This window comes from Choloepus didactylus, chromosome 22 (assembly GCF_015220235.1).
Source record: "Choloepus didactylus isolate mChoDid1 chromosome 22, mChoDid1.pri, whole genome shotgun sequence".
Lineage (NCBI taxonomy): Eukaryota > Metazoa > Chordata > Mammalia > Pilosa > Megalonychidae > Choloepus > Choloepus didactylus.
Window position 1 is genome coordinate 39,423,929 of NC_051328.1, and position 142,272 is coordinate 39,566,200.

The 142,272-nt window shown below is 49.5% G+C and overlaps 2 protein-coding genes across 6 annotated transcripts; one reads left to right on the forward strand and one right to left on the reverse strand.

Moving 5' to 3' along the window:
- The first annotated feature begins 6,270 nt into the window (after window positions 1–6,270).
- Window positions 6,271–90,248, forward strand: ATP2C2 (ATPase secretory pathway Ca2+ transporting 2). Of its 2 annotated transcripts, XM_037816096.1 has the most exons (27): window positions 6,271–6,536; window positions 29,262–29,372; window positions 30,837–30,953; window positions 37,337–37,426; window positions 38,225–38,260; window positions 38,362–38,423; window positions 43,494–43,602; window positions 50,398–50,547; window positions 50,637–50,705; window positions 51,039–51,114; window positions 55,541–55,607; window positions 64,067–64,191; window positions 64,319–64,416; window positions 65,749–65,850; window positions 67,289–67,378; window positions 68,258–68,359; window positions 71,679–71,835; window positions 74,148–74,318; window positions 75,072–75,169; window positions 75,267–75,317; window positions 76,466–76,632; window positions 81,599–81,667; window positions 81,749–81,865; window positions 82,477–82,624; window positions 87,723–87,821; window positions 87,978–88,119; window positions 89,863–90,248. In XM_037816096.1, exons 1-27 carry the CDS (start codon window positions 6,438–6,440, stop codon window positions 89,979–89,981), a joined length of 2,841 nt encoding a protein of 946 aa, XP_037672024.1. In that variant the 5' UTR covers window positions 6,271–6,437; the 3' UTR covers window positions 89,982–90,248. The 2 variants fall into 2 exon arrangements, with proteins under 2 accessions (XP_037672024.1, XP_037672025.1); XM_037816097.1 differs by lacking the exons at window positions 6,271–6,536; window positions 29,262–29,372; window positions 30,837–30,953; window positions 37,337–37,426 and having other exon boundaries at window positions 38,245–38,260; window positions 43,465–43,602.
- Window positions 90,249–104,618: 14,370 nt separating this feature from the next.
- On the reverse strand, window positions 104,619–123,945 carry MEAK7 (MTOR associated protein, eak-7 homolog). Of its 4 annotated transcripts, none has more exons than XM_037815944.1 (9): window positions 123,905–123,945; window positions 117,930–118,098; window positions 115,933–116,163; window positions 115,426–115,570; window positions 112,498–112,926; window positions 108,899–109,073; window positions 108,652–108,770; window positions 106,897–107,076; window positions 104,619–106,364 (listed from the first exon to the last, which is right to left on the reverse strand). In XM_037815944.1, the coding sequence occupies exons 2-8, from the start codon at window positions 118,080–118,082 to the stop codon at window positions 106,943–106,945; spliced, it is 1,386 nt and encodes a 461-aa protein (XP_037671872.1). In that variant the 5' UTR covers window positions 118,083–118,098; window positions 123,905–123,945; the 3' UTR covers window positions 104,619–106,364; window positions 106,897–106,942. The 4 variants fall into 4 exon arrangements, with proteins under 4 accessions (XP_037671872.1, XP_037671871.1, XP_037671869.1 ...); XM_037815943.1 differs by lacking the exon at window positions 123,905–123,945 and adding an exon at window positions 120,522–123,603; XM_037815941.1 differs by lacking the exon at window positions 123,905–123,945 and adding an exon at window positions 120,522–123,603 and having other exon boundaries at window positions 104,620–106,364; window positions 117,930–118,393.
- Window positions 123,946–142,272: the final 18,327 nt, after the last annotated feature.

A 142,272-nucleotide genomic window follows, 5' to 3' on the forward strand; every position in this document is an offset into this window, starting at 1 on the left:
TCTGCCCTATGGAGTGTCGCCTGGAGGGGGAGCCAGGTGGGCTCAGGAACTGCACCCCTCTCTTTGCAGGGGTTGCCAAGCCCCTCCTGAATTTCCTGATCCCTGGGAATTGAGCGTGGAAACAGGCAGCCCCAAACCAGGGGAGAGGAAGGCCAGGCCCCGGCCCCCTGTATGAGACCCCGCTCTCCCCCAGCCCCGTGCTAACAGCTCCCTTCCTGAGGACTGACCCCGCCCCCCACACTCCCCACCCCCACCCCGACCCGACCCGGGAGCCCCAGGCCCCCAGGAGCTTTCGGGGGCAGTGACCCAGCTCTCCCCACAGCACAAAGGCCAACAGAAAGCACACGTTAAACTTCCTGGATTGACTGAAATATCAATCCATTCACTCTCCATTCAACAGATACTTATTCACCACCTACTTTTTTTATATTAACATTTTTATTGAGATAAAATTCACCTAGTATAAATTTCTCCAGTTTAAAGTGTACAATTCTGTGGTTTTCAGTATATCTACAATGTTGTGCAACCATTACCACTAACTAATTCCAGAACATTTTCCTCACCCTAAAAAAGAAACCCTCACCCATTAGTAATTGCTCCTCTCCCCATCCCCTTCCCCCTACCCCCACCCCCCACTCCAGCTCTCTCACCCCAGTGACCACAGATCCACTCTCTGTCTCCATGGAGTTCCTATTCTGGACATTTCATATACATGGAATCATATACCTTTTGTGTCTGGCTTCTTTCACTGAGCATGAGGCCTTCAAGGTTCATCTATGTTGTGGCTCGGATCAGTGCTTCATTCCTTTTCATGGCTGCGTAGTATTCCTTTGCATGGACAGGTCACCTTTATTTATTTGTCCCACCATTGATGGGCATTGGGCTGTCTGCAGGGGATTACACTCAGTGCTTCCTTTTGAACTTGTGACTGTAGCAAAGCACCTCCCCCAACCGCTCTTGGTCTGGGAAGCAGGAAACACCTCTCAGGAGAAACTCAATTAAGGTAAGACCTGAAGGTTGAGCAGCAGGCAGTGCGGTGAGAGGGGCTTCTGGGGAGTGTCCCAGGCAGAGGGGACAGCTCATGCCAAGGCTGGAGCAGGGAGAGTGAGCAGCCGGGGCCTTGAGGAGGGCAGGGAGTTGGTTAAGGCTCAGGAGGGGAGTTGGAGACAGGCAGAGGGCCGGGGCCTGGGCCTGGCAGCCCTGAGGGGTATGAAAAGAGGTCTGGACTCGAACCCGAGGTTGAAGAGACAGGCAAAGGGCCTGAGTGGAGAGGGCCTGAGCAGGGGCCTAAAAATATTTGCTGAATGAACGGATGAAAGCGGCTTAACCTCTCTGAGCCCCAATTTCTTCATCTATAAAATAATTATATTAGTTGCCTACATCCACAGCCAGAACAAAACAAAACAGATCTGAGCCTTTGCTTAGGAACCATAATTTCCAACTAATTCCTGAAATTAAAAAAAAAAACTGTTTAGAATACAGCATACACTTTCTAAATACCTTCAAATGCCAGCTTTATGACTCGTGAGGTTCATTACCAAATACTTTCAGGTGCCTTGGGACGATGTGGTGGCTTTCTGCCAGCATGTCTCATGTGTGTTAGCTTACAGGTAAGGAGATGACATCACTTGCATGATGAGAGTGACTGGGAGTGGGAATGCTGTGGCCTCACTGTCCACCGGGCCCAGAGCAGACGCTTCAGGAACGGCTGGGTGTGCTCGCACAGTCCCCCCTTGGCTCAGGCTGGTGATGCACCAGGACGGCCCTCAGAGCTTCGAATCTCACAGTTTCCAGCCAATTGTCTTGTCTGAAGAGATTCCTTGAGAGATTCCTCTAGAATCCTGCAGGCTAAAGGCAGATAAACATTCCTGAGGGAAAAATCTTGAAATCAGTGGTGAAACCTGTGGAAACCAACCAAAGTTACAGAACTAAGAAAGGATGGTAGAAAGAACTATAAATAGCAGGTGTGATTGCTAAGGTAAAACTGACAACACATGACAAAAAAAAAAAAAAAGACAATTAGATTAAATTGCTAAGAATATGAAAACAAGCAAAGGGCTGAGAAACAAAAGTGAAAATCAAAACCAAAATAATTTTACTCTGTAAAAGGAAATAAAAAAGACTACAGATTTTTGTCTTTACTTCTGAAATGCTTTCAGATAATTCCTGATTGAATTTTTTTAATTAAATTCAGTTTTATTGAAATACATTCACACACCATACAATCATCCATGATATACAATCCACTGTCCACAGTATAACATAGTTAAGCGTTCATCACCACAGTCTATCTCTGAACATTTTCCTTACATCAGAAAGAACCAGAACAAGAATAAAAAATAAAAGTGAAAAAAGAACACCCAGATCATCCCCCAATCCCACCCCATTTGTCCTTTAGTTTTTATCCCCATTCCTCCACTCATCCATACACTAGCTAAAGGGGGTGTGATCCACAAGGTCTTCACAATCACACTGTCACCCCTTGTAATCTACATTATTATATAATTGTCTTCAGGAGTCCAGACTGCTGGGTTGGAGTTTGGTAGTTTCAGGTATATACTTCTAGCTATTCCAATACATTAAAACCTAAGAGGTGTTATCCTGATTGAATTTTAAATGGGCTGTTCATTTCTAAAACAGTAAATACAGTAGCAAATAGCACAGTGCTTGCCTCAAGAAGCATGGAAATAAAAGTTGTAAGAGGAGGACAGAAATCAGTCTAATTATAACAATTAGGTAACAATTATAACAAGGTAAACACAATAAAACTCCCTATTATAAAGCAAATGAGCGCAAATGTGATTAAGAACAAATTCAATGATCTGCTGCTTATGAGAGAGACACATTCAATAAATATTTGGGGGCATTTATTATGCTTCAGGAACTGTGCTAGAGACCCAGCAACTACACAATGATGAAGACAGACAGGTTCCCTGACATCATCAAGCTTACGCTGGTGCAAAATGAGACAAGGACAACTAAAAAATAAAATATCAAATACAGATAACAGATTTGGCAATAGGGAAACAGCGGTGGCAATATCGACTCGGCAAAGTGGAATTTAAGGGACTCATTTTAGTGAGATAGAGATGGCATTAAACATTTACAAAAATTATAATCAACAGGGAAATCATTATATATTAACCAACAGAGCAGTTTAATACAAAAAGCAAAAATTCAGAAATACCAGGAAAAAATGGACAGGAAAGCAATTAGAGCAAGGAATTTAAACTCTTCATTATCATCTCATATCAGATCAATTAGTCAAAAAGTAAATAAGCACATACTGTAACTAGAAGATAGAATGAATAGATACAAAACTAATTTTATCCCCTTGAAGAAGAATGCACCAACTTTTCTGATGCCCTTGAAACATTTACAAAAACTGCATACAAACCAGGTATAAAATCTCAATAAACAAAGAAAGAAAAACAAAAAAGCAGACATTGCATAGGCTACATTTTCTGATCACCATGCAACCAAACCAAAAATGTTACCAAAACTGGTACTCAGGGTGCCCATTCAGTGGCTTCCAGTCATAAGGCTGCTCTCTTTAGCTGCCTTCTCCTGTGGTCCACTCCATATCAACAGGCCCAGGTGCTCCATAAAATCCATCACTGTTGTGGTTTGCTAATGTTGCCTTATGCAAAATACCAGAAATGGATTGGCTTTTATAAAGGGGGTTTATTTGGTTACACAGTTACAGTCATAAGGCCGTAAAGTGTCCAAGGTAAGGCGTCAACAACAGGTACCTTCACTGGAGAAAGGCCAGTGGCGTTGGACAACCTCTGTTAGCTGGGAAGGCACGTGGCTGGTGTCTGCTTGCTCCCGGGTTGCATTTCAAAATGGCATTCTCCAAAGTGTCAGCTTTCAACAGCCATCTTCAAAATGTCTCTGAAAGCTGCAGCTTCTCTGAAGTCCTTCTGTCTGTCAGCTGTTTTATATGGCAGTGATTTATTAACACCCACCCTGAATGGGTGGGGTAACACCTCCATGGAAATTATCCAATCAAAGGTCTTGCCCACAGTTGATTCAGTCACATCTCCATGGAAACACTCAATCAATAGGTTCCAACCTAATCAACACTAATACATCTGCCCCCACAAGACTGCATCAAAGAACATGGAGCTTTGGGGGACATAAAACATCCAAACTGGCACAATCACCCAGAATTTCCTTCCTGAATGTTCTGGGGGTTCTTAAACCTGGTCCACAAAGTCCAGCCTTGACATCTCTGAGCTGGAACAATGACCACGGGGATGGGATGCAAAGAGGGCTGGGCTTTGACCAACCCATCACTCCTTGCCAAGACTAACTTCTTTTTGCCCTGGAGAAAGGATGTTTGAGGAACACCTTGGAAAAGTATGAAGTTCTGTGTCCATAAGGAGGTCTTCTCCCCTGGATCCAAAACTACATTAAATTCATGAAATGTCAGTGGGAAAGAATCTGAGAATAGCTTAGCTGAATTCTCATATATCCTTTTTTTAATGACAGAATTTTCTAAGGACTTACCACTGCAGGTACTTTACCAGGTCCTCTGCAAATATTAGCTTTAGTCCGTTCAACAGCGCTGTGATGTCAGGTTCCGCCTAGCTCCCCTTTGCTCCTCCAGGCCCCCTACACCCTTGTCCACCCTTGTCCCAGTTCTCAGCCCAATGGGCTGCACCCAGCCTCCCTTGCTCTCGGACTTGCATTTCCTTCTCACTGACTGCTCTGACCAGGGGGTCTCTCCACCAGGCTCCCCTCTCCAGGTAACTGTTTTCCCTCCTTGCCCTCCAGGCCTAGGGATGGCAGTGACTTCTCACCATTGCGAATCTTGGGCAACTGCGGGATCCCTTGTGGTTTCTCCCCTTTGCCTACACATTTACAGGTAGTCTGTTTAGCCAGCTCTCCTCAAACCACCCACTCTGCAGGTGTCATCTGTGTCCTGCCAGGACCCTGAGTGGAACAGGTAGGTAGAATCATCCCCATTTAATGGAAGAGGAAACCGAGGCACAGAGAAGGGAAGAAAGTTGCCCACGTGACACATCTAGAAGGCACAGGTGTAGGATTCAAATTTAAATCTGGGACTGACTCCACACCAGAGTTTTGGTTTGTCCCCTTTATTCCAGGGTTTAGGTTGACCTGGGCCTTTGCTGAAATTGGTGGGGTGGGGACAGCATGACGTTGGTAGCATCTTTTATTTTATTAAAGGGAGAAGATGCAGGAGAGATGAGAATGGCCTGTTGGGTTGAATGGGGCTGGGGTGACCAGCCCTTGGGGAGCAGGTGAGGTAGGTGGCAATTATTTGCTCAAAAGGGGCATCTCAATTAACTGGACAAATGCACACCCCATCTCCTATGGTCCCTGAGTGACTCCACTCTATAGATAAGGAAACCAAGGCACAGAAGGGGTGGCCCAGCTGTCCCCAAAGCCACCCAGCTGCAAGTAGGGAGTCTGATTATGGATTTCAGTTGCACCTGAAACCAAAGCCCTTGCACTCTTGATGCAGGTTCTGGGAGGGGAAACCTCTACGCAGCACATTCACTCACATCCTTTGTGAGCTTCCCTGGGCTGGTGGTGGTAGTGGTGATGATGATGGGCAGGATGGAAATATGAATGCATGCTCCATGCCAAGCCCTGTCCCCGGCCCTTTATATGCAACAACATCCATATAATCCTCTCAGTTTCACTATGAAGCAGGTGCTCTCACAAGCACCATGTTACACAATTTAAGAAACCTGTGGATCCCATCCTGCCCGTGAGGGGGAAGGGACCAAACTACTCAGAGGCCAAAGCCAGTGGTGGCCCCCAAACAACTCCAGCTCTCAGATTTCAGTCCCAGGCCCTGGAGTAAGATCTGAGCTGTCTTCTCCTCCCTCAGTTACAGGTGGGGGGCTGCCTGCTCAGGGAAGTGGAGTGGCAAGTCCAGAACTGCCAGGCAGCAGGTGGGGGTCCGGCCCAGCTCCCCCAACCAACCACCTCTCTTCCAGCGGCTCGCCTGGTTCCCCAGGAGAATCTTTAAATTCTCAGCTTCCAGGTGGACTCCAGACTCAATGACTGAGGATTGGAAGGCAGCTGGAAATTCGCACGTTCAGCGTTTGCTCCCCCACTTTTGACACCAACCCTAGGTGATTGTTATGTTCTGGCAAGTTTGGGGAAAGAACCAGGCTCTGGGGCAACGCTGCAGCCCCCCCGGCCTTCCCTAACCGTCTAGGGCCGGGGAGTCCCAGCCGATCTCGCAGGGCGGGGGCAGGGCGACGCCAGGTGCGCCGAGGGCGGCCCGGGGGCGGGGCCTCACCTGCGGCGGGCAGGTAGGCGGCTACCTGGTAACCCGGGCCTGGCCCTGGAGGCTTGGGCGCGCGCAGCCGCTCCCGGCCTCGCCAGGGACCGAGGGATCCGCGCAGGGCGGTCGCCGGCCGGCCAGGAGGCTGCTCGGGGGCCTCGGCCTGCTCACCATGGTAAAGCGCCGCTTCTCCAAGTTCCTGCAGAAACTCCCCTTCTTCCGCGCGGGCCACCAGTACGAGCCGCTGGAGAGGGGCGAGTTGGAAGCCCTGGTGAGTCCGGGCGACGGGGCGCGCGGCACCCTCCCACCCTACCCCAGCCCCCCAAGACCCCCTTTGCGGGATGCTATCAATTCGCCCTCCTCACTCTGTCCGTAGAAGGAAACCCCTCCTCATATCAGTGCAAGCTCTCCTGTATGCACCCGGCCGGACGCTTAGCATTTAACCCTCACAGGCAGCCCGTTTTGTAGATGGAAAACTGAGGCCGTTAAGGGGTGCACGATTAGGAGGTGATCTAGCTGGGAATTTAACGCAGGTTACGCTGCATTTAAACACAGACTTTAAACTCCAGGTAATTCAACCTAGGTTTATCCGTCTCCCCACCCAGGCTACTATATGGTCTTTTAAAGCTACTTGAATTGAAAAAAATTAAAATTATGTAAGTAATATTTTTAAAAGTGGTTGCTCAAATGTTTTGGCAAGAATAGTAGCAATAACAGTGGATATCAAGAGATCAAAAGTAGACGGACCTCTTCGCTTCACTTTCCCAATCACCAGCGCACTTTTTAAAAAACCACTCACATTCGCATGAGTGATCTCCGGGGCACCCCTTAGAATAAACCAAAAGATTTCTAGGGCAGGGGAGTTTATCAGCCTAAAAACTGAGGAAGCACCAAAGAAAGCCCTTCCTGCTACTTTGACTAGTGGAATCCAGGGCTGGTGACTTTCCCCTTTGCTTTTTAAGTGCAACTCCTTGCACAATTTAAGGGGAGAGGTCGCTGGAGTTTTTGCAGAAGTATCTCTGTGTGTCTGAGGTTTATTGCTTACTTTTTTCCTTTCAAGCTCTGTCATTCAAAAATAAAATTCCCAAAAGACTCCCCTGAGCTTGCTCATGAGAATACAACCCTGCAGTGGCCTTTTGACTGATGGAGGGAAAAACTCAAAGCTGAATTTGTTTTTTAATGAAAAAGATCAGCTGAAAAATACTTGGTTTAAAAATTTTAATTTTTCTCGCAATGAATGACAACAGTCAAAACAGTTTGGTTTTATGATTTTTACATATTTGGGTGTTTGAAAAACAGCTTTCAGAATTGGTGTTGGAGTGAGAATTCTGGTGTCAGGGTGCTAGACTGCAGTGCCATGTAAACTAGAAGCTTTCAAATGATCTCTTTTTCTGAAGTGATGTGTGTTAAACATTGATAGGATTTGGTCGGGATCCATTTCTCTACTTGTATGCTTTGCCAAGCATTCTGCTCAAATGGTCTGAGGTTAGTTTGCCAAATGGCTGGCCTTTCCGATGTTACACCCCCACCCCCACCCCCACCCCCACCCCACTTTTCCTCCTTTCCATGCTTTGATTTTGGTGCCTTTTCTTTCCAGAAAGTTTGGGGAAGAGGCGATGCCTGCTCAGGGTGATTGTCTCCGTAATTGTCAAAGCCTCCTTTCAGGAGTGCCTCCCGGATGTCACATCCTTGCTGTGACATCTGAGCCACCCAGCTACCTTGCTGTGTTCCCCCTGCTACAAAGTCTTTTCCAAACACTCCTGATGCACAGTATGCTAAGGTGAGGTTTTAGGGATGTTTGGCTCTGCTGGGTGATGTAACATGAGTGCAGAGGCCGGGGCCCCTTTGGATTTTGATCTCTTCCTCAAGGTGGGTGTCGCTCCCCAAAACTTTTCAGAGGGCCCCCAAAGGTTGGGCAGATCTTGAGCCTGTCTGGGGCATGTGGGGTGCTTACCCACTTGCTTGTGGACCTGGGTGCCGGCCTGACGTGGGCAGCAGGTGTGATGACTTGGCAGTGCGCGGCCGGGGAGGTGGGTTCTCCAGGCAGCAAAGACCAGCTGAGAAACAGGATGCCTGTCTCTAAAGGCGCCTTGTGCAAACACAGGAAATTACAAGGAAGGCGCACGGGGAGTCTGATGAGGGAGGGAGCCGGGGGCGGCCTCATTCCTGGCAGGTGAACACAGCGCCTGAGCTGCTTAGTGCTCAGACTTGCATCTTCCGATTTGGCGCCTTTTCTTTCCAGAAAGTTTGGGAACGAGGCGATGCCTGCTCAGGGTGATTGTCTCTGTAATTGTCAAAGCCTCCTTTTAGGAGTGCCTCCTGGATGTCACGTCCTTGCTGTGACCTCTGAGCCACCCAGCTCCCTTGCTGAGTTCCCCCTGCTACATTGTAACACAAATCCTAATACAATGTAGCACTAATATACCAGTAAAATAAAGCACTAATAGAGTGTGTGCATTACTAACAAACGGCTCCTGCTGGGCCTTGCTCAGCCCTCTCCCCTCCCAGGTGAGTGTTACTACTGCAATCATTTCCTAGATGAGGAAGTCCAGGCTCAGAGGTGGTGCTGCTTTCATTCATTCACTCACTCATTCACTTACTCACTCACTTGTTGAGACCGACTGCATGCAGTGCTGAGATACAGCTGTATACAAAACATTTCATGAGAGAGCCCGGCAATCAACCGAGCAACCGACATAGGTGTCTGAGATCCTGTGGTCATGGGAGCAAGGACGGAAAGTGAAGCAGAGTGACAGGGTGGGGAACGGCGACTGAGACAGGGAGCACCGGTGGCTGGGTCTGAGCCCATTGCTCACCAGCTCCAGGGATAGCGCACTCCTCCACGTGGCGCTTTTGTGGGATAAGGAAAAGAAAGGCGTGCAGAGGCCATGTATTAGTTTCCAGGGGATTAGGACAAACTGGGGGCTTAAAACACAGGCTTTTATTGTCTCCCAGCTCTGGAGGCCAGAAGTTCAAAATCAAGGTGTGGGCAGGGCCGTGCTCCCTCCAAAAGCTGCTGCCCGGAGGGGGGGGGCCTCCTCCCTGACCCCCCCCCCCCGCCCAGGCCCTGTCCCCCTTTACAGGACCTGCTCCTGGTGTGTACCCCAGTGACTCTTCTTAGAAAGGCACCAGAGGCCCACCTAATCCAGTATCCCCACATCTAAATAGACAGCTACAGGGACCCGCTTTCCAAATAAAGTCACATTCCAGGGTGCCAGGAGTTAGGGCTTTGGCACATCTTTTTGGGGGGATGTGATTCAGCCCACACCACTCCCTTAATTTAATGATTAGAAAAGGCTTCTCTGCTGCCCTGAAAGTCAGAGTGAAGAGAACGTCGGACCAGAAATTCCTGCTCCCTGATCATGGGCAAGCTTGGGGAAGTGTCCCTACCCCACGGGATTCCCAGGTCTCGGCTGAGGCCCGGCCTGGCCCGCGCTGCCTTCCTGGCGGATGAACTGATTCATCTTCCTGGGCTCTCCAGAGCGAGGGCTGCGTTCCCACAGGGGCATGTCGTGACCGCCCCGTCGTTCGCCCAGCATTCACAGCTTGCCTCGTGTGGACCAGGCAGCAATGGTGAAAAGGAGGCCCAGGCCCCAGCCCTCGTGGTGCCCCATCCTGGTGGACAGAGATGGGCACCAAACTAGAGTCCACGGTTGACTGTTTAACGACAGGTGTGCAGGGGCTGGGAGGGCGAAGTGATGTTTAAGATTGGTAGGGGGGCAAAGGCTGGGCGAAGGGCAGAGGTTGACGGAGAGCGAGTGAGGTTCGGGGGTTGGGGTCAGGGAGATGGGGAGGGCAGAGGCGGACTAAGGGGGCTGAGCTAAAGATTTATTTCTAGGGCTTTATCCTTAGAGCAACAGGAATCCTTTGAAGGGCTTAACGTCTCACAACCTGGCAGCAGCGTCCCCAAGGCATGACCATCATTCATTTGTTGATTCCCAGATGTGCCAGGCGTTAGGAATATGGTGAACTAAACAGATATGGTCAGGTTTGTGTTTTTATGAAATCATGCTCTGGTTGAAAGAAGGAAAGATAGGGGACGGATTTTGAGGTTTACGCACACATACACACCCTTAACCTGAGGTTTGCTCTCTCTCTCTCTCTTGCACACACACACATATACATACAAACCCTTAACCTGATGCTTCCCAAATTTTAGGAATATATGGACATCTTTTTAAAGAAAGCTATTGCAACCTTCAGTATTGTCTTAAATTATGTGTTACCATGTGATTTAAATATGTATAAGTGTAAAACTTGCAGTAAACGTGGCTGCATGCTTATAATTCAACTATAAAATCAAACTGAATTTATCAATACAATTATACAGTACAAATGTAACATCCATCTTTTGAAATGACTGGTGTGTTTTATTGAAACTCAATTGGTGATGTTGTCTGGTTGTTGTATTAGCTACCTGCTGCTGTGTAACAAGTTACTCCAGAGCTTAGTGGCTTCAGACCACAAAGGTTTGTTATCTCTCAGAGTCTGTGGGTCAGGCATCTGGGTGCATCTTGGCTGGGGCCCCTGGATCTGGGGTTACTGTAGGGGTACAGTGGGGTTACAGTGAAGCCGTTGGCCAGGGCAGCGTCTCATCTGAAGGCTCAAGGGGTGGGAGCAGGGAGGTTCCTCTCGCAAGTGTGCTCTGGTGGTTGCTTCAGGCCTTGTCCTTCACCACGTGGCTCCTCGGGCCGTCTCACAACCTGGCAGCGGCGTCCCCAAGGCCAAGCAGGGTAGCAGAGCACACCCAACTCCAGGCAGCAGTCTTCTTGAAACCTACTCTTGGAGGTGACCTCCCGCCACTTCCGCTGTCTTTTATTCATTGGCAGCACATCTGGGTCCAGCTCCACACAGGGGAGGGCAGGAGGCAAAGGTGTGCCTACCAGAGGCTGGGGCGACGGGCTCTTGGAGGCTGCCCATGGCAGTCGTAGGGAGAAATATTTTCTTAAAGGAGATCATTCACATTAAAAACAAAACAAAACAAACTTTGAACCACACTTGACACCTTGTCTGCTTAATAATTACCTATTTTTGTCAATGTTTTCATTAGACTTGGGCCTTAGTCTTCATTTAGATTCTTTCTGAATTTTGATTTTGTTACCACTAGTGCTGAGACTGTCTATTCATGCATAGGTGTGCAAAATAGTGTTTAAATATGTCGAGAGTTTGCTCATTTAGGATCACCCGGCCTGACACGCAACCACAACTGCTGGCAAGCAGCTCGTGAGTGCCGGCTCCTTGGCTGTCATTTGATAACGTAGTACAGGCTCGTTTGGTGGAGGTAAAGTGCGCATTGGGCATCGATGAAAAAATATTTCTTTATTTTGCATGTATTTGTATTTATGACCACATGTCGTGCGCATCGATTGTGGCGTGTTGCTGTGCGCAAAGGCTGGACTCAGAGGACACCTGCAGTGTGACCGCAGTTCTCCCGGTTTGGGGATTTTAGAGCCAACGTGCCAATATCATGCGTGGATGCCATCCGCGGATTCGATGCTCCTGCTGGTTTTCCTCTGGGAGGCCTGTGAAACTCGCGTCCCTAGAGTGTGCCCTTCATCATTTATTTGGACGTCACTTGATGTCACAAATAGTGGGTCGCGGTGTCACATCACCACACTTTGTTATAAGAAGGTCTGTATTAATTGGGCTCATCATTGAAACACATATTCAAAATTAGTAAGTTCTCAGGGAGGGAACAGACTCTCAAGAGTATCTGAAGACACTGTCCTGGAATCTCTGTCTGAAATCTTAACACCATGAGCCTTATTATTATTAAGAATAAAGAATCCCAGATCCCCCAAGTTCCTAAGGGGCGGGAACTAGAAGGACCAGAGGACCTTCTGGGGTGTGAATCAGTGGCCTCTTCGTGGGCCCCGCGGCAGGAACGGGGCTTGGGGGGCCCTGGGGCTGGGAACTGTGTGCGCACAAGTTGTGGGGTGGGTGTTCCGGAATCCGAGGCTGCCCCCAGGAGGGCCCAGGCAGCTGCTAAGGAAATGTAAGTCAGGAAAGATCTGGGAGTGCACGTTCTCTTTCCACCTGCCCCCCACCCAATAATCTATCAAGAAAGGGAAGGGGAAGTTCTCGGAAAGCTTGTTCAGGGACCTCAAAAGTCATATAGACATGGATGATTGTATGGTATCTGAATATATCTCGAAAAAACTGAATTAAAAAAAAAAGCCGTATAAAGGATCAAGATTAACCTTCAAAGGCAGAAGTTGAGAAGAACAGTATTTGGATGGTGCTCTGAGGCTCATATAGACACGGGCTTGTCTGACATCGGATGTGATAGAAAGATTATCAAATTGGGAATGAGATACTCAAAATATGAAAGAAGTATCAGCAACCAAAATGCCCATTAGTAGAGGTTTGCTTATATGTATTATTGTACGTCAATATGATAGAATTCTATGCGAACACTGAAATTGGTGCTGTAGAAGAATACATAAAGACACAGAAAGATGGTTATGATGTTAACTAACATTTTTCTTATGGAAAATGTCGAACATTCAGAAAAGTAGAAAGAATAGAAAACTGTGTACTTACTACTTGGATTCAGCAATTATTTTGCCATAATTACTTTGTTTGATATATCAGGTGAAAACAAAGAGGTCGTAGTCTCTTCTTTTTTTAATGTAATTTTATTGAGATACATTCACACACCATACAATCCGTCCAAAGTGTGCAATCAGTGGTTCACAGAATCACCATATAATTGTGCATTCATAGTCTGTTCTGAAGAAACAAATGTTTACAACATGCAGAGAAAAATGTCTGGAAAGATCATTTTTAACAGTGTTTATCCTGGAGTGGCTACTTCTCTTTTTGGAGTCTTCCCTGTTTTCCAAATTTTCTTCAACATGGTTTGTTTTTGTAAACAGAAAAAAAGAGCTATTTGAAAAATAAAAGAGGGAAACATGGAGGGGAGAAAAAGGATGATGGGGTTTTAGATCTGGCAGGCTTTTCTCGGCTGGGTGGGAGTAGCTGGGCTGTAGTGTCCTATCTAAAAGATTTTTGCCAGCCCCTCATCTCTTCCTACATTGATATTGCCAAATGAATTTTAGAAGAGTTAAACTAATTTGTTTTCTTGTGGTAATGATATGATCATCTGCTTCATCACACCCATAATAGCCATTGAGGTTTACATTGAGGTTTATCTTTTTTTGTTGTTGTTGTTATTTGCCGAGTTGATGAGAATCTTTAGATCCAGCATTACTAACATGGGTGATGATTTTTACATGTTTGTTAACCATTTATATTCCTTCTTCAAAATTGTTGATTCATGTCCTTTGCTCATTCTGTTTCTCAGCATCTTCTGGATTTTGCTTATTTATTTGCCAGGGTTCTTTATATGTGAAGGACATTGTCCACATCAGTAATATTTGTAGAAAGTAGTTTTTACCAGTTTATTTGCCATTTGATTCCATTCACGATATTTTTAGTGCAGTTTTTTTCCCCACAATCTTACAGTTTGTAAGTATTTGTTCTGTGCCCACAGCATGCAAGGTACAGCAAGGGCACTTCAGGGGATGAATATTTACCTCCAAGGCTCTTCTCTGCAGTTCACTTGACCCGTTTAGGAGTCTGTGTGGTTGCTCGTCCCACAGAGCATAGGCGAGCATAGAGCCAGAAGAGGGGGAGTTAGTGTTGTGAGTAGTTAATATTTGCACATGTTATAAAATTCCAGGGATTCAAAAGGCAGGCATCATTACAGTCATGCCCCTCTCTCTCTCCTTGGTGTGTCTTATCAATTGTGTCCAGTTTCTTGTAGATCCTTCCAGAAGGATTTACCAGCCTATAAAAGTGCATATACATATCACCCTCTCTCTTTTTTTTTTTGCAGAGCTAGTATATCTAGATGCTAGTATGTGCATCACTTTTTAAAATAACTCTTGGAGATCATTCCACTTTGGGAGAAAAATCATGTCCTCCTGCATCTTTGCACCCTGGGGAAGTCCAGAGGTCCTGGGTGGACAATGGAGCTTGTTTTGTTGTCTCGCTTTCACAGGCAACCTGCTGTGAGCAATGCATACCCACCCTGCTGTGTGTCTTAACTCAAACCTGCAAGTCTGCCTGCTGGCCCCACACCTGCAAGTGTCACTGCTGGGTCCAGAGGGCACAGCCTTTGTGACTTTGACAGTGCCCAACTGCCCTCTGCTAGGGTGTCCCACCAGCATTCAGGAGACCAGCTTAATGGGGAGACGCGAGAGGGGGGCTCTCTAGGCCTGAGCTACCTTGAGATCAGAGACCCTGCTGGGGGAGTGAGGGGGCGTGGGGAGGGAGGGGCGGGAGAGGGAGTTGGAGTCCCACGTTGGCAGCTTGGTGCACTCTGGTCAAGAGGGCGCGGCTCCCCAGTCAACCCACCCTCCCATGCTTGACTCTCAGCTTTGTGGTTTGAGGGAAGTTACTTTGCTTCACTGTGCCTTGTTTTCCCCATATGGAAAGTGGGAATGACAAGGATGGTGCCTTTTTTCCTGAGTTAATGTGTGACAGTTACTTGTCTCTGTATCAGGTCCGTGGGAAGACTCAGTGCTAGAATGGGGCCCTGTGCAAAATGAAAATATGGGACCACTTCTTAAAAAATTATTAAGAATTTTTATTAAAATTAACAGAAAATTAAAAATATTAGGATGTGAAGAAATAGGAACCCGCATTCATTGCTGGTGGGAATGTTAAAATGGTGGAGCCGCTGTGGAGAACAGCTTGGCGGTTCCTCAGAAAGCTAAGTATAGGACTACCATATGACCTGGCAATCCCGCTTCAAGGTGTACACCCAGAAGAATTGAAAGCATGGACACAAACAGATATTTGCACACTGATGGTCATAGCACCATTATTTACAATTGCCAAAAGATGAAAGCAACCCAAGAGTCCACCAACTGATGAATGGATAAAATATATATATACATACCATTAAATATTATTCAGCTGTAGAAAGAAATGGAGTCCTGATACATGTGACGACATGGATGAAACTTGACGATATTATGCAGAGTGAAATAAGCCAGACCCAGAAGAATAAATAGCATACGATCTCACTGACATGAAATAATTAGAATGAGCAAACTAGTAGAGCTGGAATCTAGGGTATAGTTTACCAGGGCTGGGTTGGGTGTGGGGAATGCAGAGTTGACGCTTAATTTGTACAGAACTTCTGTTTAGGTTCATTGTAAAGTTTTGGAAATGGATGGTGGTGATGGGAGCATAATATTGTGAATGTAATTAACAGCACTGAATTATATATGTGAATGTGGTTCAAAGGAAATTTAGGTTGAACATGTTACTAGAATAAAATGAAAAGATAAAACACAGCACTGTAAAAACAAGGACATTACTGAGATATATGAAAAAAATGAAATACAGACTGTGTGATGGTTAAGTTCATGTGTCAACTTGGCCAGGTGATGGTACCCAGCTGTCTGGTCAAGCAAGCACTGGCCTAACTGTTACTGCAAGGACATTTGTGGCTGGTTAATAAACCAGAAGGCTGGTTTATTAAATCATCAGTCAGTTGACTGCGCTGTGACTGATTACATCAGTGAAGGGCGAGAGAATGCAATCAGCTGGATTTAATTCAATCAGTTGAAGATTTTTAAGGGAGAAAGATAGAGGACCTTCACTTCTTTGGCTAACCAGCAAAGCGTTGCCTGAGGAGCTCATCAGACACCTTCATCAGAGTTGCCAGTTCGCTGCCTGCCCTGCAGAATTTGGACTTGTGCATCCCCACAGTTGCGTGAGACGCTTTTATAAAATCTTATATTTATTGATATCTCTTGTTGATTCTGTTTCCCTAGAGAACCCTAACAAACATAACTTGGTACCAGGAGAGGTTCTTGAGGAATAGAATCTTAAAATGGGCGTTTATAATTGGTTTTCTACTCTGATTGGATTCAGAGGCACTAATGACTCCATTTCTAATAATCAAGACAGTCCATGGCGTGAGTTGGCAATGGCGATCACCATTTGATTTTCCTAATCGTACTCTTGTACAAAACAAGGCTCTGGGTGACAGTGTTTTTGACACCTTAACAGAGGTTTCCAGAGTGAAGAGATATAATGATGTTGGTTGGTTGTGCTTAGATATGCTGGATAAAGTTATAGGAGAAAGGGACGAGCTAAAGGCTTCAAATTTGAAACTTAAGCACCGTATGACAGATATAAAAATTTCTGTGTGCCCTGAAAGAAAATCTTATATCCTGTAGCTGCAGACTTGAGATTTCTGAAAACCAGACCCAGAGTCTTATTGTGCAAGTAGCAGATTTACAACGTAAACTAAAATCTCAATCTCACAGTGTGTCTGGTGTTAAAGTAAAGGCTTTGATTGGAAAAGAATGGGATCCTGAAACTTGGGATGGGGCCATATGGATTGATAATAATGGCAGTGAGGACACTGAAACCTTGGGCTCTGTTGAGTCTTTGCTAGATATACCTGTAATTGCCTGTCCTGAAGAAACAGTCCCCACCCCACCCCGCCACCTCCAGTCTGCCCTGAGGAGGCAGCTACCAAACCTCCAGCCTGCTTGAAGGAAACAGTTTCCCAACCTCCAGTCTGCCCTGGGGAGCCTGCCATCCAACCCCCACCTAAAGAGATGAACCCTTCAGTGCCTGCTAAACCTATAATCACCTCCCCTGAGGAAGCAGACCTCCTCTGTCTGGAGAGATTAATCCTGTATCACAAGATGAAACTGCAATAGAATGTCCTGAGGTAAATGGCTTGAGGGGTACTTCTAGTTCTTTTCATGACCCACCCCCACCACCTGTCTTTTCTTCAAGACCTATAACTAGGCTAAAGTCCCAACAGGCCCCAAAGGGTTAGGTACAAAGTATTACCCATGAGGAAGTACGCTATACTCCAAAAGAATTGTATGAGTTTTCCAACTTATACAGACAGAAACCAGGGGAATATGTGTGGGAATGGCTATTAAGAGTGTGGGATAATGGTGAAAAGAATATAAAATTGGATCAGGCTGAATTTCTTGATATAGGCCCACTAACCAGAGATTCTGCATTTAATGTTGTAGCTTGAGGAGATAGAAAGGGCATGAACAGTTTGTTTGGGTGGTTGGCTGAAACATGGATCAAAAGGTGGCTGGCATTACCTGAGGTCGAAATGCCAGAACTGCCTTGGTATAATGTAGAGGAGGGGATTCAAAGGCTCATAGAGATTGGAATGTTAGAGTGGATTTATCATGGAAGACCTGCTCACATACCCCCTGGAATGTCCAGAGGACACACATTTTACTAGAACTGTGAGGAATAAGTTTGAGACTAGCTCCATCATCCCTGAAGAGCTCTGTGGTCGCCCTTCCCTGTAGGTCAGATATTACTGTAGGAACTGCTGTCACTGAGCTGGAATCCTTAAACACAATGGGGATAATTGAATCCTGAGTAGGCAGAAGCCATGTGGCCACGGTTAATTGCCAAAGACAAGGTGGGCATGGCTACTATAATGGAAAACAGGCTCAAGGCAGCAGTCAAAATAATCTGACTCACAGAGACTTATGGCATTGGCTAGCAGATCATGGAGTACCTTGTAGTAAAATAGATGGGCAGTCTACTAAATTTTTGTTTGCTCTGTATAAGCAGAATTCTGGGTCAAGTGAACAAAAGTCTAACTTGAATTACAAGAACAGAGGGTCATGGCCCCTTAATCAATTCCCAGACTTGAGGCAGTTTACAGATCCAGAGCCCCTCAAATGAGGGGAAGGCCCCTGCTACACTGCCAAAAATTTATACTATTAATCTTCCTCCCAGTCTTCCCCAGGGGGACCTAAGGCCTTTTACCAGGGTAACTGTGCATTGGAGAAAAGGAAATGATCGCATATTTCAGGGATTGTTAGACACTGGCTCAGAAGTGACATTAATTCCAAGAGACCCAAAACATCACTCTGGTCCACCAGTCAGAATTGGGGCTTATGGAGGTCAGGTGATCGATGGAGTTTTAGTTCAGGTCTGTCTCACAGTGGGTCCAGTGCATCCCCAGACCCATTCTGTGGTTATTTCCCCAGTTCCAGAATGCATAATTGGAATAGACATACTGAGCATCTGGCAGAATCCTCACATTGGTTTCCTGACTCGTGGATTCAGGGCTATTATGGTAGGAAAGGCTAAGTGGAAGCCACTGGTACTGCCGTTGCCTAGCAAAATAGTAAACCAGACACAATACTGGATTCCTGGAGGGATTGCAGAGATTAATGCCACTCTTAGGGACTTGAAGGAGGTAGGGGTGGTGATGGGACCAATATCTTCAACTCTCCTATTTGGCCTGTGCAGAAAACAGATGGGTCTTGGAGGATGACAGTGGATTATTATAAGCTTAACCAGGTGATGATTCCAATGCAGCTGCTGTTCCAGATGTGGTATCATTGCTTGAACAAATCAACACATTTCCTGGTGCCTGGTATGCAGCTATTGATCTGGCAAATGCTTTTTTCTCAATAGCTGTTCATAAGGACCACCAGAAATAGTTTGCATTCAGCTGCCAAGGCCAGCAGTTTACATTCACTGTGCTGCCTCAGGGGTGTATCAACTGTCCAGCCCTATGTCATAATATTGTCCGCAGGGATCTTGATCATTTCTCCCTCCCACAAGACATCACACTGGTCCATTACATTGATGATATCATGTTGATTGGACCTGGTGAACAAGAAGTAGCAACGACTTTAGATTTGTTGGTAAGGTAGTTGTGTGGCAGAGGAGGGAAGTAAATCCAACAAAAATACAGGGACCTTCCACCTCAGTAAAATTTCTAGGTGTCCAGTGGTGTGGGGCCTGTCGAGATATCCCTTCTAAGGTAAAGGATAAGCTGTTGAATCTGGCCCCTCCTACAACCAAAAAAGAGTCACAATGCTTTGTTGGCCTCTTTGGATTTTGGAGACAACATATTCCTCATTTACGTGGTACTCCAGCCCATTTACCAAGTGACCAGAAAAGCTTCTAGTTTTGAGTGGGGACCGGAACAAGACGAGGCTCTGTGACAGGTCCAGGCTGCTGTACAAGCTGCTCTGCCGCTTGGACCATATGATCCAGCTGATCCAATGGTGTTGGAAGTAACAGTGGCAAATAGAGATGCTGTTTGGAGACCTTGGCAGGCTCCTATAGGAGAATCACAATGCAGGCCCTTAGGATTTTGGAGTAAAACCTACCATCCTCTGCAGATAACTACTCTCCATTTGAGAAACAGCTTTTGGCCTGCTGTTAGGCCTTAGTAGAAACAGAACTCTTAACCATGGGCCACCAAGTTACCATGAGACCTGAGTTACCTATCATGAGCTGGGTGTTGTCTGATCTGCCAAGCCATAAAGTTGGGCGTGCACAGCAGCACTCCAGCATAAAATGGAAATGGTATATACGAGATAGAGCTCGAGTGGGTCCTGAAGGCACAAGTAAATTACATGAGGAAGTGGCCCAAATGCCCATGACCCCGACTCCTTCCACCTTACCTTCTCTTTCCCAGCCCATAGCTATGGCGTCTTGGGGAGTTCCTTACAATCAGTTGACCGAGGAAGAGGAAACTCGGGCCTGGTTTACAGATGGTTCTGCACGATATACAGGCACCACCCGAAAGTGGACAGCTGCAGCACTGCAGCCCCTTTCTGGGATGTCCCTGAAGGACAGTGGTGAGGGGAAATCCTCCCAGTGGGCAGAACTTTGAGCAATGTACCTAGTTGTTCTCTTTGCTTGGAAGGAGAACTGGCCAGAAGTGCGTTTGTATACTGATTCCTAGCCTGTTGCTAATGGTTTGGCTGGATGGTCAGGGACTTGGAAGGAACATGATTGGAAAATCGGTGATAAAGAAGTCTGGGGAAGGGGTATGTGGATAGACCTTCCTGAGTGGGCAAAAAACATGAAGATATTTGTGTCCCATGTGAATGTTCACCAGAGGGTGAGTTCAGCCGAAGAAGATTTTAATAACCAAGTAGAAAAGATGACCCATTTGGTGGATACCAATCAGCCTCTTTCCCAGCCACTCCTGTCATTGCCCAATGGGCCCATGAACAAAGTGGTCATGGTGGTAACGATAGAGGTTGTAAATGGGCTCAGCAACAGGGACTTCCACTCACCAAGGCTGACCTGGCCACAGCCACTGCTGAGTGTCCAATCTGCCAGCAGCAGAGACCCACACTCAGTCCCTGATATGGCACCATTCCCTGAGGTGATCAGCCTGCTACCTGGTGACAGGTGGATTACATTGGACCACTTCCATCATGGAAGGGGCAGTGATTTGTTCTTACTGGAATAGACACATACTCTGGATATGGGTTTGCCTTCCCTGCATGCAATGCTTCTGCTAAAACTACCATCCATGGACTTATGGAATGCCGTATCCACCGTCATGGTATTCCACACAGCATTGCTTCAGACCAAGGAACCCACTTCACAGCAAATGAAGTGAGGGAATTACCCTAGATGTATATTCAAATAAACTTTTTATTTTGAAACAACTTTAGATTTACAGAAAAGTTGCAAAGACAGTACCGAGTTTTCCCACACCTTCTCCCCCAGCTTCCCCCATCGCTGACATTGGGACATCACTGTGACCCAAACTCCCCCATTCATTGGCTTTCACAAGGTTTCTTTGTTTACATTTAAATCTTTAGTCCTGGTGGAATTTATTTGGGCTTGCAGCTCTTCTCTTTCATGGCTTAGAATTTTACCTACGGGTTTGAGTAATTTCTTGATTTACTGTGGGGCTGTATTGGCTTTTCCAAGGCCCCAGGCACAGCTCAACATGCGCCCGGAAGAGCTGGGGAAAGAGTGGGTGAACCACTGGGGGACCGCCTGGCGAGAGAGGGCTGTCCCGGGACGGGGGCCTTGCTCGGCCCCATCCAGAGCAGACATCAGTGCTGAGCACCCTGCTCCCTGAAACTGCTCCCTGCAGCTCCCTAGGACCGCACTTCCTGACCCTTCCCCTGGAGACTGGCAGCTGTCCCTGGGCCGCCCTCCCTCTGGTCTCCCCATGGCCCCAGCACCTGTCATCGGGCCCCTCTGGGCAGCTCAGCACCATGCCCCTCCCCTCTTCCCCCTTCCTCCTTCCCCCCTTCCTCCCTTTCCCTCCTTTCCCCCTTCCCCCTTCCCACACACATTTTTGAGCACGTGCTATTTGCCAAGCACCATGCTTGGCTCTTAGTTTATGAGCCCGTCCCTGCCCCCGTGCGTTCACAGCCCAATAAGGAGGCAGGTAAGTGGGTCACAAGATGCAGGGGCAGAGGTAGGAACTGGGAGCCCAGGAGCTTAGAGAGCTGGATTGTTTCTCCGCTCTGGGGTACAGCAGGTGGGGTGGTTCTGCAGAGGAGGCTTCCTGGAGCAGATGGAGGCTGTGTCTATTTCCTGCGGCTGCTGTAACGTTACTGCACGCCTGTGGCTTTTATTTTATTTTTAATGTGTTACGGTTTATGCACTTACAGTCCTGGAGGTCAGAAGCCTGAAATGGGTGTCACTGGGCTAAAATCAGGATGTCAGCAGGGCTGGTCCTTCTGGAGCTCTGGGGGCATCTGCTCTCCGGCCCCTTCCAGCTCCTGGAGGCTGCCCGGGCTCCTTGGCTGGCGGCCCCTTCTTCCCTCATCAGGCTGCAGTCCCGTTGCCCTGGGTTCTCACATGTCCTCTCTGCCTCTCCTGTATCCCTCTTCTAAGGACTCTGCAATCCCATTGGGCCCACCCCGGTCACCTAGGACAATCTCCCCATCTCAGCATCCTTAACTTAATCCCACCTGCAGAGTCTCTCTTACAGTTAAGGTCACACATTCATCCGTCCCACGGATAAGGATGTGGGTATCTTTGGGGCCACCATACGGCTGACCGCAGGTGGGCTGAGTTTACCGTCTGCTCCCACCATCCCTCCCCACTCTTGAAAAGCCAGGAGGTTGTTTTCCTACCCGTCTTCTCCCATCTCCACAGATACAAAGCCCAAAAGATGTTTCCTCGTGTGGTATAGGGCAATGATTAAAAGTGCTGGCTCTTCGGCCATATAAAAATGGCACCCCCTCTAAGTGCCATGATGACTGAGTGAGATCGTATATGCCAAGTGCTTGGCGTGGTGTCTGGCAATCAAAAACATTAGCTGTTATGTCATAAGTGTGAATTATTTTAGCTAGGAGTGCGTGGTGTTTTATTGGCATTATAAGCTATTATGTGTTTTTGGCCACTTGTGGCTGGCCATCTCCATCCCCTGTCTGCCCAACTTCTAGAAAACTTGTCAGTGCCCAGCCTTGGGGTTCACCTCACACCTCCTCGGGAAGCAGAAGGAATCCTGCCCTGCTCCACCTGCTCAGCCTCCTGCTTGGGGCTTGGCTGGCTGGTCACAGCCTGCTCGCACCTTCAGCGTGGCAGCCCCTCGAGAGCAGGACCCCGTTTGATTGCCCTGTGTGTGCATCTCCCAGGCCAGACACCCTTAGCCCTGGCTGCACGTCAGAATCAACTGGAACTTCTAGAAATTCTGAAGGCTGGGCCCCACTCCTCAGTTATCTTGGGGTAGGTATGGCATGTGTGTTTGTTCAAGACCCCAGTGGTTTTCCAACTTTGGATGCATAAGCATCCCCTGGAGAACTTGTTAAAATACAGATTGACTGAGGTTCAGCTAGACCGTTCACAGATTTGGAAAGGACTGGTGCAGAAAAACAGAAGCGTTTATATTTAGTGTACAAAGATGGCATTGGGCTGCGCATCCCCAGTGCCACCACCTTGCTGAAGTCTGCCCAATGTTCCTGTGTCATCCTGACCCCTGCTGTCCCTCCCCGTTGTGCTGATCCTATTACTTGCATCCACCTGTACTGTGTCATTCTCGACAGGTCAGGGTTGTGTGGTTCACTGGGCCCAAAGCTTCCAAGGATCAGAAGCCCCCGGGAGGGCCCCACATCCAGCTGCCTGGGGCCACGTGGGGAAACGCCTGCTCCACCCAGGGGGGTGGGGAGCCAGACATGGGGGATGGACAGACAGACACAGGGAGGGAGAGAGACACAGGAGGGGAGAGAAGGGGAGATGGGGAGAAACAGGCCTACGTTGGAAAGGACTGCAAGGAAAGGGCATCCTGAGGGCCAGCAGGTTTCAGACAAGATGGTCCAGAAACTATGAGGGAAGAGTTGTAAGGAAACGGGTGGGATGGGGGGTGGGGGTGGGGGTTGTTCCCACACCTTGAACTCCAAAGGGTGTAAGGAGCAGGTGGAGTCAAGTTACACACCTGCCCCGTGACATGGGCGTGTGACTCCAGGTGGCGGCAGGTGGCCTGGGAGGCCTGGGCCAGGACGGTGACACAGACGTAGGCGGCACAAGGAAGTCTGTCCCATCTGCCCATCCTGTTGGCCTTAGATAGTTTTGATCTTGACTTTCTACCAGGGAAAACAATTTTCACATGCGTCCCAGGCTGGTGTTCTTAATAAATTATACACATATACTACTGTGTGATAAATCCTGAATTCCATGTCTTGAGTTGAACAGCATTCCCCCAAAATTCATGTCCACCAGAAAATTCTGGATGTGACCTTGTATGGAACTAGGGTCTTGGCAGACATGATGAGTTCAGGATCTCAAGATGAGGTCCTCCCGGGTTAGGACAGGCCCTATATCCAATGGCTGGTGTCCTGATCAGGAGAGGACACACTGACACAGCAGGAGAAGAAGCCACATGAAGACGGAGTGGAGACTGGAGAGACTCTGGGACGCCAGGGCAGCCAGCACAGAAGGCAGGAGGAAGGCGCAGAAAGGGTTCTCCTCGGAGCCCCAGAAGGAACCATCCCTGATGCCAGTGAGTTTGGCCTTGAAAACCAGGGGAGCAGGGATTTCTGTTTCCGAGTTTGTGGTACTTGGTTATAGCAGCCACGGGAAACGACACCCTTCCATAGAGAAGGAACGAATTAGGTATGTAAAAGAGTGAGATTTTCTTTAACAAATTTCACGTGGGGAGAACAGAGGAGGAACCAATGGATGAAGTGACTAAGAAAACCCCCAGCACCCACGCAGTGTGGCTCTTTGTGGACCCTGATTGGAGACCCTGTGATGACACCAGCCCAGCTGCGTCACCCGGGATTTTCTCCCACGTCAGCACCCTCCATCACGTCTGCCGTGTCCCTTTGCCGTGGAAGGTTGCGTGTTCCCAGGGCTCGGGGATTCAGGCGTGGGGGTCTATTCTGCTGAGCGCAGGTGGGAAGACGACGGCCGTTCTCCAGAGCAGCTGGGGCAGGATGTGGTCCTTGACGTGGCACGACAGAGGCAGTGAGAACGCGAGAGGGTGAGGGGGCCAGAAGTAAGAGGAGGGCTCTTTGGGAGCCAGCCAGGAAGTCAGCCTGGTGGACCTGCCCCTGTTTCTTCCCCAGGTCTCAGGGGCCACGGCATTTGCAGCTGACACGTAGCCTCCCAACCTCTGTATGCCAGTCGGAGAAGGGGCTGTGCCATCTTCTGTAACCTCAGGGCTCCTGTTACGGTTTGCTAATGCTGCTGTTATGCGAAACACCAGAAATGGATTGGCTTTTATAAAGGGGGGTTATTTGGTTACAAATTTACAGTCTTAAGGCCTTAAAGTATCCAAGGTAAGTCATCAACAATCGAGTACCTTCACTGGAGGATGGCTATTGATGTCTGGAAAATCTCCATTAGCTGGGAAGGCACGTGGCTGGTGTCTGCTCCAAAGCTCTGGTTTCAAAATTACTTTCTCCCAGGACATTCCTCTCTAGGCTGCAGTTCTCAAAAATGTCACTCTTAATTGCTCTTGGGGCATTTTTCCTCTCCTAGCTTCTCCGGAGCAAAAATCTGCTTTCAATGGCCATCTTCAAACTGTCTGTCTCAGCTACAGCTCCTCTCTCAGCTCCCGTGCATTCTTCAAAGGCTTGGCTGTTACAAGCTTCTCTCCTTCGTCTGACGCTTATATAGTGCTCCAGTAAACCAATCAAGGAGGCCCATGCTGAATGGGCAGGGGCCCACGCCTCATTGGAAGTTATCCAATGAAAAGTTCTCGCCCACAGTTGAGGTGATTCACATCTCCACAGAAACTTCCAAATCAAAAGTCTCCAACCCCATCAATACCAAATACGTTTCCTGCCCAAACAAGACTACAAATCAAAGATAATGGCGTTTGGGGGACATGATACTTCCAAACCAGCCATAGCTCCCTAGGGCAATTTTGGGCGTTGCTGCTACAATGGCACCGACTATCCGCATGTTTCTGGACCTTGGCCAATGAGCCACGTTAAACAGAGTTTGCATGGCCCATCTGCCATCCCCGACCCTTGACCTTTCAGGCCCTGGAGAGTTTCCTGCTGGGCACCTGCCCCCATCTGAGGAATCTGAACCCAGGTCTGTGCTCCTCCTGGCCCAGGGCAAATCTTGTCCAACCTAGAGCTAGGGGCCTGCTTCCCGTAGGAAGGGCAGCCGGCATCCCTCGGAGCTCCCGGTGTGCCTGGCACTGGACTAAGCCCTTGTCAGGCAGGCTCACTGAATTCTCTCAAAAGCATGAGGAGGCTGGCACTGGTGTCTGTGCTTTCCAGACGAGGAAATTGGGGTGTCACTTGCCCCCGTTGAAAGGGCGAGTGAGCAGAGCTGGCTGCAGAATCGATGACGAGGGCGACGTGGGGCTGGCATGGTGAAGGCGGGGAGCAGGCACCCTGCTGATGGAGCCGGTGCCCCTCATGTGCTCAACAAAGCTTCATCAAGCAGCCCCTGAGTACCCGGCTCTGGTCCCAGCCGCCCCGAGTTGGCTGGAGTGTTGTGAGCAGATAACAGTCCATAAGTGAAAATTGCTCAGTGCCAGCTGTGCCAGGAAGGAGAAGTCGAGATACTGGGAGGGTAAAGCAAGTTGACACATCTGGTTTGGGAAGACAGCAAGATAGAATAGTTGGCCTGTCTTAGACGTGGGTTCTCTCCACCTTGGCATGATGGACACTTTGGACCAGGTAATGCCCTGGGTGGGGCCGTCCTGGGCCCGGTAGGTGCCGACCAGCAGCCCCTGCCCGCACCCTCCAGATGCCAGTAGAACCAGTCCCCAAGTCGTGATAACTAAAAACGTCTCTGCACTTTGCCAGCTGTTCCCTGGGGGGGGGGCAGCATCTCCCCCGGCTGAGAACCACGGCTCAGGTGTGGTATGGGGGCTGGGAAGAACGTGCCCCGCGCAGGCAGAGGGGGCGTAACTTGGAATCCACCCAGCGTTCATGCGGCGGCTGGGTATCCTGCAGCCACCTCCAGCCAAGGACCAGGCACAGCAGGGGCAGGGGTCCTGGACAGGCCCGTTCCTGGGGGACAAGGGACCCCTCCAAGGACCACCTGTGACTCACGGGCCTCAGAAATAGATTTTTTTAAATTTCCCATTCCCTACCCCTGCCCTGTCGCCTGGTAACCTGTATTCTAGATTCTGACTCTATGGGTTTGCTTATTCTAATTATTTCATTTCAGTGCAGTATTTGTCCTTCTGTGTCTGGCTTGTCTCACTCAATATGATGTCCTCATGTCACATGTATCAGACCTTCATTCTTTTTTTATGCCTGAATAATATTCCATTGTGGGTATAGACCACATTTGTTTATCCATTCGTCGGTGGTTGGTCACTTGGGTTGTTTTCACCTTTTGGCAATTTTGAAGAATGCCGCTATGACCATTGGTGTGCAAATATCTGTTTGGGTCCCTGCTTTCAGTTCTTTTGGGTATATACCTAGAAGTGGGATTGCCGGGTCATGTGGTAATTCTGTACGTAGCTTCTTGAGGAACTACCAAATTGTCTTCTACAGTGGCTGCACCATTTTACATTCCTGTCAGCAATGACTGAGTATTCCTATTTCTTCACATCCTCTCCAACACTTCTAATTTTCCATTTTTTAAAATAGTAGTCATTCTAGTGGGTGTGAAATGGTATCTCATTGTGGTTTTGATTTGCATTTCCCTAGTAGCTAATGATGTTGAACATCTTTTTCTGTGCTTTTTGATCATTTGTATATTTTCTTTGGAGAAATGTCTACCCAAGTCTTTGCCCATTTTTGTATTGAGTTGTTTGTCTTATTGTGGAACAGTCGAAAGATTTCTTTTTATATTCTGGATATTAAACCCTTATTGGATATGTGGTTTCCAAATATTTTCTGTCATTGTGTGGATTGTCATTTTACTTTCATGAAAAGTCCTTTCAGGCACAAAACTTTTAATTTTGATGAGGTCCCATTTATTTTATAAACTACAAGCTTGTACAACTTTTAGGTGTTTTTAAAGCTTGATGGTGTGAGAGTCATTATCTAATATCTAATGATTTTTGTGCCTCTTGCACAGTTTTGTAATTCTGATTAATGATGGCATTTTATACAGAGCCAACTACAAATAAAGGTAGTTTTAGATTTGGGGAAAAAATAAGTATTTGGGAAGGAGTATTGCTGTTCTGTTAAGGAAGACGTAGAGTGTGGACATTAGGTGAGCTCTGGTGAAGCTGTATTGGAGGGAGTTGGGTTTTTATCCCAAGAGCAACTGGAATCTATCCTAGTGTTTTCAAGTATAGTGTGTGTGTGTGTGTGTGTGCGTGTGTGTGTGTGTGTGTGAGACAATTGGACTTACGTGTTTCAGAGTCACTTAGGCTGCTGTGTGAAAATGGATTTCGTGTGGAAATAGCCAGACTAGAACAGTAACAGGGTAGGGAACTGGGTGCTTTATTTGGTACACTGAACCGGACCTCGAGGCTGGAGAAAGGCCCGCCTCATTATGAAGCCCATATTTCTCTTAAAAATGAAATTCGCACAATAGCAGATCCAATGTTGACTTAAGGAAACCTCCCAAGATGTGGACTAACTAATGCATTGACTGATTTGCACAGTCAACACAGAGTGCTGTGCTCCTTGGCCTTGGGCAGAAGCGGAGGCAGCCCCAGGAAAGGGATGTGGCTGGCACAGCCCTTCTAGGCAAACCAGGCATTGGGGGGTGGGGCGGGGGGGGCAGGAAGGAAAGGAGGCTTTGCCATCTCGAATCCAGCTGAAGGAAGAGGTCAGTTGGTATGTCACCCTCCACTTCCTCCTTTTCAGCCCCCAACAACCTGGTTGAAAAGGAAGAGATGATTATCATATACTGGGTATCAGAATTCTAGGAATAATTTTGCAAAGATACCTCGGGCTTTCCGGATTCTGAAGTCTCCTCCGCATTATTTCCTCCCAACCCCTCCAGGTGTGTCGTGTGGCTTCCCCGCAGGTCTGGGCATCTGAGCACGGAACATTCGCACTCCCAGAACGTGGCTGGGTTCCCTCTTCCCTGGGTTATTTAAAAAGTCTCATAGAACCAGGCCGTGGTACCCATCACCTGTCCTCAGCAGGGGTGCTCTCTGATATAGGTGTATTCTCAGCTGAGACTCCCAGAAGTTCAAAGATCGAGATTCAGAATATGCAAATTGTTTCCTTGCTCTGTTGGCTTTGTGAGTTCTAATTCTTCTAAATAACTTTGCTTAAAAACAGATGCATCAGTAATAGCCAAACAACCCAAAAGTCCGTCAGCAGTAGAATGGATAAATATACTGTGCTAGCCTCCTACCATGGCATTCTATGCATCCGTGAAAACGAGTGAGCCATTGCTCCGTGCAACACCATGCATGGATCTCACTAACAACAGTGAGCCAGAGAAGCCAGACTCAAGTATATATGGATATATCATACGCTCCCATTTAGGTAAAGCTTACATCCCAGCAAAACTAATCTACGGTGACACGGGTCACAATAGGGGTGGGTGGGCTGGACAGAGGCATGAGAGAGCTGTTGGGGCCTGTTCAAAAGAGTCCAGAAATCAATTCTGTTTTCCTTGTTAGCTTGTCACCCAGCTACCACCGAGTAGAATTTTCTTTTCATTGATTTTTTAAAAGCAAGGGTATCTCTGCCAAGACCAGCGCAACATCTCCAAACATAATTATTGTCTTGATCTGGGGGCTGCTCATATGCATTTGTATGTGGAAATTTGAGCTGCACATTTAAGTGCACTGTTTATAGGTATGCTATACTTTCAAAAGACACATCAGCACAGAATTTCCATTTGCGTAACAGCAATCCTGCTTTTTTCACAGACTGATGAACAATGCGAGTTGAAAGCCATTGACAAGGAGAAGACGGTGGCAGCTCTGCCGCCCACGGAAGCATGCAAATGCCACAAAGAAGACTTGGCAAAAGCACTTGATGTAAGAAATGATCTGCACCCCATGCCAACAGTGCTAAGGTGTTTAGATGGAAAAGAAAGCAACACGAAGCCCTGAAAGCCGCTGGAAAGTGCTATGTTATAATGCATTCCATGCGCATAGTTAGGAAACGCTGTGGCGTTGAGCAGTTGCTGTTTCCCGTGTTGAATGTCATCGTGGTGGTCGAGGGTGCGGACGGTGCTAGCTCCTCCCCCGGGTCCTGGGCTCCTCCAGAGGCGCCGGGGCCGTGGCTGCTCCCAGCTCTCCCACTGGAGACGAAGGAAAAGAGGCCGCATGAAGTCACTGGCCGTGTCCGTGCCTCTAGGACCGGCCCCGCCTGGTGTTGAATCCGGGTGCTTTGTCCTCGAAGCACAAACTCTTAACCCTCCCCTCTCCCCTCCCTTCATCTTTTATAATCCGTGGTGTTCCCAGTCTCTTAAACCCGATTTTCCCATGTTTCTCAAATGAACCCGAATTTCTGTCCAGTGAAGAAAGACCCCGAGAACCCTGGAGGTTGAGGGGCGTGCTTGTGTGATGTTTCCAGTGGTCTGTCCTTAGAAAACTGAGCAAACCTGATGGTTCGCATGTGAGTGTGAGTGTGTCTGTGTACGTGCGTGTGTGTGTGTGTGTGTGTGTGTGTGTGTGTGTGTGCTCAGAACCCACCTCACTTTGGGAAAGCAAATAAACGACCCCCAATAACAGGGCGCATGTCACAGTTTCAGGGACATTGGAATTCAGCGCTTCACACCCCTCTTTGCTTGACAATCACCCGAAGTCTGTTTAAATCCAAGTCCTGCTTGTTAGTATTTGGAGAGGGGAGGAATTTTTTTTTTTCTGCTTAGACATTTTCTGTGTGAATGAGCTTCATTTTCTTTCTCTGTTCAAGAGTCCAGAAGTCAATTCTGTTTTCCCTGTTAGCTCGTCACCCAGCTACCACCGAGTAGAATTTTCTTTTCATTGATTTTTTAAAAGCAAGGGTTACCTCTGCCAAGACCAGCACAACATCTCCAAACATTATTATTGATTTTTAAATTGGCTGCATTCAATGAATTAATATATATAAAGAGCTTGGAGTAGTGTCTGGCACAGTGTACGCATGATGTAAGTTTTGGCTATAATTGTTTCTAAAGACAGGCTTCGGTTTTCTTGTTTGTTTGTTTGTTTTAAGCATTTCTGCATTTCCAGAATTCCATACTATAATTCTATTTGTTGAAATTTAGGCCCAAGACACTCTTGTTGGCTGTAATTTTAGGGTAGAATGTGGTATAATCAGAAAAGAACTGGGTTGGGAGTGTTTCTTCTCTCTGCCTCTAACTGCTTGGAGCAGTTGGAGCAAATCCACTCTCTCCGTGGAGCAACTCGTCTGCGTTGCCCATCATGGAAGCCTCTAGAGAGGTGAGTCTGCAACGTGGGCGCCCCGGTCCCCACCGGCGGGTCAGCGAGCCCGTGCTTGGCGTCTCCTTCCAGGTGGACTTACAGCGCGGGCTGTCGGAGCTCTCGGTGGCGCGGCGCAGGCGGGGCCACGGCTGGAACGAGTTTGTCGCTGACAACACCGAACCCGTGTGGAAGAAATACCTGGGCCAGGTGGGGCCACAGCGGTCGTCCCTCGCGCCCCCTAACCAGCCTGGGCTGGGTGGGGCGGGGCCACTTTCTTTAGACATTGACGGAGGGGGCGTCCTGGACAGTGCTGGGGAGGGGGCAGGCACGCCCCTCTTGCAGACGGTTCTCCCTTCTTAGCCAGCAGGACGCACTCCCCAGGCACCTGTGATCACCAGCAGTAGTGGCTGGGTGTGGGGGTGGTTTACCACCTGCAGGTGCCGTGCTTAGTGCTGTACAGACTCACGGCCAACAGAGCTGTGCACACCAGAACCAAGCTTAACTAACGCAGATTGTTCTGTAAGGCCCATTATAGGCTTCTGGTACAGTGCACTTCAGTATACAAGGGGGCCATTTCAACAACAAAATCACCCAAAAAAAGCAACTTTCTTTTCATAAAAATGTGGCACTAAATATACCAGGAAAGGACATTCATTCACAGTAAAGAGCTAAAAGGAGAAGGCAGGTCCACCTTACTTGGTGTCACCTGGGAATGTCTGCTTTCGGCAACTCAGACCGGTTGCTGCCTTGTGCACATTTGTGAGTGGCTGCAGAGACACTGCGGGTGTGATCTGGGGCTTAGAGGTAAATTTTATTGGGTAGGCAGATCACAAAGACAGAATCTGTGCCTAAGGAGTACTGGCTGTACTCATGTCTTCCCCATTTACAGTCAAGGAGACCAAAGTACAGGCAGGTGGAGGTGTTTGCCCAGGGTTTCTAGGGTTGCCAGATTTAGCAAATAAAAACACAAGGCACCCATTTAAATTTGAATTTCAGATCAACCAGGGACATTTTTTTAGTACAAGTTTAGTGTCATTTATACTAAAAACTTGTTCCTTGTTTCTCTGAAACTCAAATGTAATGGAACGTCCTGTATTTTATTCTGGGAACCCAAAGCTGCACACACGGCTGTAAGTGGCAGTCTGGGAAGTGGAGCCAGGCAGGGCTCGAGCCCCTGCCCTCATCCCCTGCCGTGGGTCCCCCACATGCTGATGGGATGGTGCAAACACTGACTCCCTGGAACCCATTAGGAAGAGGGAAGAAAAGTCTACAGCAGACGTGGCTACAAGTTCCAGTCTAGAAGTCATTGCCCCACCACCCACCCAGCACCAGTTCAGAAATTCCCAGTTAAGGGACAGGATTTTCCAGACACCTGAAGGCAGTGAGATTGCCTCAGTTTCCCATTGGCTCCCTATTTAAGGCTTTCTTGAATGGTCGGTTCTGATCATGGGACCAATCACAGCCTTCCTTGCAGCATCCTCAACCTCCACTCGGTCTGGAGCCCCAGCCGTGCTCATTGGTCAGTTCTCAGCTCTCTGGAGCTGTCCTTCATTGACACATCTTGGCACCCAAATAGACTTCTGGGTAAGCAGGTGGCTCTGGCCAGCCCGGAAGATTCTTGGAACCCCAGCTCTGGGAAGAGGCAGCTGAGGCTCCCGGAATTAGAGTTCAGGGAGAGAGGCTGACCCCTGGCTGCGGTGGGACAGCCACCCCTCTGCGGCTCTGGCCTGGTCTCTGCAAGACAAAGGAGCCGGCAAAGCCCTGAGCTGGCTCTGCCCTCCCTGACCCTCCTCTAGTTCCCTCTGGCCGGGTTCCTGGTTATTCTGCTTCCTGCTTCTGCCTTGAAAGCCTACCCTGAGCTCCTCCTTCACCGCAGGGGTTCTCTGACACCTTCCAGAAAGGAAGTCTCCTACGTTTCTCTTTCTCAAGAGCTGGGAACCTGCTTATTCTTCTTAAACCTGACAGTTCCAGGATCCGCCTGGGAATCTTTTCAGGATTGGGGGAGATCCCGATGGCTGCGTGCCCCGCCTTCGATGAGTGCAGCGGTTCAGCCTGCATTTGCTTATCAACCCTTACCATTTGTTGAGTGCCTACTGTGTGCCAGATGTTGTGATTCTCCCGCAGTAACAGGGAGCTCACCACCTCACAGGCTGGTCTGCTTCTCCTTCTCGGGAGTCTCACCATTAGGAATTCTGCCTTCAGGTAACCCAAGACCTCTCACTCTGGAATCATGAGACAGACACAAATTGGAATTGAGCAACCCAGGTTCAAATGCCTCTTTCCAGCTGCATGTGAATTTGAGCAAGTTACTTAACCATCTAGGATCTTGGGAGGTTTACCTAAAAAGAAGGAAGTGACTTGCCTTCATAGTGCCTGGCACACATTTGGTGCTTAATAAAGATGGCCTCCCCCACCCCCCAAAGCACCTACCAGCTGGACCCAGTTTGAGCATAGCAGTTAGGGGCACAGGTTTTGGAGTCACCTGAGCTAGGTGTGACAAAGCAGTTTCCTCAGACAAAGCAGTTTCCTTCTGAGCCTCAGGTTGCTCCTTGTGAAGCAGGGATATGTAACATACCTGGATGACAGGGCTGGGTGGGCTCAGAGAAATGATGCGGGTGAAACACTTAGCATGGGGGCAGCACATAGTAGGTGCTCAAGAAATTCTGGTTCTTTTTGTTCTGGTTTATTGTAACTATCACTATCATTAGTTATTGTAATTATCAACTCCCCCTGTGCATGACCTGCTGCCCGCACAGTAAGATTCCCACCAACCCTTTTCCACCTGTCTCCCTTTGCATGTTGGGCTTGGATGAGCTCTGATGAGCCAGGCAGAGGCAGATAATCTGGCCAGAGCAGCCCTGCAGGCATGCTGTGGGGCCTCCCCACTGGGTCTGTTCCCTGTGGGCTGTGTCTCACCGGGACTCACTCATGTGGGGCAGGTGTCTGAAGCTGTCTCACGGGAGGGCAGGAGGAAGGCTGGTGGTGAGTCAGCCAGGAAAACTGGTCAGACGCAGCCTTGGGAGCATAGCCAAGACTGTGGGGTTGGGATTGGGGTTCCGGACTGCAGAGCCCTGAGCCCACAGCTGGAGGGGTCTCTTGTCCAGAAACAGGTCTGCTGCTCCCAGGGTCTGGGAGTGAGCTGCCCAGCGGGGCTGGGGGAGGGGAGCGCAGAGAAGCCCCACAGAAGGACCCACAGGGGAGATGTGCACGCAGCACAGGGCAGAGCCAGTGCTTCTGCCATGCAGCCTTGAGCAGGAGTTCAAGTCCCACCAAGCTTCAGGTTTCCCTGCTGAAAAGTGGACATTCACTCATTCATTCATTCATTCATTCAAGATGGTTACTTTTTATGTGCACTAGGCACAGCAGCAGCCAAACCAAATTTTGGCTTTCAGGAAGCCCTCGTCTCAGTGGTAGAGACAGACAGACGACTCAGTGTGTAACAGCTCTCAGTGGGTATGGTGGGGAAAATGGGTGAGGAGAGAGTTAGAGAGAGATGGCAGAGGCGGCTCTTGGCGCCCAGAGGTCAGGCAGGCACCTTCCGCCGTGCAGAGGTGTGCTTGGAGCAGGGATCTGGCTGCGGCGAGGCGGGGAGCCCCGGCGGAGCCGGGTGGCGCATGCAGCAAGGGCAGCAGCGGGCACCAAGGCCCTGAGGCAGCACGTCCCGGTGCATGGGGGATGCTCCTGCCGCAGACGCTTGCCGGAGGACGCAGGTGCCCGGGCATTGGGGGCGCCGGGTACATGCTTGGGTCCTCCCATCTCCTCACTTCTCTCCAACCTGAGGAAAAGTCAGGGATGGGCCCAGGATGGAAATGAAATCTTATCCTGGGCTTTTTCCTCCTGAGAACAGACTTTCCTGGGCTTACAATTCTTTCTTCTCTGGCGCTCCATTCCCCCCTGAATTTCCTAGAAGCTTTGCCCACCTCAGGTTTTGACTGCTTGGCCGTCAGCTCTGCCAGGCAGCTCAGAGGCCAGCCGAGGACAAGTGGCAGCCCCAGCCCACTGCAAACTCTTTCCCCAATGCCAGGAAGTTCAGGTGTGCACAGAACCCACAACGGGACTTCTGATCTGACCAAAACCTTTTAAAAAACCTTCTTATTATGGAAAATTTCAAAAGCGTACGAAAGTAGAAAGAACAGCTGAGTGTGACCCTTATACATCCATTGCCTCGCTTCAATAATTATCAACACATTTTGCCGTTTTTTTCCCCATTCCCCTCCTTTTTCTCTGTGGTATTTTAAAACAAATTCTAGATATTGAATCATTTTACTATCAATACTTTGGTATGCATCTTGACTAGATGAGGACTTTTTCCATTTTTTCCTTTGTTTAACTATATCAACCTTACTATGAGCCTGCTACCAATATTAACCCTTCATTAATATCATCTAATGCCTGGTCCATAGTCCATTTTCCCCACATGCCTCAAAGATGCCTCCATACAGTTGGTTTGTTGGAATCAGTGTCTGAACAGAGTCCAACTGTTGCCTTTGGATGATGTCCCTTAAGGTGTTTTAATCTAAGCCCTTTTCCTAATCTGAGGGTTCATGCCTGTGAGAAGGCTTACAGACGTCCACAAAAATTAGCTGGTGGTTTGCTTACCTCTTGAAAACATCATCTCTTTGGAGAAGCTTGGAGCTTAATTTAAGTAAAGTCTGACTTGATAACTTTGGGTCATTGGATGTGGGTCTCAAGTTCTTGCAGGGTGATCTTTTGCAGGACCTCCTCGAATTGATTGTTCGCCCATGTGTCTCAGACCCAAGTGCTGGCTGTGAGGTGTGGTTCTTTCGGAAGGGGTGAATACTGCCCCCCACACCCCAGTCCCAGCCCTGACAAGGGTCGATGGAAAAACTCCCCCTGAGGCCAGCTATAGATCGAGAGCCTTGCTGTCGGACAGTTTTATGGAGCTTGGGCAGTCCCTTATCCTCCATTCTATCAGCCTTTATCTAATGCCTTCCACGCTGTCTTGTCATCATGGCTACCAGTTACGGAGCTCCAACTATGTGTGAGGCCCTGGGCCAGTCACATTTAGTCTCACGTCAGCTTGAAGAAGGCTGAGGCTCGGAGAGATTGGAGGTTTTCACAGCAATTCCAAGGCGGTGTTCAAGCCCTTCATACTCTACACCTGAACTTTGCTGACTGCTGCTTATCATCAACAGCACGTATCATGCATCTGATTCCATTCCCTTTTTCACCTTGGCTGCTAGGAGGCTCAGAGCCCCATTTTACAACCATGACTTACTTGTTGACATTTTGACTCTCTCTGATCCTGTTCTTTGGTCTCTTCTCTCTGGTCTTGTTTTTATTTGTTTGTATTTTCTTTCAACTATCTATAACATGAGCCACCAAGAAATGTTTCTGTGAAACAAGGGGGCAGATACATAAGATCATAAAATGAAAATCATTCTGGAAAGTCTTTGGAGCACCTGCTCTCAAGAGGGATATCAGTGGAGCTCCCAGAGGTTGTTAGCCTGAGCAGGTTGGTGCCCAAGGCTGGGCAATGGAGAAGTGCAGGATCTGGGGGGCTTGGAGTGCTGAGATGGGACCCCCTGGTGTCCTGCCTAAGAGGAGCTAGGTCCTGGCCTGGAGGATCATGAGGTGAGGGGAACAGACTAACTGCTGATAGGTGGGACCAAGGCTGGGGACTCGACGGTGGGTGGCAAGATCTGCTCCATGGAATAGTGTCTCACTGACCCCTGGGCAGCCTGTGTCAGTGAAACCCTAGTGGTGGGTTTTAGGCAGAGTGCAGGTGGGTGGGGAGGACCGTTCGCCTGGTGGTGATCTTCCTCCCTTAGCCCTCGGGTCACTGTAGTGTTTACCCGGAAGTCTGACCTGGAGTGAATAACTAAATCACTTGCGCTTTTGCTCAGTAAGAACCTGCAGGCATTAGCCAACTGCAGAGGAGGAGAAGACAGTCCACTTCTGACACCAAGTGCAAGTCTGAGGGGTTCCCTAAACCACCTTCAATTGCTGTAACTTGCTAGAAGGACTCACGGTACTCCCTGAAAGTGGTTATACTCACGGTTACAGTTTATTATGGGGAAAGGACACCTTAAAATTAGCCAAGGATAGATGCGCAGGGGGCAGAGTCTGCAAGGATAAAACGTGGAGCTCTCGTTGTCCTCCCCTCCGGGGAGTCAGGATGCCTCAGCCTTCTGGAAGTGATGTGTGCCAACATCAAAGTGGGGCCAACCAGGGATGCTCGTCCCAGCTTCAGCACCCAGAGTCTTTATTGGGGTGCCATTGCCTAGGAACAATTGATCGCCCACGTGGGTGAATCAGTCCCCGATCCCTGCAGTTGTTGACTGTGACCACGTGACCCAAGGCCCCCACTCCACTGCACTGTTGGCCCTGCCGGTGTGGCCAGCCCTGCCCTAAGTCACATGGTCCGACTGTCCGGGAGACCCGAGGTGCCCAAGCATGACACCCGAGGTGCCCAAGCATGACACCCCACGGGCTTAGAGATCACCCCAGAAACCAAGAGCAAGAGCCAGACCTTTTTTTTTTGGGGGGGTGGGGTGGTTAAATTCTTTCCTGTACAGAACGCAAGGCTGATCTTTTGAGACTAATGAAATGACCCTGCGCTGTTTCAGTTTAAGAACCCCCTGATTCTGCTGCTTCTGGGCTCTGCCCTGGTGAGTGTCCTCACGAAGGAGTACGAGGATGCCGCCAGCATCGCCATGGTGAGTGTGCAGGGAGCAGGGAGGACCAGCGGGGGCCGAGTCCTGGCTTATTTTTATTATGCAAGGAAAAGGGAGTTTGCTGTAGGAAAAAAAAAAGAAAAAAAGCTACAGCCCAAGGAAAGCAAACCCAGGCCCAGTTCCCCTCTATTTGGAGGTGTCCTGGTTCACGCAGCTGGCCGTTGCTCTCCTGGCAGACACCTATGTTGCTTCTGATTCTTGATGACTGGGGACAGGGTGGCAGTGAGCCCCTTTCCCATGAGCCCTTGCACATGCATCTGTGGTTCTCTAGGACCAGGCCTGGAGTTGCTAGATCTTGGGCTATGCATGTCGTACAAAGAGAGAACCACTGAGCGCCTTTCACTGGAAACCATCCCCACTTCCTTCTCTTTGTGCAAATACCCTTTTACGGTACAAACACACTCGTTCTAATGGAATTCACTGCCTCTGTTTAAAAGACTGGGGTTCTATCCACTGATTTACAATAAGATGTTGAGTTCAAAAAGGCACTTTGTAAAGGAAGATGTACAATAGGATCCCAGGTTGTAATTGTGTCTATGCAGAAAATATCTAGAAGGATACCCCAAAATGTGAACCTCTGGATGGTGGAATTTGGGGTGGTTTCTTTATTTTTTTTTTTTTTGGCTCTTCTGTTTTCTAAATTTTCTGCACAGTGACTTATTTTGCAAGAAGGAAAGGGAATATCTTTAAAGCTGACCTCCCGCCCCTCCTCCCTTCTGCCTGCCACTCTCTCCTGGCTGAACTGCTGGGTGCTAACACTCTCCTCCCATTTGCCTGCAGGCCGTGCTGATCGTGGTCACCGTGGCCTTCGTCCAGGTATGTATTTCTCAAGGTTCCTTGTTGGGTAACCGGGGCGTGACGGGAGTGTTAGGAGGTTCCCATGCCCTGAACAGCCTGTCTTGTGTGCTTCTTGCCAGGAGTACAGATCGGAGAAATCTCTGGAAGAGCTGACCAAGCTGGTTCCTCCAGAATGCACCTGGTAAGTCGGAGCCTCCCTGAGACTGGCTGGTCCCTCCACGGGGCCAGAGGGCTGGTAAGTTTGGCCAAACTTGTATCCTTAGTAGCTCGATATAGGAGAACTGTGCCACACTGGGAGTCAGGAGACCTGGGTTTGGCCCTATTAGTGGATTGCTGTGTGTTCCTGGGCATATCGCTTAACCTCTCAGGACCTCAATCTCTCATTAGTGTTTAAATCAGCATAACTAGCCTGCAGGATGCAGCTGGTGGGAGTGGCTTTCAAACAGGGATGGTCCACGAAGTGGGTGAACCTGTGTGCAAAACTGGGCGTGCATTTTTTCTACCGAGAGGCCTCAGAGGTTTTGCTGGGTTCTCAAATGGCAGAGTCTAAAGAGGTAAGGAGCAAAGGCTTTTAAAAACACAGCAGCGGAACACTGGGTTGATGGGCAGGATGATGCTGACAGAAGGAAGTCTGGGCAGTGCCAAGCAGCTCACCAACCTCTTTCTTGCCTAGATGTTTCAACTTGGCCCTTTGTTATTGGGCAGCTCTTCCCAAAGAGGTTTAGAAACAACCACAACAAAAGAGGCAGAAATATCCACCCGTATCTCCTGGTCACTTGGGCTTAGCACAACCCTGTGCAAAGGAACTTTCTATGAGGATGGAAAAAAAATGTGCTACAATCTGCCCTGCCCACTGCTCCATGTGGCTGCTCAGCGCCTGGAATAAGGCCGGTGCAACGGAGGACCAGATTTAGTTGTTTTATTTTATTTTAATTGATTTTACTTTAACTAGACAAACAGGGCCAGTGGCTGAGCGCCGGGTCCGAGCACGGGCAAGGACCCTTCTGACAGGGCCAGCTGCCGTCGTAGAGGAAGCTGGTGCTAAGGAAGGGGGCTGTTTTAGGCCTGGATTTTTCTAAATTTCATTTGTATTATACAAGCATATTAGTTCCCTGGGGCTGCCATAATGAAGCACCGCAAACGGGGAGCTTGAACAGCAGACATGACTTCCCTCACAGTCCTGGAGGCCGGAAGTCCAAAATCCAGGGGTGGGCAGGCCCCCTCCTGGCCTCTCCCAGCTCCTGGGGGCTCCAGGCGTTCCTTGGCTCGGGGCTGCGTCCCCCACTCTGCCTCTGGCTCCATCTACACGCGGCCGTCTTCCCTTCCCTGTGCCTTCTCCTCTTGTTTCTTACAAGGACACTGTCCCTGGATGTAGGGCCCCCCACTCCAGGATGACCCCCTCTTAACTACACCTGCACAGACTCTCTTTCCAAATGAGGTCACGTTCACAGATTTCAGGGGATAGGACTTCGACATCTCTTTTTGGGGGGCACAGCTCACCCCATAGCAACCAGCAATCCAGGAGTTCATTCTCCTTGGAAAAAATAAAATGATTTCAGGAAAGGTCCAAATCTCCTCTGCCAGCACCCCCTCCTTCCCTGGTACCTCTGCTGCCCTCCCCAGAGGAACCTGGCAGAGAGCAGTGTCGTCGCATTTAGGCAACATCACACGACCTGCTCCCACACCAAAGCAAGGGTGACAAGTGCCGTTCCTCCGTGTGCTTTGGGAGCTGGGCTTCACCTGCCGGGACCCCGAGCCCAGCCTGACTCGTGGGAACCCTGAGCCCCACCTGACTTGTGGGAGCCCCGAGCCCAGCCTTACTCATGGGAACCCTGAGACCAGCCTGACTTGTGGGGACCCCGAGCCCCACCTGACTTGTGGGAGCCCTGAGCCCAGCCTTACTCGTGGGAACCCTGAGACCAGCCTGACTCGTGGGAACCCTGAGCCCCACCTGACTTGTGGGAGCCCCGAGCCCAGCCTTACTCATGGGAACCCCGAGACCAGCCTGACTTGTGGGGACCCTGAGCCCCGCCTGACTCGTGAGAACCCTGAGCCCAGCCTTACTCGTGGGAACCCTGAGCCCAGCCTGACTTGTGGGAACCCTAAGCCCAGCCTGACTTGTGGGGAGCCCCGTCGGCTTCGTGGCTGATGGCGACGGTGCCCACTGGCCCAGGTGCCAGGTGCTGGGCTGCATCCATTACCTGTGCTACCTCCCTGGTCCCCAGCGCAGCCTGCAGGGGGCTCCACGGATGAGAAGCCAGGACTAGGGTGCACAGCCTTGAGGCCCAGGGAGGGGCAGGTGGCCAGGAAGCCTGACACCCCCATTTCAGGGGTGCCTGCCCCTGGGTCCCTGTCCCAGTGTCCTCTCTTTCTTCCTCTTGGTTGTGCCAAGATGGAGACATTGAAAATTTGCCAGGCATGGTTCTAAAACGAGCCCTAAGCTGGGCCAGACGGCAGGTCAGAGGGGTCCTGAGGGGTCTGGCCATCCCCACTGGCTCCAGGGTTAGAGCTTTCTCGCTCTTGGGGCCTTTTCGTGTACTAATTTTCCATGATGGGTCAACCGTAGTATGTGAATTGATAACAGCAGTCTTCAGAAACGCCATCGAGTTCATCTAACCATTGTCTGCTTGTGTTCAAACCCCAAAACCTCGTCTCCCAACCCGCAAACAGGACCCATCCCGTCCACTAAGCCCTCGCTGCGCAGCTCTGAGGGTCCTATATGTCGACTACGAAGTGACCCTGAATGGAAGGCAATTCTTCCTTCTTCCCAGCCAGAAGAGAAAAGAGCTTTTTGCTCACTCAGACATATCAACTTTTGGGGGACTGAAATGAAGTCGTCAAATGGCTATTTAAGTTAATTATTGTTGGTTACACATACTGAGTTGGCCATTACATGTGCGCATTTAGAAACACTGCATCTCCCTCTCACTTCTGCTCTCGCATTTTGTGAAATAATTTCGCTCACGCCTCCATGTGCATCTCCTTCCACTGGGCACTGGTCATTCCTGGAGGAACTTGGCGAGCCCCTTCCTTACCCGCCTCCCGGTGCCTGTGACCCCCACTCTCCTCTAAGCTGTCAGGGAAGTTCTCTCTGAATCCATGTAATATGTTGTCACCAGAAATTTTGCCCCAGGTCACAAGTATACATTTTCTATTCGTGATCTCCGGATGTAACCATTTACTGGATTGCTTTTCATTCTTAACCGAGGTATAATTTATATAAGTAAAACTCACCCTTTTTAGTGTACAGTGCTGGGAGTCCGACAATTGCACACAGTCACGTAACCACGGCTGAGAGTGGTTCTTACACCCCCGATTCCCTCACGCCTCTGAGCAACTGCACCCGCCCTCCCTCCCCCGCCCCAGACACCACTGTTGGGTTTCCCCGCCCTGTCAACGTGCCCTTCCCGGAGTGTCATACAAATGGAATCACATACAGTTGCTTTATAAAGCAATCTTTAGAAAGCCAGTTGCAATGACATCCTACATTTGCGCTTTAGAAAGATTTAGCCCAGAAATTATAGCTACATTTGCAGTTGCTTTTGTTGACTTCTAGAAGCATCAAAAAAAAAAAAAAAAAAATTACACAAAAGTCAAAACAAAATACAGAGTCATAACAGTGACTGGTGCTGAGGAGGGGAGAGTTGCTTTACCAGCAGGTGGACAGGATGTCCTGATCTGACGTTTAGGTTGAGGAGGCAGCCGTGGAAGAGCTGAAGGAAGGATGTTAGAGGCAGCAGGAGCAGTTACTGTCTGTCTTATGGGTGTTCTTCGCTGCAGGAGAAAACTCTGACCCATTTGCACAAGCCACAGGGAGAAAGTGCGATATTACATAGAAAGGGGTCTGAGATGGGGAGACCACGGGGTTAGTCTATTCATGATGGCACCAAGATGGTCCTTTCCCTCTCTTTTCCCCTGCCACCCTCAGTTTGTTGGCTCTGGGTTAAGATTGGCTTTGTTCTCTGGCTGGCTTTCCTCATGGTCCCAAGGTGGCTGCCACAGTTCCAGGCATCACAATCAGGCATGAAAATATCCCACAGAGGAACAGGCTGCTTGTGTGTGTGTGTGTGTGTGTGTGTGTGTGTGTGTGTGGAGTGAGGAAACCTTTCCCATGAGCCCCCAGCAAATGGGGTTAGAAGTCAAAACGAGCTCATTTTAAACATAAAGCTTAAAATACTTTCATAAAATATTCATTCTCATTTTAAGTGTAAGTCTAAAAGCTTTGGTAATGGGATTCTTCTAACCCCATTCTTCTAACATCACAAAGGCCAGTGTTGCATTAAAAATGCCCTGACCTAAACCAATCCCTGGCAGGGGATGGGACCACCTGGAGGGTCTTAGCCAGTCAGGGTCTTCCCCCCGGGTCCAGCCCCGACATACAGGCTGTGGAAAGAATGGTGGACACCGGGCAAGACAAGAATTTCATTAACACGAAAGAGTAGGGGAGTAGCTGCGCCAACTTCCAACGTCGGCAAAGACCCTGAGACTAGAGAGAGCCGGATGTGTTCAAGGGCCTGCTCAAGTGGTGGGGGGAGCGGGGAGCAGGAGGAGGTGGGGGGAGCCAGGGGCCACATTGGGAGGGCCTTGGGGGGTGGGGACTTTGGATTTGACTTCAAGGCAGTGGAAGCCATTGGAGGGTTTGGAGCAGGAGAGGCTGGTGGTCTGGTTTCTGTGTTTAAAGAGTGCGCTGGCTGCCACGTACAGGAGGGGCTAGAAGGCAGGGTCCAGCCAGGAGGCCGCTGCAGCTGTCCAGGTGAGGGGCAGGGGTGTGGTGGGAGTGGGGGCACGGAAGCACATCTGTTGACTAATGGCAGACAGACGTGAGGGATGGACACCCCCCATGGGAGGTGCCCCGAATTCCCAGGCACTTAACTCGGGCTCCACACCCCTTAAATCCTCCAGGCAGCTCTGCCTCCGGAACTGGGCACCCTCTGCTGCCAAGAGCGGGCTCCAATGGGCAGGTTTTCAAACCACTGGCCCAGGCCCGCGGGAAGCTTCCGGAGGCCCATGTGCTCAGCCTGGCTGCCAGGCAGGTAAACCGTAGTAGGCCCGTAGTAGGCCCAGGGCGGCCCAGCAGCCATACACTTGCCCAAAAGTCTTTTAGGAAATGTAAAAACAAAACATAAAGCACAGGCATTTGTCCATGCTTGAAAGAGAAAGTGGGTTTCTATTCTCTTTGCTCAAGTTTATTCAAGTGCAAAAAATCTGCGATGTCCATACAGATGCTTTTGTGTCACCATTTCAAATGCAGCATCAGAGAAGGAAAACGCCAGCACCTGCTTGCACGAGACCTGGTTCCTGGGGACATCGTGTTGCTCGCTGTCGGAGACCGGATCCCTGCGGACATTCGGCTCACCGAGGTGAGCAGCCCCCGAGCCCCCAAACCCCGTCGATAGGGTGCACAGGTGCTCCACTTACCTGGAGGCACACCTTTCGTGATCCCTCTGTTTCTCGGCACACACACACACACAACCTGTCTCTCTCTTCCACTCACACACACACACCCAAAACGAGCTAATTTTAAGCATAAAGCTTAAAATACTTTCATAAAGTATTCATTCTCATTTTAAGTGTAAGTCTAAAAGCTTTGGTAATGGGATTCTTCTAACCGACAGCCGACTGCAGTAGCAAATTAAACGTGGGTAATGAGGCAGAAGTTCTTTCAGAAACAGCCCCAGTGCTGCCAGAAAGACGTGATATCAGAGTGCTTAATAATGAGGCGGGGAAGCAGGGAAACAACCCAAAACTCCATAAAAAGTAGCCCAGGCTTGTACAGTAGCACGGTTTGGGGCTAGTGGTCATGGGGCAAACTGTTCTCCATCCCGTGTGGGTCTGGGTGTCATAGCTCCACAGAATGGTAACTGAGGCTCTTTGAGGTAATCCTGGATTCTCAAGAAAAGGTTAAATCAAGTTCAGGGTGCTCTGTTTTCAGGAGTAATCTATTTTTGGGTTCCTTCCAAGATTGCTTATTAACTGTTCAAAGCTTCTAGTGATAAAAGGATTAAGCCCGAGTTATCTGCCCGATGTATGTATTTATGGAGGTCGTGTTCTCAGAAGCTGTAGAGTAATAAGGTTCTGTTCGGAGAGGGGTGTTGAAGGAAGGTTGGAGGGGGACGAGGAGGGCTGGAAGCTGGGAACTGGGACCAGCTTTTGCAACATTCTTCTCCAGCCTGTGGAGGAGGGGCAGGGCCAGAGGCCTGTCTGCTGTGTGGGCACTTGGCACGCAAACCCTCTGGCCCTGACTTTCAAATCTCTAGGCTGGGACTGTGGCCGGGCCAGCGAGCCACCCAAGGGGCTGGGAGGGGCTTCCAGAATGTTCTTGCATCCCTGCAGACTCACTTCTAACATCAAAGCTCTGTGCTCTAATTAAATCAGGTTAAAGGGCTTTACAGAGCAGTTCCCCAGTGTCTTCATTCTACAAACAAGGAAACTCACATTCAGAGATTAAGTAAGATGCCTGTGTACCCAGCCACTACATAGCAGAGCTGGGGATTGTACCCAGGCCTGTGTAGCTCCAAATCCTGTTCCATTATCCCTTATACCCCCTGCCTTCCTATGGAACAGATGAGGCTGTGAGGGGAAAAGAGGTGTTCAGTAGGTTCTGGAAGGTGGGATGTCTGCCTGCTGATGTGCTTGTCCACTGAACTGTGTTTGCATCCTTGGTTGAGAATCAGGGTGCCACGGACAGGAATCCAACTCAAATCACCTTCAGGAAAAATGTGGAGCTTATTGACCCATGCAGCCAAATGGTGAAAGAGCAGGAGAGCTGGCGTCAGTGATGGCTGGATCCAGGGCGTCGAGCACAGACTTCTCCCCCTGCTCTCCCCCTCCTTGGGCTTCTCAGTCGCTGAGAAGGGCTTTTCATCCTCTATGGGTCTCCTGGCTGGCTGGGCCGTGTCTTCAGAGCTCACGACCAGAGAAGGAAATGGGGCTTCTCCCCAAAAACCTTGGGTAGGAGAAGTCCCAGGGGGATGCAGCTGCATGTGGGTGCCTGGCTCACCGAGGCGTCTCCAGGGGCACCATCTGTTGCAGCCCTCCCCGCTTCTCTGGGGGCACCTCCTTGACCACATGACTGCATCTCATTGGCTCCCTACAATGGCTCGTTCCTTCACCCCATAGTTATTTATTGAGTGCCTGCTATGTGCCAAGCAGTGTGCTGGGCTTTGATGATATTGTCATGCTGTGAAGCAGCATCTGAGAAGGGGTGGGAGAACTCAGCTCCTCTGTGCCAGCCACGGAGAGGGGACAACGAAGAATGACAATGCCGTACGATCCTTTTAGTGTGTCAAGATTCTCTGCTGCAAGCGACAGAATCAAGAACCAGTAGGTCGATCAGAAAAGGAGGCCCTGGGTGTGTGTCAGGTTGGATGCGACACTTTGACACAACACTTTGAGGAACAAAGTCACACGGCAGGTCTGGTCCCCGGGGGCACCACTGCTTGTGCTGACGACACTGCCCTCGTGGGTGCCACTGCCACTGTGCCTGCTGCCACCACTGGGAACTGGGCCCACCCCCCAGCCTGCCCACTCCCACGCCACACGTGGACCCCTCAGGGTCCCAGCTTTTCCCAACCCGAGCATCTGGTTCCAACTCTTGGGCGGATGGATTTGATGGAGGAATCATTCTCTACTGGAAGGTGGGCTCTGCCTCACACCCCAGGCTGGAAAGGGGGCATCCGGGTGCTGGGCAGCTGAGAAGGAGGACCTGTATCCACTATGAACACTATCCTAGAGGCGAAGAAAAGCGGCGTGGTGATGTGGTTAGCATCCTGCAGCTGGGCTGCATGAGTTTGAATCCTGGGTGTGTACAGTTCACAGGCTGTGTGACTACAGCAAGTTGCTTAACCTCTCTGTGCTTCGGTTTCCTCACCTGTAAAATGGGTCTGGTAATGCCTCATAGGGTCATTGTGAGTATTAAATGACTCATATGCAAGCTGCCCAGAACAGTGCCTGGCCCCCTGAGCCTCAGTTTCCCTATCTGTAAGAGGGGATGATGCTAACTTCTCCCTCATGGAGTTATGACGAATGAAATGAGCTAACACCTGTAAAATGCTTAACATCCTGCCTGCCATATCCTAAGCAGGCACCTAATATTAGCAATGGATTTTATTTTTTATTGTTGCATGCCTTTCCAACAGTTCTTGGAACAATTTTTAAAACTCCAGTAACTCCTTTACCGCCTCTAGTTGTTTTCCTCCTGCCCTGCTTATGGTAAACCAAATCGTTCTCTGTTCTTGACACCATTAGGAGCACTCCCTGGCTTTCCTTCCTGGTATTTTGCAAGTCTGTCTAACAATCAGTAGCTTTGTTTATTCATAGTGGAAATTTTTTTTCAGCTGTTAAGCTCTGAAATCCATTACTGCTTAACATACGTTTTAAAATCATTTAGGTTCAGAAGCAGCATGCTCAAGAAAGCTCTAAAAATAAAGAACCCAGTTAATCGCGGGGGATCAGGAAACATTATATTCTCTTCCTATAGCTAAAACAAAGGCAAACGACCTCAAAGTCGGCTGACCTGGCACAACCAGTAAGACAAGGTCATGCGCTTGCTCTTTCTTCCCCACCGTTTCTAGAATAAAAAGACTATTGAGCTGGATTTGTCAGGACTCTAAGGAATGCTTTTCTTGGAGTTGGGTGAGCTGCTGTGTGTGAGCAGGAGGAACCCTTGCGTTCGCTGGGGGGAAGTCACCCCAGCTCCCTTGGGAGTCCTTGCTTGTACCTCCTGGGCCCCCCTGGTTTTGGGCAGGTTCTGCACCCCGATCCTTATTCTGGCTCACCCACATCCTTCCCTAATGCTCCCCCCTCCAATACGGCACTCCAGTCACCAGAAGCCGCCCCACCCCACAAATACGCACACGCACAACCAACTTTGTTCCTCCCTGACTCACAAGCTCCACCTTAACCTCTGCCTCCCTTTATTTTCCTCAGATGACAAGAACTAATATTTTTCTCTATATATTGGGTCTGTGCTAGCCATTGTAAAAAAAAAAAAAAAAAAAAAAAAATGGCCTCATTTTGTCATCTCTCAACAACATTTGGAGGCTGGTACTGTTATTTTTCTCATTTTACAACAAGGTCATGGAAGCCTGGAGAGGTTGGGCAGTTCACCTGAGGTCACAGCGGTGACGGCTGAAGGAGGGTTCGCACCTGGGCCTTCTGGGGCCCGTGTCGCTGACCACAGGCTGTGCTCGCTCTTTGCCCGTGACTGGTCGTTCTGTCTCGGGCTGTCTGTCTCCCCATCAGTTCCTCAATGTATCAGCTCCTGTTCCTGCTGTAACAAAATGGCCTAACTTTCAGTGATTTTAAAACAACACACAGCTCCATCTTCATGCTTCTGGAAGCCAGAACTCCGAAATGAGTCCTATGGACTGAAATCGTGGTGTCGGTGGGGCTGCCCCCCTGCGGAGGCTCTAGGGGCGACGCTGTTTCCTCGGCTTTGGCAGCTGCTCGCGGCCACCTGCGTTCCCGGCTCAGGGCTCATCTGACCTCTGCACCCACCGTCGCGGCTCCCTCTCTGACTCTGACCCCCATCTCAGGGTCCTTAACTTGATCACGTCTGCCGTGTGCCCCTTGCCCTGTCAGGTCACGGGTTCCCGTGTTCCAGGGACTGGGACGTGGACGTCTCTGCCCAGCAGCCAGCTGACCACCTCAGGCCCTTCCCTGAGTCCCTGGCTCTTCTCTTCCTGCCTCAGGCCCTGCCCCTGCCCCTGCCCCCTCTGCACGTGGGTACTTGTGAAGGTTTCGTGAGAAGGAGCCCCAGAAATTACACTCAGCCAATGTTTATTATCATTATTATCACCTTCACTATCTTCAAAAATAATATTTCTGTTCCCTGAATTTCTATTGTCCTTTAATTTAGCACCATCCTGTTTAGCACTTAATTGTCCTCCACTTAGTTTGCCCATGAGAGTCTTTATCTCCAATGTTATTGAAGCAAAGAATCTAATTTAAAATTCTTTGGGTCCAGGAAAGTCTGGTGGAATTGACCAATTAAAAATTGGGGGAGCATTTCATTTTCTAATTGTTCTTTAACAATAAAACCCAAAACAAAACTGAGTTTTGCTTATGAGGTCCCTCCTGTACTTGGAGAAATTAGTGTTGGGATTAGAAAAGATTAATCTGTGACCTTCCAACCCAGTGTCTCCCAACTTTTGGTCCAGAAGATGTTCCACATACTGCAGCTGTGACGGGGAGAGCACAGAACTTACCAGCTACGAAAGGCTCCGCTATGACTTCTTCCCGTCTTGATGACATCTGCTAAGACTATATTTCCAAATAAAGTCACACTCACAGGTGCCAGGAATTAGGGCTCCAACAGATTTTTGGGGGTACACCATTCAATCCATAATACCACCTATCCGCTGTATAAATGGAAGGACAAAGTTTTTCAAAATCATTGTCACAATTACAAATATGATTTTTTGGATTAAAAAAAAAGGACTCTTAAGTCTCTAACCTTGATGGGTCTACTGGAAGACAGAATGGAAATACAGAAGGCATCTTGCAGACAGAGCACTCAACTGGTCTCACACAAGCATAAAAGCCTGGAATAAAGAAAAAAAAAAAAACCAAATAAATATGAGGAAGAGTCAAGGCTCGCATCTCGGCTCAAGGGGTTGGTTCCTGCCAGTCCCAAATAGACCTTCAGCAGATAGAATCCAGATCAAATCAGCTGATTTTTAAAAATGCTCTGTGAACTAGATTCAGCTCTAAATCTTGCCTCCCTCTGCCCACTTCTGCAGAAGTAGTCTCCAGTTGGTGCCAATTGATTCTGTTGATTCTATCTGGTTCTCCCTTCCTTTCTGTCCCCAGTGGCCCCGAGAGCTTTACTATGTGTCACTTGTCCTGTAGCAGAGATGAATCTGACTATGGACTTCCCCTCACTGCAACTGGCCTACTTCTGAAAATCTAATGTGATTTTGTACATCTCACCCATGTCCTTCCTTCCTTTCTGCTCAAGGCTTTCAATGGCTCCTGCCTACTTGCAAAAGTAATATTCAAATTTCTTAACCTGACAGTCAAGGCTGAATGCAATTGGCTTCCACCTATACCTTCCATGAATGCTTTGCTCCAATCACGTGGCCCCGCGTGTGTCCTGCAGTGAATCAGATGCCCTGGGTGCCCTCCTCTTGGCTGAGTTAAGTCCCCTTGAGGGCAGGGGCAGCTCTCCTTCCCGTTTGTGGATTCAGCACCAGGGACAGCACCCAGCCCTGAGCCTAGAACCATTGCATTTCTTAGGGGTATGAGCACTGTGTTCACTATCATTTCCCAAACTCCCCTTTTCCCTCCCTCTAGAATTTGCCTGTTTCTGTCACCAATTGTCTGCTCATCCTTAAAGTCCTCTTTAAATCCCCTAGCTCTTCCTCCAAATGCCAGCCACGCTATCCTCCTACTCCCCACTCCCAAACCTGCTGCAGAGTCACATCTCAGATTCAGTCATGTGTGGGTTCCCTTCCCAGTGTTGACTTATTATTTTTCTTACTTGGTTACTTATATGTGTACAAACATAAAAATGGGTGGAAAAGTAAGCCAAGTTTGGAAATGAAGTACAGCATATTCAAATTAACATGAAATTCAAATTATTATGTCCCATTTAGACAGTATTTCCTGGAAACCACATCTCTGCTTGCTGTGGGTACCACTTTCTTTGGCCCAGGGGCCTTGTGGTGACTCAGCTTTCCCATCCCTGTTTTCATCGCAAGATAGGAGCTTCTCATGTCAGTTAACTTGCTGTCCTGAGGACCAAATGTTAGGAGTTGTGTTTGTGCAATGAAAACTGAAGTGTCTCAAGCTGGGCAGGGATCCATTTTGCACACAGATAATGAGAAGACTGGCACTGGGTGGTCCAGGGCCAGCTCCCTACCTGCCCTCCTTCCAGTGTGGTCATCCCCTTAATTCTTAGAAGAAGGTTCTAGAGCTGCCACTGCCATGACACTGCAGGCCCAGGCGGGAAGAAAGAGGCAGGTGAGAAGGGAAGAAGGGGGCTTGTGGGCTCAGCTGCCTTTAAAGGACTTGAACTTATCTTTTGGGGGAATGCAACTCAACCCATAACCCTTGTTTGACATCCACTGGCAAATGGCATCATGGGGCTGAGCTGCACCGTGAGCCTTTGGGTGAGAGGAAGTTTCTGTCTTTTCTTCCTTTGGCTGCCCTAGGTCACGGACCTCTTGGTGGATGAATCCAGTTTTACGGGAGAAGCAGAGCCCTGCAGCAAAACGGACATCCCCTTGGTGGGCGGCACCGACCTCTCCAGCCTGAGCAACATCGCTTTCATGGGGACGCTGGTGCAATGTGGGAAGGGGCAGGTAAGCCCCGGAGCCCCCCGGGGGCCTGGACTCCTCTCACTGGCATGTTTGCCAGGCTCGGAGTCCACACTTCTCTCTCCTGACCACAGGGAGTCGTGATCGGAACCGGGGAGCAGTCTCAGTTCGGGGAGGTGTTTAAGATGATGCAAGCGGAAGAGGTAAGGGACAGGGGGATCTTGAGTTTTTGTAATCTGGGGTAGGAGATATTTCTAGGCTAGCAGTACCTGCCCTGCCTCTTAGGAAGGAGGATGATAGGGTTCATGTGAGTAGCTTTTAAAAAAATATTTTTATTTTAAAATACTTGTCAAAATTTTTTCCCAAAATATATCATATAGATAGTAATGTACACCGATCCTAAGTGTAGACATCAAGGAATTTTTATCTATGTGTGCCCCTGTATATTCACCTTTCACTGGAAGAGCCATGTGTTTTGGAGCTGGGGGATACTGCTGGAGTCTTGTCTAATAAATCGATTGTTGTCACCCTTTCAGACACCTAAAACTCCTTTACAGAAAAGCATGGACAAGCTGGGGAAGCAACTGACAGCGTTCTCGTTCGGCATAATTGGTAAGTGAAGCGGTGTTTTCGTGGCTGCTGGGGACTGAGGGGAGCCGTCCTAGGGTAGCCATGACTGTTTCTTTTTTTTTTTTTTTTTTTTTTTTAATTCAGTTTTATTGAAATACATTCACACATCATACAATCATCCATGATATGCAATCCACTGTCCACAGTATGATAACATAGTTATGCGTTCATCACCACAATCTATCTCTGAACATTTTCCTTACATCAGAAAGAACCAGAACAAGAATAAAAAATAAAAGTGAAAAAAAAAAACACCCAAATCATCCCCCCATCCCACCCCATTTGTCCTTTAGTTTTTATCCCCATTCCTCCACTCATCCATACACTAGATAAAGGGGGTGTGATCCACAAGGTCTTCAAAATCACACTATGACTGTTTCTTGATTCTATATCTACTCCCCTGAGGGGCGACTGGGGACTGGAATCACAGACTCCAACAGCAGCAAGCGGCTTTTGAATGAGTCAGGCTAGGCCAGCTGCTATAACAAACAGCCCCTTCACTTTAATGGCTTAACATGATAAAAATTTATATCTTGCCCACTCCATAGACCCTGGCGTGTTCCTGGCTGGCCTCTAAACGCTGATGCAAGGGTCCAGGCCCTACCAGGTTTCTGCTCTGCCTTCCTCTAGGTCCCTGGAGGCCCTGGTCCAATTCCGCCAGGTGGGGAAGGAAGAGCAGGGAGGCTTATGTGGAAGGTCTTAAGGCCGGGACCTGGAAGTGGAGTCATCACTTCTGCCCACCAACTAGTCACATGACCTCTCCACCTGCAAGGGAGCCCCCCATCCCACCCCCCAACCCCCAGGTTTCTGTGCAACTGCAAAGGCTGGGCCTGGGCTCGGCTCTCCCGGCGTTTGGCTGCACACCAGACTCACTCAACAGCATCAATATGATGCTACAGACTGAAATTTAATGCCCCACTGGGCTGCTGTGGTCCCACACCTGCTCCTTCTGGCTGTTTCCAGCTGTAGCTTTGAATTCATGTATCCTCTGTTCCCAGCCTCCAGGATCAGCCAGTATCTGGCCCATGTTAGATCCTCAGTAAACATCTATGAAGCAAATGGGTTCAAAAGGGAACAGACAAACCACAGCCCATAGCACAAGAAGTGGTGAGGGGAGCATTGGTGAGTCTAACTGAAATGACGGAGCCAGAGGAAGTTCCTGGGAGACACCGCTGTCCCTCCTCGCAGCAGTTCTGTGGTGCATCTGGCCACGAAGATGCCTCAATTCGTTTAGGGAGTGTCCTGTGGCATGCCAGACCCGGGGCTAGCTTCTGGGACCATCAAGATGAGTAAACCGGTCTCTGTCCTTTGACGGGCCCCATGTCCAGTCGGGGAGAGACACCTGCACAAACACAAAACGTAAGGCGGCAGTTATCCTGGCCTTGGAAGGTTAGGAGCAGGTGATAAGAACGTGGGTCTTGCCAGATGAGGAGTTTGCCAAGAGAAAGAAAGAGGAGATTAGGAATTCCAGGGAACGATCTCCTCAAGGGCTTGGTGGGCATTTCCCTCTCCTTTATGACTTATAAGAGGCGGACACTCGGCAAAGTAATTAAGGTTGTGTGCTCTGGAGTCAGACAGCCCGGGCTGAGAGCCTGGTTCGCCCACTTCTAGCTCAGTGACCTTGGGAAAGTTTGGTGAGCTGTGTGGGCCCGGATGCCCTTATCTCCAAGAGGAGGCACACCCCTGCCTGGGGTCGTTTGTGAGTATTTGACGAGTTAGGAATTGCCTCACTCTGCTCGTCTAAGGGAGGGGTTGTAAATGTAGTAACAGCATACAGAGATTGAATTCGCAGCGTTTCCTACAAGATTTCATCTACTTCTCCTTACAGCCCCTCAAGGTAAATACTCTTCTCCCCATTTTACGGATAAGGAAACTGAGGCTCAGTGAGGCTAAGCAGCTTGCCCCTGTTACACAGCTGGTTCCCGGCTGAGGATTCTAAACTGAGATCTCTCTGACCCCAAAGCGATTCTCTTCTTCTGTGTTGCGGGGTGGCTGTGAGAGTTAAAGGAAGCGTGGAGGTAGGAGCCAGTGGGCACAGGCTGCTTGTCGGGTTGCCCTCTCCTGCAGCCCCCAGCACGCCCAGGCCGGGAGGGGCGCCCAGGTGCTCGGTGACGGTGCCACCCGCCCTGCCCTCCCTGGCTGCTCCTGCTCGACCTGCTGGTTTCCAGTCTCCTCCCAAACCTCAGCTCTGGGGTCACTGTCTGAAGCTTGCTGAACCTCCGGGTTTACTGTATTGAACTGTTCTATGCCCGCTGCTTACTCTGCCTGGAGCAGTGATAGGAGCTGGCTTTTCTGATCCCAGCTTGTGGTCCTGGAGGTGCCGCCTGGGAGAGGATTCCGAGGCCGTGCTTAGGCTCGATGGCAGGGAGGACAGTGATGGGTTCGTGGAATCAGCCACCGACACAGGAGGGGAGAGTGGCTGTGTGTGCACCGCGCACTTGCCGTCCTCGGGGCTGATAGCGGATCAGGCATCCCTGGCAGAAGAGAATGCGTGGAGGGCCCTGGCTGTATGTTCTAGAGCAGGATTTGGAAACTATGGTCCCCCCAGTGCAGAGCTGGCCCTCTGCCTGTTTTCATACAGCCTGCAAGTGAGAATCTTTTGGATATTTTTGAATGATTGGGGGCAAAAAATCAGAGTATTTCATGATGGGAAAATTATATGAAATTGAAGTTTCAGTGTTGATTAGTAATGTTTTATTGGAATACAGCTGAGTGCACACTTAGAGGCCTTGTCTACGGCTGCTTTCATTATATATCAGCAAAGTTATGTTGTCACAGAGACCACGTGGTCCACAACCTCTAAAATATTTACAATCTGGCCCAATCCAGGAAAAGGTTTCCCACCCCTGCCCTGGAGGAGTGGGTTACTAGTGGAGATTTTGTGATAATAATGAGTACCGACCTTTCCATCTCAGTCCCCCAAGTAGATGTGCTGCCAGATTGTCAAATGAGGTAGTATTAACAGGCCTTTCTGCAGGGTGAAATTTGCTTTTCAAAGGTTCCAAGTCTGAAGGGTTTGGCCTGTGTAAGGCCTCACTCCTCAAGTTAAATTAGAACTTAATTAAATTGGCATGTCCATGCTAAAGCTCATGACACCACTTCTTAGATGTTTTCCTTCCTTAACAGCTCGGGAGCTACTCGGGCAGACTGGGGCTTTAGAAACTGGGTTCCGTCTCTAAGGGGAGATGAAGGGGAAGTGGAGTGTTGGTAAACACTTAACAGCCGGCTTTCCTGGGGAAATAAAACCCTGCTGCGTAGGGTTTCCATGGTGTACCCCCAGCATGGCCACCGTCAAGCTACAAACGTGATGTCATTGAACGTGGATTTGGGAAGCGATGCAGGAGCGCCTGTGAGGAGGTTCCGGGGAAGGTCCCAGGGAGGCTGGGAGGGTGGGGATGGGCTCTGGGTGGGTGGGGCCCAGGCCCCCTTCTAATAGAGCTCCCCCCGCACATCTTTTTCATCACCTTGGGCTCCAGCCAAGGTTTCATTTGACGAATGAGCTCTGTAGCTAATCATAGTTTCAAAAACACGTAATAGAGTAACAAATCAAATCAACCCCCACCACCACCCACCATGAAACGTGCTCTGGGTCCATTCCCTGCAAAGCAAAGCTGATGTCCTTCAGCAAGTCCCGCGAGACCCGCCAGCAGGCGTTCTCCTCCCCACCTCCCTGCCACCGCTTCCGATCATGGTGGAAACGAGATAACGAGCTGGCACTTCTTGTGGGCCAGATGCCGGTGGGTTGGTGCATCTCTAACCGCGAAACAACTGCTTGGGGCAGGTGCGGTCATCACCCCCATTTTACAGACGAGGAAACTGAGGCTGCACCTTGGGAACCCCAGTCCCAGAACACCTCGTGAGCATCTGCGTGTCCCAGCGTGTTCCTTCGTCTTCCTTCACTCCCAGGGTCCCATCTCCTTGCTCTTCTCGTTCTCAGCGTCTCTGGGAACCATGCAGGGTCTGTGATTTAGTAAACATTTGATAAGCAATTGGAGAAAGAGATAATGGAAAAGGGAGTGTATTTACTCAAGAACACTATGGGGTAAAATAATTCACCAGCCCAGCCGCCTTCTTAGGACAGCTGTCATCTCCACGTCTGACACTCCCGGGAAAGTTCTGGACGTGGGAATCTCTCGGGAATAACATGTACATGTTCACACGCGGTTCACAAATCAACTGTGTGTTTGTCTCTTTCTTTAACTTGAACTTGGCTTGGTGCTTTCCTGCAAAAATCAAGCCATTTTTTGGTAGATACAAGAGTATCTTCCTTAAAAGGAGAGCAGTTGGCAGGACTCGTGGTTATTGATCATTTCCCAGCAGGAGGATCCCTGCGTTCCCTAAGAAATGCGTTTGAAGTGCCGTCAGGTGCCTGAGCATGTGCTTGCCTTGACTCGTGTCTCTTCCCCAGGTCTGATCATGTTCATCGGATGGCTGCAAGGGAAGGCAGCCCTCAGCATGTTCACGATTGGGGTCAGGTAAGGGAGCTGGGACCACCCCCGCCTTGCCGTGGGCTCAGGGCTTGAGCTCCACAGTGAGGGAGGGTGGGGAGGGCATGGGGCAGGAGGGTGCAGGAGAACATCACCCTCATCACCAGCCACTGTCTTCCGCTCGCGCGGTGACTGGCAGGCAGGAGGTGCCCCGAGGATGTTTACACAGTGACCGAAAGCATATGAGTCGGGGTTCTTGTTCTTGTCATTCACAGCCTGTGGGTTTGGGGTTTGGATCTTTCTAGCTAAGATGGAGTTGGGAGCCAGCCTGCCTGGACTTAAATTCTGGCTCTGCTGCTAGCTAGCTTGGTGGCCTTGTGAGAGCTTCTTAGCGCTGTGTGCCTCAGTTTCCTCGTCTGCACAGTGGGATGACCGTGCACCCCACCTAGGATTCTGAGAGTTAATACGTGCAGGCGTCTTCACCCATACATGGCACCTAGTGAGTGCTCTCTGAGTGTCTGAGCTTCTTCTTAGTTTGGAACTTGCTCCAGCCTCTCCTGTTTTAGCGAGGAGGCTCTGAGTTTGGGAAGGACTGAGGTCCTGCAGGCATAGGCTCACCGTTGGTGGCAGGACTGGGAATCGGGCCCTTGACTTCAAGCCCAGGGCACATGTCCTGGCACCACGCCGTGATTCTAACCATAAATAACAATTGCACCCCATGGGTCCTGGGGGAAGGTGCAAGGATAAGCCGGACAGCCTGGCTCGGTCAGTGGGCAGCGTGGCTGCCAGCCTCCCCGGGCTGCTTGCGAGCAGGGGGCCCTCGCTAACTGGGATGGGTGCTGGTGGCTCATGGCAAGCCGGTGGTTTCCAGAGGGTGACTCCCAAGCTGCTGGTGCCTGCAAGATGGTTTTAGGTAACTAATAGTTTCTATTAATAATGGTAAATTATTTTAAGTTCTATTAGAAAAGAATAAACATATTTAGTGCATCAAATGCACAATGTAAACAGACCTGACAGGTCTGTAAACAGGAATGGATGAAGGGATATACAAATTCTGGTCTACCCATACAGTGGGATATTATATTCAGTATAAGAAGGAGTGAAATTCTGATACAGGTGACAGCGTGGATGAACCTTGAAACATTATGTCCAGTGAAAGAACCCAGACTAAAAGACCACATATTCTATAATTCCATTGATATGAAATGTCCAGAAGAGAGAAATCTATACAGACAGAAAGTAGATTCGTGGTTGCAGCAGGGCTGGGGAAAGGGGAATGACTGTTTACAGGCACAGGGTATCTTTTGGGGTAATGAAAATGTTCTGGAATTAGATTGTGGTGATGGTTGCTCACCTTGTGAATGTACTAAAAACCACTGAATCATCACCTTCAAGAGGTGACTTTTGTAGTATGTGAATTATACTCAATAAAGAAAAAAAGCATAGAGCAGGCAAGGAAGAATGTTGTCATTACAGGGATCCTTAGAGCCTTTCTAATTTATACATCAAAATTATATATAAAAGTATCCATTTTTAGCACCCAAACTGTCACTGTCGTTACAGTAAATTCCAGTGAGCACAGCGGGTGGGGGTGGCCAGTGTGGCTCACACAGCCCCGGCCGGAGTGAGCGAGACAATCTTCTGCCAAGATTGGGTGAGGAGCACCTGGGTGGACTTAAGCGTTCAGAGCTCCCAGGCATTAGTAATAAAACAGATTCAAATATTGGTCTTTTAAAATTCCAAAAGCTTTGTTTTTTCCAATTCCACTGCACCATCTGCAGATTTGGGAGGCAGGCCTGTAAAATGAACCCATGGGCCAATACGTGTGCTGGGGACGTCCTGTTACAAGAATGTGCAATAACTGTCGTTTGGATGAATGGAAATGGGAAAAGGCTACGTGATTTTAGACATTTTATCATTCGGTGAGCTTCACAAACAGAATCTCATTAATGCCAAATACTGGGAGCATGGGCAAAAAGCTTCATATCAACAAAGAGGAGGTGGTTTAAAGAATAATATATGATTAGAATGTAGAATGTACACAGGTGACAAATCATAAAAGCAAAAAACAAATGACAGACATTTGGGAGACCCCAACTCAGACTGATTTTAAGTTCAAAAATAAACCCCACCCCTGCCCCCTTTAACAATAAGCCACACAGACATTCAAACTATGTCAGAAAACCATAAAAAGACAGTATACAATGTATAAAGAAAAGCTCCACTACTATTTATTTGTCTTTAGGTTTCAGCCTTACAATAATCTCTAAAAGATAAATGGATCAAGCCAGGGATTGGGCTTTTCCCCAGACTCTTTAGAACCATGAAAACAAGGCCGTCTTTTAAAGTTCCTAACAGAACCATCGTGCTGGAGTTCAGGCCTTGTTTCCTGAAAGCACACTGGGTCCATCATTTTATTTTGCCAGGGGTCTGAGAGCAAGGGCTTTTTACGCTCTAGAAAATGGACACCAAGATGTTCTTTTGATTGTGAAAAGAGGGTCCTGGTCTCAAGTTGACTGGGGTTTCCTGAACTTATATCCTGAGCTACGTGCTGGGAAGGAGGGAAAAGGAAAAGGAGACTTTCTCCCTGGAGCTTGGGACGGGTCTCTGTTGTTCTGTGTTGGTCTAATGTCGATGACACTAGCTATTGTGCTGTTTTCACTGACTCTCTTTCATGCCCGTGAGTCGGTGTCAGGCACGGCTTGTTCAAGCTGGCTGTGGTGCCCACCTTCCCGGAGGTTAAAGGGACTCTGGAAGTGGAGGCTGGTGGGGAAGAGCTGGGAAGACAGGAGTGATGAGAGGGTGCAGGCTGCTTGTGATGGGGACCCCCAAGGGGCTGTGGCTCACATGATGATGAGGGCTTGGCTGTGTCAGCGTGGTGGGCTGCCACGGTAGGTGGAAGACAGGTTCAGTGGAGGAGAAGAGGGCAAGGAACTAAAGTGAGCCTGGGAGCAGAAAGGACCATCCACGTGCATGTCAGAGCTGCTGGGACTGTGACACAAGGGGAGACAGTGCGGTGACGTAGGTCTTAAATCTTCCAGAACTGAATTGAATTGAAATAGCCAGGGGGATGCTGATGCGGAGATGCAACATGGGACTTCATTAAATGCTTGCACAACCCCACGCAGTGAGACTGGTCCCCATGTGACAGCGAGGACATGAGGTTTAGGCTAAAACAACCGCCCAGGACTACAGAGTCAGGGAGTGGAAGAGACTGACCCTAGGCCACCTCAGCCTGATCCAAGTCCTGCTCTCCAGCTCCAAAACCTTGGCAAACATGGGTATTTGGTTCGTTTATTTGCTTCGCAAATACTGATTGAGGACCAGCCCAATGCTGATAGAGGTGGATCGGCTTTCTGCCCTCATGGAGTATTTAGGCTGGTGGGAAAAGTGTAAAACATCTAAATGAAAGTAAGTGAGATGATTGAAACTTATACTCACTGCTACAATAAAAGTTTAACAACAAAAAAAAAACAAAACCACAGGTGAAATAATCCGAGTTGATAATCAGTGCTACGGAGGAAACAGCTGCCACAGCGGGTACCAGGGAGGTGGGAGGGGACCTGCCTTGCAAAGGTGGATGGGGAGGGTCCCTGAGGAGCTGAAAGGAGAGGGGCTAAGAAAGAAGCAGGGAGGGTGTTTGGGGCTGGGGAGCGGCCTGGGGTGGGGACGCGCGTGGCGTGGCCGGGGAGCGCCAGTGGGAGGCTGTGGCAGGTGCTCCGGGAGCGGCTGGGAGTGGCCCAGAAGGAGAAGGCAGAGCGAGTTAGGGGCCAGGTCACAGGGAAGCTAGAGGGCCCTTTTTCTGTCATCAGAATCCTTCTCAACACACCGCAGCAGGCCGTCACTACTGTTCTTTTGGAGCAGAGAGATGGCAAGGGCTGGCCGTCCTTGATCCTGAGGCTACAGGAGGTGGGGGTGCGGATTCCGGCTCCGGCAGGGACGTCCGTACGGGATGGGGGTGGAACACAGATGGGAGGGGCTGTGGATCCCCAGAGTTTGAGGTGACAGAAGGGCATCCGGGTAACTGCAGGGCAGGGCTGCTCAGGCTTTGCCGCTGGTAGGATCCCCAGGAGAGCTCATTAGACCTGGACTTCTCGCCCCTCCGTCTGTACAGTTTCTGATTCAGTTCATCTAGAGCAAGTGCCTGAGACTCTGCATTTCTAGACAGCGCCAGGGAGTGCTGATGCTCCCAACCCAGGAACCACACTCGGTGTGCGAGGCGATGGCTAGAATTACCCCCTTGGGCTCCAGCAAGAGGCAGGGCCGGGGAGGGGAGCCGAGGCACCTGGATGGAGGTCTGCAGTGACCGAGTCCTCAGGGGCAGGGGTCCTGGAGGGAGGAAGGCTGACCATCGGGGCGGCTCCCAGGAGAAGCAGCGCTCTCAGAAGCCACGATGCTTGGAAACCTCCAATTAATGATGCGTTTCATTCCCATGTTATGCACCACAAAAGTTCTATGAGCCCAAAGGACAGATATTTCCAAGATAAATACAAAAAAATCTCATGTGTTCATGTTCTCGTTCATCCCACTTGATTTATAGTAAGCTGTCGATGGAGAGAAATTCACTGTTCCCTTCCCTGTGACTTAAGAAGGTGAGATCTTTCACTATTTAGCAGCAGTTTAAAGTCACGGAAACCACTGAGTCCCAAGATACAAAAGACAGAACAGCCAGTGAAGAAGAAATGTTCCAGATAAATAAACCAGGGGAGTCGTTCTTTAAAACAACTTGATCCTAATCCCTGGGGCTTTGAGATGTCACTCAGGCTGATTCAAAGTGCCGCCACTCCTGGCCCGTCTGAATCTTTATTGGTTTGCGACTTAATTTTTTTATGATGCTGAAGATATCCAGGTACAGTGGAAATGCCCTTCCCACGCCGCCTAAGAACTATCCCCTCAGTAACCCTCTGCAAATGTTTGCCTAGCTGCTCTTGTCAGCCTGCGCCATAACGTCCAGGAAGCCTTCTGGCTGTCGCCATGGGAACTGGGCAAAACCCCTTGACCCAGTTCAGTGATCTTGGCTTATATAACTCATCCCTGAAGGTTCCATTGTCTCTGGGGCGAAAGGCCACCGTTCACGCACTGTGTGCCTTTGATTCTAAGACGCACATTCTCTCTCGCACCTTGAATTCTCTAAAATTGGACTGCTGCTTCTATGTGATGTGATCAGAGACCACTATGTGTTTGGACGGTGATTTTCTTTTCTTGCTTTTTTTTTTTCTACCCTTTTTTTTTAGGGAAGTTGTAGGTTTACAGGAAAATCATGCAGAAAATACAGAATGTTGACATTTTGCACTAGGGTGGCGCCTTTGTTATAATCCATGAGAGAATGTTACTATGATTGTACTATTCACCGGCCATAGTTTTGTTTGCTTAACCAGCCCACTCCCTGGCAGTGCTAGCTCAGTGCCGCTGTAGACACTGCCCTCTCTTCACCCATTCATGTTTGTTCATTTGCAAATGTTTACTGAATACCACGGCCCTCTGCTGGACGTTCCAGTGCTGGGTGAAAACTGGCCACCTGTGGGCCTGATTCAGCCAGAATGTACGTTTTGTTTGAACTGCAGTGTTTTTTAAAAAATTGGAATTTTTGCATTAAAAAGAAACTGGGTTTCTAGTTTCTCTTGGAAATGTTGGAAGATCTGGCAACACTGGGCCCGCACAGCTGTCGTCCCAGGCAGTTCAGAAGCAGCTGCTTGCTTCGGGAAGAGCCTGGGAGACGGGATCTTCCCCACTTTCCGTTGCTCCCACTGGCCCCCTCCACTTGTTTCCTAAGAGGTTGGGTCCCGGGAGCCTGGAACGGGCGAGCCCTGGTCTGTCAGGTGCATCTCGGGGAGCTTCTCCTAGGCCCACCCGGTGGCTGCCAGGGGCTCCAGGTGGGGCTGTGAGTGGGCTCCGGGGGGGGGGTGGGAGCTATCAGCCCCCTTTTCCCGTGACTCTGCTGGTCATTCTCAGCTAGCAGAAAGTCCCTTGGTGATGTCTAATCCTCAAAATAGTCTATTTCTAGAAGTTGTAATGGGTAGTTCCATGTAATGCAAATCCTTGAAACTTCATTTCAGTTGTAGTGACTCACACCTTTAGCATGGGTGGCCCCAGGGGGGGACATGGTGGGAGGGACTGGCCAACCTCTCTCCTTGATGGGTTGGTTTCTTTCTTTTTCCCTTCCTTCCTTCCTTCCTTCCTTCCTTTCTTTCAGCAGCTGTATTGAGATATAATCCACATAACATTCAATTCACTCATTTAAAGTGGACGATTCAGTGTTTTTTCTTATATTCACAGATATTTGCAGCCATTATCGTAGTCAATCATAGACCATATTTCATCACCTGAAAAAAAAAACCCATATCCTTTGGCTATTACCTGCCCCCCAACCTCCATCCCCATCCCCTGTATCCACTTTCTGTCTCTGTAGATTTGCCTGTTCTGGACGTTTCATATAAATGGAATCATAACAAAGTGTGGCCTTTTGTGTCTGGCTTCTTTCATTTAGCATAATGTTTTCCAGGTTCATCCATGCTGTAGCCTGTCTCTTTTGCTGGCTGCATAGTACTCCACCGTATGGCCATTTGGGTTGTTATGGTTTCAAAATGTTGCTTTGAATTTTTTGAAAGGAAACTTGTCAGCATATAAGAAGGTGGAGAGACTGTGACGTGAGCATCCCTACATCCCTCACCTGGCTCCAACAATTAGCAACTCAGTTGTAGTGTATCCCCACCCCCATTACTTTGAAGCAGATCCCAGGCATAGACTGCTCTACCGCTTCATCTGTAACGCTTCAGTATGTATCTACAGGATTACGGTTATTCAGAAAGCATACACAAGTACCGTTATCTCACCTGAAATAATTCAACAGCCCCTTAACGTGGTCAGTATTCAGTCAGCCCTCGCACTGCCCTGATGCTCCATGTTTTCACAGTTGATCTGTTTGGTTTGGGTCAAACAAGATCAGACATTGCATTTGGCTGAGGTCTCCTAAGGCTCTCTTGGTCTGTTTTTCCCCTTCCTCATTTTTTGTTTTTCTTAGCAATTAAATTGTTGACAAGATGGGTTGTTTTTCTCATATTGGAGCTTTTGCTGATTGAGACTGTGGTGCCATTTGCCGTGTTGCCCTGTCCCTGGTGTTTCTTACTGACTGGCAGCTGGATCTGGAAGTTCAGGCAGATGACCTGTTGTTAAGCCGTGGGATGAAGTGGGGAGCTGGGGAAGGACGGAAAGGGAAGGGGGCAGACAAGACCCCGTGGCCTGTGCCGGTGCCATGGAGACAGCGTGTTTATGACTGGCCACCTCCAGGGAGTGGCCATTGGTTCTTGGCGCTCCCTCCCCCATTCTCACCTGCAGCCCCCTTGGCAAAGTGCACCCCACTATCTCAGGCTGGCCTCTTATGGTGCCCCCCCTGGGACCTGGTTCTTGGTGGCCTCCTCCACTCAGCTGTCCTAGGGTCCCTTACCCCCCAGGGGACCCTCTTGAACAGAGTCCCTGCACGTGGCTGAGGCTGCCTGCACTGCCCCCATCCTGGTGGACTTCATCTGATGCGTGGACACGCGCCCCCACTCGCCCCAGCCACAGCCCCCACCTGCTTCCGCGGGTGCTTGCCCTGAGATTCCACGGGGAAGTCAGACACCATCCTCTTATCCGGGGGGCCCCACAAAGCTTCCCAAGTGGCCCCCTAAAGCCCCCCTCACTGGGCTGGTGGTGAGCCATGCTAGGGTGTGGGGGTGGAGACGCTCCATCACCACTGTCAAGGAAACACCCTCCCACTCGTCTCCAATCCACCCCTCATCACTTCGGCCTCCCCTGTTGACCTGAGGTCAGTGGACGGTCATAAACCAGCTCTCCACTGCTGCCAGGCCTGCTCAGGAACACGGGGTTAGTTGGCCCCGATGTTCTGGAGCTATGGCCAAAATTGAGTGAGAGAGTCCCTTCCGGATCTCCACCGTGTGACGGACAGACCAGCCCTCAGACGGAGGCCTCCAGCTGTGCCTCGGCCCCAGCTCAAACTCCCGAGAGAGAGAATCCCCCTGGCTGAGCCTGAGTCAGCCCCGCTCTAACCATGGCTATGGGGGGGGAGGCACCCCAGAACATCTCCCAGGTAGGCAGAGGCGTAGCTGAGCACCCCACCTTCCCCGACTGGCCTCCTCCTAAAAAGCATCTAAGCCACCAGCCCAGTGAAGGGCAGAATTCATTGGAAAAGTCCACCCTCACTGATTCCTTTCATAAGGCCTAATGATTTTTCTCTCTAATAAATGAGAATTATTTAAATGCAAAAGCAAGAAAAGAGGCAAAATTACCGACACCAGAAGATGTGGATGCCTGCTGTCATGTGAGGTCCCGTCCCGAGAACAGGCTTTTGGCAGCAGTGCTTAGAGAAATGGATGCCCAAGAACGAGGCAGGTGCATCATGGAACTGGGAAAGAGAACAGGACGGGGTCACTGGGGACACCAAAGACAAACTCCATGAGACTAAAACTTGCCAGCCCAGTTGGGGTTCACCCTCTGACCTCTCCCCCCAGCCTGGCCGTGGCCGCCATTCCAGAGGGCCTGCCCATCGTCGTCATGGTTACGCTGGTCCTGGGAGTGCTCCGGATGGCCAAAAAGAGGGTCATCGTGAAGAAGCTACCGATCGTGGAGACATTAGGTGAGGGATCCCAGCTGGTCTGGATTCCTACAGTCAGACCGAACGGGGTTTGGGTGTCATGTTAACCCGGGTGTCCCATGAGCCTTGCAGTAGGTGATGACGACTCTGATGTATTTGATGGTACCAGGTTGCTGCAATGTCATCTGCTCTGATAAGACGGGGACGCTGACAGCCAACGAGATGACTGTGACCCAGCTCGTGACGTCTGATGGGCTCCACGCCGAGGTGAGTCCCGCGGAGTTTACAGGGTCTGAGACCAAGGTGTACTCTGCCAGATCCTTCCCTTCCTGGAGAAAACACACGGAGGCTTCTAGAAAGCAAAAAGGAAGAAATAGATTTGGGTTAATGTATTCTCTCTCTCCTGCAAAATAACAAGGAGTCGACTGATTTAAGCTTAGCGTCCTTTATTTTAACATCATAAACGTACCATAAGCACTTTACAGAACTTAAGAGCTAGAAAACGGTTACACATAACTTCACATAATTCGCTGACCGTGATTATCCATTCATGCTTTTTCAGTCTCTCTCCCCTGCATTTGGCACAGCTGCAAGCTCCCTGAACGGGAGACTTTGTATTTTGTTTCACAAAACTTTCTAGAGCGGGAGTTGGCAAATTATGACTTGGAACACCTGTTTTGGAAAATAACGTGTTTGCACACAGCCAGGCCCATTCGTGCATGTACCGTGGGTGGTTGCTTTCCCACCACAGTGGTCGAGTTGAGTAGTTGTGACAGAGACTGTACGGCCCCCAAAGCCCAAAATATTGGCTGTATATTCCTCTCCTAGGGCGGCTGTAAGAAATAACCACACAGACTTGGTGGCTTAAAACAACAGAGATTTATTCTCTTGCCGTTCTGGAGGCGAGAATCTGAAATCAAGTTGTCCACGGGACTGGTTCCTCCTGGAGCCTCTGAGGGACAATCCCTCCTGACCTCTTCAGCTCCTGGTGGCCCCAGGTATCCCGTGGCTTGTCGCGGCCTCGCTCGCGTCTCTGCCTCCATCTTCAGTGTCTGCCACCTCCCTCTCCGAATCCCAAATCTCCCTCTGCCTTTCTCTCATAAGGACACCTGCCTTTTGGATAATCCAGGATGATCTCATCTCAAGATCCTTAAGTAAATTATATCTGCAAAGTCTCTTTTTCTACATAAGGTCCCTGCCCGGGCCTCAGGGATTAGGATTTGGGCATATCTTTTGGGGCTACGATTCAATGCACTATTCTTTCTCTGTAAGAAAAAATTTGCTGACCCGTGTAATAGAGCATAAACACTCTTCAAGGCTATTACTTAGTTTCCTTAACCATAATTTTACTTGTTGCAGAATGTTCCATTAAGTGAATTTATTGCAAGTTACTAACATGTGGTTTTGCTAGTCAGTGAGAAGTTCTAATTGATGAATAATCCTCCTGGGAACAGCTTTGTGCTTGAAGCCTGGTCTGTGTTTAGGGTCATCTCCTTGGAAGGATCCCCCAGAGAGGGACTAGGGGTGAACGGGGGGACCATCTCTCTGGCTGGTGCCCTGCTGCCTCTGGTGACGGCCTTCCGGCTGCTTTGCCTGCAGGTCAGTGGAGTTGGGTACAACGGCAAAGGGAGCGTGTGCCTTTTACCATCAAAGGAGGTGATTAAGGAGTTTTCCAATGTCTCTGTGGGAAAGCTAGTGGAGGTGAGTATCCAGCACCAATGGGGGTGTGTGCTTGTAACTCGGGGCCTATGGGGGCAATCCCTGGAAAGAGAAACAGCAGTTAGAGCCCCTCATTCCTGGAAACAATTGGGCCACTCTGGGAATTAAGCCATCCCAGTGTGAGAAGGACAACGGGACCCATGGAAAACAGCGGAGGTGAGAGAAGAGCTGGGCTCTTCACGTGCTCGTCACTGCCCGTTGGAAAGGTCAAACCGAGGGACACCAAGAGTGGGCGCTCAGTGGGTGTGGGGAACAACCTTTGATAGGTGCTCCTGATTGTCATTACGACTTTTAATATTTCCGGTACTCATCCTTTTACACACACTCCTCTCTCCTCTGCCAAGCCCGAGGCAAACCTTCTCCCTCTGTAGTGTTTAGTGAGCACCCCCTGGGCGCGAGACCCCGGCTCCAGGCCCCCAGCTGACCACACGGCAAATGTCCAAGGCGGGTCCTGTTACCTGTTCTGCGCTCAGGAGTGACGTGGGTGCCAAGATCACCAGTGAGAGAGGGAGGGAAGCTGGGGTTCCCACCACACTCTCTCGTTTGTTTCTGGTCATCTTTTTTTAAAATTGTCATTATTTTTAATTGAGACACACAGGCGATTCTTGTTTTTCGGGGTAGCCGTGGTTTCTCAAGTCAATGGGAAACTGAGTTAGGGAATACGGACCTGTTGTCGCAGGGAAGATGCAGGTTCAATACCTGCGAGCCCCTGGCCGCATGTCCTCAGCCAGTGAACACGTAGCTTGTTCTGTGTGTGTTGCTGTTTAAAGACTTCTTGTATATTTGCTTCCTCTTTGCAGTGTGAGCAGTGATTCCCTAGGAAGTTGTTTCACAGCCTTTTAGAGACGGTCCCCATTGAATCTCGTCTAGAAACACTGTCTTTGCCTTCAGAAAGTCTTAGAGTGACGTTTGAACATGGCTTGCTGTTTGAGAGTGTAAACTAGAAGGCAAAGCATTGCCCTTGCTCCCCCCTGGGTTGGGACCAGACCTGTGGGAAGATGGGTATTTCGCAAATGACCAGGAATATGCTCCAGATGTGGAATCCATGAATATGAGGGCTGACTGCTAAAGTGCACAACTCAGGGGGTTTTAACATAACCACAAGGTTGTGCAGTATCACCACTATCTACCCCTAGAACATGTTCATCAGCCCCAAACAAAGCCCGTATCCATTAGCACTCAGTGCCCTTCACCCCACACTCCTACCCCAAGTCGGCCCAGAAAGGGCTCTGTGGCAACCCACTTATAGCACGTTCAGTATCTCCCGTCCTCATCTGGACGAACAGTAACTCCCGATTCATTTGGAAGAGTTTGGTCTTGTCCCCAGCTCCAAGATGGATTAAGTCTTCAGGGTCTGACTCTTTCCCTGAGGAGTGCCGGCCCTGCACACTGACGACGTTCGGAAACCCTCTCCTTTCAGGCAGGCTGTGTGGCCAACAACGCAGTGATCAGAAAAAACACCGTGCTGGGTCAGCCCACGGAAGGGGCTTTGATCGCCCTTGCGATGAAGGTAGGTGGTCTTTGGGGGTCTGAATGGGGAATCCTTTCACACTGTGCTGGATTACCCGGCAGAACTCAGCCTCCTGTGTGCGCTAATGAGGAATGGGGGAGTTTAAAGATGATGGGAAAATGGCCCCAAACCGCCTGGGGGCCGTGGGTGCTGACTATGGGGGGGTGGGCACTGAGACTCTGGGGGGCTTCCGGAAGTGCTGCAGATCTCCAGTGCTGCTACATGGCTCCATCAAGATCCTCGGAGCACCCCATGGAGCAGATCCCAGGCAGTGCTGGTGCTGAGAGGACAGACAGAGGGACAAGACTCACCACTGGACGCAGCACAGTTCTCACTCTGCTGAGGCCCCATCCGAGAGGGTCTCATTCCTTTAGTGCATTGGGGTCAGCAGTTAGGCGCCGAGCTCTGTGCTGGGCAGGGGAGACGGGGTGCACGACGAGGGAGGGGTGAGCCCGTGGGCTGCTGCGTGTGCCGTCAGGCTCAGTGCATGGGACAGGTGGGTGCATAAGATGGATTACAGGAAGAAGAAGCAGTAAAAATTGGACAGGAATGCAGGTGAGAGAGGAAGAGGCAGAGAAAACTGGGGCAAAGGAAGATGAGAAAGGAGCAGTGAGGTAGGCAGAGATTAAGAGCAGGTGGGCACAAGTGCCCCATGTCACGGCCAGCCCAGCTCGGTCCCCTCCTCTGCAGCCCACTGGCTCTGCCCCGTCATGACCAGAGTTGCCCCTTGAAAGCACATGGCCTTTCTCTGGGCGCTAAAAGCTTGGATTTCTCATCTGCCCCAGATGGCTTGAATAATGAATAATTTAAGTTGGTTGAGCTTTGCGTAGAGATTGGCTTCAGGTGACTCATTCAAAACCTCTGGTTTTCTTATCCTAGATGGACTTGAGTGACATTAAAGATTCATACGTAAGAAAACAAGAGATTCCATTCAGCTCAGAGCAGAAGTGGATGGCAGTAAAATGCAGCCCGAAGAACGAGGTGAGCTTGCCGTGCCTGCCGGCCCCTTCTCACCCTGTGAAAAACAAAGCAAAACATTCACACATCCAGGAGGAGCATTTCAAGTTCCTAGAGATTCCCTGAAATTACAGTTTATAGCAATTAAACCTGTGATTATCTTGGGTCCTCCTCTGAGCTTTTCACCTAAAATACTGGTTCTCAAAGTGGGGTCCCTGGATCAGCGGCAAAGGCAACATCTGGGAATTTGTTAGAAATGCACATTCTCAGGCCTGACCCCAGACTGATGAATCAGAAACTCTGGGGATGGGCCCAGCAGTCTGTTTGCAGGAGATTCTGATGCAGCTCAAGGTGAGGTCCCCTGGCCTATAATGTAATTATTGGGTAATTACTAACACACCCCTGCTGATAGCTAACTTGTGATTTCTTTCTTCACATCTGTGTGCTGAGTTGTTTTTGCACATTAGCTCGTTTAATCACCACAAACCCTTGCCAGGCAAGTACTGTTTGACACGTGAGGAAATAAATGGAGGAAAAAAATGCAAAGTAAGGCTGAGGAAGGGGTGCAGAGATCTGCGCCAGTGTTCCGGTTTGCTAGAGCTGCCATTATGCAAAATACCAGAAGTTGACTGGCTTTTATAAAGGGTATTTGTTAAGTTACAAATTTGGAGTCCTAAGGTCATACAATTGTTCAAACTAAGGCATCAACAAGAGGATACCTTCACTGAAGTAAGGCCAATGGTGTCCAGAACACCTCTGTCAGCTGGAAAGGCAGGTAGCTGGCGTCTGCTGGTCCTTTCCTCCCCATCTGCTTTGCTTTCAGCTTCTGATTCCAGTGGCTTCTTCTCTGAGTATCTGAGAGTCTTCTCTTAGCTTCTCTGGGGCAAACTCTGGGCTTCATCTTTTAGCTTAACATCTCCAAACATCTCCAAACATCAGCAAGCATCTGGGTCTGTGTCGGCTCTTAGCTTCTCTCTTAAATACTCCAGTGAACTAATCAAGACCCACCCTATATGGGCGGGGCCACACCTCCATGGAAATAATCTAATCAAAAGTATCAACCACAGTTGGGTGAGTCACTTCTCCATGGAAATATTCAATCAAAAGTCCACCCTAATCAGAAGACTAATAAATCTGCCCCCACAAGATTGCATTAAAGAACATGGCTTTTTTGTGGGGGACATAATATATCCAAACCAGCACAGCCAGCTTCATGGCTCCGAGGCTCTGGAGCACCTCCTGTGTCTTAACCGCGCCTGGACATTCCAGCAGCCTTGGAACAGGCACTGGATGCAGGTATTTAGCAGCTGAGCACAGGTGTGGTTGTGCCAGTGAGTGAGAGATTTTAGGCAGGACAAGCGGTGCCCTGGGCAGTGAGGGGGACTTCATTCACGTTGTTCCAGGGCAGCCCCGCGTCCTTGCTGGGCCAGCTTGTGCACGGAAGGACACTGCCTGGGTTTCTCAAATAACAGGGCGAGGCCCTCTGATTCCTCAAGATGCTGACTGCCTGGTAAATATCGGACAACAGATCCACTGTCACCAGCTTCCAAATTCACTCTCATTACTAATCCAGCCAAGAAAACCTCCGAGCCCGGGTGACAAACAGTTTAGCCCTTCTGGACACCCAAGATCCCTCAGCCTCTAAATTAGGTGGGAAAACTGTCATCTCCTGCAGGTTCAGGGTGGATGGGTTCTAACCTTCTTACCCAGCCTGAGGCAAGGAAACCCCCATATTTCAGGTATTAGGAGTGAAGTTAAAAGGCTGCCTCTTAAAGACTTTCAAAAGCAGGCATACCTTTTTGGCTCAGCAACTTTTCTTTTCATTTCATATACTAAGGAAATAACCAGGGCTGCATACAAATTTCTGCAGTACAGAAATTCCTTGCAGTACAGCTGACGGTAGCAATAAAAAAGGTAGCATGCAAAATATCCCACTGTGGGGATACAGAATCCAAAAATAATGATGCAAAAGGATCCCCAGGGACTGGGGAAGTAGGTTCTGAAGCAGAGGGGCAGGTTGAGCGGCCAAGGCCCGTCTTCTGGTGATGCTCACGCACAGCAACTGGGGGAGCAAATCCTTCGGTCCCAAAAGTGGAACTGAGAGACAAATCCCAGGGACCATCACAGTGTGCACGGTGAGCTCACACTTACACACACACGTGTGCTCCAGATGACTAGAGGAACCCAACCAAACCATTCCTGGTTATCCCTGAGCGGAGATTACAGCGGGTGTTTTCTCCTTTTCCTTTTTTTTAAATTTTCTATGGTTTTTCAGATTTTCTACAATGAAAAAAAAGTATCATAACAATAAGAGGTTTTGTTGCTTTCCCCTTTATCTCTAAACTTCCTCCTCTCTTCCGCTCTTTCTGGAACCTACCACGTCTGCTCTGCAGAGACCTCTCTTCCACTCAGGGCCACGGTGGCTCGGCCGTCTCACACCAGGCCCTTTCCGGGAGGGGGCGAGCTTGTACCTTAAGGGCACTTGAAAGGGTTGGTGGATTTTTATAAGGACTTTTTAATCATTTCATTTTTCCTCTGAAGGCAGTAGCAGTATATTCTCATTGAAAATGTATAGAAATATGAGTCTGTTTAAAAACTTGTAATTATAAAATGAAAGCTCCTTATAATCCAGCCCCTCTTCTCTCTGCACTCGCCCCTCATCCGAGGTCATTGTCCTTCACAGTCTGGGGTAGAATGTTCCAGATTCTAAATGTGCCCACAGCCATGCATGGGATGGTGGTTTTCAAAACAAAATCATGCTGTATACGGTGTTTGTAACTTGCTTTTTTCCCCTAAAATTAGGCCTTAGGTGCCTCTCCCAGGTCATTCATGTAAACTCACTCTCTCCTTCGCTGCGCTCTCACTGAGCCCCCTCCGGGCACCGTGCGGACCCAGCACCTGCCTGCATGGAGCTTACAGTCTGGGGGAGAGCCCGGCCCCCACCAGTCCGGGATGGGAAGGGTGAACACAGGGCCCGGGACGCCTGCCCTTGGGGGCGACTGTTAACCCAGGAGACATTAGCACTCACGCACCTAACCCTGCAACACTGCTGGGATAAATCCAAGGAATGGGCAGTGCGGGCTGCCCTGAGGGCACGTCGTGTAGAGTGGGGCTGCCAGGCAAAGGTCAGCCCCTGTCCCCTCAGGGGCCACGTAGTTTTCCAACACATGGGCTTGCCAAGCTCCTCGTGCCCATCCTGTGTCCACAAGCGCCGGACTCCTGATGTCTCAGCTCGTACATAACTCCACCAGGACTTGGTTTCCTTGTGCAGAACGAGGCGGCCGCTCCCTGGGAACCAAAGCACCTGTGACCAAGGATTTCTTTTCCTTTTGTCTTTTTCAAGGAGCAAGAGGACATCTACTTCATGAAGGGGGCGTTTGAGGAAGTCATCCGTTACTGCACCATGTACAACCACGGGGGCATCCCCCTGCCGCTGACGCCCCAGCAGAAATCGCTCTGCCTGCAGGAAGAGAGGAGCATGGGCTCGCTTGGCCTGCGGGGTCAGTGCCATGGCCCCAGCCCCGGCTTCGGGTTTCCCTGTCCCGTTCCCCGGTCCAGGGCTGGTCCAGGAGGTGGGCAGTCAGGGCGGGCACAGCAGCCTGATGGGGTGAGAGTCTAGCTGACCCAGAGCCCACCCAGCCCCTTGCTGACAGCTGTTAGCCCAGGGGTGGGGGCCACGGGGTGGACGGGACACCTGGCAGACGATGATTTTCCCGAAGAGTCTTCTCAGGCCCTCGTCAGGAATACCGAGAGCCCCTGAAATCAGGGAAGATGCACCAGCCCTCGCTGATTCCAGTTTTCTGCACCAGAGACCACGCCTGATGGGCTGAGCCAGAAAACTGTTTCCCATTGTGTCATTTGTCACCTGCCCATGTTCCAAGAGACCATTTAAAGACACTGCAGGACACTTGCACACCCTCAAGGGAAAATGAGTGGGGTCGGCTGGCTGCATTGCCTTGAATTGCCTTGTTTTCCCCTTCAGGGAATGGAAAGTCTAAATTGTGCCTAAGCTTGCTGGCAGGAGCAGGGCAAGGCTGTTAGAGCTTCCTGGGGCAGAACTTAGCGATGAGTCGGGGAACCCGCTGTCAGGCCTTCCTGGGAGGAGGGTGTGGCCCCAGAGCATCTCTGTCCCCTAAAATAGTTGGTGCAGCACCAGGTCTACAATAGCCCCTCAGATAAATGGCGTGACTCAGTTTCCCCACCTGCAAAAGGAAGGCGTGGTCGCAGTTCTTCATGGGGTGGCATCGGCTGAGTCCTTGGAGACTTAGAAGGGAATCTGCCCCCACGGGAGCTGCTACTCTTAGTATTACAGTTAATGTGGAAAAGCTATAAAATCAACAAGTGGCATGTTTATGTTACATTGCTCGTCTCCTATCACCAAAACCAACTCCCTTAAGACTGGACAACTTAGTGAAACTTCTGCCTTTTGCTTACCTTCCGGCTGGCCCGGCCACCAGCCCTCTAAGTCCATTGCCGCTCCCAGCATTCATGGTGCTCGGGCCCTGGCATGCGCTGGGTGCCAGACTGCCCGGCTGAGACCACTCGCTGAGTCCCCATAGAGCCACAGCCAGGCCCCGAGAGGCAAAGGAGCTGGGCCCTGGTCACCCAGCCAGTGCAGCAGAGCCAATGTAAGGGGCTGGCGCTTAAACCCAGATCCATCTGATGCAAAGTATCAACCTCCCAATTGGACTCATGTCAGCCCCCGAAGGAGAACATAGTGGGGGTCGGTCAGTCGTGAGACGGGGCAAGATTTCCTGCTGCCACCACACTCGGCTGCACAAGGCCTCTCGTAGTTGTCCATGGCCCCATCTCCCATCTGAGGCCCAGAGCAGTCCACCCTGGTAACAGGTGTTGCGTCTTTGCAAGGCCACAAGCAGGTGCTGGGATTGAGTCAACCTGTGGGTAGAAATCAAGTCCTACTATGTGCCAGGCACAGAGAGGTACCCAAAGTCCTACAAACCACCCCCCCCACACACACACACACATACCTGCTAGAGCCTTTAGAGCATTTTGGGCTTTAAGGTGACTCTCCCAGAGAAGGCTGCCCGACCCCATGCCAATGGTAAGGAAAATCATACAGTAGGAGTACACTAGGGTCCTTGGGGCTGCAGGGATCCTAGGTGCCTGTGATGGTTTTTGAAGGATTTAAAGGGGCAGGGGCGGGATGGCGCTGGCGTTAGCTCCCTGTTCTCCCCGCATTGACAGAACCCGGATGGAGGGGCTGCGGGGTCACAGCCACCCCTCTGGTGTCCTGAGGGGGCAGAAGCCCTCAGTCCTCACCCCATTCCCTCTTAGAACACTCGACCCCCAAGAGCCAGCCTGGCTTGATGCCAGAGAGACAGACTGACGGCCCAGACAGGCCAACGGGCGGAATCTTCCCACCGTGTTTCTCTTCATAAATGCTTCTTGACTTTCGGTAGCTCTACCCCAAGTCTGCTGGAGAGGACAAAGTGTGTGGGTGCAGAGTAAACCCACGACGAGGAGACTGATCAGCAGCTGCCCCCGTCAGGCCCCTCGCGGGTTCTCCTTGTGGCCGCTCTTGCTGAGGGTGGGGTCGGGAGTTTATACCACGGGGGGACAAAAGTCATATTTTCTGCTGGGCAAGTTGGTACCACCATTTCTTCACTCTTTGGGGTGAGCTGTCACCCACCACCCTGCTCAGGCCCGAGAACCACCAGGAAGAGCTTTGCTTTCCCCTGTGGTATGGAGAACTGGGCGCCCAGGCCCCTCGGGAACAGAAGAGGGCCTGGGATGTGTCGGGCTGGTGCCATCAGCCCTGGACAAACCTCTCACCGTCGTGTTCTCTCCTCAGTGCTGGCTCTGGCTTCTGGGCCCGAGCTGGGCAAGCTGACGTTCCTGGGTCTTGTCGGAATCATTGACCCTCCGAGGGCTGGCGTGAAGGAAGCGGTCCGGGTTCTCTCTGAATCGGGAGTGTCCATGAAAATGATAACGGGAGATGCTCTGGAGACGGCCTTGGCGATAGGTAACCGGGGCAAGGGGTGGGGGCTGAGGAGGAAAAGGACCCACCTGTCCTTTAATATGGGGTTGCTACAAATGAAACCTGATCAGGAGTGCACATGCCCAGCTTCTAAGTGCTCAGAAGAGAGTCTGAGATACACAGACCACTGCTTCTTCACCTTCCAAAGTGTTTCTGTTTCCAAGATGTTGTCAGGTTCTCCAAAATAGGAAAAGACTTTGTGTATATCAGTTACTTGCTATCTGCCAGGGGCTTTTCATCTGTGATTTCATTTCATCTTCACAGGCAGCATCATTCCAAATGTACAGTTCCAATCCGGCCTCTGCCACCAGCTGTATGCCCTTCAGAAATCATTGAACTACTCTGACCCTCAGTCTCTTCATCAGCAGAGGGCTAGCAACTCTCCTCCTCCTCCTCTAATTATTACTTCTATGAAAATTGTCACACCTTGCTTTTCCCTGACTGTCTTGAGGCAGCCTAGCATTGTAAAAAGACCTTAGACTTTGGAATCAGTCAGAACCATGGATCTACTTTCCAGCTGTGTGGCTTTAAAGTGGGCATGATGAGGCCGTTGTTGCAAGTTAATTCCATGGATGGAACTGAGATCATGTAAGCAAAGGCCAGGCACATAGTAGGTGCTTAGTAAACAGCACCATTATGGTTTTATTACTGTTATTCTCTGCAGCCAAGATAGGCCCTGATGTTGGGTTGTGGGGCAGGGGCCCTGGAAAGAGCCCTCAGAACTGATTCTCCTTAAAGGAAGGAGCATTGGCCTGTGCAACGGGAAGCTGACGGCCATGTCCGGGGAGGAGGTGGAGAGCATGGAGAAGGGCAAGCTGGCTGATCGCATCAGGAAGGTAGCGCTCCCCCCGAGGACCCGCTGGGGCAGGGGTGGGTGGGATCTTACTCTCAGCTCCACTGTCATCGGCTCTTTCCTCTTCTGTTTATTTCCAGGTGTCTGTCTTCTACAGGACCAGCCCAAAGCACAAATTGAAAATCATCAAGGTATGCTGTGGGAGGCAGGGGACGGGCCGCTGTAGCCAAGAGGCCCAAACACAGTGGCTCAAGGAGCGCATTTCTCTCTCAAGTTACAGCACAGGGTGTGTGGGCAGCTCTGCTCCGGGGGTGATCCGAGGCCCAAGCTGGTAGGCAGCTTGGCCGTCCTCAGAATGCAGCTTCCTTCTCCAGGTCTGAGGCAGCTGCTCAGGGGTTGCCTTTTCCCAGCCAGCGGGGAGGAGGGGCGAGCCGGGCGGGCAAGCAGCTCCCTCTGTAAGTGTGCGGCACTAAAGGGCATTGGCCAGACTTAGTCACGTGGCCATGATTAGCTGCAAGGGATTGTGGGAAATGTGCTGTCTAGCTGGGTGGCCAATGCCCAGCTAAAACCTGGGGGGCTCCATTTCTAATGAGAAGAAGCAGGGAACTGGGGAGCCATTTGCCACACACACCTGAGATGAGGAGCTGGAGGGGGTGCTGCAAAGTGCAGAATGAAAACAGAGGCTCTCCCTTTTTAGTTGGGTGCTCATTGGCATTATTTAACTCCATGCCTTAGTGTTCTCATTTATAAAATGGGGATGAAATTAAGGACAGTCACTAATTCACAAGGTTGGCAAGAGGATTCAATGACGCCAGGCCTGTGAGGCTGTCGGTGCTGTGCTCAGGAAAGGCTCGATGTAATTTTCTGATTGTGCAGATATTGCCCTGCCAGATGTGCTTGGTTTTCCTGGCCGTGCATGCGTTGGAATTTTGCTCTTTAATTCTTTAGTAGTTGTGTTTTTTCCTTTATGTTACTTTGTTTTTGTTTTTGTTTTGTGTTTTGGCTTTACATGGTAAAGCTCTGCAAGTTATTCTACAAAGAAATTATCAATACTTACTGGGCACTTCATGGTTTCAGGATGAGTTACTGATAGTTGTTTATTGATTGTAATAACAGTTGCAGATCCTTTCCTGTCACGTTGGTTGTCCTGGTTCAGGCCTCATGACAGCTGCCTGGAGCAGGGATTGTTGACCCCACTTTGCAGATGGAGAAACTGAGGCCGGGAAGTTCAAGGACTTGCCTGTTTTCCCACAGCTAGCTGGGCCGGGGCTGTAGGGAGGGAAGGGCCCAGAAGGAAGTCACTCTGGCTGCAGCCTCCAGTCCCCTCCTGTCCCCCAAGGCTTTGCAGGAGTCGGGGGCAGTTGTGGCCATGACTGGCGACGGGGTGAACGACGCGGTGGCCCTGAAGTCAGCTGACATTGGCATCGCCATGGGGCAGACGGGGACGGACGTTAGCAAGGAGGCCGCTGACATGATCCTGGTGGACGACGACTTCTCTGCCATCATGTGAGTTAAACTGCTCTTCGGGTATTTTTTGGCCTGAGGGCAAGGATGCCTGGGGTAAGCAGCTCCTCCCCGGGCTCTGCTGTCCTGGGGACGCCTAGCAAGTATCTCGCCGCTGGCAGGTCCTGCAATGTCCCTGGGAGGCATCTCGAGACACATCGCTGCGGCCCGTGTCCCCAGGTCCAAGCACAAGAGCCATCTCAAAGCAGGGCCAGGGGGTTGATCCCACGTGGCACCTGGGGGAATGTTCTAGGCCCGTGCAGTGTCCAGGTGCACCTAATGTGCTGACAGGCTTGCCTGACCCTAAAGGCCAGGGTGGGGCAGGCAGAAGAGATGCGGGCCAGTGTGCTGACAGCACCAGGCAAACCCGGGCACGGGAATGCCACGGACCTTTGGAAAATATGTCAACAGCACAGAGACATGCTCACATTGTAATGTTAGGTGAAAAAAATGTAAAACTGAATATATTCCGTGTGGGCCCAGTGTTGCATTTGTGTTGGTATCCACTTTTTGTGCTTTGGAAAGAGAGATGGAGGGACGCCATCAGCCATCGCCCGAGCACTGGCACGTGGGTGACCAAATGGCAAGAGAATCGACTTGTGGCAAAGGCCACAGTGGTGCTGGGTGGAGACAGAAAGCAGTGGGGATGAAATCCATACAGGCTAGATAGGTGCCCAGCCCGCAAGGATGGAGGGACCGTGAAGCCCTTACCAAGCTCGGGGCATGTGGAAGTGAACTCTTCGTGTCGAGGGCAGTGCCTGGGATGCAGCTAGTGTGTCCAGCGTGGACTCTTTCCCTTCATGCAAAGATCTCATGCGGAATTGTGAGCCTAAGGCCTTCCCTAGTCAGGATCCTGGCAAGAACCAGATGGACACTCAAAGTAGGTTGCTTGAAATGGACATCAGCAAGTTGTATTTCACAACGTTCTGGACCAATCTCTGGAGCTATTTTTATCAGGCCACACTTGGAATGAAACTTGGGAGCTTATTTTATTTTACTGTTCCAGGGGTATTCTGTTTATAATTATGTTTCCTCCACAATCTGGCAATGAGGACGGGAACGTCCAGCAGTTCCTGAGCTGCGCAGCCTGCTGAGGGCCAGGCTGGGGCCACGTTGGGGCCCCCATGGTCACCACTGCAGCAGGTACGGTGGCCGAGGGACGTGACTGCCACCCCCGCCCCCGACATGGAGGAACTCGGTGCTGGAGACCCATGTGGGGGGTTGCTGACAGCTGCCCTTGAAGCCTTCAGCTGAAGCAACCCTGAGGCTTAGAGTTACGGGGGCTGGAAGGACCCGCCGGAGGAGGCGACCACCCTATCAAGAAGGAGATTCCGTCCGCGCAGAGGAGTTCCCAGGAGAGCCGGGCCGTGGCTGCTTTGGGAGGGGCTCTTTCCAAGGCTGCTGGTGACCCAGACAGCTATCACCGGGAAAGAACATCTCAGACGGCTCCCTGCTTCCCAGGTGAAACCAGCACCACGGGGCGACTGGGCTGGGGTTCCACAAGGGACTTGAAATTCAGCTTTTCTAGAGTAACTGAAAGAAGTACTCTAGCAAATCTACTACTAGTCTCATAGACTGCCTCGCTATTTCCATTACTGGCTATTCCAATTACTTTAAGAATCGCGTTTTACTAAAAACAAACAACTATTTGTTAAAAGTTGGATTCAGACTCAGAATAGTTTAATGTGGGGGTGCTGGGTCCCACAAAACTCTCAGGGCACTCACATGTAGGGTCCAGCAACAATTGGCCATAAAGTAGTTCCACGATATCATCAGTAGTGCAGGATTACAGGATTGTTTGTGTTTAAGGGAACAATTAGTTGTTGGGACTGTGACTGCACCCAAAGAGGTAGATGGATGGTGCAGAAAAGAGAAATATCTAATTAAATTGATAGACAAAGAAATCTGGCTTTAACACACAGAGATGGCAAAAGACACGTCTGATGTCACTAGATTAAAGTGGGGGGGCAACTTCTCTCCGCTCTTGGTGTAGTAGATAAGGTGGATCCCTGACGTGCAGGGAGATTCAGTTGACTGTTCTATAACTATTGATTTGGACCTATGCAGAAATGGCCCATAGGATGGGTTCGCCCCTGGACCTAAAACAATTGGAACCATGTACATCAAACATTGGAAGTTCAATGTGGACTCTTAAACCAGCGCCTCATAATAAGGCCTTGACACTCGATAATGTCCGTGGGGGCCTTTGTGACTCACATCTAGGAAAAATTACTTGGAAAGATGGAATAATTACCCAAGAGCCTAAACAATCATGTAAATCTGATAGTGATACTTAGGTGATTGACGAGAATTCATGAGAAATTTATTGGACCTTACAAAACAAGACTTCTTAATTAAAATTTTAAATTTTCAGGCTCCAGAGTTAAGCTACTTCTTCAGTTGGATTGGGTAAAACTTCATAAGGAACTACAAATTAATACTCAATAGTTAAGTATTTGAAAGTACAAGCTATAAGGAGATCATAACAGTTTATAAAATTGATATATGACAAAGAATTTTTTTTCAAGTGAACTTTATTTTTAGAACAGTTTTAGATTTACAGATAAATTGCTATAATAGTGTGGCATATTTGTTACAGTTAATGAACCAATATTGATACATTATTATGAACTAAAGCCCATACTTTATTCAGATTTCCTTAGTTTTTAACCAGTGTTTCTGATTCCTTAGTTTTTAACAACTGTTCCTTTTTAAAAAAAAATTTTTTTTTTATTAAAGAAGCTATGGGTTTACAGAACAATCATACAGGATTCCCATTTACCACCATATTATTAGCACCTTGTATGGGTGTGGAACATTTGTTATACTTGATGAGGGCTCATTTTAATAATTGTACCATTAACTATAATCCATGGTTTAATTTAGGGTTCACTGTTTATGTAGTTCTATGGATTTGGATTTTTTTTTTTAATTTTTATTCTGTTAACATATATACAGCCTAATATTTCCCCTTTTAACCTTGAAGACATCATGTTGAATGAAATAAGCCAGACTAGACAAAAGTAGGGAGGATAAATATCACATGGTCTCACTGATTTGAAATAAATAGAATAAGCACAAACTCATAGTCAGAATCTAGAATATAGGTTACCAGGGGATGGGGTGGAGATAGGGAAGGAGAAGTTAAGGCTTGAAATGTACAGGGTTCCTATTTGGGACAATGGAAATATTTTAATCATGGATGGTGATGATGGTAGCACAACCTCGTGGACGTAATTAACAACAGTGAAATATATGTCTGAATGTGACGGAGAATTTTTGTGCATTGCTGATCAGGAATCTAATTTAACCATCCACCACTGGTATGATATACTTAAAAGTTACACCTCCAAGAAAAATACCATACTGAATTTTTAAATTCACCCTGTTGTAATCCTGAAAATTACTTTGCTTTGAATTTTACTTTGGACTTGCCAGATATTTCGATGGTTGCAACTTGCCCAGAGAAAGGTAGAACGGCAAGAGGTAATCAGAAAATTGTGGTGTTACTATTTTGTAGTAACAAAAAGGGGATTGTAAGGGTAAATATAAATCAAAAAAGAAAGCAACATTTTTTGCTGGTGCTAAAAGGGAACAAGACCCCCTCCCCCTTCCTTCTTAGAGCATTCTTTAGAAAAGTTGTCATTGTAAATCCCGTCTCTGACCCTCTGACGTGTATGTACATCTTTTTAAAAGTTAAACAAGTCTTTGCCTGCTTTATGGCCCGAGAATGTCCTTCTCAAGGACCTGGGCGCCACCCTGTAAAAGGTAAATGTCAAGGAAGTCAGTGCCTGGCCTCCACATATCCATGGGAGTTTAACTCGGGCATCGGGCTCCGAGCTGTAACCATTTTCCTGTCCTAGAGATAGGAGAAGTTTTTCTTATTCCTTTGGATAGAGGCAATGAGCAAACACAAAGATCACCCACCCCACTTTCCAAGCGAATTTAAGATGAACCGTGATTAACAAGTGGTGCTTTCCGGTCCTCTTCGTTTAGTTTTCCTTTTTCTTGAGAACAAGGATGTAATGGGTCATGTCTGCTTGGCCAGATAAAAGGGTGAGAATCCTTTTTTTCTTTGTGGTCTCTGTTGAATTTCCTGAGCTGTATCACATTCCAGTTTAAAGCTAATTCAATGATAAAATTGTTTTTCTTTCTGTTCAAAAAAAAAAAAAAAAGAAGAAAAGAGCCAGGATGGAAATGCCCCAAGTCATTAATATGCTGTGATCTCTAGATTGGGGGATTAGGGGGGAAAAAAAACTGTTAGTCTTTTTCACTTTTCTGTGTTTTTCTCTTAATTGATATATCTTCCCTTTGAGTCTAATTTTAATTCTTGTTTTAATTAGTTAATTCATTCATAAGTAAATCACGATGGGAGTACAGGAGAGTTTTTACAGTCTGGTATCAAAAATCCGAATGAACAATTATTGGAATTTGATGTGGTTATCCACTTGACCAAAGGAGTCTTTTCATTACAAATGGATTCACCCGAGAGATCCTTAAAACACTAGAGTTTTTATCCCCTTAGGAAAAAAAAAACAAGGGTGGTGATAGGGGTATTGCACGGTCAAGTTTCTAAAGGGCTTTCACTAACAGCCCTCTGAAAATACAAGCAGATGATGCTTTTCAGCCTCCGCCGCCCCAGGGACTGATTTTCTGCATTACATGTTTTGCTGCACCCTCCTCACTGGGGAAGCCCGAGATGCATTAAGCATTTCAGGGAGCCTGGAATGGGGGACGTACCTGTGGTCCCTGGGCTGATGATGACAGTAATTTACCATCTGATGGGAGGCCTCAAGGGTACCCCTTGGGCAGAGGGCTGATGGGGCTGGGGGCGTGGGGGTGGGGGCATCAGGACAGCATCTCCTGCCGGGGTGTGGGTCCAGGGTCCCGGGTCTCCTCCGAGGTGGTCGCCGCTGCTTCCCCCGCTCCACAGCACTTCAGCGCCGACAAGCGCCTTCTCCTCTTGCAGGAGCGCCGTGGAGGAAGGCAAGGGGATCTTTTTTAACATCAAAAACTTCATCCGCTTTCAGCTGAGCACGTAAGTAGCCCGGCCTTGTGCGCGCGCGGGGGCGATGCGCGTCCTGCGCTGGTGGGCGCCGCTGACCGCCCGTGTCCGCAGGAGCATCTCGGCGCTGAGCCTCATCACGCTGTCCACCGTGTGCGACCTGCCCAGCCCCCTCAACGCCATGCAGATCCTGTGGATCAACATCATCATGGACGGGCCGCCGGCGCAGAGGTGAGGCGCCGGCCGGGGGCGCGCGCCCTGCACCCCACTGTGCGCCCAGGCCCGGGGGACTGAGATGCGCCCACACCGCCACCGCCCGGCAGGGGTCCCAGAAACCTCGCGTGTGCGCGATGCACCTTACGATGGAGGGAAAGAAAGACGGGGCATGGGGATTGGGGGGCAGCAGCCGGGCAGGCAGGAGCAGGAGGTGATGGAACGTGGGTCCCTCCCTCTCTTCATTCAGGCCACCGCCTCCAGGCAGCCTTCCCTGGTTACTCTGGCAGCAGCCTCCTCACTCTGTCTCCTTACCCTGGTTTATTTTTCCCTGGATGGGAAAATAAATGCACGCGTATTTCCTTGTGTGATTATAATCTCTCCCCCTCTAGAATGTCCGCTTCCTGGAGGCAGGGATTTTCTTTTGTTCCCTGCTGTGTCCCTGGTTCCCAGAACAGTGGTTGGTGCGGAGGAGGTGCTCGTGGTTGGATGAGGCCGACTTGAGGGCCCAGGAGGCTGAGCCGGCCTGGGTGTCACCTGCCATGATTTGGTTACTTGTTGCGCCTCTTTTCAAAGCTGCATTTTCCGACGGCTTATCTCAGAGCGTTCCGTGTCCTTCTCCTGAGCAGCCTGGGGGTGGAACCAGTTGACAAGGACACCCTGAGACGGCCGCCCAGAAACATCAAGGACACCATCGTCAGCAGAGCCCTGGTCCTGAGGATCCTGCTCTCCGCCGCCGTCATCATCAGCGGGACCCTCTTTGTCTTCTGGAAGGAGGTGAGGGGGTCATCCCGCGCTCATCCCACGAGCATTTACGGTGCCCCCAGGCCGGGCAGGTGCTGGGCAGGGACTGGCAGGGCAGCACTCCAGCCCCGTGGCTCCTGCTGCACTCAGGGGGAGGAATGGGTACAGCCCCAGGAGCTGTCGGTGCTGCAGGGCTGAGAGGGGAAGGGGTGACAGAGCCCAAAAGAGGGGAGGCAGCGAGCCGCGTGGGCATCAGGCCAGCGTTCCAGACACAGGCTGCGAAGGACGGGCCGAGAGGCAGGGGGCAGGAGACGTAAGGTCTCATGGGCAGGGGAAAGAATTCAGATTTTATTCTAAATGGGCGAGGGTGCCCCGACTACTTTTTATTGTCACCAGGAAACCATTTGAAATCTACTTAAAGAAATGCCAATTTTATTCTCTACAGGTGGTGTCTTATTGTGGTTTTATATATATAAATACATAATTTGCCATTTTAACCATTTTTAATTGACAATTCAATGACATTAAACAAACTCCAATATTATATACAACCTTCACCACTATCTATTACCAATTTTTTTTCATCAACCCAGATGATAACCCCTTAGGCAGTATCTCTCCTTCCCCCCAGCCACCTCAACTCTGCTTTCTATCTTGATGAATCTTCCCATTCTAGATAGTTCATGTAAGTGGAATCATACAATATTTGTCCTTTTCTAGAATTCACCAATGAAGCCATCTGGTCCTGGACTTTTCTTTGTTGGGAGGTTTTTGATTACTAATGCAATCCTCCTTGCATGTTATTGGTCTGTTGAGATTTTCTATTTCTTCTTGAGTCTGTTTTGGCAGTTTATATGATTCTAGAAATTTGCCCATTTCATCAAATTTGTTGGTGTACAGTTTATTGTAATCTCTTATGATCTTTATTTCTGTAAAGTCAGTAATGTTTCATTTCTGATTTGAGTAATTTTTTTCTTTTTCCTCAATCTAGTGAAAGGTTTGTCAATTTTGTTGATCTTTTAAAAAAATCAACTAATTTTGTTGATTTTCTCTGTTGTTTTTGTATTCTCCATTTATCTGTGATCTAATTTTTATTGTCTCATTCCACTAGCTTTAAATTCAGCTTTCTTTTTCTAGTCCCTTAAGGTGTACAGTTTACTGGTTTGAGATCTTTCTTCATTTTAATGTAGGCATTTACAGATGTGAATTCCCCTGAGCACTGCCTTAGCATCATAAGTTTTGATATGTTGTGTTTTCATTTTCATTCTAGACATTTTCTAACTCCTCTTGTGAGTTTTTCTTTGACCCATTAGTTAAGAGTATATATCAATTTCCACATATTTGGGAGTTTTACAGTTTTCCTTCTCGTCTCTGTCTAATTTCATTGTGATAAAAAAATATACTTTGTATATTTTCAAACTTGTTTTGTAGCCTAACATATGGTCTGTTCTGGAGAATGTTCTATGTGCACTTGAGAAGAATGTGTATTCTGCTGTTTGAGGGTGGAGTGTTCTGTATGTTGCTGTTGGTTTATAGGGTCGTGCAAGTCCTCTGTTTCCTTACTGATCATTTCTCTGGTTGTTCCACCCATTATTGAAAGTGGGGTATTGGAGTGTCTGTTCTCCCTTCAGTTTTGTGCATTGTTGCCTCATGTTTTGGAACTCTTGTTAGGCAGTATATATTTGTTATATATCTTCTTGAAGTATTGAAACTTTTATCAATCTATAATGTCTTTTGTCTCTTGCAAACTTTTTTGACTTAAAATCTATTTTGTCTGATTGATACATAACCACCCAAGCTCTCTTGTGCTTACTATTTGCATAGGACCTTTTCGATCCTTTTAACTTTGACCTCTTTGTGTATTTGTATTGTGAGTCTCTTGTAGGCAGCATATAGATGAGTTGTATTTAATTCATTCTACCAAACTCTGCCTTTTAATTGGAGACGTTAATCCATTTACATTTAAAGTAATTACTAAGGAGGTACTTCTGCCATTTAAATTTTTTTTTCTGTATGCGTTACATGTTTTTGTTCCTCAGTTCCTCCTTTTTTTTTTTTCTTTAGTTGATTTTTTTGTAGGGTGCCATTTTCATTCCTTGGGGGTTACAATTAACCCAATAAACTTTTTACAACTAAGTTGAATAATATCAACTTAGTCTCTATAATATACATTTTGCTCCTATACATCTCCTTTTCCTGTTTATATTGTCATTGTCACAGATTACATATTTATACATTGTACTCAGTAATAGTTTTATAATTAATGCTTCATGCTTTTGTCTTTTAAGTCATATATGGAAAAAAAGGGAAGTTATGATCTAAAAGGACAATACTGACATTTATATTTATCTATATAGTTATCTTTATTAGTGTTTTTTATTTCTTCATCTGATTTCAAGTTACTCTCCGGTGTCCTTTCATTTAGTCTGCAGGACTCCCTTTAGCATTTCTTGTAGTGATGAACTCCATAAGTTTGGTTTATCTGTGAATGTTTTAGTGTCTCCTTCATTCTTGAAGGATAATTTTTTTGGATAAAGAATTTTTGGTTGACAGTTTTTCCTTTTAGCATTTAAAATATGTCATTCTTCCACCCATACCCCCAAAATGTAACACTATAATCATTCTTGTTGCCTTGACTCTTTTTGTGATGAACTACCTTTCTGGCTGCTTTCAAGATTCTCTTTCAGCAAGCTGATTATAATGTGTCCTGGTGTGAATCTCTTTGGGTTTATCCTGCCTGGAGTTCATTGACCTTGAATGTGCAGATTCATGTCTTTCATCAAATTTGGAAAGTTTTGTGACCATTATTTCTTCAAACATTCTTTCTTTCCCTTTGTCTCCTCTTTATTCCATGATGAGTATTATGGTCTGTCTAATGGAATCCCTTAGGCACTTTTCACTTTTCTTCATTCTATTTTGTTTTGGTTTCTAGGCTGGATAATTTCAATTGTCCTGTATTTATGTTCACTGATCCTTGCTTCTGCCTGCTCAAACCTGCTGTTAAAACGTCAGTGAATTTTTCGTTTCAGTTATTTTATTTCTACTTGGTTCCTTTTATAATTTCTGTCTCTTTATTGATATTCTCACTTTGTTCATTCCTAATTTTCCTGGTTTCCTTGAGCTCTTTGAGCCTACTTAATACCATTGATTTAAAGTCGTTTCTATTAAGTCTAATGTCTGGGATGGTTTCCCTCAATATTTTTCCTTTGAATGGATTAGTCTTTCCTATTTATCTGTACGTTTTTATTTTGTAGTTGTTATTGAAGACTGGACATTTGAATAGTATGATGCAGTAACTCTGAAAATCAGATTCTCACCCCTTCCCCAGGGTTTGTTGTTCTTGATAGTTGAAGTCATCCATTTGTTTAGTGATTTTTCCAAACTTTTTGCGAAGACTTGAGTCTCTATTCTTTTAGCTTGTGTTCAGCCAGCGTTTGGACAGAGATTTCCTTGAATGCTGGGAGCTTAAAAACATAAAAAGAAACAAAAAACCTTCTATTCTCTGTGGACTGTTCTGGGCTAGGGCACTCTTTGACACTTAGCCAAGCTGTCACTCTCTCAGCCTTCATCTCCTGCCTGCACTGAGGAGCCGGCAGGGAAAGCTTAGCGAACTCTTCGGTCAGAGGATGCATCTCTTCTGGACCTATATGGGGCTCTCTATATTCCCCAATATAACCAGTATAATTTCCCAAAGAAACTCTCCCCAGCTTTTCCTCCTAGGCAGTCTGTTGTATGTTTCAACCCCAATCTTTTTCTCCAGCTGTGGCGTTCACACTCATTTGCCTTACAGTGTTTTTGAAGAACACCCACAGAAGAACCCCCACCCACTTTTCCGCCGAGTGGGCTCTGCATTAGGCAAAACAGCAGGTGCCTTGGATTAGTCTCCTTCAGGTAGTAACCTGCAGGCTGGTAAGAACAATTTGTGCATAAGGCCTGCTCTGCTTTCCCTGGAACCAAGAGCCGGGATCCCATACTGCGAATGCAGCCTGTCATCCTCAGACCGTCAGTAAGCCAGGGGGTGGGGTCAGCAAGTGAGAGCTCCACAAGGCTTTCCTACCATTTTTAAAAGTTCTTCTCGAGTCATCATTTGCTTGGTTGCTGTAAACCTTTGTTTTCCAGAGTTCTGACAAAATTGGCTTTTAGATTCTGCTTGTTTTTCCATGTTTCTATAGAGGGATGTATGTTAGGAGCTGCCTCCTCCACCATTTTGCTGATGTCACCCCTTCCAGAGGTGATATTTTGCCCCAGACTTTGTTACGGGTCATTTTTCTTTTGCGACCCACAGGGTCAGGGAGCCCCCAAGCCTCGTACAGTGAACTGGATGGCTACCTGGGGCAGGCGCTTTGTCTAGTACTTTAAACCAAGGGCTCACCTCCTCCAACTCACCCTGCGCCTGGCATGACGTCCTTCTCGAGTGACTTCCCCCATCTCCACCCCAGGAAGGGCAGCTTTGCTTTTCCCCAAATTCTCACCTGCTCTGGAAGGTCAGCAAGGCTGTGCCTTCGTGTTCTAGCACAGCGTCCTCAGAGCAGGGTCCCACGGCAGCAGGTGGGAAATGCAGGAGCTCAGGCCCCACCAAATCAGAGCCATGATTTTAACACGCTCTCCGGGGGATTCTGATGTGAGAACAAGTGTGAAAACCTCTAGACTAGAAGGTGAGCTTAGGTAGGAAACCTCAAAGGTCCTAGTTTTCCTTGGAGCCGGTGAAATTCTGCTCAGTGGGCTCTAGGGCAGCACCCCCTGGGGACGCCATGCTTCCTGCTAGAGGAGGCATTTCCTTGCAGCTGCTTCTGCTCCAGCTCAGGGGCGGCATTACCGTTTCCAGCAGCTAAAGCTTCCTAATGAAGGGCTAATGGTGCCCTCCCAGGTGCCAGAAGAGGGGCTGGGACCTCAGATGGCTGCAAAGCAGCATGTGGCTCCGGAGTAGTCCTGGTGTTGCCCCAGCTGACCTCAGGCTTGAAGGGAGGTGTTGGCTGAGGTGCTGGACCCCCTGGCCTGTCCCGGGGAGTGGTGAGTGGAGGTGGCCTGCGGGACCTCTGCCCCATCTTCACGGCTCCCGGGTGCCTAATGAATCGTATCACAAGGAATTCTGTCGTCTTCCTCTGCGACCTCGCATCCCTGTGCGTTTTAGATTCCCGAGGACAGAGCAAGCACCCCACGCACCACAACCATGACCTTCACCTGCTTCGTGTTTTTCGATCTCTTCAATGCCTTAACGTGCCGCTCCCAGGTGAGACTATCTGCCCCGAACACAGACAGGGTCTCGGCTGGTACTCTCCCGTAACTGGCTGCGGCCACTGAACGGCTCGTTTGACGTGGGCGCTGGGGGCTTCACGTGGGGTATGGGCTGTGCACCTGCCAACACGTTGCCTTCTCCTCCCTGCAGACCAAGTTGATATTTGAGATCGGCTTTTTCAGGAACCGTATGTTCCTCTACTCCGTCCTCGGGTCGATTCTGGGCCAGCTGGCCGTGGTTTACATCCCGCCCCTGCAGAGGATCTTCCAGACCGAGGATCTGGGAGCGTTGGGTGAGTAGAGGGGGTGTAAGAGAAAGTCCTGTAAACCAGTGAGATGATACACCACCCTGGAAGCTGGACCCTGGAGCTGCAGAGCACAAGGAGTTTTTACTAGCTTTAGAGCTGAACTTCCCAGACTTTGAAGTGGTAAATCCATGTGTGAGGCAATTCTTTCCTCAAGGGACTAGACATGGGAGCCACTTGCTTAAGGAAAGGAGAGCACGTAAGAAAGGAGTTGAACAGATTGGATGTGGGGTGGGGTGGTGATATGGGTGCAGTCAGGGCAGACTCCCTGGAGGAAGTGGTACTGAGTTGCAGAACTGAGACTTGCACTCCGGCTGTGATGGGGGACACAGAGAAGGCAGAGGAGGTACAGAGAGTGGCACCTCCAGCAAGCAGTGGGGCTTTGGGGTTGAAAGGAGAATAGCATCCCAGCCGCAGGGCCAGAGGCTCTCCCCGAGTTGTGCGAGGCTCTGGGACTGCTCGGGAGGGAAGATGGTTGGGCTTAGCCCAGGAGGGGCCCCGTGAGCCCCACCCAGGGAGCCTGACCTTAGCCCTGTGGCGCCGGATGGGTTTTAATCGGGGGCTGGTGAGACTGACCTCTTACCTGAAGACAGGCTGCAGAGTGATCCTAGTTTTTGCTGATGGGGCCATGATTTAGAAACACCTGCTTCCACGGGTCTTACACCCCCTGGTGCGGAACCCTGGAGAGCTACTCAGGCTTCTGAGTTCTTTCTCTGCAAGCTGCTTCGTTTGGCTCGGCCACCTGTCTCGGAAGCTGCGATGGCAAAGGGGGTAGCAGAGACCACAGACGCCACTTCTGAAGGGGAGGGCCGTGCAGCGACCATGGGCTGAGCGGCTTTGGAGGGAGCTGGGGCAAGTACCCAACCATAAGCCAGGGGCCAGGCGAGGCTGGTGGTGCAGTCCCACGTCAGCCCCCAGGACAAACGGCAGGGTAGACCCGGGTAACAGTCACCCCGCAGGGCTGAGAAATGGCGACAAATTCACTTAAAACCTTCAGGCAAGACAGGAACATCAATTCCTCCTTCCCCGTAATCTGAAATGGGGTGTCAACGGTGGGTCGCCTTTGGATGCCACACAGCAGCAGTGAAGAGAAAGACAAGGAGCTGAAAAAAAGATGCTTCCATCCACTGGGAAGAAAGTGAACTTAGCAACGCTGAAGGGATCGCGTGACTGTGCTCAGGCAGCCTGTTTGTGATGAATCGCGCACGACAGGGCGTCGGGGGCGCATTCTGAGCCGAGGACCCAGCACCCCTGGGGGGACTGCAGGAGTTAGTCCAGCAGGACGAGTCAGGGTGACCGGACCAGACCGGGAACCCCGAGCGATGGTTGAAGCTTTTCCAAGAAGCAATGCCTGACCCTCTGCTCCACCGAAGGAGGGGGCTGCTAAAATTCCTTCATAGCGCAGCGTCTGTAACACCCACCCCTTGCTCTGAGCTGCCCCGAGTTTTCCTGGAAAGCCTGGCTGCTCCTCGTGGAGTGGGCGCTGAAAGCATTTGGGGTCCTGGGTTGGAAAGATCTGCACCCCCTCGAGAGAGTGAGAAGGGCTGCACCTCAGCTCCCAGGTCCTGGCCACTGGCCTCTTTCTAGAAAGGAGGAGGAAGGGGAAGGGGAAAGAAGCCACAGCAGGGCTTCATGCTCCGTGGTGAGGGGAGTCCTGGGGGGGCAGCAGGGAAGGGCCTGCAGGGGGCTGCACATGCTCTCTCACCTTTCTCTCCTTTCACCTTCTGGCAGATCTGTTGTTTTTAACTGGATTGGCCTCATCCGTGTTCCTTTTGTCGGAGCTCCTCAAAGTATGTGAAAAATACTGCTGCGGAACCAAGAAAGCCCAGATCCACCATGAAGACGTATAGTGGACCCCGCCCAGCGTCAGATCCCAGAAAGAATCTCTATTTTTATGTGACCCTTCCTCAGTGTGCACTCTCCAGGGGAATATTTTTAGGAAACTGTAGCATTAGGCCACTCACTTGATCCTTCATGGAAATCAGCAGGAATCTCATCACGGTTCTCCGGAGGACCTGGGCCTGTGTCCACTAGTCTCCCAGTGTCCTGGGATGCACAGTGAAGGCTGGACAGAAACATCTCGCTATTTATTAAATCACAATGATTTTTATTAACCACGTCTGTGCACGTGCTTTGTAGCTTGGTTTGATGCAATGCAGGCTATTGGTTAAGAATATGCCCAGCAGCTGGTGGGATAAGAATAAGGAGTTGGGGACAGACTGGGGCTGGCGGTCATGTCTCTGCCCGTTACTGGACGTGAGACCAAGTTGGGACTTGTGTGTTCCATGCAAGATGCACAACTATGATTCTGATGGTTAGATGGTGTTTTTCCAGAAGTGGCCAGGTCATGCTTTATGCCATCTGGGAGCTGGATGAGGTGAGAAGCTATCACATCCCAAACCCCTAAATGAAGGGCTTGGTTTTTGGAGAGAAACGGTAAGTGGACTTCCTCTCAAAAACCAGGAACCCAAATATTTCCCAACCAACCTTATTTCCCACTGACCTCAAGAACGGTTTTTAAGAAGTATCTGCCCCCCAGTCACCTTCTGTCTGAACCCAGGCAAAAACCACCAAGGGGAACCAGAAATGGAACCTTTCATGAAATGAGGTCACATCTGTCACCCCAGCCCTCACAGCTGTGATGAAGGGTTGTCCAGCTTGGTGATAACCTGGGCTGGGCAGGGTGAGGAGGGCCAGAGTGGACCCCTGCAGCTCCCAAGCAAAGTCTCAAGTTTCCCAAAGCAGGGTTCACAGCCAACAAACCCTGTTTGGGGGAACTGGGTGAAGTCAGTGCTACCTCCATGACGCTAGGGCTAAATGAGGAGACGAGGATGTGCCGTCCCTGCAGGAAGCAGGACCCAGGGGACTGGCTGGAGAAGAAACGTCTAGGACAGGTGTGGTGTCTCCCCAGCAGCTGCCAGTCTTAGAGAGGTGAACACTGGATCATGTCCCATGTACAGCCTGCCAGGGCTTCCCTCTGAACCAGGGAGACTTCCTGCTGCCCAACCTCCCTTGACAAACTGCTAACAAACAAGAAATAAGCTTCTCATGCAAAAGTGAATCAATACTCAAAAAGAATCTGAGCCAACTGATCTTTGTAATAACCACAACAAATCACTGTTAACCCTTACTTCATACCATATGAAACAGAATTCATGACAGATTATAGATCTAAACCTAAAAGGCAAAACAGTAAAACTTTTAGAACATAGAATATATTCATGACCTTGGGATAGGCAAAACTTTATTAAATGGATACAAAATGCTGATCATAAAGGAAAATAAAACTACATTAAAATGAAGGACTTCTTTTCATCAAGACACAGTAAGAGACTGAAAAGACAACCCACAGAGTGGGAGAAGAGATTTGCAATACTTACATTGGGCAAAGGAGTCATAACTAGACTATATAAAGAGCACCCACAAATCAATAAAAACAGTTCTGATCAGGAACATCACAAAAGAACCTAAATGGCCAATAAGTATTAAGATGTTCTGTGCTCCCAGCAGTGCTCTGTTTCTTGGTCCGAGTGCACAGATGTGTCATGTTGACAACTCATCGAAACTAGGCTAGGTTCTATACAAAAAGACTGCAAAACAGAAAGGGGCAGAGAGGAAAAGAACAGCCACGAAATGAGTCAAAGGGCTCTCAGAGAAGATGACCTCTGGGACTCAGGACAGGAGTGAGTGGACAGTCAATGGGCAGAACAAACTCAGGAAGGAGTGAAGCAAAAATAAAACCATCCCAGAAATGAAGGCTAGAGGGAAAGCAGGAAAAGAAGAGTCCAGGTGCTGAAATCAAAACTCAGATGTGGGAGGCGGGGCAAGATGGCGGCATAGAGAGGAGTGGAAGCTAAGTAGTCCCCCTGGAACAACTACAAAAAACCAGAAACAACTAGTAAATAATCCAGAATAACTGCGGGGGGACAAACGAGACCATCCACTCATCATACACCAACCTGAATTGGGAGGAATGCCTGAGAACACAGCATAAAATCTGTAAGTAAAACCTGCGGATCCAAGTCATGAGACCCCCTCCCCCATAGCCTGAGCTGCAAAGCCTCGTGGTGCCAGAGAGACGCTCTCTCCCAGCAAGCGAATATAGCTCAGCTGAGCTCCAACTGGGGTTTTAAGTAGTGAGTGTGAACTGCTCACTACAGGTACAAATCCCCAAAAAGACAGAGGCTTTGGGTGACGACTGACCTTGGAGAGCCGGAGGGTCGCCTTGGACTGGGTCTGAAGGGGACTATCTGTTTCTTTTTCGGCTCAGTGGAGAAAGCCCCAGTCATTTTCAGTTTCCAGGGCTGTGACTCCGGGAAGGGTGGAGACAGCACAAGCAGAGAGAGAGACCATTGAAATGCTAATGACCTCCACCTGGGGGGTCTGTCTTCTCTAGGAGGAAAGGGGTGGGGCCCTTTCCATTCACAACCAGACCCCAGAGCCTGGGGGAACACGGCCATACCTCCTCACACCAGTCAAGAATTATAGGCTAACAGGCGTCACCTGCTGGGCAGAAAAGCACAGTGACCCGAGGCATCAAAGGGTGGAGCAATTTTCTAAGACACACCCTCAGGGAAACCAGATACTGAATATTTCTTCCCTCTGGGACCTGAGCCTGTTCTGGTCTGGGAAAACCTGATTTGGATAACCAAGGAAACCATGCCTAGACAACAGAAAATTACAACCTACACTAAGAAAAACAAAGTTATGGCCCAGTCAAAGGAACAAACGGACACTTCAACCGAGATACAGGAGTTTAAACAACTAATGCTAAATCAGATCAAAAAGTTTAGAGAAGATATTGCAAAAGAGATAGAGGCTGTAAAGGAAACACTGGACATATATATGGCAGAAATCAAAAGTTCAAAAAAACAACTAGTAGAATCTATGGAAATGAAAGGCACAACACAAGAGATGAAAGACACAATGGAAACATACAACAGATCTCAAGAGGCAAAAGAAAACACTCAGGAACTGGAGAACAAAACACCTGAAAGCCCACATGCAAAGGAGCAGATGGAGAAAAGAATGAAAAAATATGAGCAACGTCTCCAGGTACTCAAGGATGAAACAAAGTACAATAATGTACGTATCATTGGTGTCCCAGAAGAAGAGAAGGGAAAGGGGACAGAAGCAATAATAGAGGAAATAATTAATGAAAATTTCCCATCTCTTATGAAAGACATAAAATAACAGATCCAAGAAGCGCAGCGTACTCCAAACAGAAGAGATATGAATAGGCCTACGCCAAGACACTTAATAATCAGATTATCACATGTCAAAGACAAAGAGAATCCTGAAAGCAGCAAGAGGAAAGCGATCCATTACATACAAAGGAAGCTTAATAAGACTATGTGCGGATCTCTCAGCAGAAACCATGGAGGCAAGAAGGAAGTGGTGTGATATATTTAAGATACTGAAAGAGAAAAACCGCCAACCAAGAATCCTATATCCAGCAAAGCTGTCCTTCAAATATGAGGGAGAGCTCAAAATATTTTCTGACAAATAGACAATGAGAGACTTTGTGAACAAGACACCTGCCCTACAGGAAATACTAAAGGGAGCACTACAGGGTGATAGAAGACAGGAGTGCGTGGTTTGGAACACAATTTTGGGAGATGGTAGCACAACAATGTAAGTACACTGAGCAAAGGTAACTATGAATACGGTTGAGAGAGAAAGGTGGGGAGCATGTGAGACACCACAAGAAAGGAGGAAAGATAACGACTGGGACTGTGTAACTTGGTGAAATCTAGAATATTCAACAATTGTGATAAAATGTACAAATATGTTCTTTTACAAGGGAGAACAAGCAAATGTCAACCTTGCAAGGTATTAAAAATGGGGAGGCATTGGGGGAGGGATGCAATCAGCATAAACTAGAGTCTGTAACTAATAGAATCATTGTATTATGCTTCCTTTAATGTAACAAAGGTGATACACCAAGGTGAATGCAGATAAGAGGGGGGGATAGGGGAGGCATGTTAGACACTTGACATTGGTGGTGGTGTCTGACTCTTTACTCTACTTTGATTTAAGGTTATTTTTCCTTTTGCTGCTTCCTAGCTGTCATTTTTTTTTCCTCTTTCTTTTGCCTCTCTACCTTCTTTGACTCTCCCTCCTGCCTTGTGGAAGAAATGTAGATGCCCTTATATAGATAGTGGTGAAGGTGGGGAACACATAAATGTATGACCATGCAGAGAACCATCAATTATTTACTTGGGATGGAATGTATGGTGAGTGAACAAAACCACATTAAAAAAAAAAAATGGGTTGATGACAAAAGCTTGAGGGCAATCTACTGAGTGAAATAAGCCAGACACATAAGGACAATTATTGCAGGGTCTCACTGATAGGAACTAATTATAATATGTAAACTCATAGACATGAAATATAAGGTACCAAGATATAGGATGAGGCTTAAGAATGGGGAGTGGTTGCTTAGTATGAGCAGAATGTTCAATTAGGATGAACTTAAATGTTTGGAAATGAACAGGGGTGTCGGTAGCAAGATGTGAGAATAACTAACAGCGCCGAATGGTGTGTGAATGAGGTGGAAAGGGGAAGCTCAGAGTCATATATGTCACCAGAAGGAAAGTTGGAGATCAAAAGATGGGAATGTATAAAACTGAATCCTATGGTGGACAATGTCCATGATCAACTGTACAAATACTAGAAATCACTTCCATGAACCAGAACAAATGTATGACAATACAGTTAGAAGTTAATAATAGAGGGGCATATAGGGAAGAACTATATACCTATTACAAACTATATACCACAGTTAGTAGTATTTCAACATTTTTTCATAAACAGTAACAGAAGTACTATATCAATACTACGAGTCAACAATTGAAGGGGGTTGGTTAGGGATAGGGGAGGACTAGAGTTTCCTTTTCTTTTTTTCTTTTTTCATCTTTCACTTTATTTCTTGTCTGGAGTAATGAAAAGTTTCTAAAAATTGAACAAAAATTATGTGTGATGGATGCACAGCTGTATGAGGGTACCCAAGGGCAAGTGATTGTACACTTTGGATCTTTGGATAATTGTATGGTATCTGAACAATCTCAATTAAAATAATAATAATAATAATAATAATAAAACTCAGATGTGGAAGATAGGATTGGGAAAGAAGAGAAACCTGAAGTGGGGTTTCTCTTGAAGAGAAATTAGAGAAAAAAATTATAGACATGGAAGTCAAAACAGATCCAACAGACATCCCAAGGAAAGAATAAAACAAAGACATCGTTCGTGAAAATTTTCCTAAAGCAAAAAACATGACTTCATAACCTTACAAGGCACATCAAAACCAGCTTGTGGTCACAGAGACTCGTCCTAGTCCAGTTACTTCCAAGACAGACTAAGAATCCTCAGGGGACCCAGACCCTTCCCCTTAACAGCACTCAGCACTGGAAGATCAGGGAGCCTCCTATAAAGCCCTCAGGGGGAAAAACATGATGCAAATATTCAGAAACTACACTTCTCGTGACTCCCTCTTGATGAGTCTAAAGGACAAATTTCAGCCAACCAAGTTAAATGAGCATCAACTTCATTAAGTGTGTGATTGAGGCTTAAACAACTGTGGGATTGGTGGTTACAGAAAAGAATTTAAATGCTGTAAAAAATCATGCTAATGTAGTAGTGACAACTAAGAAAACGTGGGAGGGGGCAAAGGTGGGGAGTGGGGTTAATGTGATGACTGCCCTATCTTTCACATGGGGTGATGATAAAAAGAGATGTTATATAAAGGCATAGAAGTAAACACTGGAAAAACTAATACTAACAATACAATCAGTCAAAACTAGGGTGAACCTCTGTTTCCAATGAAGATGGAGTAAAAGGCCAGATTTGCCCTTTCTCCTAAAACAACCAATCCGAACAAAAACACACAGACAAAATACATGTAGCTTGTTTTAAAACACTGGAAATCAGGCAGCGGAGGACAGTGGTCCCTACTAAAGGGAGCCCCACGATCTCCACAGCTTCCTGCATGAGCATTTCCAGGCCACAGCAGAGTGGGGGAAACTGAGGCTGAGCTCAGCCGATGCCCTCAGTTGAGGACACGGAGCTGAGAGTCCAGGGAGACCAAGGCAGCCAGGGTTCATCGGATACAATATCAAGAGGAGAGAGAACCCTGGACATCACAGAGGGTCTGCCTTGAGTGCCTACGTGTAAGGAAACTACTCAAGGTTTGGAAAAGAACCACCTGATAGGATGAGAAAGAACAGTGCCTGGATTTTACACTGGAATAGAAATGGTACCTGCTCCCACAAATCAGACCATACAAACTCAAAATTCCAGGGCATTGGGTAGAGTGCTCAAAATACTTGGTATCAGGGAATAATGAGCCCTAGACTGAGCACTGCCGAGGACCCACCTAACAAATTGTAAAAGCAAGACCTGAAAGGATCAAACTGTTTTCAGGTAATTGAACCGCACCCCAGAACTAAGCTAAGGAATATTTATAGCACTACAAGAATGTCTACCATCCAAAGATTACCAGGATACAAACAGGAAGAAAAACAAGAATAATCAATCAAGTCAACCCAGAAGTGACACAGATGTTAGAATTAGTAGAGAAGCACATTAAAACTGCTATCATATCTCTAGTCCACATATTCAAAAAGTTAGGTAGGTATTTTTAAAAGACCAGAATCAAACTTCTAGAGATGAAAACTAGGTCTGAGAGGAGATTGACAGATTAGACATCGTGGAAGAAAACATTAGTGAATTTGAAGGCATAGCAATAGAAAATATCCAACATGAAACAGAAATAAAGAAAATATACCAAAGAAATGAAAAGAGCATCCGTGAGCTGTCGGACAACTTCAAGAAGACTAATATGTGGGTAACTGGAATCCCTGAAGAAGAGGAAGAGAGGGGAAGACAGAAAAATATTTGAATAAATAATGGATGACAACCTCCCAAGCTTGATGACAACTATAAACTCAGAGATTCAAGATGCCCAGTGACTCCCAAGCACAGGAAACATGAAGAACTACAGCAAGGCACATCATAACCAAATTGTCTAAAACTGCTGATAAAATCTTAAGACCATGTTATATACAGAGGAACAAGAGAAGGATGACATATTTATCCTCAAACAATGTAACTGAGAAGACAGTGGGAGAACATCTTTAAAGTAATGAAAGATTAAAAAAAAAAAAAAAAAAAAAAACCACCACATGCCAGACTTCTAAATATTTCAAAAATGAAGATACAATAATGTTTTCAGATATACAAAAGCTGAGAGAATTCATAACTGGCAGACCTGCACTATAAAAAATGTTAAAGGAGGTCCTTCAGATGGAGGAAAATAACAATGTATAGGAATGAAGTGCACCAGAAACGGTAACCACCCGGGTAAATATATATGAGTGTTTTCTTATTATTTAGATCTCTTTGAAAGATAAGATAGCTTAATAAAAAATAATGTACTGTGATGCTGACAACACATGTAGAAGTAAAGTGCATGACAGCAGCAGCGGAAGGACTGGGGGGTGGGGTGGCGTCAACTGCTGGAAGGCGCCTGTGCTATCTGTGAAGTGACACGGTGCCACTAGAAGGTAGTATGTGTTAATTTAAAGATATACACTCTATACGCAAAAGGAACCACTAAAATAAGTTAAAGCTGATAAGCCAACAAACAGGGTAAAATGAAATAATTTTGAAGATACCCAAGCCCAGTATATGGTTTGACCTGGCGACCAGGTGCTGGTTTTGCCTTAGAGATGGACCCTCCACAGCGTTCTGTGTGGCCGTCGTGGCTCTCAGGATACTGGTCCCTGGAGGCAGCACTGAGGAGCCCTCCAGAGCCACTGAGGGCCTGGTGATGGCCACCAAAATGTCTCCCCAAATGGCCCTGGAACCGCTGCCCAGTTCTGCCTGAGTCAAGCCCCAGGTGTCTCTGAGTTTCCCTGGGAGATCCTGGGAATCTGCTATGGTAGTTTTTATACTAAAGAGCCAACACACTTTGAGTCAAGAAGAGCCAGCCAAAAGTATTCCTGCAAGGGCTGTAGAACATCCCACAGTCAGGGAGAAGCACCCCACAAACACCGGAACAGCTCCTCACTCGAAGACACAGCAGCCGCTCTCGAGAGAGGACAGAAAAGCATGCCCCCCAAACTTCCATGTCCTGGAGTAGTGACACCTCACTCTCAAGGACGACATGGTCACTCGAGGAGGCAGCAAAGCCCGTCAGATCCCAGGGGACTCGTGCAGAAAGACATCTTAAGAGCATCTAAGAAGAATGTAGGACAACGTGAGAGAAAATGACAGACTATGAATGAAAACACTCATGTTCGGGAAAGTGAACAAGCACCTGCCCGGGAAACTGCAGGCGGGAAAGAAAGGGTGTAGGAACCTGAGGAACAGATGAAAATGCTTGAACACTCCAATGCATGAATGAAACAGGTCATACAAGAGAGATAGCCATACAAAATCTCTCACTGAAAGTGTGCTGAATACCACAGGTTTGCTTCATCTCCTTGGGGAAGACCGCATGGATAAGGGGTACTTGGAATTAGATAAAAAGGGGAGGTGAAAAACAGCATTAAGTCGATCCCTCCGCAGTTGATTCGACAAACTCACTGATGCCGTGAACTTAAATGTTTCCTCTAGAAGTCTTGAAGGAGAAAAGCAAAATTATTCAGCAAACCATGTGAAGAAAAGCTCACAGGTCAAATAAAAACTCTCTAGAACACGTGTCTTTGCCATCTGAAAATTCATACCCTGAATATGAAATTCAGAAGCTTCAGCTGAAACTTCAAATCCCACCCGAAGTACATCAACTACATGTAACGCAACCTCAGAGAAAATCAACTGAGGAGGAAAATAAATGCTTGGAAATAGACCAGAAGATTCAAAAGGTGTATAGAAATGTGAATTATGCATATCAGAAGCACATCTACAGGAAGATGGTCAAGGATGTGGACAAAGAATAGGAAAGGACCTCTTCCTCCTAAACACAGCCAGTTATCTTCTGTGAGAAGAAAGCTCACGAAAGAGGGGCTGTTCTCAGAACAATGACTGTTCGAAATCCATGTGAAGATCCACTCACAGCTGAGTGAATTATTTAAATCTACCCCTAAACTAATCTACCACCAAACTATATTTGTTATATTTTTAGGTATGATGAGTCTATCTTTAGTAACTACTATTCCAATTTTTAAGATGTTTACTTTAAAAGAAATACTTGACTAATCCAAAAAAAGGCAGAAAGGGAAGAAAAAAGGAACAAAGAACGGATGGGACAAATAGAAAACAAACAGCATAATAACAGATTCAAACCTAAATATACCAATAATCACATTAAATGTAAATGGTCTAAACACACCAATTAAAAGGCAGCAATTGTCTGGTTGGATTAAAAAAAAAAAACTATATGCTGCCTACAAAAAATACACTTTAAATATAAATACACTAACATTAAAAGTAAAATCATGGAAAAAGATGTCATGCTAGCATTAGTCAAAAGAAAGCTGGAGTGCCTATATTAATATCAAAGTACTTTGATTTCACAGCAAAGAGTAGATCATTCCATAAGGATAAAGGGGTCAGTCACTCAAGAGGACATAAGAATCCTAAACACTTATGTACCTAATTGGAGAGCTTCAATCACATAAAAGCAAAAACTGATAGAACTGCAAGGAGAAGTAAATCACAATTTTAGTTGGAGATATTCTATAAATTTGTGAGAGAAAGGTATTGATAAGTAGGCAGAAATCAGCAAGGATAGTTAATACCAAAAACACAAGCAACCAAAGAAAAAATAGATAAACTGAACCTCATCAAAATTAAAAACATTTGTACCAAGGACACTATCAAGAAAGTGAAAACACAACCCACAGAGTAGGAGAAAATATCTGCAAATCATATATCTGATAAGGGCCTAGTATCCAGAATATATAAATAGCACTTACAGCTCAACAATAAAAAGACAAGTAAACCAGTTTAAAAATGGGCAAAACATTTGAATAGCAATTACTCCAAAGATGATATGCAAGTGGCCAATAAGCACATAAAAAGATGCTCAACATCATAAATCATTAAGAAAATTCAAATCAAATCCAGAACAAGATATCCACTAGGATGGCTATAATATTTTTCAAGAAAAGGAGGAGGAAGGTCACAATAAGTGTCAAAGATGGGAGAAACTGAAACCGTCAAACGCTGCTGGTGGGAATGCAAAATGGTACAGCCACTATAGAAGCTGTTTGGCAGTTCACTAAAAAGTTAAACAGTTACCACATGACTCAGCAATTCCCCTTGCAGGTGTACACCCAAGAGAACTGAAAATATATGTCCACACAAAAACTTGTGCGTGAATTTTCATAGCAGTGTTTTTCATAATAGCCAAAAAGTGGAAACAACCCCAATGTCCACAACTGACAGAGAGACAACATGTGGTATAGCTACACAAGGAATATTCAGATGTAAGAAGGAATGAGGTACTGCTCCAGGCTACAACATAGCCAGACACAAAAGGCCACATGTTGTTACGACTCATTCATATGCAGAAGAGGTAAATGCATAGATCTGTGCTTGTCAGGGACTGACAGGAATTGGCTGTTAAGAGATGCAGAGTTTCTTTTGGGGGTGATGAAAATGTTCTGGAATCATATTTGGTGATGGTTGTACAATACTGAAAATATACTAAAAGCCACTTAAAATGGTGAGTTTTATGGGACGTGACGTATCTCAACAACAACAAAATCAGCAAGGACAGTACACTTGACAACAGTGTCAGGCAACTTACCTTGACTTACTTTTATAAGACACCCCATCCATCAGTAGCAGAATACACATTCTTAAAGGCATGTGGACCATTCACCAAGATAAAAATAATAAAGAACAGAAATCAATGTACACAAAAACAAAAATAGAGAAAAATCAATCAAACTGAAAGTAGTTTTTTGAAAAGATCAATAAAATTGCCAGTCTTGCTAGAGGTTTACCAAAGGGAAAAAAGAGACAAAACACAATTACCAATATCAGGAATGACAGAGGGTATATTACTACAAACCCTGCAAGATATTACAATAATAAGGGAATATTATGAACAATTTATACATATGAATTTGAGAAGTTAGATGAAATAAACCAATTCCTTAAAAACCACAAGCTGTCAAAATTTGCTGAAGAAACAAATAGTCTGTGTAGTCCTATTACTATTAAAGGTTCTGAATTTGTAGTTTAAAAACCTTACCAAAAAAAAAAAAAAAGTCTCCAAGGTAAATATGGTTTCAGTGCACTAAACACATGAATAACAATTCTATACCATTCCTTGCAAAATAAAGGGGGGGACACAACTCATTTTATGAGGCCAGAATTACTCTGATACTAAAATCAGACAAAGAGAGTACACTAAAAGAACACATGAACACAGGCACAAAAATCCTCTACAAGACATTAGCAAGTAAGACCCAACCATATATAAAAAGTTCAGTGTTCCACGACCAAGAGGGCTTCGTACAGGAATGTCAGTCTAGCTCAGTATTCAAATATCAAAGAATGCAATCCACCATGACGACAGCCTAAAGAAGCCAAACGATATGGCCACATCAAGTGAGGCAGGAAAAGCATTTGACAAAATTCAACCCCCAGTCACGACAGAAACTGTCAGCCAACCAGGAAACGTCCCCAAGTGGATGAGCACCCACAGGAAACCTACAGCTGATGTCACACTTAATGGTAAAAGACTCCATGGGTCCCCCATAGGGTTCTAAATTACTTTTTGAGGCTGGCAAAACTTTAGAATTAAAGCATGAGTTACATAACGTGACAAAGGGAAGTATAAACCAAACTCATATAAATTGCTACAAAAATATTAAATGGAGGCCAATTGGGTTCAGTGACACATGAGAAAAATGATGGTTAAAATACAAAGGTGGTTCAACATTTCAGAATCTATTACTTTAATGTTCCTCATGGTAACTCAGAGGAAGGAAATCATGGGTGCTTAAAAAAGAAAAAAATTACAGAAAATTCAGTGTCCACTCCTGACAGTGACTCTTAACATAATTATAAATGGATACTTTCTTTACATGAAAAAATCCACACATATATGAAATATCTCAAAATAAGTGTTAGTTTCATGCTTTCTGATTATATATAAAAAAAAAAAAAACTAAAGGTATTCACATAAAAATCAGGACTGAGGATATATTATTGTTTTGGAAGTATCAGTGATACAGTTAGTCAAGAGAAAGAAATAAAAGGTATAGAAATTGGGAAAGAGTAGGGAAATTATTCTTATCTCCAGGTATGCAATCATAACAGCTGCCAATGCCAAAAGGTTTCAGAGAGAAATTATCAAAAACAGTGACCAGCAGTGGTTCTCAGGGTGGGGTCTCCAACCAGCACCGTCAGCATCACCTGGGGACTTGTTAAAAAGGAAATGCTCAGGTCCCCCCAGACCCACCGAATCAGCAGCCACGGGGGTGGGGCCCACAGCCTGTTTGAAGAAGCCGCCCATGTGATTTTGACGCAGCTCAGGGTTGAGAGCTGCCAGATAAAAGAATCCAGTGACCAGTGATGGAACTGGGGACAACTGTGCACAAAAACCAGGAGCCTCCCTCCACCCAGACAACCATGGATTGGGGGGTTGGGGGGGGAGGCTCTTACAGCGCTGACGATGACGACAACAAAAGTCATCTGGCCAACTTAAATGTTCCTGTTCCTGGAGAGGAAGAATCAATATTAGCCACATATTAGCTGGGCCTAAATTAATCTATATTTAATGCTCTTTCAAAATTACCATCATACTTTTTGGAATTTAGCCAGGTTGCAATTAAAGCTCAGAGAAAGTAAGTAGGCAAGGATATGTAGGAAAATTCCAAAATCAGTAGTAGTTGGGAGCTAGCTCTCACCGCTTTATGTTAAAACTCCAGGAACTAAACATGAGACACCTAAATTCATATGGAAGTTTAGTTTGAGAAAAGGGGGCATTTTAAGTCAGTGGGGAAAAGATGTACCATTTAATATAAAAAGGTATTGGGGTTTTGTTTTGGAATACATTTCAAAATACATTTTGAATGAGTCAAAGATTTAGAAGTAAAAATAGAAACCTAAGTAGTAGTAAAAGGTTTTACTTTTTTTTTTTTTTTAAACATCTCAAGAGGAAGGACTAAGCAAACTTTAAAATGCAAAAGCCATCAAAGAAAATGCCGGCCAATCTGACAACATAAAATATGCAAAACTTCTGCCAGAAAAAAAAAAATAACCACAAAGTCAAACAAACAGGAAAAAATACTTAAAGTACATGGCAACTGCCATTTTGCTTCATGTAAAAAAAGTCCTCTTGCAAACCAGTGAGTAAAAGATCCATAATCCCAGAAAATCAGGCGAAGGATATGGTCAGATTGTTGACAGGGAAGATATATAGATGGCTTTTAAAATCTGAAGCTCATCATTCTCACTCAAAAGACAACAGAAAATAAAATAGTTTTCATCTATCAGATAAAGAAAAGCTAAATTTTAATCGTGTGGTGAAGCTATGGCAAAGAGACACCATGGAACACTGGAGTATAGAATGAGCTTGAAAGAGGTTTGTTCATTTGTCAATATCTATAAAATTTAAAAACTGTACATAGTACCTTTTGATCCAACAATTCAGCTTCTAAGAGTTTATCCTACAGATAGAATCCCACCACTACACATATAAAGGATATTCACAACAATGGTTAGCTACAGACGACGTGTTCACCAACGGAAAATGCTATAACCGATGGAGAGTCCCATATCACAGAACACTGCGTGGTCAACAGAACAGGTAGGCAGCTGAGCCGACATAAACAACCTCCAAGATATTAAGGCGGGAAAGTGAGGGAAACACCAGTGTGAAAACCCAGTCGTGCTCGGGGTGTACAGTGAGGTCCCCCTGGAAGACTTGAGTGGTTTTTTCAACCCCATTCTCTCTTGGGGGAGAAAATAATTAGGGGAGGAGCAGGAGGGAGACTTACCTCCAAGTGACATCCTTTTGTACTTTTTTTTTTTTTTTTGCCATGTGTGCATTTATCAATTCTTTCAATTAAAAAAAGAAGCATCTAGTAGGAAAAAAAAAGCTACATTTGCAATATAGACTGATTTTTTCACCTCTTCCTTCTGCCACTTTCCAGGGTCCTGATCAGTCTTCACTTGCAAAGAGAGCTCTGGTCCTTCCTATCCGAATTCTACAGGTTCTCCACCTGTTCACACGAGCACGCCCAGTTTCCCATCCCGGGTCAAGGGTGGCTGGCAGGCCCAATGGCCCCAGTGCAGGGCTGACACCTGAACAGGTGTGTGCGCCCAGGACCACAAGGTGGTTCTGAGCGGGAGACCTCATGGCAGACAGGCTGCAGGAGCACAGGGGAGCACGCACCTGGCCCCACACTTCCCAGGCACCGGGCAGCACCCTCTTTGCCTCCTCTAAGGTGCTCCCTCACGAAATCAGTTAGTCCCCGTTTGCTATCTGCACTTGTTTAACATTAACAAGCACACGGTTGGGAGAACTTGAAAGCAGACAAACATAACTCTGTGACAGCCATAAACAAACAGAAGGAGCAATAAATCCTTTTAAAAGTGTATATACCAACAGACTTTTATTAGAGAGGTATTTAATTGCATATCTGTTTTTTAAAAAACATTCCAAAACAAAATAAGATTCAGGAGCTAATGCTTTGATGGTAGGAATATTTGAGGGTTCTAATATTCTATATCTAGTGTTCTCTCAGCCAGGAAGATCACATAATATACCTGAGAAGCTATTAAAAACTGGCTTTTTGGAAAGAAAAAATCAATCATGCTTAAGTCCTTGCCTGTGTCGTGCTTCTGACCTCCACGTGCTGCCTGAGCACGCACTTTTCTTTTGAAGGCTCATTTACGAGGCTTTCTGCTTCAGGCAGGGCTATTGCTAACTGGGAAGTCTGATGAGGTTCCTGGTAGAAAATGTAGGACGTGCAAAATGCAAAGAGCTCCATTTATGATGGCTTATTATCAAGGCAAACCCTATACTAAAAGGCTGCATTTCCATCAGCTCTGCCAAAGGTCAAAGTTGACAGCAAAAGACAAAAAGGAGAGGTCTGTGTCTCAGAGGTGGGCTTGCAGCTCCCGTAGGCAGGGAACCCTTGGCGGGGTAGACGGTGACTCGTGGGGTGTGTGCAGTTTTTCCAGCCTCCCTCAGATGGGGAGATGGCGGCTCTGCTCAGAGGCCCAGCCTGTGCTGAGGCTGCACTCACTAATTCTGAGCCCTTCAGGATGACCGGGGTCTTTGTTTCAGGTGGGTCCCACCATCCCGAGGGAACAGCAGGGGTGAGCAGGGCGCTGGTGCCTGGAGCTCGGTAACCCAGGCCAATCCCTGCGGTCACCCGGGGCAAACTGACAGGACGGGGCCGGGGCTGCACCCCACGAGGGCTCCTGGCTTTAGGCCCCTGAACGTCATTAACACAACCGCACCTGCGCTTCTCTGTAGCTCTCCTGATGCCCATTTACTCACGGTGAAGGTTAACGTAAGGCAGCTTGGAAAAAGCAGGTGTGGCGCTTTATTCTAAACACCTACAGAGGACCCTGCCTCTGTGGGACCACGTTGCTAGTTCCCCCGTTGATGTACTGTTCTGGCTTTTAAAGTAAATACAGAAATCCCATGGCACAGGGAGCTGTTGCCAGAACGCATCAAGATCCTCATCCAGTTTACTGGTTCAAGTGGACCACTGAGGCAAGCTTTCCAACTGGGGTGGCTCAAGCCTTTGTCTTGTCCAAGATAACAACTCCTGGGCAAGGGCCGAAAGGGGTAGGGGGAGCAATCACTTCCCCCGGATAAACCCCCTCCTACTCGGCAAGAACTCACACTCCCAGCAACGACTTGCTCCGGCCTAGCTCTGAAGCATCTTAGCGTCTGCACGTCAGTAATAAGGCAGGAACGAGGGCTGGAGAATTAAGCGGCTAGTTTGACACTTCAGGTTCCGAGGGAGCGTACCCCCGATGACCACAGGACTTCAGAGCGAGTTGGCCGGGCTCCCGTTCTGCGTGCTGCTGCCCAGCACCGCTCGGAGGGAGAGGAGAAATGGATGGAGGTGTGGGGGTGGCTGAGGCTGGCGGGCTCCTGCTCCGGAAGGCTCCTGCTCACTCCTGGTCACTCCTGGTCACTCCTGGTCCGGCACCTCCCGGAGCCCTTCGCTGTGACGGCTCCGCCCACTGATCTCCAGCAGGGCCTGGGCCTCAGGGTCCGCATCCAGGATGCTCTTATTGCCCTTGCCCTTGGGGTTGTGAGAAGGAGAGAGGGTGTGGTCAGTGGAAGGCACAGAGAGATGCGGCCTCCCCATTACCAGGAGCCCGCGGTGCCCTCCTGCTGGCTGCCATGCTCGGTGCAGGGGGTGGGGGGGGGACGCTATGCTGCTGTGGCCAAGGGGGGGGGGGGTGCTGTGTTCCTCTCTGAGTCCCTCCCACCCTGGGCTCCCTGGGGCATCATGGAAGGTACTGGAGGCCTGACCAATGAACTGGAAGGAGCCCGAGGCCTGCCCCAGCCTCCTCGGGGATTTGCAGACAGACAGAGGGGCTGCCCCATGAGCCCAAGGTCCCACGGCTCAGGCAGGGTCCTGCTTCCCAAGGTCGTCACCGAGCTGTCCATGGATCCCAGGTGGGCTGTACGTGGCCCAGCAACCCCATGGCCGGTCCACAGCTGGCGGAAAGCAGTCTGGAATGCGCCATCTCCAGAGGGAGGAGTGACACGAGGGTGGGGGGCAGGAGGGTGGAGAAGGGCCCAGGCGCCCGAGGCCACCGCACACTCACCGGGCGTGGCTCTGAGAAGTCTCCGACAGCCCACACCTCCAGCCTGTCAAACTGGAAGTTCTCCCGGGCCGACAGCTGCGGACTGTTGTAGGTGGTGCAGGCGGGCTTGGCTCTGCTGTGCCCTTTCCCGAAATCGACGTCGATCCACAGCCCAAAGTAACCGTGCTGCCCGCCCATGCCCTGCAGGAAGCCACGGCCGAGGGCGGCGTCACCAACCCCCCCCATTCCGGAAGCGCCAGACGCCACACGCCTGACGCCGCGCCTGACCACCCAGGACAGCGCAGAGGAGAGTGAGTGCAGTTCTGCTTCTTTTAAACGGTGAACTATATAGACGGACTCAATTTAAGAATCCCATCCCAAATTTACAGAAGAATCATCAAGGTCTTCACACCCCCACCCCACAGCCCTTCCTCAGGAGGCTGCACTGGATAGAAGGGCAGGTGACGGCAGAGGCTTAAAACACAACGAGAACCACAGTGACCACCGGAGCCTACAGACCTGAACCCTTAACGCGGGACCTAACATCAGAAAACCCCCAGGCCTGCCGCCCGCCTGCCACGTGGGGATGCCTATCCTCAGAGAGAGCAGGAAACGGAGCTCAGGGCACGTGAGTAACCCACCGCTGTCAGCAGCCCAAGGAGGGGCACGAGGCCCCCGCTCTCTCCTGCCCCGCACAGTCCCGCTGCGCTCGATGCAAAGCGCGTGGCCCATGGGACTGCCCAGCATTTCGAACCCCACCTCCCTGAGGACAACCTTTGGATGCCACCCCGTTAGCTGCCTCTTCACCTGCCCCTGCGAGGCCTGGAATCTTCACCTGCTCTTTCTAATTTCTGGCAAGGGACTGGGGCAGGAAAAGGCAACCGACTCCCCAGAGCCACTTGCCCCCCGGGGCTGGTCACTGGCCACCTGGGTGCTGCCACTGAGGCCGCTGTGCCGGCCACCTCCTTTCTTGGGAGGAGGTTGCTGTTTAAACCCTGGGTCCTCCAACAGCCTGGCCATCCCTCCTGCTTCCTGGGGGAAGCAGCGAGCAGGCCCCGAAAGGAGCGCTGGGCCTTGCCTGACCAAGGAGGTGACCAGACTTCTCTGGCCTTGCTTCTTCAAGCAGAGGCCTGGAGTTTCCCAGCAGGAGCTCTGGGCTAAGAAACAGAGAAAAGAAACCGGCTTGGGGACAGGTAGGAGGCAACTTTCTCACCACATGAAGCTGGGTCCTGGGTGCTGGCCTGTTAGGTGCTGTCCTCTTCCCTCAACTCGGCCCTGCCTGGACACCCTCCCCTGCCCCAGCCCCAGCCCCCTCTGCAGGTCCTTGGCCTTCATCCACTTCCTCTCCTTCCCACAGCCGAGTTGGCAAGCAGCAGGCAGCAGCTGGGAGCCGCGATCACCCCGTCTGGAGCCCCACGTGCTCCTTTAGGAGTCACCGCTCTGTGCTGCACAGTGGGTCCCGTGAAGCACTGCCCCTCCCCCAGCACCTTCTGCAGGTGTGCGGCAGGACGGACATGCCAGCCACGAAGGCCACAAACCCTCTGACCGGCCCAGGAAACCTGGCCAAACGCCTTCTGCACACAAACCCCCGAAAAGGGCCCAGCAGGGGCTGCCACCTTCCACAAGAGAAATTCCGTCCTAGTTATCACTGATCCCATCACTGAAACCTGGGCACTGCTCACTAACACGACACGCTTCTCAAGACGGACGCCGTGGAAGGGAAGGGGGCACCTACAGTTGCCGGGGGTGGAACCAATGACACCGCCAAGTCCTTACCAGCCCGTTTGGAATCGTCTGCTGGCCGTGGTTCAAGTACATGTAGTGGTCGTTGTAGCCCGTGTCTGTGTACACGCCGAGGCTGGGGGAGATGGAGAACAGGAAGCACTTGCCGTCCCCTGGAAGTGACCAGAAAGCAAAACCAACAGGAGTGTTGATCTGAGCTCGGCTCGAGAGAAGCAGGAAATGCTTCCTCTCAGACGGCAAAGCAGGAAAGACTCAGGTGTGCCCTGAGCTCACCACACACCTGGAAATCGGCCATTGTGAGGGTTGGAGGGCAGTTCCCAGACCCCATGGAGAAGCGGGCCTCGTGGCCTCCTGGGGACCCAGGTGGTGAGCTAGGGCAGGGGGTGTCAGGATGACACCGGACAGGCCTCCTACGTGGACAGTGACAGTGGGGAGCCATCCCGGTGCAGAAGTCCCTGTGCAAAGACAAGGGTCCTTGTGGGGAACAGCAGGTCCCTTTGCCCACACGGAGAGGGTTATGAGTATTGGGAGGTCAGGACGGGGGGACTCTGCTGAAAGGCCACCTGGAGCCAGGTGAGGAAGGGACTTCCCTCCAGGCTAAAGCCTCGGGCTTGATCCAATGGTCGCAGGCAGCCCCAGAAGGTTGGGGACAGGAGTTTTAGCCCCAACAAGCAGCCTGGCCGCCCCTCTGCCCTCCTGGGCACTTGGCCTCGGGTGAGCACTGTTTTGCTTGCTGAGCTGCAGGCTGTTGTCCAACAGGGGGTTCCTAGGCTCCCAACACTAAGAGGGGATGGGGCCCCCCAGGCAGGGCCTCCCGCTGCAGCGGACCCACATCTGAGTCCAGCCCAGCCTGCTCTCAGAGAAGGCCAGATGGGGAAAGATTACTCTCTGGAGTACAGGGGTGAGGGCCCAGGGGTCAGCCTTGGCTGCAAAGCAGTCAACTCACCCACGACCGGACTCACGTTAACCAGACCCGATAATCGGGCGGCAACACCCCCAGCTCACGAGCGTTCCTGAGCTGCCTGCCCACGGAGCACCATTTGACAGGCCTCCGGGGAACGGGGGCCCAGAGAAATGCGCCACGTGCCCAGCACCAGATGTCCCACGAGGGCCAGGCTGGGGCTCTGGATCACATCTACGTGGCCCAAAACCTCGGTCTCCCCAGCTGCCCCGCAGGGAGCCCAAACGGAAACGCAGGGGCCCCGTGCATCTAAGCCACTCGGAGTCTCCAACGTCGGACAAACGGACGAGGACACCTGCACCCGTCACCAGAGCCCCGGGGACCCCTGCCACGGGGACAGCTGCCCTCTGCTGGAGCTGCGTTTTCACATGTAAGAACAGGATGAACTCCAGTTTGAAAATTTGGTAATTGCATTTTGCACCTTTCTTCAAGAAGATTAATTCTGCCTGTGAATAAAGCATTAAGGCCAGCAGAGCTCATCTACAACTAATCTGAAAGGAGCTGGAGGAGGCAGAAGTTTTATCATCATCGTCCTCGGGACACACAGGTGTCTTCCCGTCCCAAGGCAGAGCGTCCGGCTATCCGGGGAAAGGAGCAACTCTTCATCTCCCCGAAGCCTCTGGGTTGGGGGGTGGGGAGGATGCCCCTGCCCGGTGCCCCCTCCCCAGGACACCAAGATGGGGCAAAGCACTCCCCAGTGGCCCAGTGCTGCCCAGGAAAGGCCGGTGGGCAAAGCCGGCCCTCGGCTCGTGTCCAGGCACCCGGATTTCGGGAGCATTTCCACCACTTCCTGCACCCACACTCTACACCCAACGGGATGCCAGACCCCTGCTTTCCTTCCGGGGCCTGGAGCTTGGGTGCGTGCTGCGGGAGGGGCCCTCGTGACCAGCCCCCCACAGACGCCCTGGGTCCTGAGCCTCTCATGCGTGACCCGGTGGGCGACATTCCACATGTGCTGTCCCAGCTCCATGTGGAGGAACCGAGCACGTCCTGTGTGGCTCCACCCGGAGGACTCCGGAAGCCGGTGCCTGGTTTCCAGGACTTGCCCCAAACGCCTCTTCCTTTGCTGCATTTGCCGTGTGGCCTTTTGCTGTAATAAATCTCAGCTGTGAGTAGGGTCACACGCTGCACCCAGGAATCCTTCCAGCGGAGCACTGAGCCTGGGGGTGATCTCGGGGACCCCCACACAGTGCAGAAGGCATTGGTAATGGCAACTGCCTGAAAGATCTGGAACGTTCTGAAACCCAGAGATAAATCAAATCCTAGAAACCAGAGGATCTCAGGGATGGAGGAACCTAATTCTTCATCTGATACTTGAATTCCTTCCGCACCACCCCAGGCAAACAGCTGCTCAGCCTCTGCTCATCCCTCTCCGGTACTTGGAGCTCTCCTGGGCACCATCCCCTGGGCTCCGGAAGCTCCGCTAGCAGGGGAAAGACAGAAGCAACCACGGAAGTGTGCAATGCAATAAAGGCCACACAGAGCTCCTGGGGCACCTGGCCTGGCCCTCGTGTAGTCAGGAAGGCTTCCTGGAGGAGGTGACCCTGAGCTGAGGTGGGAGAAGGGAGAAAGAGCAGCCTGTGCAAAGTCCTGACGACAAGAGCAAGCTTGGCCTGCTCTGTAAACTGCAGGTAGTTCAGAAAGATGGAGCTGGAGGTGAGGGGCAGGGGCAGGTCCTGAGGCTGGAGATGCAGGCAGGGGCCAGGCAGGTGCCCTCGATGCCACGGCGAATGGGGGCACTCTGAGCTGAGGATGGTGGGGCTGTCAAGGGGTTTTCAGAAGAGCATCCCTTGAGGTTCTGTGTGATGTGACAAAAGTCTTGGAGAGGGCTGAGGCCATAAGCAAAGGGGCTGGTGAGCCAGCTGCTGCAGTAACACCAGGAGAGCGAGAACGGAGGGAAGAGGCTGGAGGGACTGCAGAACTGACGGGAACCATGTCTGGTTCGGACAGGGCATCACCATCCCACGGAGAACAAGGCCTCTCCCCATCGATCTCTGGAGGCTCGGGACTGGGGAAGGTCAGGGGAGCCTGCTGCCCTTTGCTATCTGCAGCCCGAGGGTTCTAAACCACGTCCCTGTCGCTGAAAACGAAGGGACCTTCCGAGGATCCCTCTGGCCTGGTCACTTTGTGTGGCTTGTGAGCTGGACTTGGCCTGTTAGATCCAATCGCAGCCTCCATTTCAGCCACTGGCCCCCAAGGAGACCCCTGAGAACACAGCCCATGCCACGCACTGGGGAAAAAACACACGACAACAACAGATCCTAGAAGCACAGGCCCTGGGAAAGGACAATTTCATCTCTATGCGTGGAACACAGCTCTCTGTCCAGGATATGAGGGTTTTGTGACTTTTTTAAAGGGCTGTTTTTATCAGGGTATTTTCCTTTGAAGGAAGGGAAAGAATTTCTTTAGAACCTTTCATCCAATGCATTTGAGGTCAAGTGACAAGCTTCCAAATCCCAGCAAAATCACAAAACCTAAATAGCATGGCAGACAGAAAAAGTCAAAAGCAGCAAAGCAAGCAAACCCAGGCGTTCCAAGAAAGGAAGACGGTCCAGGTGAGAGAAAACACCAATTTTAAAGACTCAGCCCCAGTTCTCCTGCAATCCATAGACCTGGTGCCACTTAACAACACTGGGCCTTGGAAAACAAGGGGTGACAACGCCCGGACATGCTAACCTTCCCGTGGCCTGAGTCAAAACGGAAACCCATGAAGTGCTAAAGCAACACTGGGCGCAGCATGTCTGACGATCCTTCCCATCATGTCTGGAAAATCCCTTGGAGGAGATGACAGAAGCAACCCTTCCAAGACCACCCACATGGTCAGTGCCCAGAGCTCTCCGGGGCCACAGCCGTCCAAACAAACGCCTACGGCCCACTCTGCTACCAGGGAGACCTGGGGTTTGGTCACCAGATCTCACCTTGAAACTGAGGCTTGACCTCCCAAGAACAGGACGCAAAACCCCCAAAGATGTGGCCGTCGTGGTCCTCAAGGACAGTCACGCAGGGCCCGCAGTGTGTGATGCGCCCGCAGAGCTGGGAGAAGCTGTGCCCGTGCAGCTCAGACGAGAAGAGCAGGTGCCACCTGTGCCGCTGCTCGCTGGGCAGGTGGGAGTTGATGTAAGTGACCGACAGGACATCCAGGAGGCTCTCAAACGCCCTCCCCGGGTCAACCGTGCGCTCAGGGATCAGGCTGGCCAGCTGGAGGGACGAGCAGAGGAGGAGAAGGCCTTCGCAGACGACCACACGCAGAAACACGGACACGTGGGGCTCCCGGAACGCCCAGTCCTCGAGGGCGGCCTGGTCACAGTCCCAGTCCAGCTGCTCAGGCCCCAGAGGCTCCCTGCCACCTGAGAGTGGAAAGAAAGAGTATTCGCAGGGTGGCTGCAGCACCTCATTTTCACCACCTCAACCTGCGCCGTCCACGTGTGCCCACCAAGCACCGGGAACGTGGCAGATCTGCACGAGAAGCTCTAAGTGTAAAATACACACCAGACTTCAGAGTGTGGAAAAGAGAATGTAAAAGTAGCTCAGTAATTTTCTATATCAATTACATGTTGAAGTTATACTTTGGATATACTGGGCTAAATATACTAAGAATTTTTTCACCTGTTGCTTTTTCCTATTTTAATGTGTCTAACAGAACATTTAAATTATACGTGTGGCTTACATTTGTGCTCGCGTTATATTTCTGTTGAATGATGGTGCTCTAAACAATTCCACTCCAACACTTCCCTTCTTTCCTCTGCAAGCTGCCCTTCAGCAGCCCACGACACAGCCCTGCTCTCAGCCCAGGGGCTCGGCCCCCAGAGCTGCTCGGCAGTCAGGGCCTGGGGAGCAGCACCAAACGAGTCGCTGTCTGAGGACTCCGGCCCCAATTAAGCCAGCTGTGAAGGTTTTGTAGGTGTGCTGTTTCCCAGGCAAGTCGGAGTAGGGACTGCTGACTTACGGGGCACCTACCAGCTCATCGGGAGGAGCGGGTTTCATTAATGAAGAACCAACCTGGTTTCCAAGCAGCCTCTAGAGGCCTGTTTTCTATCTCCTGCCTACTAAAGGGTGTGGGGAAACGGTGGATAGAGAAACTGGGGTTCACACAGCCTGGCTTCAAGTCCCAGCTCACGACTTGCGTGACCTTGGGCCAGTTCCTTCACCTCTCTGTGCCTCAGTTTCCCTGTGTGTAAATGGAGGGAACGCTAGAACCTACCTCGATTGGTTGGCACAAGGCCTACAGGAGATTTTACATCATGTTCTTGCTGACCCAGGCAAAGGCTCAACACAGAGCTCCTGTAATCACCAACCAACAGAAACTTTGGGTCTCAGCTGAAGCATGAGGTCTTCTCTAACTCAGGATGATTTTATTAACCAGAAGACTTCCAAACCCAATGACTCAACATTCCACTTCCTGACTTCTGTTGTTTCAAAATTCCTATAATTTCTAATAAAACTATCTTTCAAATACCTCTTGTTTCTCTTTGCCTGAACATTACCAGAAATCTTCAGGATAATTTTAATCTTCCAACTTCCACACACTCTGAAATCTGGTGTGTATTTTACACTTAGAGCCTCTTGTGTAGACCTGCCACGTTCCCGGTGCTTGGTGGGCACACGTGGACAGTGTAGGTTGAGATGGTGAAAATGAGGTTTAGCAATGAGAATTCTAAACAGAGACTCATATTTTTATGATTCTTCTTTTAGAACATACTGACTCCAGACTGATGAATAACTCATGCATGAGACAAGCGAACACATCTGAACCAAAGCGCAAAATTAGGGAACATCTATTATTATGAGCAAATTCTTTCCTAGTTCCAAGTACCCACTTAAATTAATTTTTAAAATATAACCTATTTTCAAACCACATTTAAAAGTCTAACTTTCTAATAAAAGAGTAACACTTTTATCAAATGAGTCTACTCTGCAAAGCGATTCACCACAGGATTTTTTTTAATCCCAAGAAACTCCAAATATTTATTTCTCCCCCAACATCAGAATACACATTTTAAAAGTGCACATGGAACATTCTCCAGGACAGAGCATGTGTAAGGCCACAAAACAAGCCCCACTAAATTTACAAGGATTGAAATCATTCAAAGTATGTTTTCCAACTGCAACTGAATGAAATTAGAAATCAGTAAGAAAAGGCAATTGGAGAAATTCACAAAAATTTAGAAATTAAACAATCTAATCCTTAATAACCAATGGGCCAAAGAAGAAATCATAAGGGGAATTTAGAAAATATTTAGAGATGAATGAAAACAAAAATACAACATATCAAAACTTACGAGATGCAAAGAAAGCAGTGTTAAGAGGGAAATTTATAGCTGTAAACATCTACATAGAAAACAGATCAAAAATCAACACCCTTACTTTCTACCTTAAGAAACTAGGAAAAAAAAAAAAAAAAACTAAAGCTAAAGCCAGCAGAAAGAAGGAAATAAAAGAACTAGAGAAAAAACATATTAAAAGAGACCAGAAAAGCAATAGAGAAAAAAAAAAAAACAAAAATGGAACCAAAAGTTGGCTCTTTGAAAAGATAAACAAAATTGACAAACCTTTAGCCTAATCGGGGATCAAGGAGAAAAGAGAGAAGACTCAAAGCATGAAAATCAGAAATGAAAGAGGGGTCATCAGTACAGATCCTACAGAAATAAAAAATATGTGGAGACCCCAAGAACACTCGAATGCCAGCAAATTACACAACCGGGAACAAAGCTGGAGGCCTCCCACTTCCCAATTTCAGAGCTCACTGCAAAGCTGCAGGAACCAAGCTGACCCAAAGGTCTGAGTGGGAGAGGATGGGCAGTGCCCGCGCCGTCGCAGCCATGCCTGAGGGCTGAAGGGCCACTTGCCTTGGAGCTTCATCTGCGAAAACAGCTGAGCAGCCAGCACCTCTGCTGTGGAGGTGGTCCCTGGAGCCTGCTTCCCCGTCCAGCCACACAGCTCCTGCCTGTAGTCAAGCACGTGCACTACAGAGGCAACCAGCTCCTCTGTAAACTTGAAGATCACAATTTTACCATTAACGACCCTTCGCTGGGAGCCACAACCTATGTCCTGTCGACACGGGGAAGAGCATCTTCTCTATCTCTTTCATGCCAACTAGGATGCACCACCATGGGGAAGAAGGGATAACACAACTCAACTAGGATGCACCACCATGGGGGAGAAGGGATAACACAACTCAGGTCTTAGATGGTTATTCCTTTTTCTAATTGCACACTGTGCTGGCCTCGAGGTTTTGCCAAGGCCTTTGACTGGAAGCTCTGACCTCAACATAACCATTACGTGGTCTAGGGCTCCCCGAGGGTGGACACACAAGAGTGCTTCCAACGGCTGAGAAGGCTCCCCAGCCTCTCTACCTTTTGGACTTCTCTTGCTTTCACAGGACCTTCTGCAGCAGAAATCATTTTGAGAATCACGAGACTCTTCTCCTCGGCGTTTCCTTTTAGCAGGTAGGACAGGGACATCGTGAACTGCTCCTGGGAGACGTTCTCACTGGGCCCCTTCGCCTTCCCCGTCGGGGCAGTCATCCGCATGCCATCGTACAGTCTGGTGACCATCTCTGTGGGCAGAGCGTCCCCAACATGGCTCTGTTGGAGACAAGTGGGAGAAAAGGCAGTGGTATAGGGTCTGAGTTAACCTTGGTGGAATCATGGAAAAACAGCTCTGGCACCAAGACTGACACTGCCTCTCCGCAGTGTGTCCAGCAGCTACCTAGACCAAGGACATCTGGGGTGTCCCAGCTTATGGCTTGTCTTGGCCATCAGAGCCTTCCACAGTCTGGTCCCACCCTGCTTTCCAAACTCCCCAATCTCCCCAAACTGGGCCACGTCATTCCTGCCTCTAGCCATCAGCTACTCTTTATCCTACTTAGATACTTTGAACATCTTCCTTCTTTTAGAGTCGGTTAGCAGCTACCTGCATGTATGTTACATATTAACACATATAAAACATACATCTCTAAGTGGTAACTTTGGTCTCCCTTATGTTAGGGACCTCTGTATACGTTAGCTGGCTTTCACTTCTTGAACAAGTTCTTTGTGCTCAATGTGCATTTTTTATTTAAATTTTTAATCTAATACTAATGCCTTGACAACAACATTCTGTAAATACTGTTTCTATTTTGGCTCCAGCATCAAATGTGATTGGTCAAGGGTTTTCACTTAAGTGGTAAAAGAAAAATCATCAACTTCTGGCACAGTGGAGTCTGAGAACTGGATTCTCATGCAACAATTTGCTGAGGGCACAGTGTTTGCCCGATATCAACACTCGGCAGATCTCGTAAGGCAGGCTTCTGCCTTCTCAGTGCAAAAAGAGTTTTCCTACTTCTGTGTTTGAAAAGTTCTACTGAAAAAAATCAACCACTAATTCTTCCCCAAATTAAAATGTAGCCAATCACCAGAGCTTCCTGATCAACTCTCAACCCTGTTTATCCTGATGAACACTTGGGTACCTTGTCACCACCCAGAAGTCAGGTCTCTAACTGGTTCTGTTTTCCCAGCTTAGCCGGAAACCCACGCAGTGTGTGGCACTTCTGGTCTAGTGCAGACAGGCTCATGCACACACACACCAGAGGGCTCACGGCTGTGACCGACAACCCTCGGGCCAGTTTCCACATCCGGACAATGAGCTCGGTGGGGTAGGGAGCCATCCCTGGGGCCCCGTCAGCTCCCGGTCTGCATGTGCTGGAAGAGGGGCTATTAAAAAGCCCTCCCACCTCCAGGGAGATGAGCCATGTTCTCCCTCTGCGAGGGTCTTGCCTCAGTCTGAGCACTCAAACATGCCCTTACACAGGATACGGGGCAAAAGAAATGGGGAAATGGGCAAAGTCAACTTTAAGTGAAGCTAGAATTTTGAGACTTTCATTATTTTGTGAGGAATACCATAAAATGTCTAGCATATCAAACACAAATTCCAAAGGCAAAGGTACCTTTGAAACTATGGCTCCTGCACCTACAAATCCCCTAAGGCAGACTGGGGGACAGGAGTGAGGGAGGCCAAGAGATAAGTGGTTGAAGAGATGGAAGCAGGGCTGGCCCCTTTGGTGTTCAAGTTAGAAATGTCCCCGACACATCATATAAACCATTACTTACCTACTCTGAGTTCTTTTCATTAGTGTAGGTAAGATTAAAAAAAAAGTAGAGGGGCACATTCATTTGCGTATTGCCCAGGGCTGCATTTGCACCCCGGCTGCAAAGCCTACAGTGGGTACCCTCCCGCCCTCAACAGAAAACAAATCTTTGTGTCCCAATAAACTTTTACAAAAAAAAAAAAAAAAAAAAAAGGGCCAACCAAATTCGGCCCCCAGGCTGCAGTTTGCGACCCTGCTCCAGGTGGTTAGCTGCGCCAGCCTTGCCTTCAGTGCCCGCAGAGAAAAGGACCTGGGAGAGGGGTCTGAGCTGCTTCTGTCAGATGACAGGGCATCAAACAATCTGTCGACTTCCACCTGCTCCTCGGGGAGAAACTGTGAGCGGAACTTCTGGCCCAGGTGGCTCCTGCTGTTCCCCATCTTTCTGGAGGATTCGCTGCAGGAGAGATGCGGAGGTAGAGAGAAAAACCAACATGTAATAACCATGGGAAATAAATGCTGATATTCATGTGGCCCGGGTGATGCTGAGGTCACTACAAAACGTGGCTAAAACCCATCAGGGCTTTGCAATGATGTTCTCAAAGGGGGGGGGGGGGGCGGGGGCGGGGATTAATACGCCAAAACAAATAAAGTGGGGAAACCCCAGTCCTGATTCCCGTAGTCTCCTGAAGCCCACTCGTAATTGTCAAGACACGGCCTGGAATTCTGTATTTGAAAATATAGTTCCCAAGCTGAAAAACAAAAAAGAGAGAGAGAGAGAATTGGATAGTTCGTCACTTCATCACTCTGAATAAATATTTAAAGAAAAAAAAAAAAAACTGGAGTTGAAAAACTATACGGCTGAACAATTACATGTATTTGACTACAACCACCACCTCGACATTCCTGCCTATAAAGCGAAGATGCTACTCGAGAAGTTTCCCTTAGTGACTAGCCTCCGCTACCAGCTGTGTGGTCGTGGGCCAGCTGCGTGAACTCTCTGTGCCTCGATCTTCTCACTGGTAGATTGAGAAGAACCACAGCTGCACCTCAGATGTTGGCTGTGACGCTAAGTCAGCTGGCAAAAGCACAAGACTGAGACCCAGCCAGTGCCTCACCTGAGCAAGGGGAGGCTGGCCCTGCAGGCAGATGACCCACAGGCCTCGTTCACTGCCACAGCCCTCACTGCAGAAAGGGGTCGAGTGCTGACAGATCAGGGGTTCAAGCAAAAAAGCCATGGTAAGAGATGGGAAAAACCCTCAAAAGGCGGATGTGCTGTGCCGTCTTGGCTCTCGTCCTTGGGCTTCATCTGGAAACCCTGTTGGTGGGCCTGCTGGCAGGACACCCCCTCCTTCTCCACGGGCGGCTCAATAAACTAAGTTAATGAAACAGCAGGTTGTCCGCCAGGTAAGGCCAGGGAGGGCAAAGTCATCCCAGCAGGCCCTGGGGTGGAAAGCGGTCCCTGATGCAGACCTGACTGTTCGAAATCTCGTGGGGAAGGAGGGTGCAGGGGGGCCTGCCTTCACCCCTGCCAGGAAGCCTTGAGCAGAAGCTCCTTGGAAGGGGGCGCAGGGCAGCAGGCAAAGGCAGGCTGGAAAGGAGGGTACACACACAGTGCCAGGTGCCACTCACTCTCTTGCTTTCTGATCTAGATGCTTCCACTCCTCCAGTTTCTTAAGAGCCAAAGGGAAAACCTCCAGCCCTGGGTGCCAGGTCCGGCACCGCGTGAGGTTCTCCATACCTTAAAGCGCAGGGGGCTGCCCCGGCCGGGGTCTCTGATGCCCTCCACGTTCACCCTCTCCACCAACTCTCCTACAGGGCGACGAGGGGCCAAGTAATCCACACCCAAACCCCAAGGAGCAACTGGATCATTCCAGACTCGGTTATGAGACCAGCCATCACAAAACTTGACTTTTATCCGAGGAGGACAGAAAGAGTGCCAAGCACAGGGAGAAAAAGATTACAAATTACTGAGCATGCTGCTGGTTTAATATATTCTACCAATCTCATCTCTGGGCTGTGAGCATGACCAGGCATCCTAAGGCAATGACTGGCAGAAATCGCCATTGAAAGAGCAGTGGGCACACCTGTCAGACCAGGGGCTGCAGGAGGCAGTGGGCCGTGTCTCGGGAAGAGGGGGCTAGGAGGGGCTGCTACCGCACCTGCTTGTCTTAGATGATTCTGCAGAGAGTTCCAAGGAGTGAGGTGAGCACTCGACTGGGTGCTGCCAGAGGCAGAGATAATTCGGTGACCTGTACCTTAGCCATTTTTTTCTCAAAGGCAGGAGGAACAGAAAAGAATAAAGCAACAGAAGAGAAAGGAACAGAGTGCAGCAGGAGGGGGTAGTTGGTCATCTTTTGCGGCTGGCACAGTAATCTTATTTTGTTCTTGCTTTTGTTTTGCTCAGTCATTAGGTGACTCTGTCTGAGGCTGCTGTTTGATGAAACCGTTTCCGTTTGGCAGGAGAACCCCACAGGCTGGCGGTGAGTGCCGGGCCAGCTACCAGCCAACAAACACAAGAACCAGCATCTCGAGTCTTAAAGCCGCGTGCCAGCGGAAAACCCGCAATATTCACAGCTTTACGTGTAACACTGGTTAATCACTACAGCCTTAGCCAGAAACGTTTTTAGGTTCCTGTTTTCCCCTCTCACCAGGGAAATTCAAAATTTTCTCAAAAACTGTGTCAGGCTGCCAAGTCACCCCAAGAACTCTCATGCAACCACCCGGTCATCCTGATGAAATCCTGCACAGGACAAACGGATAAAAGCTCACCCCAGCTAATCACATTTCATTCTCAGGGCCTTTATTCCAAAGACCACTGCACATTCTCCACTTCTAGAAAACCTCCCGGTTTGTGGCATGAGGAGGCCCACAACTTACCCGAGTGGTGGAGGAGGCGATGGTCTTCCTGAAACCAGGGGGGGGGGCGGTTGGGGATGTCAGCACAGCTTCCGTCAGCGCCTGCCCAGAGGCCAACCGACGCCCACCAGGCCCCTGCGCCCAGGATCTCCCCGACCTGCAGGGCCTCAGAAGTGAGTTCCCCTGGGCAGCTTCCGTCCTACCCTTTCCCCGGCTAGGGGGGCCCTGGCTGGCCACCCCACTCCACCTTTGGCTCCCGATACTAAATGACCCTCTTGACCTTTCCTGGAACCGATCGGGACTCAACAGAAACGAACACGTCACTCCTCGCCCACCGCACTGGGCCAGCCCGGCCTCCGCGCCGCTCCTCGAACGTGGACATGGCCCAGCCCGGCCTCTGCCCTCGCCGTCCCCGACCCCAACGCTGAGCCACCAGCAGCCACGGCCTCCTGCCCTTCCTTCACGCTCGCCCAAGCCTGGCAGACGCCTCTCAACTGCCCTGCCCAGGAGCACAGACCTGTCCCTCTGCGTCTCCCCGTGCGCCCCATTCTTCAGTGACAGCACCCCAATATGCAGCTGCCCTTTAGATCACGCCTGGCTGGCCCCGGCATCTGAACAGGCAGGCACGCAGCAGGCACCGGGCCGTGTTTGTGGAATGACTGCATGATCGTTCTCCTTGAGTCCTATGGGGGGAGGTGGCTCACCCCCTAACCACCTTGTCGGTTCCCCAGAAATTCCCGGTCCTGGGAGCTTCCCCATCAGCTCCTGTCCCCTCCAACGCACTTACAGCCCCCAGGATCAGTGCTGCCTGCTCTCCCACCCCCACCATCAGCCAGCAAATAGAGGACAGGCTCTGGGACTCATTTCTGCACCCCAAAGCCCACCAGGGGCTACACGGGGACTTGGGCGCGTGCAAGGACAGAACTCAGTCACCCTGGTAGCATCCTCCAGCCTTCAGGAAGAAGGGGCCCAGAAACCACCAGGGAGCTGGCAACAAGGACAAGGTACACAGCCAACTCCACCTCTGCTGCCTGATGGAGAACGCACCTAACTTCCAAAGCCCTGCCAAAGCTGCCTCGCATCGGGGCCAGAATCGCCACCCCGGGGGTGGGGGTGTGGGGGGTGGTTGGCCTTTTGCCAGGGACACAGGGGCTACAAGGCCACTGACGTCTCAGTGCTGCTGCCCAGAAGTCTCACCACACCTGTGTCTGAGAAATCAATGGCAGGAGCTGTGTCACCTGGAGGTCACGTGTCCCACCTCCCCCAGACCCTAGCCATTCTGACATCATCGATTCACTCCATAGTTCACCTTGAGTACTCCCTGGAGCCTGGCCCAGCTGGAGGGGTCAGACCCAGAGGCAGCCAGGCAGGCCGTGCCCTGCAGGAGGCCCCAACCTGACAGGGAGCAGCAGAGACCGCACAGGCAGAGGGGTGGGGGTGGGGGGCTACGGACACTCCTGGGGTCTCCTCCTCACCGTCTCCAGGGACTAAGAGCCGGTTCCCCTCAGTGAGAACAGTGCCCCCGAAGCATGGGGTGAACGCAGTGGACTCAGCCGGGTGAGAGGTGTGGCTGGGGGGAGAGGGGGAGCCAGGCACCGGGGAGCCCTCCTCTGCCTCCACCTTCCTCACTTCCACCCCAGTCCCACTAGAAACAGGTTCTTCCACTGTGTCTGCAAACAGCAGCGACTGGCCTGGCCACACCTCCTCCAGATCCCAAATGGCCATGGGGAAGGAACAGAGCTGGGCAAGCCGCCAACCACAAGGGCAGGAGGGGAGAACTGGGCAGGAGATGCACAGTTACCAGTGCGGGGGCTGCATGGGGTGGCAGCAGCAGGAGGGGGTCAGCCAACCACACCGGTTTTCTGAGGAGGGAGAAGGATGTACAGCAGCCCCAAGCAGGAGCTCCAGGCCTGGAGAGGGGGGGACATACCCCTGCCCCCTCTGCCACCGTGCTTGGCATCTGCAGGGCACTGAAGGGACTTCTCAAAACAGCCACAAGGACAACCCCATCCCCAGTGTGAGCCCTCTGCAAGGCAAAGCTGACCAAGACATGGCAATGATGCAATGAGTGCCCTCTCTACTCAGGCCAAAAAGCTCCTCAATTTCCAGGAGGCAGAAGTTTTCCTATACACCTTTATTTTTCCCCAAATGCAAGTTCCTGAACTTTCCCCCCCTGACCACGGGTTCTCTGAGTCTTAGGGGGCTGTCATGGGCCTTGTGGGACCTGTTTCCTGGCCAGCTGTGCATAAATGCAACCCCACGCTGGCCTTCAGTCTCCCATAGATTTCATCTGTTGGGCTCTTAGCACATGTCAATTGCTTACACAGTGGTTCTCAGCTGGGGGTGATTTTACCCCCCCCCCCGGGGGGGGAGATACTTGGCAATGATCATAGACATTTTCAGTTGCTCCGACAGGGGTGTGGGGGGGTTGCTACCAGATCTAGTGGGCAGAAGCCAGGGATCTGCTCAACATCACAGGGGAGCCTACGATGCCCAGACAGCCTGGTCTCTGTCAGCACAAGGTCCCCAGGCTGTGACATCCTGGTGTGATCAAACAGCCTGGGCATCCTTCAAGCTGACACTTGGTTTTACGATGTTGGGTCAGTCACTAAGCCTTCCTGAATCTCAGCAAACTGGAGAAAGGACACCAGCCCCATAACGAGGTGGAAAGGATTACACGAGGTCTCCTAGGGCACTTAATCCTGCTTTCTGGAAACCAACTTCCAAAGGGCCATCATCCGGAGAGCTGGGAACCCAGCCCGCAGCACCCCTCCTGGGAAGGCTCCAACCACCTCACTGAGAAAGCAGACTCCAGGCCCTGTGGCTGGAAGTTCCGGCCGCGGAACCGGCTGTACTCCTGCAAAGGGTCAGCCTGAGACCGGACAAGCCTTCGGGCTGCAGAGCTGAGAGTCCCGGGGAGGTAAGGTGGCCTGCTGCTCACCCCGGGCAGGCTTCCTCGGCCAGGGGCCTCAGCCCCGGAGCACCTACTCGTCCTCTCCAGAGGCTCTGAATTCAGTTATCAGCTGGATGGCGCCTGCGAGCCCAGCCGTCTGTGGTCAGACGGAAGACACCCCACACGCACCCCCTAGTCGGACCCCCGACGGGCGCCCTCCCGCAGCTGCACCCCTCTCCCTCCCTGTCGGGCCGCCTCCCACCCGCTCTCTGCTCTCTCTCTTCCCTCGACGGCGCACGGAGGGAGAAAGGCTCCGGGTGACTCTGTGCTCCCAGCCGAGCACACTGGGAGACCCTCCCTCGCTCCCCCGCGCGACCCCCCACCTCCCGCGGGCGCCCAGAGCAGGGGGCAGGGGGCAGGAGGCAGGGGGCAAGGACTGGCTGCTCCCGGCCATCTTCCCGTCCCCACCCCCGGGCATCCTCCCGCCCAGGCCGTCCCGGGCCCAGCTCACCACCGCCCTCCGGCCCCCGCGCCGACCCACACACGCGCCTTCCGGTCTGGCCGCCCACCCGCTTCCGTGGGGGCGGTGCCTACCGGTTGCCAGGGGACCCCGCTGACGGGCGGCCACTTGCCCCAATCGCAGGAGCGGACGCCGAGGGGAGGCGGAGCCCTAGGGGGACAGCCAATAGTAAGGCACCTCCGGGGGAATGGGCCGGCGGGTGGGCGGGCCCGTGGGCGGGGCGGGGCCAGCGCGGGGGGAGCGTGGGATTCCGGCGAGGCGCGCGCAGCCAGTGGGGAGTGGCCGGGACGTAGGAGGAGGAGGAGGGTCTGGGGATGAGGAATGGCTGCCGGTTAGGGCAGGAGCCGGAGGCTGTGTCTGGGGCCGGGGGTGGGGGGAGTAAGTGGGCTGGGGGCTGGACTTTGAGGGACCCTCAGCTTGAGCCAGCACGCAGCCCCTGCACCCCAAAAGCCGGCCTCCGCGTAAAATATTCCCAGACTTACCGTCTGATCACGCCAAAGTTTCAGCCACTCCCCTACACCTGGTTCTTTCTTCTCTATAGAAAAGCCGTTTTTGCCCAACTCTTGATCTTAAGGTCAGAGCTTTCTCCCTATTGCAGTAGCCCCTTCCCCCTTGCAGCAGCCCCTTTGAGTAAAGTCCCTCTTTACCAAGTCTGAATTTGTTTATTATTGGACAAGTCGCAGGAACACTGAAATAGGGAATACTGAACTTTGCCCCTAGGGGAGATATAGGGTTAGGTTTCTGCAAGCCTCTGGTCACAACGTTTCATCAACTGGGCAGCATATCACCTTGTTTTATGTGTGTTTCTGTTTAAAGACACTTTATATCTTTTGCTTCTTCCTTAAACCTACATACAATTCCTTAGGAAGGTGTTTGTTTCCCCAGCCCTTTAGAGACTGCCCCCATTTATCCCCATCTAGAAACAGGATCTTTGTCTTCAGAACATTTTAGAACAATAGCCCACACTAAATATGGTGTCAATTCAATAACCTTGAACTCCCAGCCAATGGCACTGTAACTCATCCCTGAAGGAAACTGATCTTACACGTGGCATTTCCTCCCTAACACACAAGAAGGCGGACACCTCTTCAGCCCCACATTCAGGGCCCTTTTAAACAGACAAAGTCACTAAAAAAAAAAAAAAAGAAAAATTAAGATGTGAAAAACACGGCACTCCATATGAAAAGGACATGTCTGTTTACAGTATGAGAACTGAAACAAAAAGCAAAGCGACAGCTTGCTTGTCCTCAGCCAGGAACGTGTTCAGGCAGCTCAAAGTTTTCACCACTCTGCGCATTTCTGTAAAAGACCACAAAAGCGCCACAAATACTGATTTCAGGGTTACAAATAAATTTTAGCAAGTGGGCCAATTCCCAACTACAGAACATGTGAATAAAGAGGATTAACTCTACCTATTTGGCCCCTAAGACAGTGAGAGAGTAAGATCAACTCGGGCAGCGGTCAGTACACACCCAGCCATCCATCGAGCTCTAATGGCAGATATCCATAAAAAACAACTGCAAAATTAACAATCAGTATTTCCCTCGAGGATACGCTGCTGCAGCTGTAAAGTGTCCTAACAACCCCCTTCTTTGAATGACAGCTGCTTTCCTACTCACTGAGGAATTTGCTCTCTAAAAATCATGCATTAGCCCAAACTTGGCGGTTTGAAATTTTATGGGAATGAAACCTCCCACTCCCTCTTGGAAGACCTAAGTCACTCTGACACAGAAGCAGCCGGGATTTGCAAGCCAGGAGCAGCGCTCCAGGGAAAGGGTTTCTGGGTGCAGCATTCCCCTCCCCCCTCCCCCACCACCCTAACCCTGTTGGTTCCCCGGAGACAGGAGCCCGAGTCCTCCTTGCAGCCCAGGCCACGCCCGCCCCTCGTGCACCGCCCTGCCCAAACTCAGCTTCCTTTAGTTCACCTGGACACCGCCCCTCCATAAAAGCCCATGGAAGCTCTTCCAGCACTGGGTTAGCACACCTGATCTCCCCAACTCCAGGGCTGACCCCGGGGATCCTAGGTCGATGGGGCTAGGGTGACTATTAGGTCTACGAGGACAGGGACAGAGTCGCCTTTTCAGTTTGCAGTGAGCAAGAGCCTCCCCCTTCCCCTGGTCAGTCCTCAGTTGCCGAATGAGTGTGGATTAAACACATGGGGTGTGGTTAGGGAAAGCGTGGCTGTGGATAAGAGGTTTGGGAAGATAAAGAAAAGAAGAAGGAAGGTGCGAAGCTGAGGGTGAAAGGCTATTATTAGCAGGAAAACAGAGTGGGATAGAAACGATTCCCAGGCTTGAAAAGAACTGAGGCTATCTGAACATTTTCCTTGCTGATGTCTAAGCCCTTTCACAATCAGCATCCCCAGGGTAACATTTGGAACAACCCCGTGAAGGAGGCACTACTCTTTTCACCAAGAAACTGGGGTTCAGAGAAGTTAAGCAACTTTTCCAGGGACACACAGCTGGAGGGCAAGAATGCCTGTCCCCAAGTCCAGGGCTCTTTTCACGGTGGTACCCTGCCGCTGTAGAATTCACCTGGAACCCACCTTGGTTGGATCATTCAGCCATTCAGCAATTATTTGGGGAGAGCGGGAGGATGGAGCCTGGGTGTGAAACCCTGGTTCTCAGAGCACCTGTGGGGTGGGCCCTCACTGGACGTGCTTGCAGGAAGAACTCACTTCAGAGTAAGTCACGGCTGGACTCGGTCCCAGGAGGCTGACTCACCGAAGGCCAGCAGATGATTCGAGGATCGGGTGTGCTCCAGCCACCACCCAGCCCTGCCAAGTCCTCTGGAGAGGGGCTCTGAATAGAAAAGCAAGATCCCGTTTCCCTCCCACTCTGTAAGCCCCGGCAGTGCAGGGCTTTATAGTTTGTATATCACAGTGAGGGGAAGAGGGTCCTCTGGTCCTCTTCTTGTCTCCCCATGGCCACCACATACTCCCCCTCCCCATCTCCCACACCTGACTACCAGCCTCCCACCTGGTCCTCTTACTTGGCCATTCTCACGCCAGCCCCCCAACTCAGGAACCAGTGCGATCTTTTGTAACATACATTAAATTATGTCACCCCACTTCTGACAACCCTTCAGTGGTTCCCACCCAACTGAGACTAAAATCCAGGCTCCTTGACATCATTCCCAAGGCCTTGCCTAATCTCCAGTTTCACCTGCTGCCTAATTTCTAATCTCATCTCCAGCCACTCCTCCTTCTCCCCAGGAAATTCCAGCCACACAGGTCCACACAGGTCCTGTCCCCACACCTCGAGCCAGGCAAGCCCTTCCCTGCCTCCTTCCCCTCTGGAGTGACCATCACTCAGGCCATCGCCTGAGTCAACATTTTTCATCCTTCTGATTCAGGCTTAAGATGTCATTTTCCGAAGCTCTCCTACCTGGCCCTCCTACCTGCTGCCGTTCTCACGCCAACACCCCCCCTCAGGAACCAGAGCCATCTTTTATAACAGACATAAAATTATGTCATTATTCAAACCCCGTGTACTGTGTGCAAAACTGACTAGATTTTTTCTGAGATCTGTATGAAGGGAACCACTGCCCACCCAGACCAAAGGGGACAGATGGAAGGAAAAGTGACTTCAAAGGCAGAACCACGGAGCCTGAGGTCTGGAGCAAAAAACATCATTCTATAGATGACTCAGACCTTGAAACCTAATGGAGTCTGCCCTGCGGGGTTTGGGAACTGGAACCCATGACCCGTTTTCCTTCCAATTTCTCTCTGTGCCGATGGGAATGTTTACTCTATGACTGTCCCTCCTTTGTATTTGGAAGCAGATAACTTGCTCTAGGCATCACAGGTCCACAGCCAGAGGGGAATTGTGCCTCAGGACAGACCGCACCTGTAACTGATTTTGCTGAGACTTTGTACTTAATATTGTTACTGAAATGATTTAAGCCTTTTGAGACATCATTATGGAATGGATGATTTTGCATATGGAAAGAACACATCTTTTGGGGGTCCAAAGGGTGGAGTGTGCCAGTTTGGAGGCTTTATGGACCCCAGAAAAGATCATCTTCTTAAAGCTAATCCATTCCTGTGGGTATAGACCTACCGTGTGTGGGAACTTTGGATGAGGTTACTTCAGTTGAGACTGCCCCCGGTGGGTCTTAATCCTCTTACTGGAGTCCTTTATAAGAGAATGAAATACAGAGAGGAAGGCACAGATGACAGAGAAAAACACACAGAAGCTCAGAAAGAAAGTCACAGGAGGAGGAAGAGCCAGAAGCTGAAGGCAACGAAACCTGGGAGAGAAGGCCCAGCAGATGCCACACGTGCCTTGCCCTCTGACAGATCCTTGCCCAGATGACTAGATCACCTGTTGGTGCCTTGATTTGGACCTTTCCACAGCCTCAGAACTGTAAGCTTGTAAACTAATAAATCCCCATTGTTAAAAGTCAAAGCCACCCTAAGATGGTCCCAACTGCCCATTTTTCCTCTATCATGACTCCTTGTTTTTGCTTTCGTCACCTTTACCACTATCTAATTTTATTTTGCTTTGTTTGTTTCTACCTCCCCCGACTAGAAGGTACACTCCTAATAAGCACTCTTCCCAGGTTTGCCCCGGTGAATGGTAAATAGCTTTATGAATCATCTTGATTTGCTTAAACTCCCATTTTACCCAGGAAATTACAAAGAAGACACCGGGCAACTGAGGCAGACGAACACACCACAGATCCCTTGTGGTGCTGATGGAGACCACTGCCCTTGCAGTAATGACACAAGTCAAACTGACACCAGCATGTCTGCTCATCTTCACTGGACAGCCACAAACCTGGCATCAACAACCCTGCTTGTGCCAGCTGCTGATCGATAGACTATGACCCCAAGGCACCCTGCCCCAGACAACTTACACCCGCTCACAGCACAAGTAGACCATGCTTCCCTCGCGACTCACACCCCCCTTCCCCCCTCTCCCTCCCCCCACATCCCCCCTTTGTCCCAAACAGCCATAGTAACTGCCTCCCTGAACCCAGCGCTTTTGAGGAGTAAACTTTTTGTTTGTTGCTGCTTCACATGCAACTTCTTCTGTGCTCTGGTTTTCAGAGTGTGTACGTTCTGTTTTCAGCATAACACCCCATGTCCTCAGCACCAAGCCCAGTGCCTGCCACTTGGTACGAGATGTAAATACCTATTGCAAGAGGAATGGGTGGCATGACCATTGGGATGCAGGAGGATTCCTGTATCCAAGGAGCGAGCCAGACCAGCCTACGCCAGGAACAGAGAAACGGCCAGGGGTCTTAGCAGCATCCACGGGCTTTGATTACCACCAGGGCTGAAGCAGGTGAGGAGAGACCTGCTGTCCTGAACACACCTGCGGTACTCCCCAGGGACTCCCCAGGAATCCTCCTGCAGCACCTGAGGAAGGGGCAGAGCCAGGGAGCTGCTGTTGGCCTGCAGTTGCTGTGACTTTATTTTGACGCCCCACAGGGCTGATTGTTCAGCAACATCAGTACCTGCCAGGCAGACTTCTGCAGTCAGCGCGACCACACCCAGCCAACCAGATTCCGGCCATGATGGGGAGGCTGGCGTTTCAGCCTGGGTACCCTGCTCAGGCACCTGCCACCTGCTTGCCCAGCTGCGCCATCCTCTGGGGAGCTACTTGGCCCCCTCGTCAGCCCCATCACAGTACCCTCTGCTGCCCATCAGACCTTTCCCGGACATCTTCCAAGTTGGATCAAAGAGAAGACAGCCCCTTCCTGGCTGGGCTCTTGCGGGCTGTGGGTAAGGCTGGCGGGCGGTCTCAGGGCAGGGGTCCAGCCTCCTGGAGAAACTGCCTGGGAGCAAAGCCCAACACACCAGAAAAAGTGGATCCACGAGAGCAGAATGTCCCAAAGCCCAGCCAACCTCAGCCCTTCACCTTGACCAGCTCAAGTTAGGTTTCAGTCACCTACAGCCAAGATTCCTGATGCCCAAGACACATTGAGCTTTCAGACCATAATGGAAGGATTAGGACCCCATTTACCTGTCTCTACAGCCCGTTGTTCTTCTTGTGCTTCCTCTTTGTGCACACCTGTAAACCTTATGTGCATGTTTCAGTAGCATTCAAGGCAGCTGAACTCTACTCAAAGAGGGGAGTTCCTGGAGGCAGGGGCATAGCAAGGGCAGGGTGGTGGGCAAGACCCATCCCAGGGACCGGCCTCGAAGAGAAGGGGGATGCACTGGCCATAGGGAATTTAAACCCAGTAAAACCAGCGGAGAGCTGGTCTGCTTTGCAGCACCACCCACCAGCAATTCTGAACAGTATCAGTGATATAACACTCCCCCCGGAAAGCCCTTTTTTGGTCTAAGTACTAAACTAGGCGTCAGCAAACTTTTTCTGTGAAGGACCCAACAGTAAAGATCTGAGCTCTTGGGCCATGTGGTCTCTGTCACAACAAAATTCTGCTGTTGTCCTGCAAAAGTGGCCGTAGACAATATATAAATGATTGAGCAAGGCTGTGTTCCACGTGAACTGCTTAAGGACATTGATATTTGAATTTCATATCATTTTCATGTGTTCTGATAGTCTTCTTTTGATTTTATTCAAACATTTAACATAAAACCCATTCTTAGTTCACTGGCCATACAAAAAAAAGGGACTGGCCGGGTTTGGCCTGCAAGCCATAGTTTGCTGACCCACCTTTCAAACAAAGACGGCACTTACTGTTGTGTCTTGTGTTTTAATAAATTCGCACACTTTTATTACATATACTGCACGTTTATTTGGAGAACTCCCAGCTATACAGTTGGCCTCTGGTACATGTAAACTCAGGTACACACATTCATTTCAAAAGTAAGTTTGAAATAGTTCAGAGCTTTCCAAGCTTCCTTAGGGCACAGTTTGAGTCTCTTGCTCCTGTCATCCTACATATTTCTGAGTGAAAAGAGAAGATTTGAAACACCAGAAGCATGCTAATTGTAAAGACCAAGAAAAAGAGCTTGGGTTACTTCAATTCTATCATTCTTATGTGACCACTTGGATTTTTTGCCTTTAAATTTTTCAATGCAGAGTAATTTAAAAGCCTCTGAAAGCAACCACAAAGAAACAAACGTGTGCACAGATTTTTAGTTTCTGGAAGTGACTATGTAATGAAATATTTTTTGATCTGTAAACTTATCCTTATGTTTAAGGCTTTTCCTAACTATTTGTATATCTGTTGTTTCATGAAAGAAATAAACTGAAATTAATAAAAAGGTGTTCTTCAATCAACTGCTGGCAAAGACAGATCGATATGTCTGGTCATATGGGTCTTTTGAACATGAATATGCAAAGAATATGAATTTTGATGAAGGGACTAAAATATTTGCAGAGATAGTGTAGTAAACAGAAACTGCCAGGTTATTATTGCAAATGAGCCACGTTGCTTCAGGCCACCCACACAGGGACCCTCCAGAAGGTGCTCGCCTGCTGGCTTTGAAGCTGGAGGAAGGGCCACGAGTGGAGGGAGGTGAAGCAACAGGATCTCCCCCAGAAACTCAAAAAGGAACACAGTCCTGCCATCTCCTTAGCCTGGTGAAGCTGATTTGGGACTTCTGATCTCCAGAGCTGTAAGAAGATAAATCAGTGCTATTTTAAGCCATTAAGTTTGTGGCAAGGAGTTACAACAGCCACAGGAAATGTAAAACACCCCTGTTCCAGTCAAAAACTTTCTGCCCACCCCAAATCTCCTCCCTCCCTCCCTCCCTCCCTCTGCTGTGAGCCTGGAGTCACCAGAAATAGGATTGCAGATGTAGCAAATAAAAATACAGGACACCTTGTTAAATTTGAATTTTAGATAAATATTTTTTTTTTTAGTATAAATAGCCCCAAATATTGCATGGGACATACTTAGACTAAAAAAACTATTCGTTGTTTATCTGAAATTCAAATTTAACAGGGGATCCTGATTTTGTCTGGAAATCCTAGTCTAAAACAACAGTAACAACAAGAAAACAAAACAAAACAAAACAGCAGCTGTAGGGAGGAAGGGAGCAAAAAAAGAGGAAAACACCTCACATTCGCTCTGTATCCCAGAGCAGGTTCTGGAGGGCAGGGGAGGAGATGTGATGTTAAATCAACCTCCAAGTTTTATCATCCAGGACTAGACATTTTAAATTAGTGGACTGCGGTCGCAGTTGACTCGTCTGGGGGAGGGTGGCGGCCGGTTGCTAAATCCTAGGCTCCCAGGATTGCTCCGAGGGTACCGGCGGCGGGGGCTCTTTCCCGGAGGCGAGGGCGAGGCGGGGGACTTGGCCAGGTCCCCGGCGGTGGCGTGCAAGGTGTGGAGGGCGGTGAGAAGGAACAGGCGGGACACGTTTCTTTTAGGGTGAAGAAGCCAAGAGAGTTTATTAGGGGAGAGTACAAGCTTATATCGGGCGTTTAGAGGGCGGGGTAGCTGTAGGGGTTGAAGGCTTGGATTGGTTCTGAGAGGGCGCGGAGGTTGTTTGAAAAGGGGCGGGAGTTGCTCCGGTAACGAAGAGGGTGGAGGGTGCGGGTAAGGCACGGGGGGGGGGGGGGGGGGTTTTCTCCGGCAAGCCCTCCCCAACGGTTGTACTTTGGGGTGAGGAAATGGGGCCTGCATTCGGCTCCACTTTCTCAGGCCTGGGGGGCCGTGGAGGGCACTACCACCCGTGCCCCACTACCTTTCCTAGGGGCTGATCAGTTCCCCTGGCCCAGGCCCGCCAAGTCGGAACTCGATAACAGTGTCCCGCAGTGGACCAAGACTGCTTTCAATCTAAAGTGACCCCAGGACCTAATTCCCTAAGAAGGAACAGGAAAAATCATCATGGAGAGGTTCTGGCATTTTCATCCAGGGACGAGACGATGGCCCTCTCCCCACCCGAGCCACGGAGCAGGTTTGAGGGATGGAAGGACAAACATAAAGCTGGTTTCACGATGGCACCGCATGATGCCGTTGTGTTTCAATGGACCACCCCTGATGGGATCAAGTCACTCAGCTCAGCTTCTAGCCCAAGGTAAAGGCTCAGAGAAGTGGGCTGTGACGAGTCCTGCATTTGTTTTGCATCCTGTCCCCCCTCACTGGATTAGGAGCCACCGCGGGGCAGGAAAGAGGCCTTTCCCATCTCCCAAGCACCCAAACCCTAAGTGGTACCCCACTGCGTAACTGTTCCTTGGCTCTTTGGAGGAATCTGATGAGTTCTGGGAGATTCACCGCCTGTAAGGTAGCTGTGTGCCCACAAGGGGGCACTGATGACCACCACAAAATAAATGGCTACGGTCACGTTTGTGTGCTTTCTATTTCAGAATAGTTTTAGATTTACCAAATTAGCGAGAATACAAAACGGAGTTCCCATATACCCCGTGCCAAATTCCCCCTCACTAACATCTCACATAGTGTTGTACATTTGTTACAATTAAAAGCACCAATATTCACTAAGTCCATTCTTTCTTCAGTTTCCTTGGTTTTCCCCTAATGTCCTTTTTCTGTCCCAGGACCACTTCCAGAATCCCACATGACATCTAGTCGCCCCGTCTCCTTCGGCTCCTCTTGGCTGGGATGGTTTCTCAGACTCCTTGTCTCTGACGACCTTGACTGTTTGGGGGAAGACTGGTTGGGTGTTTTGTAGCATGTTCCTGTATTAGGATCTGACGTTTTTCCTCATGATTAGATTGGGGTTGTAGGATTTGGGGAGGAGGCCCACTGAGGGCAAGTGGCCTTCTCAGCCATCAAGCGTCCCGGCCATCAACATGGCTGGTCACGGCTGGTGTTGACCTTGAGACCTGGCTGAGGTTGCGTTTGCCAGGTTTCCCCACCTGGAAGTAACCACCCCCCCCCCCCCACTTCCATCCTGTAGTCTTTGGATCGTGTGCTTTTGTTTTTCTTTTCTTTTCTTTTCTTCCAGCCATCTCTTCCCATCTCCCCAGCCACCGGGAAGGGGCGGGTGATCACAGGGTGTGAGAACTTACTGGAGACTCACAACCTGGCAGGGAAGGCGGGGGGAGGGGGGAGGTTGGAGTTTGGAGCAGACCACAAATTCTTGGGGTCCCTGCCCCTCTCACATGCCCCACGTTATCCAAGTAAAACTCAATATCCTTAAGGGGATCACAGGAAGAAGAATCCAGAAAAGGGCAGCCTGAGGAAAGCAGTTTAGGAAAGGCTGAGGATAGTGTCACTGCTCCTGTGGGCACCTCTGGGACGCAAAGCCCCTGAGAATGGGGAGGTTGTGCCTGTGCCCCCGCACTGGCACCAGGCCTGGCACCTCTGGGTGCAAAGTAAGCGACTGCCAAGCAAGTGAGTGAGTGAGCGAATGAGTGAATGAGCGAGCAAGCGAATGGCTGGCATATTGCCTCCCAGCCACCCCACCCAGACCCTTGTAGTCAGAGCAAGCCCATCGCTGAGTCGGGCCACCCCTCTGCCCACGCCTGGGCCTCTCCTCCCCTCCGCCATACATGGCTGGACAACCTGTGGGAAGCAAGTGTCCCACTCCTTTTGCTCCCTCACCTTGGCTCCCATCCCACCCCCTCAGAAGACCTTCCTGCCCACCCTCTCCCTCCTCCTCACTGGTCATGGCCCCGGATCCCAAGATGAAGTGGGGACAGAGAGGGCTGAAGTCCTGGAAGAACATTCCGGAGTGTGGGCACAACCTGACCTAGTCGAGGAGGTCCAGAAGACTTTGTCCAGGGACCCCACAGACAGGTGGGGAAGCTCAGGAGGGAGGAGGAGTGGGGGGTTGTAGCCCCATCCGGAACCCCTGTGGCTTCAGCTCTCCTCCCACCCACAGGCATGAGGCTGTGACCCCACACACACACCCCCCTCCGCAGTCTGCTGCCAGCCTGCTCTGCAGGGTCAGTTACACCCTGGGGTGCTGGTGAAGCGCTGGCTTTGCAATAAGAGTCATCATGAGCTCAACCCACCATTTCTCCCCACACCAGGGCTCTGTTTCTGCTTTTGTGCCACACTGATCTTTTCCTTCTTCTTTTAAAACCATAAAAGGTGTCAAGATCTGCTGGTTGCTAAGAGCCTTTGTGCACAGCTTGGTTTCAGGGCCTTTGCGGCTGAGAGCTGAGCTCCGCGGCCCCACACAGCTGCCTGCTCACCTGCGTCCGGCTGGGCCGGGGACTGCCTTATATGGTGACAAGCAGCAGCAGCTGCAGAGAGCAAGTCCTCCATCCTGCAAGGGGCTTTGGGGACCTTTGCAGAAGGTGTGGCCCGCAGGCCGGCAGCTGCCAGCTACCTTTCCAGAAGGGACACTGAAGCCACAGGCAACCGGACTTAGGTGCCAAAGAGAAATGGGAGAGGCCTTCCCACATCCCACCCAGCAGTTTACAGGGAAACTGGGTGATTTATTACTTTAGGAAGATTAGCTGGGAGAGGCAGAACCAGATGGAACTGCCATTTTGGATTTCAAATATGGCAATGCTAGTAAATGTTGGCTACCACTGACTTCGACCTTGCTAAGTGCTCTCTCCACAATATCTCATTTAACCCTCCCAGGAAGGAGGCTGAGGCCCAGGGAGGGCAGGGATGGATCTAAGGCCACACAGCCCCAAGGGAGAGGGTGGGTGCCTGCCTCTCAAGGTCCACCTGGCTCCTTGACCCCCGAGAACACGGGGTGGAGAGAATAGAGTGGTCAAAGGCTAACAGTTGAACCGCCCGATGCAGGCACACTTGAAACATGGCCGGTCCGAATGGGGAGTGCGGTAAGTGTGAAACACACAGAGCTGAAAGGCTTGATTAAAGAAAGAAAAATCTCCATTTTTAAGGAACTTCTTATTTTGAAATAATATAGGTTCACAGGAATTGCAAAGAGAGTGCACTCTGTCCGTGTGCCTTCCCCCATTCCCCCGGTGGGTACACCTCCACACTTCTAGTCCGGTGTCACAACCAGGAAGCTGATGTTGGTACGTGTGTGTGTGTGATTCTACAGCATGTTTTCACCTGTAGATTCACGTAACCAACACCCCCGTCAAGACACAGAACTGCTCATCGCCGTGAAGAACTCTCCCTGCTACCCCCTCTGTAATTTTTAAATGTTGATTACATAGTTATATAAAATATATTAAGAATTAATGTCACCTGTTTCTTTTTACTTTTTTTTTTTTTAATGTGGCTGGAAAAGTTAGAATCAGGTGTGGGTTTGTGTTCTCTCTCAACTGGACATGCTGGCTTGGAAGTTTGGACAGACCACGTAACCTTGCCGAGACTGTCCCCTCCGGGGTGGACGGGCCCTTACAGTGACTGTACAAGGGTTCATTTATCGAACGCCCGTTATGTGCTGAGCGTTATGCTAAGGGCTGGGGGCTCAGAAGGAAATGAGATGGACAGCGTCCTCACAGAGGGGCAGCATGGGGAGGGGGCAACCCCACAGTCACCTCACGGACGGGGCAGGGGCACCCAGAAGGGGCTCGATGAAAACAGCAAGGGAGGGGCCCGAGGGAGGCCCACCAGCACAGCCACCTCCCTCCTCCAGGCGGTGATAAAAACAAGAGGGACGCACAGCCAGCAAGCAAAGGGCAGGAAGAAAGAAGCTGCCCAGAAGCCTTCACTGCCTTCCAGAGCAGGCGAGCCAGGCAGGGAAGTTCCCAAATCCTACCCCTTCCTGAGAGCACCCAGTCCTTACTCAGGTGCAACACAAGGAAGCAACTGTGGTGGAAAAACAAAAACAAAGAGCCCAACAGAAGCTGCTGAAACACGCAGCTATTGTTCTCCGAGCTAGAGAAAGCAGGCCTCGGAGCCAAAGACCAGCTCCTGCGAGACCCCTGTCCATCCATCCCAGAGGTATTCAGCCCCAGTTGTACCCTAGACTCACCTGGGGAGCCTTTTTTTCAAATACATATTTTTTTCAATATTTTATAATGAAAATCTTCAGACATGCAGAAAAGCAGACAAGACAGACCCTCTTATAACCACCATCTGGACTTAATTGTGAACATTTGGCCACAGTTCTCATTGTCAATTGGAATATTTGAAAGAAAGTTATAGCCCCCCTGACATTCCTGCCTTAACTATTTCCATCTGTCTCTCTTTTATAAGACACTTTTCTTTCCTAAAAAAAAATATTATTACAGCTAATGAGGTTAACAAAAGTAAAGCCCCTTAATGCAAGCTCATACTAGCTGGGCACCTGTTAGAAACGCAGAATCTCAGGTTTTCCTGGATCTGCATCTTCAACAAGGCCCCCACCTAACTCGTGTGCACATTCGTGAGAAGCAAACTTTATACCCTGTCCCCATTTACTCAGATTCACATTTCACCTGTGGTGTTTTCTAAACTGCCCAAGACCAGCCCCCACGGAAAGATTCTGATGTAGCGAGACGGGGGTTAATTCTAAGCTGCAACCAGAGTGGAATCACTTAGGGACTTTCCTGGTTAACCATAAAACAGGAGACCGGGTGGGGCTTCCCTCCACCCCCACCTGCTGCCTGCTGCTTTGTCAGCACAGGTGGGGAAGGGCTAGTAAATTATTCCCAGGACAGAAATACCCGACGCCAGCCCTTGTTCCCTTAAACAGTGGTTCTCGAAGTGCGTTCCGGGACCCGGCCGTGGCACCCGGCCGTGCTAGAGGTGCAAATGCGCATGCCCCACCCCAGACCTCCACAGGCAGAGACTGAGTGGGGTCCACGCTCCAGGTGATTCTGATGCATAATCAAGCATGAGAACCAGCGACTTTAAGAAGTGGGGACCCCAAACTTCAAGTGCGTTCCAACAGCCTCGGTACAAACCCATGGGGATTTTAAGAGCAATCAGCCCTATTTAGGCTGAAGTGAAAGACAAAGAAGCAGAATACATCAGTAACTTCCAAACTGCGTATTTCCTTCCTGGACTTCTTAACCAAGATCTCCAGGGAAGTATGGTCCCCAGATGTTTACTTTAACTTGTTTATGGAAAATTAATACATAAACACAGTAGAAGTTTCAAACAGTGCAAAAGAGGGTATAATAAAAGGAAGTTCCCTTTCCACCATAATCCCTGTGCTGCTCCCAAAAGCAGCCACTGCTAGAAGCATCTGGGGAACTTTTCCAGAGCTCTTCTACAAATATACATTCACATTGACCTACATTCTTTAAGACACACACACACACACACACACAGAGAGAGAGAGAGAGAGAGAGAGAGAGAGAGAGAGAGAGAGACTAGAAGTTTATGATTAGTTTTATATCTTGCATTTTCCCCCACTTATTACGGAGCTCAAGCAGATCTATGTGCCATTGTCCAGGTATATAACTAAATAAATTCCCTGCTGATGGGCACTTAGGTTGCTTCCCATCTTTTGCTTTCATACGTGACGCTGCATTCAACAGCCTTCTAGATACACCTTTATACAAATTGTCAAATATTGAGATTTCCAGACTTGTGGATTTCATGGGCCCGTTCAAAAGTCAAGAGGCTGATAGGAGGCTGCTTGCTTATCTAAAATGTTTTAATCTAAAATGTTTCAAAAGTAACTACAACTTATCATCACCTGTTTCAAAAAGTCATTTTAACACCTAAATTTTAGAAGAGATAGGATAAAAAAAAAGAATAAATTAAATGCACTTAGTTTTGCTTAACCCTCACTCCATTATTCCCATGTTTCTCATGTTACCACCGAGCGGGGAAAACTTCATCATGGACTCTTTTTTTTTTATGCAGTTTCATTGAGATACACCCCCACACCCCCACTCATCCACAGCGCACGATCAACTATTCGCGGCCCCATCCTACATCTGCACATTCGTCACTAGAATCTACCCTCAAACCCTCACTCCAAAATAAAAATACAAGCAAAAGAGAACACCCAAATCTTTCCATCCCCTCTATCTCACCCTACTCTTCATCTAATTTTTGTTCCCATCTTTCTACTCATCCATCCACACACTGGACAAAGGGAGTGCGAGCCACAGGGTTTTCACAATCACACAGTCACACCGTGCAAGCTACACAGCTGTACAACTGCCTTCAGGAACCAAGGTCTCTGGGTTGTGGATCCACAGCTTCAGGCACTCCCCCCCCAGCCCCTCCTACACACCAAAAACTAAAAAGTGACACCCATACAGCGTACAAGAACACCCTCCAGAGTGACCCCTCGACCCCACCCAACATCCCCCAGCCACTGGAACCCCCCCTCGCCTCATCTCCCTCGGTCAAGAGGATCCCCTCAATCCCACAGTGCCGGGTCCAGGCTCATCCCCAGGAGCCTCCTCCCGCGTTGCCAGGGGGATCCACACTCCCGGGCACCACGTCCCACGCAAGAGGAGGGCAGCGAGCCCACCTGCCGAGTGGGCCCAGAGATAGAGGGGGGCCACATCCGAGCAACAAAGAGGTCCCCTGGGGGGATTCCCCGGCACAACTACAAGTAGGCCCAGCCCCTCCCCCACAGCAACCAGCCCCACAAGGGAAAGCCCCCAGATGGAGGGCTCGGCCCACCCAACTAGCCGTCCCCAGTGCTTGTGGGAAAGTCAGCGATCACCCGAGTGGGGAGGTCCAGCACTTCCGCTTTTCTCCCCTATTCCTTGGGGGGTCTGGGAAGCACACGTCTACTCCCCGCTCACGTCACTCTGGGATGACTCGGGATTTCACCCCAGCCTGCACAAACTCACCAAATCCCACCCCCCGTTCACAGCTCCATGCACCCAGGGTGTTCAAACAAACCCAGCGTAGGAGTCAAATTATCCAGTGTGCTGCAGAAAATACAGATCATGCACCAAATAAACATCTCCTCCTTTGGTCGTGCACAAAAGCTGCAGCCTTAAAACCCAGCCAGTATCGCATCACGGGCTGGTTTTTAACACGTCTTCGAGGGAAACAATGAGTCGCTGAGAGCTGCCCAGCGAGGTGAGGCTGTCACCCACACTCACCCATCCGCAGTGCAGCCTCGCCACGCCGCCGCGGGCCCTGTGATTTCTACAGAGGAGCGCCGCGGGGCTCCTCCATTCTGTTTTCAATTACGCCGACCTGATTTTCCAGGCTTTTCTATTTAGAGTGAGCCGTTCAGTTTTCATTAGGAATGTCCGGCTGAATTGCTCGGAGACGGTAATTCCGAGCAGGTGCCTAATGAGGCAACAGGACAGTCGCGCAGTTTTCAAAGGCGTTCATTGGCAGGTGCAGCTCAGTGCGAGGCGAGTCAGCAGACCACGCGGTTAGCTCTATTAAATGCCAACTGCCCTGTAATTCGATTGCCATGTGGTCTCTGTCATCCACATGTGCTAAAATTGCTAGAAAACAGCAGCTTCCCCACCTCACCAAAGGCTGCCTGGTTTTCTCATCTCTGTTTTTGGAGCTGCACCCTCACTCCCAAACCCTTGCTAACCCAAGCGTGGGTCGGGAGTGACACCTGGGCACCACCTGGGAGCCAGACGCCGTGTTCTCATCAGGTGATCTGCCTGCACATTGAAGTCAGAGAAGTGCTGGTCTTGATAGAGTTTGGTGGAGACCGAGCCGGGGCTGGGGTTAGACCCCCCGGTGTGAATTGTGGGGCAGTGTGTTGTCGTCAGGCAGCTGGCTAGGAACCCCGATCGTGTCATGCCAGTATATGGGGTATTAAACAAGATGCTTCGGCTCTCTGGGCCTCAGTTTTCTCATCTGTAAAATGGAATTCTCCAAAATGTCAGTGTCAGCTCCCAACGCCCATCTGCAAAATGTCTCTCAGCTGCAGCAATCTGAGGTCCTTCTGTTTGTGAGCCCCTTTATGAGACCCCAATGAACTAAGCAGGCTGGCACCTGCTCGACAGGGCTTATGATGATTGAATATGCAAATGAAAAGGCTTCCTAGCACAGAGCTTGTCACAGAGTGGGTGCTCAAAAAATGTGGGTGCTCCTTCCACTGCTCCCCTGTCCCAACCCTGGCCATCCCCGGAAGCCCCAAGGGGGTGTCATGTCTGTTTCCCTCCGGTTCCTGCACACTTTAACTGCGGGGCTGATCAGACTCTCTTGGAGAGGGGATTAAACATGCAAGCTTTGGGGCTCAGTCCCAGGGAGTCTGGTGTTTGTTTCCTAGGTCAGGAGTGGTGCCCTGGACTTCCACTTTTTAACCAGCTTCCTGGATGACATTGTTCCGGTGGGTCCGGGGAGCCCTGCTGGAGAAACTGTATCCCCCAGCTTCATGGCTCAAGGTGGGGCTCCCGGATCAGCTGCCTTGGCATCACCGGGGAGCTGGTTGGGAATGCAGACCCTCGGGCCCTTCCCTGAACTCTGGAATCAGAATCTGCTTCTCAGCCAGATCCCCAGATGATCCGTGTGCACACGAAGTTTATCAGGCTCAATCCAGGGTCAGCGGAAGGCAGCAAGAGGGCACGTAGTGAACCATGTTTGGAGCCATCCCAGGTCCTTCTCTATTCGATGATGCTAGAGACCATCCTCTAGCGTTGGAATTTAATTTTCTGGAATGGGTCTGGTGTGTGGTTTACACCTTTGCATATTTAAGTTGTTATTCTCAGGGAGAAAGGGACAGCAGTTTACAAGTGTGTTAGGTGTCTGTGTGTCCTGGGGCCGCTGTAACAACCACAAACTGGGTGGCTTAAAACAGCAAACACCTGTGCTCCCACAGTTCTGGAGGGAGACTAGGAGCCCCAAATCAAGGTGTCAGCAGGGCTGCACCCTCCTCTGCCTCCTGCCTGGGTGCTGGTGGCGGCGGGCTGTGCCTGGCTGTCCCTGGCTCTGTCCGCTGCCATCGTCACGTGGCCTTCTCCCTGGTGTCCCGCTGGCTCCAGCTCTCCCTCTCCTTGTACAGACACCCGTCTTTCGATTGGGGTCACCCCAACGCAGCCTCGCCGCACCTTAACTCCATTCCATCTGCAAAGACCCTACTTGCAAATAAAGTCCCCTTCCTAGGGACTGGGGTGAGGCCTTCAACGTCTCTTTTTTGGGGACACAGTAGAACCCACATCATGAGGCCTCCTGTCTCACCTGGGGGAAAGCAAAGCTGTGTCTCCCTTGCTCTTGGGGAGGCCGAGCTCATTCCCGTGGCCAGAGCTGATGTCCAGTGGCTTTTACCCTAAGAATCCAAGGGCCAGAGAGGGGCACCCAGGAGGCTGTCAGGCCCTGCGCTACCCCCAGGGTCGGGGACACCCCCCAGAGTGCCACACCCATACGGCCCCTTAATGGGTGTGCGTCCTCTGGCCTGGAGACGTGGGCCTGCAAATCTCAAGGAAGAAACTGGGGCACCAACACCCCGGGGAGGCCATCGAGGAAGCATCTGGCCCCAGACGAAAGGATGCCCGAGGCTGTGCTGTTTGAGACCTCTGGGTGATCCGGGCGTTTGTTCGCTGAGTCCTGCGGAATGTGAGGGTGCTGGGCATCGCGGCGGGCTCCGAGGCCACCTGAGCTGAGACCCGCACACTTTAGCAGCGCAGCCCTGCCGTATGGATCCAGTGGGAGTGGGGCAAGTAGGGGGTCGGAGTCAAAGCATCAGGCTGCCCGGTGGCCCTGATGTAGACCAGCGGCTCTCAACC

Bases quoted from the DNA above. Each gene is read 5' to 3' on its own strand.
- MEAK7 (XM_037815941.1), bottom strand. From the start codon at position 118,148: ATGGTTATTACATGTTGGTTTTTCTCTCTACCTCCGCATCTCTCCTGC. The intron at 116,164-117,929 runs GCAAGGCTGGCG...TGTCTCCAACAG, and splicing joins TTTCTCTGCGGGCACTGAAG to AGCCATGTTGGGGACGCTCT. The intron at 115,571-115,932 runs GTAGAGAGGCTG...GTGATCTTCAAG, and splicing joins AAGCAAGAGAAGTCCAAAAG to TTTACAGAGGAGCTGGTTGC.
- ATP2C2 (XM_037816096.1), top strand. From the start codon at position 6,438: ATGGTAAAGCGCCGCTTCTCCAAGTTCCTGCAGAAACTCCCCTTCTTC. The intron at 38,261-38,361 runs GTATGTATTTCT...GCTTCTTGCCAG, and splicing joins TCACCGTGGCCTTCGTCCAG to GAGTACAGATCGGAGAAATC. The intron at 50,548-50,636 runs GTAAGCCCCGGA...TCCTGACCACAG, and splicing joins TGCAATGTGGGAAGGGGCAG to GGAGTCGTGATCGGAACCGG.